Source organism: Vulpes lagopus, chromosome 12, assembly GCF_018345385.1.
Source record: "Vulpes lagopus strain Blue_001 chromosome 12, ASM1834538v1, whole genome shotgun sequence".
Classification (NCBI taxonomy): Eukaryota; Metazoa; Chordata; class Mammalia; order Carnivora; family Canidae; genus Vulpes; species Vulpes lagopus.
The window spans coordinates 49052769-49162882 of NC_054835.1; the positions used below are offsets into that span (position 1 = coordinate 49052769).

The following is a 110114-nucleotide window of genomic DNA, read 5'->3' on the forward strand; positions in this document are numbered from 1 at the left end:
TAAAATGTAATGTGTAAGAATTTTCGAACATCTTCCGTCACGGGGGGACACGCAGATGGGAACTGTCCAGAAGCACTGCACACCCAGGGCCGGGCAGCCTTTCCCGGTGCTCTGAGGGACCCATTCGATGACATTCCTCCCTGGTACAGTGAGCCCCGTACATTCAGGGTGCAAATGAAGGCCTTTCTAAGCCCAGGGGACACCTCAGGAGAGGGTAGCTGCCCACATGCTGGTGGGAGCTGGCTGCACCATGGCTGGTGGAGTCCCTCCGGGGCAGAGACCAGTGCCAGGTGTGGCACCTCCCTGGACCACTCTGTCTGAGATCTCCTGGGAGAAGATAAAGAGATACTAGAGGGAAACGTGCAAAGACTTTTACAAGTTGAGAGCACACGCTGACGGCTGGACGTCTCCTGGCCTCCGAGGGGTTACGTCTGTTGTTACAGGTGGTGCAGTGATACATGCATGGGCCCAGAGCTCAGAGGGCCTCCAGCCAGGCTGCAGCTTGATGACTTCCTGGCTTTGTGACCATGGACGTGAGCCCGTTTCCTGGTAGTATTGACAGGTGGAGGGTGGCCACGTTAATCAGAGAGACCTTGCACAATATTCCCATGTGCTTTCTCAGTGTGGGCTCTGGTCCTCACGCCCCAGCCAGCCCTGGGGCCCTGGGCAGCTTGTGGGTGGGTCTCTGAAAGTTTCTCCAAAGACTGGCCTCTTGCCCCAAAACACAAGGGGGGTCTTCATGGTGAGGGTGGTCTGAGAGAGGTTATCAGACACCTGCTTGCACTCCAGGGAGGCCAGCATCTGTGTCAACCTGCCCCATCCTGTGCCTACAGGCCTGATGGAGTGTTGAATGAAGCTGTCGTGAGAGATCCTGCTGTTCCACCGACTTCTAAGCAAAACAGGGCAAGGTGGCGTGGCCCCGGTTAGCACTGATTATTGTGACAAGTTGATCTACGGGCTGAGCCATGGAGTGGCTACCACGTATTTGTCAAGATGGGGCCTTTGGGGCTTAGAGGGGAGAAGGAGTACAAAGCTAAAGACCAGGACCCATAAAGAGGACTTCTGAAGCATGAGACAACTTCTTCCTGGCCTCCTGCCCAGCTGCACCTGTCCCAGAAGCACCACTCTGAGCTGGCCTTTGGTGCAGGACTGCTTATCACCCTTTGGGCGCAGCCCTAGGAGAGTACAGTCTGTGGGGTTCTTGCAGGATCCCCAGGATGCTGCCCTCAGACACAATCAAGACCCGGAGGATTTGGCTGTGACCAGGTTCCCCCCTGTTGGAGCTGCGGAGGGACCACATGGGGTGCTGGGCTGGATGGGAGAGATGGAGAGACAGATGGGAAGCCCCACCTGGCTGGATGCTTTTGTGTCTTCTTAAGAAAGCTGGTGTTGACCGTCTTAACCAAAAAAGAAGCTAAAACTGAGAAATGAAAACAACAATGTTTCTGCAGAGATTTTCAAAAATTAAATAAAGAGTGACAGCAAATGCTGAAATAAAGTAGATGGCTCTGGGCGAAGGCTTCCCATCTGCCTCTCAATCCAGTCGGCATGTGTATGAAGGGACATTCACTCTTCTCCTCTTTCCGAATGCGACTGGATTGTCAAACGACACTTTGTTGAAAATATTAAAACCTAGAGGTCACGCCAAACCCAGCTTGAAAGCGAGGAGACATTCTTTCGTCTTAGCACAAGTGCATATTTGGAATTGTAAATGCAAATTCTTTAGAGACAAACTTGCCTTCCTGGCCGGCAAGTACAGACAGAACATTTGAAAGCAGGTCTCGCTCTAATTTTTGACAAGTGTTAGGAAGAGATACTCTTCACAGCTTGAGAGAGAAGGAGAACGAAAACCAGCTGCTGGTCAGAGTTTATGGAGGGAGGGTGAAGAGAAGGGGTTGACTTCTGGAAGGGACCATCTGACTCAGTTTCCGCCTCTGCTGAGGGCTCTCTCTGATGGTAAGGAGGGGGTGGCAGGGACGTCACTAAGGAAGCCCAGTGACATCACAGCAGCCAGTACAGTGGGGCAAGTATCTAGGAACGTGGTAAGCAATCTGAATTTTTCCAGTGGAGAGGAGAGGAAGCAACAGAGGCTCAGGTTTCCAGAAACTCATCATAGTTAACCTGGTTTATGGTGGTTTGCTGGTTGGGAAATTCATCCAGCCCTGAGCCTTTTGGTTCAGCTGAATTCTCGTAGAGCTCCTGGGAAGTTGCCCTCAGGTGAAATCTAGACCTGACAGGTTTGGCTGTGAACAGATTCTTTCCCTGTTAGAGCCTCAGTGAGGGCACATGAGGGTACAATTTTCCTCTTCACCCATCCTTCCCCTACTCCTATTCTCTCATGTATAGATACAAAGGTCTCACCACTCTGGGAAGATGAGAAGGGAAAGCAAGGCACTAATGTTGAGTGGATATAGATCAGGTGCCTGGAACTTGACAGTGAGTCTTCCCATCAAACCATGTTGTAGATGAGAAAATTCAGGTTGATGCCGGGCCAAATAACCTGCCCAGGATCCTTCAGTGAGCTAAGGGAAGAACCAAGATTCTCTGGCTATGAGTCTCATGTTCTTTCTTCTGTGCCAAACCACCAAGATGCATAAGAGAAAATCAGCAAATATCCAATGACCAGATTAAAATCACTAAGCAATGGAAGAAACAAGATCAAAATATGCACATCCTGGTCACCTAGTTTGGGCCACTGTCACTACACACAAGTGACCTCTTCCATGCCCCACTCACATTTGATGATCATGAAAAATGCTAGCATGGACAAGAGAAATGAGTCTTGATGCCACTTAGCTCTTGCTTTCCCCCTTGACTCTCCTAATCCAATTCCCAAATTCATCCCCATGGCCTTTTTTTAAAAACTGAAATATAATTCACATACTATTAAACTCACTCATTAAAAGCACACAGTTCTGTGGGATTTGGTGTATTCCCAAAGTTCTCCAACCTTCACCACTATGTAATTCCAGAATATTTTCATCACCTCTAGAAGAAATCCTGTACCCATTACCAGTCACTCCCTCCCCATCCCCAACTCTCAGCCTTCAAAAACCACTAATATATTTTCTGTCTCTATGGATTGCCTATTTTGGACATTCATATAAATGGAATCATATAATATGTGGCCTGTGTGTCTGGCTTGTTTCACTCAGCATAATGTTTTCAAAATTCCTCCATGTTGTAGCATATACATCAGCACTTTGTTTCATTTTACCGTATAAAAATATTTCTGCATAGGAATATTTTTCATCAGTTGATGGGTATTTGGGATGTTTGCACCTTTTGGCATTTATGAATAATCCTGCTGTAGACATTCACACACCAATTTTTGTGTAGAGATTTGTTTTCAAGTCTCTTGGGTGTATACTTAAAAGTGAATTGCTGAATCTTATGGTAACTCCATATTGGACTTTTGGGGGAATTACCAAACTTTTCCAAAGTGGCTGCACCGCTTTACATTCCCACCAGCAACATCTCTCCACATCTTCACCAACATTTGCTATTGTCTGTCTTTTTGATTATAGCCATCCCAGTGAGTATGAAGTCATATCTTATTGTGGCTTTTACTTGCATTTCTCTGATGATTAATGATGTTGAGCATTATCTGCTTATTGGCCATTCATGTGTCTTCTTTGGTAAAATAGTCATTCAAATCCTTCGTCCATTTTTTTTAATTGAGTTATTTGCCTTTTTATTTTGGAGTTACAAGAGCTCTGAACACTAGATCGTATCAGATATATGATTTGCAAATACTTTCTCCCATTCTGTGGGTTGTCTTTTCACTTTTTTGATAGTGTCCTCTGAAGCATTTAATCTTTTTTTTTTTTTTTTTTTTTAAATCTCAAGCAGATTTCACACTGAGCATGGAGCCAGACATGGAGCTCCATCCCAGAATGCTGAGATCATGACCTGGGCTGAAACTATGAGTCAAACACCTAATCAACTGAACCAACCAGGCACTTCTGAAGTACTGAAACTTGATAAAGTCCAAATTATCATTTTTTTGGTTGCTTGTGCCTTTGGTGTCATATCTAAGAAACTGTTGCCTAATCAAGGTCATGAAGATTTTCACTGATGTTTTCTTCTGAAAGTTTTAGCTCTCACACTTAGGTCTTTGACTATTCTGAGGCAATTTGTGTATATGGTATGAGGTAGGGGCCCAACTTCATTCTTTTGCATGTGGATTCACAGTTGTCCCAGAACCATTTGTTGACAAGATTAGTCTTTCCCTCATTGAATTGTCTCACCATGTGTGTTCAAAGTCAACTGATCACAAATGCATGGGTTTATTTCTAGATTCTCAATTCTATTCCATTAATCCATAGGTACATCCTTACACTGGGATTGATTACTATAGTTTTGTGGTATGTTTTGAAATCAAGAGAGAGTCCCCCGATTTCATTCTTTTTTGAGATTGTTTGGCTATTCTGGATCTCTTGCATTTCTTTTTTTTTTTTTTTTAAGATTTATTTATTTGAGAGAGAGCATGCATACAAGCAGGGGAGGATAGAGGGAGGGGGACAGATAGAATCCTCAAGCAGAGTCCCTGCTGACCACACAGACCAACATAGGGCTCCATCCCAGGACCCTGAGAGCATGACCTGAGCCAAAATCAAGAGTTGGGCGCTTAACCAACTGAACCACCTGGGCGCCACCTGGGTCCCTTCATTTCTATATGAATTTTAGGATTGGCTTGCCAATTCTTCCAAGAAGGCCAGCTGGGATTTTGATCCCATGGCTTTTAATATCTGAAAAGGGAGCGGAAGAAAAGGTATAGCCAGATAAGGGAACTTTCTTAGTATATGGAAGAGGACAATATCTGTCCTACAGAGTAATTGTCCTACACAGGCTAATGAAAGCTGATATGGCCATGATTCTGTGATAACAGCTGAATGACACAGGGTTTCTGTCCAAGTCATCCCAATGTGGGAGCATTTTACGCCTGCCTATCCCTTATTCCATGGCTACTTCAAAGAAATGAACTAATTTCTACCAAGTGTAATTTATCACCAAGAATGTGGAGATGCACAACGAATTTGATTTGGGGTTTGGCAGACCATCTTGAAATTAAATGGTATATCTTCTGTGATTTTTAACTGAGGTCACTGAAATTTGAGCAAAGTTATAAAAGCCTCATTGTGCCCAATTAGATAATTAATTTATTAAGGCTGCAATTAATTATATGTGGACCATCAATGTGGGCATCAGTTTTCTGATCTATAAAGAGATCAGTCTTGGGTCTCTTTCAGTTCTAAAGGTCTGTGATTTCTGTGTTTGGCTGAGTTACAGTGAGCAGCTCCTTCATACCTTGGGGTCCTTTCTCAGTGCAGGAACGACCATCTCCATTGGTGATCCTCATTGAAAGGGACTCCTCAGAGCTACTTCTTGCTGAACATAGTGATGAAAGGAAATGTATCCTTTTAGTACCCTGCTGCTTTAAGAGGTTCTCTAAGATAAGAGAACAAAAAGGTCTATAAGACAGGGAGAACTAACTTTAGTGACTCTTAGACTGCTCTTCTCATACATCTTTAAGTTAATAATTTCAATTCAGAGGGAAGGCTCATCTTGTAGGATCACCAATACTGCACTTTCCCTGAGTCCCCTAAATCTATCTGCATAAGTCACTGACCAGCCTGATTAATCCAGACCCATGTGAATCTTTTCCAAGTTCTAGAAGTTTTTCATTATTGTGTTTAGGCTCAGAACAATGCCAAATAAGCATCTTTCTAGACCCCTACCCTCTAAAACCTTGCAGTCTATCTCAGAGGAAGGAAATGAGTGTATGTGTGACCTTGTGTGCCAACTTCCATAGAAAGGAATTTCTTACAGCACTGTGTTAAGAAGGGTTCTGAGGCTGGATTTCAGATTCAGCAGGAAAAAGAAATGGAATGATGGAGTGATAGGAAACATAGACTCAACTAGTTGCCATGCCTCATCTATATACAACAGCAAGTTTGTGTGTATGTATGCTTACCAATCCTTGAACACTGAAGTAACTGTGAATACTCTCAAATCATCTTGATACTGAGCATTATATCTAGAATGAATAAATAATGTCTAACACATATATGTGCAATGACTTTTCAAATATAAGTAGACGTAGTGATAAAATGCAAGCTCATTTCAAAGAACTATTAAATTTAGGGTGGATTTATTTCATTAGATATTTTCTGTCTACACATAAGGAAAATCCAACCACTACTAGTTGAGGGTCAGCAACAGCCTTTTGATATGTAAAGGTGTCCTCATCCTGAGAAATGTGGGAAGGCCTCTTTTATAGCCTTTCCATAAACAAAGACTGAAGGAAAAACACAGGCATCAGACATAATCGTGTCTTGAAGATTTGATATGAGTCACACATGTTGAATGAGTCGCTTATCTATCCTGATATCAACAATGTTTTTTAACCAACAGCCAGGTAAGCCTACTGTCCTGGGAAGAAAGGTCACGATGAGTAAATTCATTCCTTCCCATGTTAATGGGTCCCTAGGAGTGAAGGATTGACCCCACTCTAATCTTTTCCCAGTTTTGATCTCATAGACTATCAGACTATCAGAACAAGGGGCCATTCTAAATATCTACTTCTGTGGTTCTCAGACAGTGCTATTAGTAGCAGATTTCCTCCATCATAAGATTTTACCCAGAACTAGAAAATACAAAACATAAAAAGGTACCCATTACAGTTGAGGGGAGGATAAGATATCCAGAATCCTCCCTGTTGGGCATCACCAGGGCTCACTGTGGCTCTGCTTACAGACTCTTGGGGTTGGGTACCAAGAGCATCAAACCCCTGACTTCCCTGGCTGCCTTTACTACATTGGGTCAGGAAATAGAGACTCACACCCTCAGCACCAGCCCCACCCCTAAGCCAGAGCCTATCCATTTGCCTTGACAAAGCCCAGGCAAGCCAGAGATGGTGTCTCCTTTCCAAACTGACCAGCTAAAAACAGCCCCTGCATGGTGTACTGACATTAAAATCTTCATGACACTAAAGGGGTGACCAGCCAAACCTTGAAGCCTCACAGCTCTCCTGATCACAGATCATTCCAGGCCTTGGATTTGTCTACATCTTTCAAAAATAAATAAATAAATAAATAAATAAATAAATAAATAAATAAATAAATAAGATGCCAAGATGCAGGCATCTGGTGTCTCATTTGTGCTGTGTACCTGTATAGTAAAAACCGCCCGGGATGTCCACCCCCACCCCCTTCCCCCCTTCCTCTTCCCAGCTCCTCTCTCTTCCTACTGCTTCCCCCACCCCACAGTGAGCAGTGCTGAGTCCCCCCTGGCCTGGGTCCCACCCCATGGTCTCCTGCCCCAGCAGCTTGCAGAGCCAAGAGGGCCCCGACTCTGTTCCACGCCACCCCCTGGGCAGTTACTTGGCAGAGATTTGAAACGTTTCTATTTAAATGACATTTGAACAAACGCAGAGGGGTTCAGTTGTACTTCAATCAAATTCCGTCGGATCCAGTTGGGAGCCGGGTCCCTGTGGACAGTGCGCACGGAGTTCCCTCTGTTTTCTGATTTGAATTGCTTTGTTCTCTTTCCAGGAAGGGGGAAGGGGGGGGGATGCATTTGGCCTAAAATGAAACATTTCCCTTTTAAGTCAAAAACTTGAACATGGCTTGAAGGAGCAAGTTTAAGCTCCATAATCCCTGGTCCAGAGCAAAGCAGGAACAAGTCCGCAATTTCCGTTGTGAAGGAGAGAAGTTGGGGGGCAGAGCAGCCCGGCACCCTCTGTGAGCCCGCCCAGGGCAGGCACTTCCCATGGTCCTGGGGCCAACGTGCAGAAATCCCATCCTGCAGGGCAGTCTACACAGACACGCTTAATCTGTGGAGGGAAAACCACAGGGGCAGCTTTTCTGTGGCTCCTAGCTCTTTTCCCACTCTCCTTGCCCGTGTGGGTCCCACCCGCTGTGCCCATCACACCAGCTGCCTCTGATTCTCTGTTGGCCCTGGGGCCCCAGAACTGTGTGGTCAGTCCCCTCCTGACCCTCCAGCCACCGTGGAGTGATGGCGTCACTGGCCTGGAGTAGATGTCAAGTCTTGGCATAAATCCCTCTCACTCCCCAAGTTGGGTTTTCCCATCCCAGGCGTGAGAATTGGACCAGATCACATTCTGAGTTATCCATTTGAAAGTTGTTTGAATCATCAAGTAGGAGCACTAAAGGGAAATGAGCAAGTACCTAACTTAGATTTTCTGATTTTGATCTGATGAAAAAAGAGGGCATCTGGCTGAGCTCCAGCCACCAGGCACAGAAAGTCTTGCTAATTTGACCTTGATGGAGCACTTCAAGTCCTCCCTCTCTGAAAGCCTTGTGCCAATTACTTAAACTCAATCAATATGTATTTAATTAAAGGGCAAATGTAGAGAGGGATGGATGAATAGATGAATGGATGGATGGGAACTCTATTAGATTAATGAATATATACTATCCTGCCCAGAGTCCCATATCACACTAACAGCGACCAGAAGCAGGTGTCAGACACACAGCAGAACCAACCCAGCATGTCTGATATTTCCTTAGCCATGCAAGCCTTACTTAGCCATAAGTTCGTTTCTTTGAGGTCAGCCTCACCTTTAATCTGTCCATTCTGGAGGAGGGGATATTTTACCTGGTGACTTTATGTCCTTGGGACTCTGAATCCTTTTTCCAAGGAGAATATTGCAAACTTCTAACTCAATTTCTCTGTGTTAATATTTATGTAGGAAGCTCACTACATTAATTAGAACACTTTTGGCTGCATGTGCCAGAAACTCAACTCGAGCTGGCTTATGCCCCAAAGAAAATTGATTGGTGTACACAGTTGATCCTTCAACAACGTGGGGGTTAGGGGTTCCCAGTCCCTTGAACAGTCAAAAATCTGAGTATGAACTTTGACTCCCCAAAAACTTAATTACTAATAACCTACTATTGGCAGGAACAAAGTAAACAGTCAGTTAGTACATATTTCATCTGTTGTATTATATACTATATTCTTACAATATAGAAAGTTAGAAAAATAAAATGTTAAGAAAATCATAAGGGGGCACCTGGGTGGCTCAGTGGCTGAGTGTCTACCTTTGGTTCAGGGCCTGATCCTGGGATCCTGGGATCAAGTCCACATCAGGCTCCAGGCAGGGAACCTGTTTCTCCTTCTGTCTATGCCTCTGCTTCTCTCTGTGTGTCTCTCGGGAATAAATAATCTTAAAAAAAAAAAAAAAAGAAAGAAAATCATAAGGAAGAGAAAATACATTTACTGTGAAAAAAAAATCCACATACAAGTGGACTCGCACGATTCAAATCTGTGTTGTTCAAGGGTCAACTGTATAAACACAAACTCCAGAGGTAGATGCACCATTGCGTATAGTCAAAACCAAGTCTGTAAACAATGTGATCAGAAATCCTTCTCACTCTTGACCTCTCAGCTTTGCCTTCCTGGATTTTGGTTTCATTCCTAGACAGTCTCTTACACGTGGAACCTTAGAAATGATGCAGCCCAGGAAGGAGCTCTAAGCTTACCCGGTACTTAGAGCCAATGACTTCTCAGTAGTTTTGGCTGAGGTTCCATGGCTCACTCCCATTGGCCTGGCTTGAGTCAGATAACTACCCCAGAACCAATCATTATGGCTTGAAAAATGGGGTAAATATTCTGATTGGCCAGGCCAGGATTATGATAGTTTGCAAAAGGACAGGGAGGGTTCTATGTCCAGAGGGAAGGAGGGATACAGAGAACACAGAAATGGCATCTGGCCCCTGGGCTGAGTTACCTGTTGTGACCCAGGCTACAGCTGTTTTTCTCTGCTTTTCCCTAGGACATCTTTATCCTTGTGAAAGATAAAGTTTATGAACTTGCGGAGTAATTCTGGAGCCTCTGGTAAAGGATCATGGCAGATTGCACTTTGTAAAAATGGCTGCAATAATATCTTCTTTCCTATAAGCTCTTTTAGAACCGTGGTGCTTCCCCTCCTCCCTTAGCCTGGGTGGGTCTGATGGCTGCCTGTCCAATAGAGTACATCAGAAGTGACGCTATGTGACATCCAAGGTTAAGTCCTAAAAAATGTCATGCATTCCTGCCTTTTTCTTTTGGGATGCTTAGTCTTCGAACATGACCACCATACTATGAGGAAGCCCAAGCAGCCTGTGAAGAGGCCCTATGGACAGCATTGAGGCCCAGAGAGATGGCTGAGGCTCAGTATCCAAACAACAGCCAGCACCAACTTGCCAGCCCTATGGGTGAGCCATTTCTAAAGGGCACCCTTCAGCCACCATCCCCATTGCATTACTCCAGCTGAGGCCGCATGCAGCAACGATGAGCTATTCCTTCCAAGTCCTGTCCAAATTGCACATTTACAGGCAAAATAGATGATTATGGTGTTTTAAGACACTAAGTTGTGCCATACTTTGTTCCAAAGCAATAGATAACCAATAGAAGGATCTAACAGGGGTGGAGGCTGGAAGCCTTGAGTCAATGATGTATCCACCACTCCTGGAACCTCTTCCACCTGCTCGGGATGGTGATAAATTAGATGGCACTTGGTGCAGAGGAACCAGAAGATGTGGAAATCATCTGGTCTGTCCTCCTTCTCCTCCTCCTCCTCTTCCTTATTTTAAAGATTCTCTTTGTTTATTTGAGAGACAGAGAGAGAGAGAGCACAAGCGAGGAGAGAGGGGCAGAGGAAGAAGGAGAAGCAGACACTCCTTCTCCCTGAGCAGGGAGCCTGATGTGGGGCTTGATCCCAAGACCCCAGGATCATGACCTGAGCCGAAGGCAGATGCTTAACCAACTGAGTCACCCAGGCACCCCTTGTCTGTTCTTCTAATTATCTGTGTGACTCCACAAAAGGTATTTCATATTGCTAGACTTCCCGTGTACCTCCAAATATGCAAATATGTGTCCCAGATCATGCCATATTGCAAACATAAGTCACACAAGGCATTTGGAGCTTTCTGTAGAGAAGATTCTCTACAAGCAGGGCATGGATTCTGACTCAGGCGCTACCCAAGTAGTTAAACTTTCAGTACCTGTAACCTGCCTTTCTGGAGGCACGTTAACTCAGGACAAGACCTTGCCATTAATAATAAGCATCCTGTTTGAAGATTCTTAATCAATCTTAACTAGTGAATATTAAAATCAGAGCTTGAAGAAACCCAGAACTTCTGCCAAAATGAAAGTAGGCTTAGGCAATGAGTTCACCTCAAGGTGAAATTGCACAGAAGACCCTTACACAGCTTCACCTCACCCTGAATTTCTAGGCTCCCACCTGTCTCTGGTGCATCCTGGGCTTGAGTTTTGCCAGATTTCTAACCTGTCCCTCAAAGGCTTTTATGATCCTGCTCAGACCCTTTCCTCTAAGTGGGATTGTTTCTCTCCCATCCCCCTTCCTTCTCTAACATGCCTGTTTATCCTCCATGACTCATCTGGGGAGAAATTTGCTCTCCCCAGACCTTCCATGGTGCTTTCCATGTCAACACCCACGTCTCTCCCCCACACTCCTGCAGCAATCTACACACATGTATCCCCTGGGAAAAGTCTGCTCCCAGCTACAGAGTCCTGACAGGGGCTGAAGGGATCTGATTATCTCCCCTAACAGGAAGTCTGGGGCAAGGACTGTTCTGGGGTTGGCACAGCAGTTCAACAAGAATCTCTGGGAATCTGGCTCTTTTTTCTTTCCATATTGCAGAACTCAGCATTTGGGTTTTCATCCTTGGTCTTGTCTCAGTATAACTGCCTCCTCTCCAAATGCCATGTCTATGCCCAACTATTCTCAAGTCAGGAGGGAGGAGTCCAGATCTCATTGGCCAGATCTAGTCACATGCCGACCCCTAAACAGTCCCTAGAAGTGGGGATTACACTTGGCTTGGTCCAGTCATGGTTTATCCCTTGGGACTGGAAGGGACATACCTATCTCCAGAACGTGGTGACATAAAAAAAAAAAAAAGACTCATGGCTCTATGAACAAAGGAGTAATGGAAAATAGTTGTTGTGTAGGCAAACAACAGGGGTGTTTGTCTGTCTGTTATCACGCACTGTCACCGCTAGTTATATACACAACTATCTTCCAGCTAGACTGAGTTTTTCAAAGAAAAGAATGATATTTATTTATCCCTGTGTTCACAGCACCACATCCAGAGCCTGACACTTTGAAGGAACTCAGTAATTACTGCCTGAATGAAGACCAAATTCTCTTTGGAGTCCCCATGTGCTCCTCCTTCCCCACAAACCCTTTATACCTCCCGTATGAGTAACTTCTTAATTATTCCTGGCTACTCAGGGGGGCTCCTCAGAAGCACCTGCCATCAGCAGAAGAATGGGTGAATTCAACTGGATCTATTTGCATACATTAAATATAATCACTCAAAATTAATATGGACTGTGAAATGCTATATGTCAATAACATGCACAAATTTTACATAAACACTATGGATAAATCTCACAAATATACTGTACAATCCACTTTTATAATGTTCAGAAAATTCGATCTACATAAAGTTCAAAAACAGGCAACACTAAAATGTTAGAAGTCAGGGTGGTTGTTCATGGGGGGGAGAGGTAGCTGGCAGAGGGCATGAAGGGGATCTTCTGGGGTTCTCGAAATGCTTGTTTCTTGATCTGGGAGCTGGCCACATGGGCATGCTCACTTTGAGAAAATTCATCAAGCTGTATACCGGGTCTCTGTGTGAGCTTCTCTATTTATGTCAAACTTCAATGAGAACGTATCTTAAAAAAAATACTGCCTAGTTCAGAAATTACACTGAGCAGATCAATGTTGATGCGATTCATGTGCCTTTGTGTTTTAATAACAGTTCAATTCTTTCAAAAACGATTCTTTCATTGTTACATCAATATAATTCATCGTGGCAAGTTTTCCTTTCACACTGTACAGACAGCTGTGTCCTCGGGCCCCATGCTGGTCAGCCCTTTGTATGGACTCTTCTGTTTATTGGCAAGGCCATCTCTGCTCAGCACCTGTGCTCACTTGGAATCCCTAAACCCATCCCAGATGCTTTGGCTAATTTCGTGTTTAGCAGAAAAAGTTCCCCTGATAGACAATGTGGCATGATGGAAAGAGCATAAGACGTGGAAGCCAGATAGACCTGCACTGTTAACACATTTCTGCCATTTGAAGTTAGTTGCTTGACTTCTCAGAGCCTCAAATTTCTTATCTGTAAAATGTGATCACCATAGTACCTACCCCATAGGGCAGTCGCAAGAAATGAACGGAATAAATGAACGGAATAACATAAAGTGGCCAGCCACTTGGTGGTCGGGCTATTTCTCTCCATATAAAGATGTTGAATCGTTGTGTTGTACATCTGAAACTCATTGGAAGGTTGTATGTCAATTATACCTCAATAAAAAATAAAGTGAAATACTAATGACTTCCTGAAAAAAAGAAAAGTGGCCAGCCCAATGCCCAGCATACTGAGCTTCCTTCCTTAGTAGAGGTGAGCTATTGTGGTTGTCGTGGAAGGATCTGAAATCCCTTTTTGTCACCCTAATTTCAAAATTAATGAATGTTCTATTGAAAAAAAAAACCCACACAGAGAAAAGCGCCAAAAAGAAAGCAGAAATCACTCAGCAATAACCACTGAATCATAATTTTGCGGTGTGCTCTTCGACTCCTTTCCTGTGTGTCAGTGAGCATAAATCCCAGCCCACAGCTTCAGGTGGGCAAGAAATAAATCTTTATTTCCTCTAGCTCAACCTAATTTCTGTTAGGAGCCCGAGCTGCACTGTAGGCAGGAGCTCAGTCTTGCTAGTTGAACCCGTCTCCTTTCCCTGGGGTTTTCTTCAAATTCCCATGGTGGCTGGAGGAGGCGAGGAGGATCAGAGCAGAGAGAGTCAGGGGTAAGGGGATCCGGTCCATGGATCCAGGCGTCCATCCAGACCATTCTCGGCCTACAGCCCCTCACTCCCTTCTGCAGGCCCCGCAGGTCCAGTGCCTCTGCCTCATGGGTCCCCTGCAGCGCAGGGACGAGCCCCGGTGTGTCACAGAAGCTGCCTGGAGTCTCATCACGGGACCCTCTCCCCACAATACTACCTCTCAGGGGTCAAAGAAGTGGCCTCAGATCTCTTGGTTCTCAGAGCCTTTGAAGCATCCTCCACCTCCTTGCAGCCTCCGGCATCCCAGGCAAGTGATAGACAGGGCTCCCAACATTTTCTCAGGAATCCTTTAGCATCTAAGCTCTCAGCAACTCTTGCCATCCTTCTCCCCCTCACCCCTACTCCCCACCCCACTCAAACCCAGGGGATCTCTTTCTGGGGTGAGGCCAGGGGAAAGTTTATCCACCCTGCCTCTGTTGCCAAAGCCCCTTGATGACTTTCCTCTTCTACTGCTTTCTATTCACATCCCTTCCCTGAGGCAATAAGCACCAAAGGGCTGAACTTTAATGCCAAGGATAGTGGGTAGGGAGGAGGTTCAGCAAAGGGTAAAAGGAAATGCAAATACAAAAGTATCCCTTAATGTTTTAAAAATACTGTACACACACACACATATCAGTAAGATGCTGCGTTGTGGCCTAGCTTTTCCACTTAATAACGCATTAGGGGGATGCCTGGGGGGCTCAGTGGTTGAGCATCTGCCTTCGGCTCAGATCATGATCCTGGGGTCCTGGGATCGAGTCCCACACCAGGTTCACTGCATGGAGCCTGTTTCTCCCTCTGCCTGTGTCCCTGCCTCTTTCTCTTTCTGAGTCTCTCATGAATGAAAAAATAAATAACATTTAAAAAAACAAAACAAAACAATGCATTAGGGACCCATCTCTGTGTCATTATGGCATTTTGATTGACTGCGTACTATGCCATGGTAAGGAGGCATAGTTATTCACCTCCCTTGTTGCCAGTGTTGGAGAAATACGTTATTTCCAAATCCTTATTACTGTAACATCGAAGTGAACATCCCAGGGGCACACCACCCCCTTCTCCAGGCAAGAGTAAAAACCTCTCCAAGCCACCATGTTCCGATGTGAAATCATTGGCAGTACCTCATGGAAGCACTGAAAGAAGTGAATGAGATAACACATGTAAGGCGCCCAGCAAAGTCATGTTCAAGGAAGGATGATGAAGGTGGTGGTGGTGACAACAGCACGGCTTCTTACAAATCCGTATTTTCCTCGGGATTAAAACCAAGACATAAACTGCCAGATTATATGAGATGTACATTTTCTAAAGTCTTCTGAACATTAATCCGAATTACCTTCCCTACACTCTGCCCAGGACTCCTTTGCCAAGCCACGCACCTGCCTTCCAGCTGCTGTTCATCTTGACTGCAAAGGGCTCACAGCTGCATCGGGATCTGAGGACTTGCCCTTGGCCTATGGGAGCTCCATCCCTGGAAAGTACCTAGAATGTTAACCTGCCCCCCCCCCACCCCGGGGCAGCCTGCAGCCAACGAGCTGATTGATCTAGGATACAAAGGCCAGCCCCTCACCTCAAGGAGGGACAACCTGTGGTGTTATTCAAGCCACATAGTGCCCTGTGGGACAAGCTAAGACCACACTTCAGCTGAGCTGTATCTTCCTCTATCCTGCCTCCATGACTTCCTCAAAGGTACTTCTCCTAAGAACCTCTTCAATAAATAAATCACCTCCACAAGTATCCCTTCTCTCGAATCCATCCTAAGGCACTCTTCCAGTAGTGGGCATGGAGGAGGTCAAGTGGAAGGTCTTAGGTGCCAACAGAACCAGGTAGGGTGTGTGTGTGTGTGTGTGTGCACTGGTGGAATGGCGTTCTCAGTCTCAGAAAACCCCTACTCCAAATGGTTGCATCTCCTCAAATACACGTGCACAAGGATGCCCTCCTCCAGCAAGTCAGTGGAGTCTTGGAGGCAGAGTAGAGGCCGGCAAGCCATTCAGTGACCAATAAACCAGCAAGAGAGGGAGACAGGACTTTCCTGCCCTTCACAAAGATGGAGCACAAAAGCTGGAAAGCAGAACTGGGGGGACCAGGAAGTGGCCAGAGGGATAGGCAGGCTGAAGGTGGACACAAAGGTAGCTGAGACGAGGTTCAGAATGGGGCCAAGGTAAGAAAATGAACAGTCTGCTGGTTCACGTACATCCATTTAACAAGGACGCTCATCGATAAGCAAACCACCTGATGCTCACATACTAGAAAAATATAATAATAAAACACCTGGTACTGCCTTTGGGTTGATAAGCCAGTATCTTTCATCTTTCTCTTTCTTTCTCTCTCTCTCGCTCTCTCTCTCTCTTCTCTCTCTCTCTCTTTCTCTTGATGACTGAAGTACCCACTCTGTGCGGCCTTCTGCTCAATCCACACTGGTAATAGTGACAAGACTTTGATGTTCTCCTCATTCAACAGAATGTTGTTTAGTTCAAAGTGAAGAACAGAGGCAATTCTTTGCTTTTAAATTATTAGCTCCCTAAGTCTTCTGTAATGATATAGTTTGACTGAAGTGCGCAGTTTATTAACTACATAAAGACGACATTATCAGAGCGGAGAAAGGCCGCTGTGAGTTTTGCCTTTCAGCCTAGCAGCGGGGGTTCTAGATACTTTGATCTCAATCAATGCTAAATGTCTTTGTGAGATAGAGAGAGGGCTGAAATTATCTTTGGCATGGCGGCTGCATCAATTATTCAAGCGCTTTTCCTTATGAATTAAAGTGTTCTTCAACTCCTACCCCACTTGTGGGCTTGGGTTTTTTTTTTTTTTTCCCCTTTTATTGTTGTTTTTCCAGTCAGGAAAGGCACTTGGAATAAATCTCCAAGCGTTCGCTAACCATACTCAAGCTGACCTTTGAAAATCTACATCCACCCCTCCTCCTCCTTCTCTTTCTCCTCCTCCTCCTTCCTGATTGCTCTCCCCACCCTCACTCCCAGCTCTGGTCTTCTCTGAGGTGACCCCAAGGACAATTCAGAGAAAAGGAGGACATTGTTTCGATTTGGATGTGTGCCAGGATGGTCAGCAGAGACCAATGAAGTAGCCCCTTGACAGAAGCACTGGTTTGAAATGTAATGAAAAGGAGACATCCACAGGCTGTGAGAGGCCCCCAAAGCTGACGTCAGCTGCGCCCTGTGCACCCCCCAAGGAAGGGTTAGACTATTAGATTGCCTTTATGACCAAGACCCAGTTCTCTTTCATATGTCCACCCTCTGGGATGGTGGTTTTCAAACTGCAGACTGAGACCCATGAGTGAGTCATCAAGTCACTTTAGTGGATCATGTCTAGCACAATAGAGGGGAAAAGAAAATATCACAGTCATTCGATGTATTGGGGTAAGCATTGTTTCTGGAAACTTGTTTCAGATATGAGTGTACCAGATCACGGTGTATCATCACCACCTTCTTGCCTCCAAAGAGAGCCTGAGACAAGGATTTGGGGCAAGTAGTTTACTTGGGGAAGAGGGTATGATTCCAGAAAGTACTGTGAGGTGATGGAGTAAATGAGATAAGAAAGAAGAAGCCAATGAAGCACACCATTAATGACGGAGCTACCACTATGAGCCACTGGAGCTCAATCTTCTGGGGAATGTTTAAGAGACCCTGTGGAAATGCCTCAGAGTTGTCCCCCTGGAGATATGGATGCTGGAGCATTGGTCCACAAACATCCATCCTCCATCAGTTAGGGTTTCGCCTGGGCATTAGCTCCCTAGCGCTTTCAGGATGCCCCACACATAGACCATGTATGCCCTTATGGCCAGAGGACACCTTCTGGCAAAGAGCTAGAACAGCTGTCAGAATGCAGAGGAACTGCCTGTGATGACCTTGGAATAGACCAAAGGAATCTATACAGAGCATCAACAGTGTCTGCTGTGTCATGTAAAATGTATTTCTTATCATGGATGGCAGTCACTGTGCTTGGTGCTGTGGGGAATCAAGCCCTTACAGTGCTTATGATATATTGGAAGACAAACACAAGCAAAAAGTGCCAGCTAGAAAAGAGTATGCAATCGGCCAACCACCAAGTCAGAAACGAGAACTTGTCCTCGTGTGGTGGTTAGTTTTATGTGTCAACTCAGCTGGGCCATGGTGCCTAAATATTTGGTCAGTTATTCTCCATGTTTCTGTGAAGATGTTTTTTTTGAATGAAATTAATATTTAAATTGGTGGACTTTGACAAATTTACAGAGAGGTAGAAGTGCCTGGGAAGACCATATAGAAAGAAGCATGAAATCCTGTGAGGCATGGCTTACGTTTCAGAATTCCCCCACAAGAAGATACTGAGGTTACTCTCCATTGTTCTATAACCCATCCTTACTTGACTTCTTCCCCTTCCCTGTCCTGCTCTCCTCATTGGCTGACTGGTTTCTCCTAGAAGCACTTCCATAATAAATCATTTGCACTTGAATCCTCATCTCAGGGTCTGCTTTTAGGAAACCCACCTACAACATTGCTCTTGATGCTTTAATGCATCTCCTTCCATTCTTTTTCTATACATGCAGTGTGTGTCATATGGCTCTGATACACTGTACTTTATGAAGGATTTGGCTCTAATCCTCCCAGAAGCCAGCACTGAGAGAGCCATGATTGATCATATGACTCAGGGCATCTATGAGATAAAAAAAAAAAGAAATCATGACCAGGGAGAAGAAGTATTTTCTGGCATTAAGTGCAGACAAGATTTTTTCCTATGGATTGTAGAGAACCACATCCTCAATGGCTTCCTGTGAAGATGATAGTAACGAATTCCATAAGCTGATGGCAAGAAGCCCAAGTGGTGTGGTTGAGGGAAATAGCTTTTGATGCTCTGACAAAACCCAAGGATTAAATTCAGTGTGTAATGAGCGATTGCACAAGCAAACGCCTACAGGGGCAAAGCGGGTAATGTAAATGAGGTACCATGTAAGAAAAAAATCATGGGAGAGCACGTTTCCTATCTGGGGAGCTGCTACTCAGCTCACATTGGAAGTGATCATGGGAAAATATTGCTTCCAGATCCTCAAGAGGACACGTTATTTTCCAGGGGACATGGAAATTGGAATTTATACATAAAATAGCTCAATTTTAAAATATTGAAGATGAATTTTTATTTTTAAAACACGGTGCCAGATATGACTGTGAACCAAAATCAGCCCATGACTGACAATTGGGAACCACTGTTCTAAGTGGGAAAAATAATGCATGCTTTTCAGATAAGCCTCCAAAAAGCTTCCTCACACAATTTAGCTTTTAATTGCATTTTTCTATTGCTAAAAGCTTATCGTATAGTCAATTTTATATTCTGCTCTTTTCCTTATCATAGTATAAGCATTTTCTTACATCACTAAATGCCATTCATAAAAATAATTTTAATGGCTGCATCGTTGAAGTACCATGATTCACTTAACCATTCCCCATGTGTGATAACTCAGAGTGCTTGGGGTGTTTTAGTACATATTGGGTTTTTAGATGCTTGCTCCTGCAAACATGCATTTCACACTCTGTAGGTGCAGTTTATCTGATCTCTTCCAGAATTAGGTGAGCTAGACTGGGCTCTAGGCTTTGTCTGAGTTCTGGTCTTAATTTCTGGACATGATCCGAAAAAGCCTGGGTCACCTGGGACGTGCTCTTCTCAGACTGGAGAGCAGAAGATCTCAGAGAGCCTGTTGGAAACTTGCTGCACTTCTTAGGACCTCAGCTAGGAGTTGGCACGTTGTCACTTTCTCCCACATTCCCACAGGTCAAAGCAAATCACATGGTTCATAGGGTAGGAGGTATATACTGACTCTGGGGAGGTCATTGCAAGAAGAGGGAAGGAAAGAAAAATTTTACACAAATAATAAACCTGCCTCACCAGTAAACCAGAAAGTCACTGAATTTTGAATTAGTGTCTTTTATCTAATCCTCTTACTAAATTCTTCATTGATTTAAGTAATTTTAGGTAATTCTTTTGAGTTTTCTGTACTTACAATTGTATTTCTTACAAGCAATACTTTTCCCTCCTCCTTTTCCAATTCCAGTCTCAACTCTTATTGCATTATTAGCAAAGAGAACAGAGATACTTAATAGGCTCAGTTGGTTAAGTAGCCGACTCTTGATTTCGGTTCAGGTCATGATCTCAGGGTTGTAAGATAGAGCCCCACATGGGCTCCGTGCTCAGCAGGAAGTCTGTTTGAGATTCTCCTTTTGCTCTTTCCTTTTGCTCTCTCTCTTTCTAAAATAAATAAATCAATCATTTAAAAAAAAAAAGAAATTAAGAGAATAAGGGGCACCTGGGTAGCTCAGTTGGTTAAGGGTCCGCCTCTTGATTTTGGCTCAGGTCATAATCTTAGGGTCCTCAGTTTGAGCCCGGAGTTGAACTCTGCACTTAGCAGGGAGTTTGTGGGAAATTCTCTCTCTCCCTCTGCCCCTCCCCTAGCTTGTACAGACTCTCTCTCTTTCTAAAATAAATAAATAAATCTTTTTAAAAATTTTATTTATTTATTCATAAGAGATACAGAGAGAGAGGCAGAGACATAGAAGAGGGAGAAGCAGGCTCCCTGTGGGGATCCCAACGTGGGATTCAATCCCTAGACCAGGGATCAGACCCTGAGCCCAAGGGAGATGCTCAACCACTGAACCACCCAACCATCCCTAAATAAATCTTTTTTTTTTTTTAAAGAGAATGATTAAGATGATATAAAATTACCGTAATTAGTAAAATATCATGATACTGGCGTAGAGACACCTGAAATATTTAGTAAAATTTTTGAGAAAGTGTCATATATGTAACAAATATAACTTAAGGGAAATCTACCAAGATAAACTTTGTAGATCTTGTTACTACAGTAGGTAGTAATGACATTTATGTATTTATATGTCTGTCTGCCCAAGGAGACATTCAATTTCTCAAGGGAAGGGATGGTTTCCTATATATCCAATGTTCAATCAATGTTTATGGCATTGATACTTGAATAAGTGAATTTATACCCTGGCTAATAAATGTCCCTGAAGACATATATTCCTTCCGTCATATAGTGCTCTGCCTCTGTGTAGACAGCTTCTTTGGAAAGCCATGTGACCTTACTTTGTCACATTTCTGGCCCGAATCCATTTCCACCAGACACTGTTTTCTTATCCTTGACCCTCACTCTCTGGTATCCCAATGATCCCCCAAGTCCTGTTGATTCTACCGCCTACACATGTCTCAAATCTTTCGGTTTTTCTCCGTCCTCGTTGCCACTTCCTTAGTTCAGTTCGGTTCATTTTCCTTCCACATTGCTGCTAGAGAGAAATTTCTTTTTTTTTTTTTTTTTTTTTAGAGAGAAATTTCAAACATGCAAATTGTACCTTATCCTTCCTGATTTGATGGCTTTCCACTGTATTCACAGAAAAATCTCATATTTAGAATGGTACTCACGATCTGGGTTTTATCCCCGGTCCTTCCATCTCTCACACCAATTTCCAACAGTGTGAGAATTCTTGCAGCAACCTGAAAATATCAGAAGAGCTAAGGATCAGGAAGGCCGATTGGGAACTATGTAATTTTTAATCAATAAAATGGAAAAATGCTAAAGCATCGCCCTTTCTTAATTCCCTTCAAACCTGAAAAATGTGCGTGGATTGGAATATAAACAAAAAGCCATTAGTGGTGCAAAGTTTAGGAATCACTGAGCTATATAGATGGAACATAAATGATCATAAATATGTACAAGGGATGGAAAACTAATATTATTCCTTGTATGCCCCTCATCACATGGGATGGGTGGAGGAGGTAAGGAGAAATGTGCAAGAAAAAGTTTTTCAAGGATAAAGCATGTTTTCCTCCACACTACAGAGGAGTGCTATTACCAGGGAATTTCAACTATGTCTTGGAAAAAAAGGAGAAAGGGTTGAAAGTCACCAAAAATGTGACTTACGAGGTCAAATATGTACAGTCAGCCTACAGGGAGAAGAAACTGAAGGACACATAAGTTAGTAGTGGGGCTGAACCATCTGCCTATGGAAACTCTGTGACGTGGAACAGTCACAAACCATCCCAACTGTCCTGGGCACCCTCGGGGGACACTCAGGTTCTGCAGCCACCAGTGGGTCCTCACAGCCACTGGGCAACCCTACCCATGCCTCTTGCCATCCTCACCCCCACTCCTCCAGGTTCTTCTTTTATGTTTTTGTTCTTCTGTCTCTCTACCCTGCTCATCAACATCCCCTCCTCTTACTCCCAGGCCTTCTGTATTTTCATTATGTCTTATAAGGGAGGTCACACAAGCGACCTCTCCCTCCCTATCTCCTCTCCTGGGAATCCATTCAGCATCTTCAAATGTCATGAGTCTATTCTCCCACCTGGTTTTCTGGTCCCTTCCCATGGCAGCTCCACTGTCTCGTGCCCTGGGTTCCACATCTCAGCCATCTCTGACTTTGCCCTGTCCTTTCCCCCATGTCACGCTCCAGGTCTGCTCAGCATCTTGGACTGTTCTTTCCAACCTCATTGCTGTCACCCAAGCGCAGTCCCCTTCCTAAACTCACCTATGAAAACCCCGATAGCACCAGTGGGATGATTGTCCCCACTATGAGACTCTGTATTCTCTAAGCGATGGATCACATTCTGCTTTGTGCTATTTTAATGCATGTTTTGGTGCCTTGACAGCTTGGAAAGTTCTTGAGGGTGGAAACCATGCGAGCCATCCTTGCATCCCCCAGCAACAACCACACAGTAAGTCCTCATAATGGGTGGCGACTGAATCCTTAAAATATTCATGCTGCTGGGACTCCCTGAGCCAGGCCCCATCTATCTATCTTTTCCTCAGCTCTGCTATGAAAAACACAAGCAAATCATTCACTTTTGTGCTTTCCTCTCAAGTCAAGCAAGGCATGTGCATCCCCTCAGTCCAGACCTGCCCAGCTGCTCTCTCTTCAGAACAGAGATCTCTTGCCCTGAGGGTTTCGGGCTAACTCCCCCAGACCAGAATCTCAGTCTCAGAGCTTAGCTGACTTCTGAGAGCCTCATGCTCTCTTCCTGTCCCCAGCTTTCTGCTTCTGGGACAATCCCCAGGCCCAGGAGCAAAGCCAAAGCTTGACCCCAAGGCAATGTCCCCTCGGAACCAGCTTAAGAGCGAAAAAGAAACTCTGCTTTCCCTGAGATCAAAGCTCTGTGCAGCGGGATCACCCGTGGCCTAATGCCACGCTGCTATGGCAACGTGAATTTTAAGCAGTCATCGGCAGAACCTGCTCTTCTAGTTCAACAAGCCTAGAGCCAGCCTCTCCAGGATGGGACTCCCGACAATGAGGGTCCAGGGTGCGCTTGAGGGACCTGAGTCATTTGGGGGCAAGGGGGCTGGTGGTGTGGACAGCCTACCTGGTAGCTGACATCCTGAGACCTGATAAAGGGAGGGCAGGGGGTGGTCATGTTTATGTCTCCAGACATAAACCTTGCTGGGGAAGACATGGGGGCACTAGTAGCCTCAAGGACACAGCCCTAACTAGGATGCTGAAGACACCTGCTCGCTTCTGTCCCCTCCAGGACCCCAGGCTCCTCTCTGTCTTTCGCATCCACACAAAGATGACTGAAGTGGAACCCTGAAGACGTCACCATCCCTCAGGGAGATAAGTCACATATTGAAACAACACAAAGGGGGCACCTGGGTGGCTCAGTCTGTCAAGTGTCTGCCTTTGGCGCAGGTCATGATCTCAAGGGTCCTAGGATGGAGCCCCACATCAGGCTCCCTGCTCCTCTCTCTGCCTCTGCAGCTCCCCCTGCTTGTGCTCTCTCTCTTATAAATAAATTAAAAATCAAAGAAAGAAAGAAAGAAAGAAAGAAAGAAAGAAAGAAAGAAAGAAAGAAAGAACACAAAGGTCCCATTAACCTGCATACCAGGCACTGATGATCAAACAAACACCAAAGCCCCAGCAAGGCTGGGATGTCCCCAAGGACAGGCAGGGAGGCACACATCCCAGGTCTCTGTGGTCATCCCCACTGTCCCGTCCTCTCAGGGTTAAGGGGGTGCAGGGACCTGGTGTTCTCAGGCTCGAGCTGAGAAGAATGTGCTCGCCTCCCCATTCCCTCAAGGCCAAGCAAACACCAGCACGGACAGGATCACAGGGTCAATATCAGCTCTGTCAGGAGATGATTGCCCATGTACATTCGTGTCGGTAGAAATCCGAATCAGTATAGACTTCTAAAAAGGCAAGGTGATGTGGTGGGTTGGTCTGTAACACAGAACTTGAACTTCCAGTCAAGCAATTTCCTCTTTTCCATTTCTGTTCTGGGGAGGTACTTGGTTGGAGATACACACAGACAGGAATGCACCCGGTGTTCGTGACAACATTGTCGTTGTGAAAAATTGGAAACAACTTCGTATTCGTGTATAGAATCATCTAGCCATGTTACAAGCATAATGTATTCGTTTCCTAGAGCTCCTGTAACAAAGTGCCATAAACTGGGTGGCTTAAAGAATTTATTCTCTCCCGGTTCTGGGGGCCAGAAGTCCAAGGTGTTGGCAGGGCCCAGCCCCCTCTGGAGGATCTAAGGGAGCCTCCTTCCTTGCCCCTCCCAGCCTCTGGTGGCCCCAGCAACTCTCGGCAATCCTAGGCTTAGAGCCACATCAGCCCCATCTGTGCCTGACTTCACATGGCGGCCTGTGTCCCCACGCGTCATCTCCTCTTATTAGAAGGATTCCAGTCATTGGCTTCAGGGCCCACCCTAATCCAGTATGACTAATATTTCAGTAAAGTTACCAGTAGGGATTTTTTTGGGGAGGGGAAAAAGACACTAAAAATCTCAGGCCAGTAACTCCTATGAGGTCATTGACTTTTCATCCTGTTTCAACAAAAATACTAGGGATGTAAAAAAAAAAAAAAAAAGTAGTAAAAAGGCCATCAATTCACAATATGAGCCTTAATTTACAGAGTGATATATGTGGGCGTTTGCTGAATAATCAGGAGACTTTTATCTTCATAGATGATCCAACATCTTCAATACCCCATGCCCCAAACTGAGTGTGGTGCTGCCTTGAGCTCTGGACAAAGATGAGGCTGTGGTCATGACTCTTGCCTTTTAGAGTTCCCATTGTTGACATTTATTGGGATGAGAGTAATGAGCCGTACAAATAAAATTCAATGACAACCATGACATAGTGACAGAGGCATGCCCTCCAGTAGTTCAGAGGCTCAGCCAAAAATCCCAGGAGTCCCATGTTACTACAATGCTTCAAACTCTCCTTCCCTTGAAGCCAAAGGAGAATGAGAGAGCATTGAGGATTAGCAGAGGGAAGGACCAGAGCTGGGGTTCTACAGGAAAGCAGAGAACTCAGCAATCTAGGTTGTTCTAATGTCTAATTAACACACACACTAGAAGTTACTGATCTGGGCCAGGTGCTTGGGCCCTACTGGGTACAAAGCTTGCTGTCCTCTTGGGGTGTGGAGGCGTGTTCCCCTGCTGGCTGAAATATGTTCTGCTCTTTCCTTGCTCCTTGGATCTCCAGGAACTGGATCCCAGGAGATATTTTATGTCGGCCTCTTACTGAGGGGGATGTCTCCTTCATTCTGTGCCTTCTTATTTCATATGGATAACGTCCCACCATGTTCTGTTGCATTTTATTGGAGGTGAGCGTTCTGAGATTATTTTTGTACGTTCCTGGCCTCTCCTACTACATGCTCCTCACGGGAACTAAAACTTTCCACAAGCTAGCCCAACACATACACAGAGCCACATTCTGGGGCCAATAAGACTTTCTAGAGGTTCTTTTTTGCTTCAGTACCACCTCGTATATAAAAATAGCAAATATTCATCAAGCACTGATCTGAGCTTTTTACACAAATTAGCTCATAATCTTCGCACCCTTGTACAAGGCAGGTATTACCCTGATTTTAATTTTATGGTTGAGAGGACTGAGGTTTGGAGGGCTTTAATAAGATGCTTATGGTCATTCGGCTAGGAGAGAGTGGAACCTGTATCTGACCTGAGGCAGATGAGAGCAGTGTGCACCAGGCAGTGTGATCCTAGCTCCCATGCTCTGCACCCCCTTTGCCAATTCAGTGTACTCTAATTCTTAGTTTAAAAGTATGCTTCCCAACCCGACTATGAATCCTTGAGAGCAGGACCTAGATTTACTCATGACAATATACCAAGTGTCTAGTAGACACTTGAAACTTGGATGGATGGATGGATGGATGGATGGATGGATGGTGGATGGATGGAAGGATGGATGGGTGGATGGAAGGATGGATGGATGGATGGTGGATGGATGGAAGGATGGATGGATGGATAGTGGATGGATGGAAGGATGGATGGAATGGATGGGTGGATAGATGGAAGAATGGATGGATAGAAATGTTAGGAGAAGAAAAAGCTTTCCCCCCTACCAACTTATATTCATCACTTTCCCATCTACCATCTCAGGACAAAGATGTCCTTCTCAGGGTGGTGAGATCGAGCCCCACATCAGGCTCATGCTCTCCTTCTCCCTCTCTTTCTCTCTTCCCCTCCCCCAACACTGGCTCACATGTGTGTGCACTCTCTGTCTCTCTCTAATATAAATAAACAAATCTTTAAAAAAAGAAATTTCTCCTGGAACAGCTAGAGTTGAGGGTTTATATATCATCCTCATAGTAAGAGGGATTAGGATTTCAAGGGAAAGCAAATGGTGGGAAGTAATGAGAGACAAGTAGGGAAAACCAGCAAAAAGAATGAAAGGAATAGGAAGTTTTGATGAAGTTTTGTTTAACGTGATTTCTCATCCATGTGCAAGCGGTCCATCTCTCCTCTAACTGTAAACATCCCGGAGAGAGGATTTATGGAGGGTATGTTTTTGAGAGTCATCGTTTAAGTCAGGAAAAAAAAAAAAGTTTAGGTATGTTTTTTTCTTCTGTGTCTGCTATTTTTTTAGATGTTTTCATTTTTTTAAATATTTTATTTACTTATTCATGACAGACACAGAGAGAGAAAGGCAGAGACACAGGCAGAGGGAGAAGCAGGCTCCATGCAGGGAGCCTGACATGGGACTCCATCCCAGGTCCCCAGGATCACACCCCGGGCCGAAGGTGGCACTAAACCTCTGAGCCACCAGGGCTGCCCTGTTTAAATGTTTTCAACTTAAGTTAAGCTTCATACCACATCAACAGGTCTAAGTGGATCCCATCAGATGGATGGATGGATGAATGGATGGATGGATGGATGGATGGATGGATGGATGGAATATTGACTCATTTGTGTGTTTAGGATGGAGAGTGAAGGTCATGGCAGGGCCACAGCCAGAGTCAGCCTCATCAGCATTCTCTGATTGTAAATCTCCCTGCCCCCAAATTATATCCACAGCTTATTTTGGTGCCTATAACTCTAGGTTTGGAGATCCATTTCCTTGAATCAGAGGTCCCTATTAAAATGGAGATACAGTGAAGAGGGAAATACTATAATTGGACAACTGGAATAGTATATATATGAAATATATGTGTATAATAATAGGAGGCAAAGAGAGACAGATGGCTGTGTGGCTGTGTTGTGGTAAAAAGAAGGCACTGGATGGACTTCCAGTTCCAGCAACAGGACAACTGAGCTAACACGGACTCCCTTCCATTACAAAATGTGGAAATCATACCAAATGAAGATAGCAATTATAAAAAAAAAAAACCCTGAGAGAGAGCAGCAGGGGTCTGCTGGGGGCCCAGAGACTTGGAGGACCCAACCTGAGACCCCTCCATCAAGCTGGGATCCCAGGTCTGCACAGCAAAGGAAAAGGAGACTCAGAAAAAAGGAGAGACTTCTGTTCAACATATAACAAAGAGTAGGAGCTGCCAAAAGAGAGACTGAGAGAATGGGGAGGAGGGAGAAACATTCAAACAGACAATTGGTGAGAATTTTGAGACTGAAAGCCTGAGCTGAGCCCTCAGACTGAGGAAGCACCACCAGAGCAGGATACCCAAGAGCACGTCCACACTAGAGACACTACAGGAAATCTGCAGAATTCCCAAGACAAAGACCCATTGCTTGGAAGCAAAGTAGAAAAGAAAATCTATTAAATGGCAGCAATTGGATGTTTCATCAGCAGCAAGACAGGGCAGCAGATGATGACATAAATATCTGAAATGCAGAGGGGAAATTACTCTTAACTTGTCATTCTGTTAATTTTTTTAAAGCAAGCTCTTTGCCCAGTGTGGGGCTCAACTCATGAGACCAAGAATCACATGATCCACTAACTGAGTCAGCCAGGCGCCCCCTCAACCTATCCTTCTTTATTGGGGCAAACAATCATTTAATGGTAATGAGGAGGAAAATAACAAGGCATATTTTCAAGCAGAAAACTCAATGTGTTTCTCCAAGCCATCAATGAGAGAATCACTAAAGATGCGCTTCAGTACAAAGAAAACTGGACCTGGGAAGGAAGAAGTAGGGTACTAGGGGCAGAGGTGACCACAGAGCTGGGTAAACGTGGAGCCGAAGATAAGTAAGCATCGGCTATAATACACAATACTAACAATCACAATGACTCATTTTCCAAAAAACCATAATGAAACTCATAACATAGAACAAAGGTTGGCAGGCTTTGACCCTTGAGCTAAATCCAGTCAGCAGCCTGTTTTTATATGGCCCTCGTGGTAGGAACACTGTTTATATTTTTTTTATTGTGGTACAATACACATGACATAAACCTTACCACTGTAACCATTCTTAAATGTACGGGTTAGTGGCGGGAAGTACATTCACATTGTTATGCACCTGTTACCACCATCCGTCTCTACAACTTTCTCAGCTTCCAAACCAAAGCTCTGCTAAACCATGATTGTTGAATAATGGGACGTTATTTATTATACAATAGTTTCCCATCCCCTCTTCCTCCAGCCCCTGGAAACCACCATTCTGCTTTCTGGTTTTTGTTTTTTTTTTACTTTGGCTACTCTAGCTAGGGACCTCATATAAGTGGAATCATACAATCTGGCTTATTTCACTTAGCACAATGTTTTCAAGGTCGATTCATGTTGTAGCAGGCGTCAGAATGTCCTTCTTTGATACAGCTGAACAATATTTCATTGTGCAGATATAATACATTTTGTTCATCCATTCGTCTATTGATGGGCACTTGCATTGCTCCCGTCTTTTGGCTACTGTGACTAACACTGCTATGAACGTGAGTGTGCAAATATATGTTGGAGTCGCTGCTTTCAGTTCTTTGGGGTATATACCCAGAAGTGGGGATGTTGGATCATATGGTAATTCTGGTTTTAACTTTTTGAGGACCACCATACTGTTTTCCGTAGTGGCTGCACCATTGTATATTCCCACCAGCAGTGCACAAGGGCTCCAGTTGCTCCATACCTTGCAACATTTGTTGTTTCGGGAGTTATTTAACAGTAGCCATCCTAAGTGATGTGAAGTAGTAACTCACTGTGGCCTTAATTTCATTTACCTACAGATTTGTGATATTGAAGCATCTTTTCATATCTGTATCTACAAATCTTCTTTGGAGAAATGTCTATTCAAATCCTTTGCTCATATTTTAATCAATTTGTAAGTATTTTTGTTGTTGAGCTGTAGGAGTTCTTTATACATTCTGGATATTAACCCTTTGTCAGGTATAGGAAGAGTTTTATTTTTTTTTAAAGATTTTATTTACTTATTCATGATAGACATAGAGAGAGAGAGAGGCAGAGACACAGGCAGAGGGAGAAGCAGGCTCCATGCAGGGAGCCCGACGTGGGACTCGATCCAGGGGCTCCAGGATCACGCCCTGGGCCAAAGGCAGGCACCAAACCGCTGAGCCACCCAGGGATCCCCGAGTTGTGTTTTTTTTTAAATTTTTTAAAGTAGGCTCCACATCCAGTATGGAGCACAACACACAGGGCCTGAACTCATGACGCTGAGATCAAGACCCTGAAATGAGATCAAAAGTCGGACACTCAACCAACTGAGCCATCCAGGTGCCCCAAGATTTTACTTTTTTAATGTTTTGTTTCTTTTTTAAGAAGAATATGTGACAGAAACCAAAGGTAACCTGCAAGTTCTAAAATATTTAATAACTGAAATACTGAAAATATTTGCTGACTGATGCCTTGATTTTTTTTTAAAGCATCAATAGTAATTAGGGAACAATGTAAACAGGAGTTCATTCTAGACATATTTTTAATTCCAAAATGTAAATATAATACACAGACTCACACACAGAGAAAATCAAGTTCCCTAGACACCAACAGAAGTGTTCCTACCAGTTGTTAGTGGGAGATCACATCTCCAAATAAGGGTAGTGGGGCTGTCCCCCAACAGCGCTGTAGTGAGGATTAAATTCAAGTAGGAACTCACAGGGTGAGTTCTGAGGCTCACAGATCCCTGACTCCCTTAGATGGAGAGCTTCAGGACAGGACAGCTTGGTGGCTTCCTCTGGGCCAGCTGGGAGATGGACAGGGAAGAAGGATTTCTTTTGAAGGTCCCCAGAAGAGACCCACTGTCAATGTGCTGGGACCAGTCCAGAGTATGACCTCTGTCCTGTCGGGCCGAACCTCACTGCACCCCAGCCCCCTCATCTACCACACTGTGCCCCCATCTCCCTGTATGTTTGTATCAGGGAGACAGAGGCATCCTTCATGAACACCCAGCTTCTCGAGGACATTTCTGTGGTGCTTTCCACGTGTACCATGGTCTCCAAGTTCACCGCCAAGCGACCTCTGTGCTGGGGTGCGTGTAGTGTGTCCTCTGCAGCCCCACATCCACAGCATCCCATGCATGCACCACACAGATGCTCCCTGCACCCACAGCCCAGGGGGGGTACACACGTGGTCCCACACAGGTGAGCACACACACCTCTCTGCACGCGGCAGGATTCCTCCCCTCCTTGGACACAATGACGCTGACCAACCAGCACCTGCACCTGAGCCCGGCTATCCCTACTCTACCCCTCCTACTCACAAGCACCTTTGAATACCTTTGTTCTACTGTTTGAGAAGCAGATGAACCCCTGCTCGAGATGACTCAATCCCCTGTCATAAGGCCACACGCAGGCCCCTCTCATCAGCAGAGAAGTTAAAAAGCTTGTTTTCTGGTACCATGTATTTGCCCTAAATATCACCAAGCTCTGGCCCCTCTGGCTCCTCAGGCCTCCAGCCACACTTGCTAAACAGAGGGGTTTAGCACCAGGGTGTGGACCCTGAATGAGGCCCTGTCAGCTCCTGGTCCTGGGGGCCAGAGCTTTGCACACAGAAGGCCCTCAAAAAGGGGAATTTTGTAGATGCCTGGGTGGCTCAGTGGTTCAGCGCCTGCCTTTGGCCCAGGGTGTGGTCCTGGAGTCCCGGGATCGAGTCCCACTTCGGGCTCCTGTATGGAGCCTGCTTCTCCCTCTGCCTGTGTCTCTGCCTCTGTGTGTGTGTGTGTGTGTATGTGTGTGTGTGTGTGTGTGTGTCTCTCATGAATAAATAAAACTAAAAAAAAAGTGGAATTTTTATCAGAGGTCAGTGGGCAAGAGAGGGAGTCTCTTTCTGTAGGATTTTTTCTGCAGAGTCTCAGCCCTCACCCTAAGCCAGTAGCAACAGCCCGTGTCCCCACCAGAGCACAGCAGCCAGGAGAACCCCGCTGGGGCCCCATGGCCAAGAGCAGTGAGCAAGAGGCTTCTCTCGCCAGGCCCCCACCTCCACTAGCTCTAGGGGCTCTGGGGCTGGGGACAAGAGGACAAAGCTGAGAGGGGAGGTCCAGCCCCCCACCCTTGCCAACCCCAGCTGCACCCCCCCATCTGTACCTCTCTCTGAGGCGCCTCTCACTTTTCCAATGCTGGGCTCTGGATTCCTGAGGGGAAATCCCAGCCACCTCTCTTTGGGGATCTGTGAGCCGTGGACTCCCTCTTCTGGTGAAGTGTGAGGAGATGGTGCTCAGAGCACAGGGCCTGGTGTCTGAGGCAGAAGTGAGTGGAGATCCCGTGTCCCCTCACCCTGCCCCGCTCACCTTCTCTGCGCCCAGGTATAGGCTCCTTAAAGATGTTTCTTCTTTTCCTCCCTAGCAAAGAAGCAAGGGGCAGGACTATCTCCTCTCAGCTTCAACGAATTCACAGCCTCAAATGGGCCACCAAGGGTCCCTCTCCCGAAGGCAAAAGGACAACCACCTTGGGACTCCCAAAGACACGCCCGTGGATTTTTAAGACAAAGAAAATGAGCACACTCGTGAAAATGTGACAACTGTAATGGAAAATTAAAATAGGATTCTTTCTGTCTCCCTTTCTGCCGTGGCCCCAAAGGCCAAGAAGAAAACAATAGGTGCCAACCACTGGCCAACCAGGTCCGAATGAAGGGCCAGACAGGTGGGCAGGAGCAGCACAGGTGGTGATCCGAAAGTCATTCTTGCAAACCCACGCACCGGGGCAGAGGGTGCTTTGCTCTCTCTTAAGCTAAGAAAGGAGGTTTACAAGTCACTCGACAAGTGACTCGGGGTGGGGGGAGGGGGGCTTGATTTGTGCAGCCAGAGTAAGAGGGAAAGAACCAGAAGAAAGCTGAGATCAGGAAATGCCACGTAACAAAAAAGAGAGAAAAAGACCAGGGCTGCCCGGCCGGGGCAAGAGTGCCCGGTCTGAAGGGAGCTGGTGCGTGGTCATCTGAACCTTGCCCCAGCAACTGGGGATGTGACCACAGCTGAGATGTGGACCATGGGATGAATTCCTCATGCAACTGGCTGGAGGTGACCCATGGTCCCTCTCAGACTGAGGACGCTGAGGCCAGAAGACCCCAAGAATCCAAGAGCACCCCAGCTAGGGAAGAGCCCGCAGGGGAATCCCAGCAAGCACCGTGACCGATGCTTTTTGTCCATCAGTTGAGAACTTCATGGCTCTCCAGCCCTCCCCCTCCAGGAGCCACAGGTCACATGATGAGTGGGGGTGGAAGAGGTTGGAGAAAAGCAGAGGTAGGTAGGAAAGAGAGAAGAAGCTGACCCCTTTCCCCAGCCTGGCTCAGTCCAAGCCGGAGGAGGGAAGGAGCTTTAGCTTTGGATGAAGTTCTGAGCTCATTACACTAACATCTGAACTGCGGGGGGACAGAGCTACTGAGATGGGGCTTATCACCGATAGTGCTTGGAGGATTTATTATCCGAAAGGGACCAGAAAAGTTATGGGACTCACCAGAGCTTTCATTCAGGGTTGGAAAATCAAAATAACTCACGGTGTATGTTTACAGGGAGACGTGGGTGCGGAGGGGTGGCGCATAAAGCTGCTTCCTTCTTGCACCCTATAAAGTTCTGGACGGGCAAAACGTTTTCCTCGTATCATCTCATTTTATGTATCTTCAAATAACCCTGTGAAGGTCCAGTTATCAGCTCCCAGCTCGCAGATGAAGGAATCAAGGAGCTGCTCCACACTGGTCAGGAGCATTGCAGGACCCACGTAGCCCGTGGTCCTGTGTCTACTGGTGACTCACAGATCTGACTTCCCCAGCTTGCCTCCGAGCAAGGGCAGAGATCCATGAGGGCCTCGGCGGCACGCCTAGCACCTCTCCGGTGTTCGGCACCTAGCACGTATTCATTCTGAATGAAGGCAAGGCCGCCCGGCCACGGAAATGCACAGAGCAGCATTTTATACACATTGACCAAATACTTGGCCAAACGCAAGCGAATCAGCCACTCCCAGCTTCTCTGGCCCCACCTTCCCCATTCTCTTCTTCTCCACCATTCTTTCCTCCACCGAGATTGCGTCATAGTTTCGGTGTGGAAAAGACCAACATCTGTCATCCCCATCTTCCCTCCTACTATTGGAACTTCCAGAAGGTTAACTGCACACAAGCTGGCCTAACCGGAGGCTGCACCTTCCAGCATCCTTCCGGCTAGGTGTGGCCATGTGAACAAGTACCGACCAAAGGGATGTGAGTGGAAATGGCACCCACTACTTCTAGGTTGTGAACTAAAGGCCCCACCGCTTTTTCCTTTCCTGTTGTCTCTCTGAGTGGGAACATGGATGGACGTGAGGGCGGGGAGGCAGCTTCAATCACTCCCCCAGGCCAGTGGTTCTCAACCTTGTCTGGACATCGGAGTCATCTGGGAAAGTCTCTTTAAAAATCTTGATGTGGGGCACCTGGGTGGCTCAGTGGTTGAGCGTCTGCCTTTGGCTCAGGTCGTAATCCTGGGGTCCTGGGATCAAGTCCCACATTGGACTCCCTACAGGGAGCCTCCTTCTCCCTCTGCCTGTGTCTCTGCCTCTCTCTGTGTGTCTTTCATAAATAAATAAATAAATAAATAAATAAATAAAATCTTTAAAAACTAGAAAATAAAAATCTTGATGCCAGGGTTTCACCTCCAAGCATTCTGACTTGATTGAACTGGGTATGGCCTGGGCATCACGATCTTTCAAGGTCCTGGCAGATGTCCACACAAGGTGGGGAGAGTAATCATGACAGTGACTAGGGGATGAGTGGAGAAACAAGATTTTTTTTTAAAAAAATGGCCCTTAGGTCACCTCTCCTCCCTGGAATCCACTCACCATAGACTGCCTCTTGCCTTTGGGCAATTATGTGACCAAGTCAGAAACTCCTTCATGTCTGAACCACATCCTTCCTTCTGGGGTCTCTTCTGGGGTTACTGCTCCGTAGGCTGGACCTCACCGAACCCAGTCAGTGAATCCTGCAGCCTGCAGTAGTTGGTGCTGAAGATCCATGTGGACTTGGTTTCTCTTTAGGGCCCTGGGGGCTTAGGAGAGGAACCCCATAGCCGTAGGGTGCAAGTCTGTGCTCACTGGCTACTGGTAGACTAAGGTATGGATTGTTTTGCCTGTAATCTAATTTTAGACCAGCTTGGCAAATAAAGACATCAAATGAATTGACCTACCAAGAATGATCCAGACAGAACACCTTCCAAGAAAGATCCAGCCCATTCTGTGTGCTCTCCAGAAGTTTCCTTACCCCTAAATGAGTGACTCTGTGAGCCTAAAGGAGTGGATTCTGTGGGATGTAAAATGAGATGCTCTTTCAGTATTAAGTCATCTGTGCTTCCCTGCATGGTCAGCAAGCCCAGGTTTTGGCCATTCACCTGGCCACCATTCATCTCTAGAAGAATCAGGATGGATGACTCTGTAGCTGCAGTATTTATGGGCTAAATAAGGTAAATTGTCCAACGTTAAGAGCAAGATAAGAGGGATCCTTACCTATTAAACGAAATCTGATGAAGCTGAGGATTAAGGGGAGGAGCATAATAAGTGGTCTGGAGACCCACCTGAATCTTTCTTTTCCTATGAGAACTTTCCATGCAACTTTTAAGAAATGTTTTTTACCACGTGGCCCTTAATCTCAACACATTGTTCAATCCAGTTATAACCCCAGCAGGACCCCTGCAGGTAGCAAACACTCCAGGGCTTTGGGCAGAAACCAACGACAAGGGGCACATGCTCAGCAGCACGGGCAGAACCTGTAACCTCTCTTCTAGGATTTCTCAACAGTGGCACTTGATATTTTGAACGAGATCATTTCATTGTGGCAGGGTAGGGGACTATCCTGTGCTTTGTAGAATTTTAGCAGCATCCCTGGTGTCCCCCTGGATGTCAGGAGCACTCCCCGCATCAGTCCTGACACCCAAAAATATGTCAAAGTTGCCCCTCGTTGAGAAGCACCGCTCTAGACGAATTTCAAGAGGCAAGGAGTCTGATCCACAGCTACATCCCCAGGGCCTAGCACAGTGACTGGCATGTATTAGGTAGGGCCCAATAAATACTTGCTGGGTGAAGTATGGGAGAGGAGGCGGGGATGTACCAAGGCCCATCTGAGGATGCATCCAGAGGTACCTACCAGACTGCATGCAGCGGCCAGGAACATGCATGCTCAGATCTCCTGCTTCGGGGAGCATATGGACTGATGGCCACCAGAGTGTCCATGTGGTGGCCAGGCTTCCCCCGGGTCCTAACCAGTGACCTTGCATGGTGGAGGTGCTAAGGGAGAACCATTCTTGCCAGACGTAAGGACCTCCTCCTATGGTGACTTTGCCTCAGGGACACCCTAGTGGCTTGGTCAAAACTTTCCTGGAACTGCGCTGCCATCTGAGACTCTCCATTGCCCACTCCCCCTTCCCCGGAGGCCAGCCTGACAGAGGGTCCGAGAGCCCTCACACCCTCCAGCTCCAGCTCCCACTCTTTATCCTTCCCCCCAAATATCCCTTGCCCATCTAATCCCATCTTGTTTCTACTTCTTGGTGGATCTGAACACACCCGGCATTCTAGAAAGATGCCTTTCCCCATAGCCCCCTTCCTGAATGATGCCACACTCTGGGGTGCTCCGTTGATAAAAGTAACATGCACAAACCAATTTAGACAGGAAGGGAGTTCTTAAAAGTGATTCAGTGTGCCTTTGTCCCTAGAACCAAACAAGAAATGAGTTTAATTCATAAATAATAGCTCATAACTAACTAATAAAACCAGACACACACTAACATTCCAATCCAAAAGACTCTTACAAGTTAACCTTTTTTTTTTTTTTCTTTTATCGGTTTTAAGGCAGCAAGTAGAGTCCTCTGGTCCACGTGCCTTTCTTCTGCCCAAGGGAGTGAAGGTCAGGAAGAAGGGTAAGAATTGGCCATTGGGACCCCAATCAGCACACACTTCCCCATAATCCATCCCATCTTGTCTCTCTGGCCCCCAAAGGTGATCGTAATGCACTTTGGTTCCAGAACAAGCATGCCCATGGCCCCATCTGGCGGGGTCTGCTGGAAGCGTCTTCTTGGTCCACGGCCCCTGGCTCAGCTAGTTTTCCCCTCCTCCAGGCTCTCCCAGGGGCAGATGACCTCCTTTTCTATGCCCTGGTCACCCGATTCTCCTGTCCCGGTGTCCTCAGAGTCCATCAGACAGGTCCCACTCTGCGTAGGCACATCCATTTTGATCTGAAAAAAGCTTCAGGCACAAAAGGAAAGCAAGTGCTCAAAAGGAAAGCAAATCCTCAACATACCCTGACATCCTTGGAGAAGAGTGACATGCAAGTGTAGTTGCCAAAAAACTCTGTGTTTAGCAAATGGCTCGGTGGATTTCTTTTATTGGTGGTAGAAAGGGACTCACATTTTTTTTGCTGAATTGAGGCTGATTCGAAAGATGTTTTATTTTCATTTTTGAGGGGCTTCAATTTTTTATGGTTTTAATGAGTTCGGGATGTCCCATTAGGACATGCCTGCAGTTTAATCCTCAATCTAGTTAGACTGCCTTCTGATGAAGTGGTACCCCTGAGCAAAGAGCCTATTAAAAGCTCCAAGCCCATGTGTGTGTGTGTGTGTGTGTGTGTGTGTGTGTGTGTGTGTGTGGCATGGCAGCGGCTGCAAAGCTAGAACATTCCCTGAGTAAGGTTAGTTGGGAAGAATCGATAGACATGCTCACCCTCAATCCTTGGCCGCCTTCCTGCCTCTCCTCCCCCTCCCAACAACGTGGGCAACAGAGAACTAATAACCTCTGCCTCCTGCTGTCTCCCGAGCACACTGGCCAGGCAGAGGAGGCCAGGGATGCTCCGGTATCCATGGCAACCTGAGACCTCTGCATGGAGCTTTCTTTCTCCAACACCAGCCAAGGCCAAACACAGGCTCATGTTGATTGGTGCCGGGATACTCCCAACCGTCTTCCCCAAACCAAACATAGGTGGGGCCTAATTCACAGTTTTGCCTTGTCCACAACTTTCCTTTCTGTCACTGGTCCAGGAGCGATGGAGCACCCCTGGGAGTTTTCTGCATCCAGTAAGCTGCCTCAGGGCACTTGGGGTTCTCAGAAGTCAGGCTTGCAACGCCACCCACAATGGAGCAGAGAGGGGCCACCTCTCAGAAGAGACGCACTGTGGTTTTCACAGGAGTGACTGTAGAAGCAGGGATCCCAGCAAGCCCCTCTGGGAGTCCGCAGGTACATGCAGGAGGAGGGTGGGTGAGGCGAGGGCACCTCAGACAGGGGAGGGGACTGGAGCCCCCACACCTGTGGTTCCCAGGGCTGCCACTGGCCTTTCTTGCCCTTTAGAAGTGCGGTGGATTCATTAGAGTAACATTTGGGGAATGGGGCAGGGTGTGTGCTGAACAGAAGGGGGAACAGGATGAAAAAGAGAGACACCTGTTCCTTTTCTTTCTCAGAAAGCAGGGGAGGGCAATGCTGAGTTCCTAGAAACTATCTCACAGCTTGTTTTAATGTCTACTAGGCTAGAATCCCCGTTACCCAACCCACCAGCCCCCAGTTCCAGACCGTGTTCAAGCCACACAGCCCTGGTCCCCGCCACAAACATACATGCATACACATGCACACTCACATGCCCACAGACATATGTGCACTTCACTGTGCATGCTCCCACACACTGAAGCGTGCAAACATATACACAAATACCCAGGCATATGTACATGCATGCATGCTCACACACAGGCAAATGTGCACACACCCCCACAGACATGTGCACACATGCGCACACACAGGCATATGCACACATATGCGTGCTCACACAGGCAAGTGTGCATAGACCTCCAGGCATCTGCACGCTCACGCATAGGCACATGTGCACACTGCACAGGCATGTGCACCATGCACGGAGATACACGTGCACACACCCACACATGCGCACACAGCACAGTCCCTTCTGGTTCTTACTTCGCTACTCTCCTGGCTTTCTGTCGCGGCAGCTGCTGGCCCACATCCCCCAGGGGCTGCACCTTCCCGTGGGACACCGGGGGGCACTTGGGCGAGAGCCTGGCAAAGACGGGGGAAGCTAAGCAGCCCCGTCTCAGCAGCCTGCCGAAGGTCAGAGCCGCGCGGGCCTTGGCCGGGGCCTTGGGCTGGGGCCGGGGCCAGGGGCGCTCGGCCGAGGCCCCCCGGGCGTCAGCGTCGGTAGGCCCCGCGCAGGCCCCCGGCCCGCTGGCCTCTGCCTTGGGCTCTGAGCTCTCCAGGGCCACCCGGATGGGCGAGGGGCAGATGGCGCTGCTGGGCCTGCGGATGAAGCGGCCGGGTGAGGGGAAGGGCCTGCGCGGGGAGCGGCAGGACGGGGAGAAGGGGCTGGAAGGAGAGGGGGGCACGCAGGTCCCGGTGTACACGGCCAGGTGAGGGCTGGGCGCGGTGTGCTGGCCCGGCTGCAGGGAGGAAAGAGCCAGAGTGAGTGGCGTGGGCCAGGGGGGCCCTGCTCCCTCAGCTCCTCCCCGTGCCCGGAGCACAGCCCTGAGCCGGGGAGGGTGCCCAGAGCCACCCGCCGCAGTGGCACAGCCGCACGAGGCCTCCTGCCCAGGAGCTGCCCATCCCTGACCCCCGCCACGGTGCCCGGAGTCAGGCGGCCACATCCCAGACTGTCTTCGGGATCTGGGGCACCAGGTGTGGCCAGGCTGGCCTCCAGTTCCCCTCAACTCCTGCCCCCAGTGAACTGCACTCAGCACCCGCCACCCCCCACGCCATCCCTTCCCTATCCTTGGCTCCCAGCCTGAGGACTGGAGGCATCTAAACCCTGTGACGGAGCAGTGGAGGTGGTACAAGGAGCCCCGGCTGAGGCCCCGCTGGCTTGAGACCATCCACCTTGTCCTGGGCCCCGACCCTTGTCAATCTGGCCACACTTGGGGTGGACATGCTCTGGCACTTTCCACGCCTCCCACAGCAAAGCAGGGGGGCCAGAAAGACTGAGTGTGGAACCAGGACACGTCGGTGGAATGGGGGTGGATCTCAGCCTCCCTGGCTCCCAAGGCCCCAGAGTCAAGGAGCAGAGGGGCCGGAGTGCCGGACCAGGCAGGTGTTCAGCGAGGAAGCCCGAGAGAGCTTTGTCTGAGCCGACAAGGTTAAAATTGGAATTTGCAGGGAGGCTCTCTGCTGCCACCTCTCTACCCTCCATAGACGGGCCTCCGAGGGCCCATCGGCCCAGTTTGTTGTGCCCACACCAAAGTCTAGCCAGGATGTGCCGGTCCTGGTGGGGAAGGGGACCCTCTGGGACAGTTAGGCCAACGCTGTCTCTGAGAGAGAACCAGAAAGGACTTCAGGGAACAACAAACCCTCTCCAGAACTGACACAGCCCCACAGACGCCCGGCTTAGAGAAGCCTGCCTGCCCCCGGGGCCTGGGCATCATCCTGGGGCCAAAGGAGGGCAGCTCAGGGCGCTGAGCTGGAGGCAGCTGGTTTCCTTGGGGTGTGGCCTGATTTCCAGGTCACCCCGTGTGTGCCAGGCACATCCAAGGACAGCTTTTGGAGGAAAAGAAAGGCCAGGAGGCCACCGAAGGCTTTGCCACGGGGCACCGGGGGTGGTCTCCATTCTCCCCCACCAGCTCCCCAAAGTTCAAGCTCAATCCCATCCTGAAACAGCAGCTGGGAACCACTGATTCTGTTCCTCTGCTCTGGCAGCCACAGGCCAACAAACCAGAGCCAAGGCCCAGACCTGGGGCCCAGGGTTGACAGACTTATCGTTGTTAATATGTAGTGAGAATCAGCAAATAAGAGGCTCTGGGCTGAGCACTTTTCGTGGATCACTGCATTTACTTCCCAGAGCCACTTGGTAAGGTGACCAACTCTCATTATCCCCATTTTATAGATGAGGACACTAATGCTTCAAAAAATGAGCCCCAAGGACAGGCCACTGGGGACGATGAGGCAGGCTTTGAAGCCGGGCTCTCGGGCTGCATGTCCCAGGGCGGCCTGCACCTCAGCCCACCTCACAATCTGCTGCTGCAGGTGCAGATCCCAGCCCCAGTCAGACCCACCCACGGGGACTCAGGGACTGCAACTGAGGGACGGCATCTTCTAACAGACACCCAAGGTCACGGTTTTGTTATCCTGCCCAATGAGTTTGAGGAGCCCCACAGTATGCCTCTAACACTGTCCTCCTATGGAGATGAGGGCCTCCACTTAGGACACAGTCTGCATAACAGAGACAGGCATAACCATAAAGGGGAAGGACGCCTGGGTGGTGCAGTCGGTGGAGCATCCAACTCCTGGTTTCAGCTCAGGTCATGATCTCAGGGTCCTGGGATCGAGCCCCGTGTTGGACTCCACGCTCAGTGGGGAGTCTGCTTCTCCCTCTCCCTCTGCCCTTCCCCTGCTCACTCTCTCTCCTCTGCCTAAAATAAATAACATCTTAAGAAAGAGAGAGAGAGAATAATGATAAAAGCTTGCTCTAATTAAGGGGTCAGGAGACGATGGTTTGGTGAAAAGAGTTCGGCCCTATAACATATGAAGCATCTACTATGTGCTAGTAGATGTATGTGTCTGTAATGCCCTCATTCTAGAGAACAGAAAATTGAGGTCCAGAGGGGTTCATCACCCTCCCGAGGCTCTCACAACCAACAGGGACTGTGCTATGTAGGATGCTAAGGTGGTCCCTACGTTCCCGTCCCTGTCTTCCAGTGTGGGTGCAGACCATAAACGTCATATGACAGTCACTCCAAGGTCAGGCTACGTGATATGGCATAGGTGACATTAACAAAGGATTATCTGAGTGAGCCTGACCTCATCACACGAACCCTTCAGATCTGAGTCTAGAGGCCAGAGACAGACGTCAGAGAGGTCTGAGGCATGACAGGAATTCAACGAAGGAGAAATTCTCTGTTACTGGCTTTGAAAGTGGAAGGGGGACACATGAGAGGGACTGGGGCGGCTTCTAGGCGCTGAGTACAGCCGTCAGCTAAAAGCCAGCAAAAAACCACTGGGGCCTTCAGCCTTACAACGAGACACTGAACCTCACTGAGCTTGGAACAGACCCTTCCCAAGAGCCCCCCCCAATAGGAACACAGCAGCCTGGCATGACCTTGAGTGTGAGACCATGAGCAGAGGACCCAGCCCAGCCTCCTCTGGCCAACTGTGAGCTAACAAGCATCTGTGTCTGGCGACTTTGTTACACAGCAATAGACAGCTAACACAGCAACTAGATGAGAATTCAATCCCAGGAGTGGGTAACCCCACAGCCCCTGCTTCGTCAACTGATCCTGATGGCCATCCCATTGCCTGCGGGGCTCGGACAGGACCTGGGGTCCTGCACAGTAGACTGAAACAACAAAACTAGGAAATAGGCTTTGTTAAGAGAGATGGAGTGGCATCAAGGCTCTCCTCCCTCAATAAATTGACTGAGGACACCCAACCATGAGTCCTACTTTCTCAGAACCTGTGATAAACTCGTGATCACTTCCACTTTACGGATAAGAAAACTGAGGTTCGTGGAGATGACAACTTGACCAAGATGGTAGAGCTTATGACAGGAGGGGCCTCTCCATTTACTGCCCCCCGCACCCACCCAATTCTGTGTCCTCTGCTCACCCCTCACCTCCTCCAGCACCTTCTTTTCCAGGATGAATGACAAGACAGGTGAGGAAGTAGCGACTGTCCTGCTTGACTTACCTGGCCCGGGAAGGTCCCTTCTAGGCAAATAGCCATTAGCGCCATTGGCCCTGGACACCTGTAGCAGGACACTTTTTACCCCATCCCTCCGTGACTCTGGCCCCTCCCACAGAGACCTAGTCCCTCCAGCGCATGCCATGCCCACCATTGGTGTGAGGCAGCGAAGCAGCGGCATGCAAGGCACATGGCAAAGAAATGTGACACGCAGAGACACGGTGAAGCTCTGAGAGCTTGGTTTGTTTGGTCTTGTGCTGCTGTTTTATTATGCAAGAAGCAAACAGAACAGGGAGAGGAGCATGAAATGCAGTGGGTACACAGTGACATGAAAACACAATCACAGGCCTTTCAATGGAGTGCAAAGCAGGTGGTGGAAAGAGATGCGATTCATTTTGTCTAGAAACTGGCTGAGAATTTGAAGGAGACCTTGTGGCCTCCTGGACTCCCCCATCCTGTGAGCCACGTTCAGGTTCATCATGCAGTGTACACAGCGGCCCCTATGGTCCCTCCTTCCTTTCCCTTTCCCCATTGCCTCGAAAAGCCCATAAGCAAACTGGCTCCATGGAGAACAATCTACAAGGGTGAACCCATCATTCCTCCTACCTACTATCTGGTTTGGCACAGCCTCGCACAAGACCTTCCCCTTACTGTAGCCATGAAGCTGGAACCAGAGGATGGACCAGTCACTGTACTGTTGCTGGTCAGCCCTCTCATAGACAGCAGATATGACACCAATGCCCCACTCTCCTCCCTTCAAATATATCCTGGTCTCTGGAGAGTGGGGAGGGCCACACTGCAAGACTCTGAGAGAGCAGAGAAGTAAGATGGTTTAGGGAAACAAAGTTGTAAACACACTTCAGGAAATGCCCTAAATAATAAAGAATAACAAAGAATAATGAATCACTGTATGGGACGATGTTGACAGATGCAGAAAGCCCAAGCTTACTCTGAGACCATATGCTGCTAGGGATGGTGGTGATGATGATGATGATGATGATGGTGATGATGATGATTATGGTGGTAATGGTGGTGATGGTGATGGTGGTGATGGTGTAATGGTGGTGGTGATGATGGTTATGGTGATGATGATGACAATGGTGATGATAGTTATGGTAGTGATGGTGGCAGTGATGATGATGAAGGTGGTGATGATGGTGGTAGTGGTGGTGATAGTGATGGTTATGGTGGTGGTGGTGGTGGTGGTGGTGGCGATGATGGTGATGGTGGTGGTGATGATGATGTTCTTGATGATGATGTTGATAGTGACGGTGATGACAGTGATATGAGGAAGAGGATGGTGATGAGGAGGAGGACGGTGACAGTGATGATGGTTATGACACTGATAATAGCAGCTAGCATTTATTGAACAATTATATGCCAGACATTATCCAATGTCCTCTACCTATTGTCCCTAGCCTTTATATTATCACAATCCTCACAAGAACAGTCCTTTCTCAGGACGCCTGGGTGGCTCAGCAGTTGAGCATCTGCCTTCAGCCCAGGGCGTGATCCTGGAGTCCCAGGATCGAGTCCCATATCGGGCTCCCTGCGTGGAGCCTGCTTCTCCCTCTGCCTATGTCTCTGTCTCTCTCTGTGTGTCTCTCATGAATAAATAAATAAAATCTTAAAAAAAAAAAAAAAAGAACAGTCCTCTCTCTAAAAGTCAAGCTTTAAAATGAAATTCTACAGAGTAAATCCTGGTACTTTACCACATAGTTTATATTCTAGTATAATCTATACCCCACCACAGAGAAACTCAAGCAGTTTAAAACCTGGCATTAAGGAATTACGATGGTGTCTAAGGACACAGACAGCAGAGAATACCATAGTCATTAAATAGAGCAATAATGCTGTCCAAACAAATACTATTTTCAAAATACTGTTTGATTCTCAAAGATTCCAAGATACTGTTTGAATCTTTGAGAGTCAAACAGACCTTGCGGGGCTCCTGTTACATGTGCCACACAGAGCAAGCTAGCAGGAGCAGCCTCCACCTGCTGGAGCCCAGCAGCGGACACTTAGGAAACCTCAAAGCTGGGTAGGGACCTGTGGCTCCTTTGCTGCCAAACATGAGAGATTCTGGAGGATTCGCCCTCCGTCCTCCAGGCCTGACGATCCTGTCCCATCTCTGTGCTCTTCTGCTGTGCTGTACACCACCCCAGCCTCCATTCCATTATTCTGTCTCACCTTGCATCTTTGCATCCACGCACCCTTGTCAGCCCCTCAAGGGTGAAGAACCTCTCGTCCATTTTTGTATCGGCCATGGCACCCTTCACTGGGTGTTTAGGGAACACTTAGAGGACATAGCACAGAACAGGTGTTTAGAGAACACTCAGAGGACATAACTGTCACCGTCTGGGACTAAAGCCATTCATCTCCCACCTTCCTTCAGAGGGGTAGTGTCACAATACTTATGGACACTTATTAATCCCATCAAGCATGACAGCCAACTTTACACACTTGTGCCTCTCATTAGACTGTGGGATCCTTGTGTATCTGACATTGGGAATGTTTCCACTGATATGTGTGGTGTCCCTATGTGCCCCTGGTCATCTGCTGGAGGGTGAGAGACCTGTCAAGCAGACACATCTCACACATGAGGAGGGCGATGGCAGATGGTTGAGTCAAAGATGACCTTGACGCAGTCTGTAACTTGAAGAATTCACGATGCATCTGATACCCCGCCATCCTCACCACTATTGCACCGGGCGTGTGCTCTCCACTCCTAAGAGGTAACTAGAAAGGGTAGTGAATATGCACTTCTGGTTTCATGCTTCTCTAGCTTCCCTAGTAAAGTAGGACAAACAGCAGGAGAGCCTGGTAAACATACTCTCCCAGGAGTCTGAGGGCAAAGCCTAAACCTGCCACAGCCAAGCACGAAATGTCTTTGATGTCTCAATTTTTAGCTTAAAAAATTCATGTACATTTTGCATTCTAATTCATAACACATTCATGAGTATTTTAATGCAAGAAAATTTAAAATCACCTAAGTTTCATCTCATTTTAAATCTTCAAGTAAAATGGAAGCCCCGGGCTGGGTACCCTCCTGGAATTCGCAAAGTCTGTTTCAAGAAGTATGGATCCGGTCCCAACCCCTCACTTCATGAATCAGGAAGCAGAGACAGTAAGTGACTTGGTGAAGACTACATGCCACCTACCACTAGCCTTCTCCAAATCCAGGGCTCTTTCCTTTCCCTCCCTTCCTCCTTCCCTCCCTCCCTTCCTTCCTTCCTTCCTTCACGTGATATATGCTTCTGCAGAACTCAGTACCTCAGGCGTTAGGCTCCAAGTGATGAGACATGGCCCTGCCTCACATCACTCAGTACACAATGGCCATTACCAGACACTTCTGCTTGGGGTGCCCTCCCTGAGTTGAAAGACTCCAACATTCTTCAAAAGAGAGATGACCAAAGCATACCTCTGATTGCTCTTCCAGAGTGTAAACTAGTCTATGACTGGGGAAAATGGAGAGAATAATGGGATCATTTTGCTAGCATGAAACCAAGAGCCACAAACTCCTTGTGATGACCTGAAAAGTCCCCAATGACCTGGTCTTGCCCACCTCTCTAAGCTCACGCTGTGCCATGCCTCCTTTGCCCATGAGGCTCCCTTTGCCTAGCTTTGCATTCACTCCAAGCTGCTTCCCCACAATGGGCCTTTACACATGCAGACAGTCCCCTCTGCCTGGAAAGTTCTCCCTGCCTGCCCACATGCTTCCTATGTCCCACTTTTTCTCACCCTCTTATATGTTACCACCTTGGAGAGGCCGTCTTAGTGTACACAACCCCCCTTTTTCCTATCACAGCATCGTATCCATTTCCTTTATAACACCTTGTACAGGTTTGACCACATAAGTGTGTTGTTGTTGACTGCAATGATGGCTTCAATTCTTCATCCTTCCTGTCTTCTCGTCTTTTGCAACAAAACTTTACAATTTCTCTCCCTAAAGAGATAGAGTCTACTTCCTCACCCCTTGGTTCTAGGCTGGCTTTGTAACTTGATTTGGCCAAGAACATGAGGTGGAAGACCATGCACCAATTCTAAGCCTACACCTCAAGACTCTATGCATTTCCACTCACTCCCTTGCAATTCCACCATCAGCATCAATCATGCCAGATCATGTTGAGGCCAGGCTGTCGGAGGACAAGAGACATGAGAAGTAGAGAAGAATCATTCCACTCATCCCAGCTTAGGCTACCACAGACCATTCCTCCAGGGATGGGAATGAGCTCCAAGATCAACAGAGCCGCACAGATGACTCTAAACCCATGAGCAACAGACCCGGACTACTGGATGCCGCTCTAGTTTTGTGTTTGTCAGCAAAGGTGGTGATACAGTCGGCTTCGTTATTTTTTGTCAGTCCTAGACTATAAGCTCTATGAGACAGAGACCATGCCCACTGTAGTCACCAATGCCTCGTACATAATAGATACTCAGTAAAATGTGTCATATGAGTCTTTTTGCTGTGCTATGTCGGTTCCTGGCTCACTGACTTACTCTATCTCCTTTATGTTCTTACACAGGTGTATGAGGTGAGGCTAACTAACTTCAAGGATTACCTTGTATTCCTCCCGAGGTCAGAGTTAGATCTGTTCTCCCCTTCCACCCTGACCAAGGACTGACCTAGTCTATAGCTACACAGGACGGAAGCACCAGCATCTAGAAAATATCCAAAAGAAGTACACCTGGGTGGCTCAGTGGTTGAGCATCTGCCTTTGGCTCAGGGCGTGATCCCGGGGTCTTGGGATGGAGTCCCACATTGGGCTCCCTGTGGGGAGCCTGCTTCTCCCTCTGACTGTGTCTCTGCCTCTCTCTCTGTGTCTCTCATGAACAAATGAATAAAATCTTTAAAGAAAAATAAAAGAAAGAAAGAAAATATCCCAAAGAGTATTATCTTTGACCCTAATTCATCTTGAAAACGTCCAGGTGTTTACCATCTCTCTTCCCACGAATGCAGATACTAGCACCTTTCCTTTACCCACAATGAAGCTCCTCAGAAAGCTATTTCCCCTTGACTGTTCTGGAGGCTTCTAGCCTCAGTCCTTCATCCCTACCAGCTACATATTCCCCTGGTAGGTATCAGGGGACGGGTAGAAAAAAGGGAAGGAGAGAGCTCACCAACCCTCCCTAACTGTGACCAAGAGCAAGCTCACCAGGGATGTCTTAGCAGGGCCTTTCCAGGAAGGTATAGCAGGGGAGTCCTGGGGACCCTGCAGCTAGTCCCTGGGAGGGATCTCAGACTCCTTTAGAAGCAGAGTCTAAATTGGGGAGGTGGGGTGAGGAGGTTCATTAAGCTATCTGAAATGGATGTACCTGAAAAAACTATGCCTTGTGGGAGTGGAGGGGCCTCCTCCATCATTTTTCAAAGCAAATGGTGGCTCATGAAGCAGCCTGTTTTCTCTATGCTCCCACCGCAAGAACCCCCTCAGCAACTGAGACAGGTGACTTCACCCCACCACTGGCAACCCTGGCCCTTGGTGAGCTGGAGCTGGGGGGTTGGGGGACCTAGCTCTAGCCGCCCTGGCATTAGGAAGTCCACCGTGAAGGAGGTCGGGGGAGTATGGGATGAACCTGCCTGCCCCACTACCCCACTACCCCACTAATGGGGAACAGCATCCTCTAAGCTCTGACCCTGTCTTTCTTTGCTCGCACCATCCCCCACCCCACCCCCCACAAGAGTCACAGATCTATTTAGGAGGTAGCTCTCTTTTGAGTTGGCTCCTACGGTCCAGCTTGCTCATGACCTGGGTGATATCCACTGTATTGGCTGCTTCTCGAGCCTTGGCTTCTTCTTCCAGCTGCCTCAGGATGACGGGGCTCGGGCTGGAACGCAGGTGGCGCCGCATAAATGGGAGGCCGGAGCTGGAAGGAAGGACAGGGTGGCGGTTGGTGGAAAGGCAAGTGGCCCACCCAGCAGGGCCTCTGTACCACCTGATGGGAGACGGAGCTGCAGGACCAGAATCTGGGCTTTTACCTCATTTTCCTGGTGAGCCCCAAGGGGGGCCCTCAGAGTCATGTTCCACCTTAGCTCTTTCTCCCCCATTGTTGGACGGACCAGATGAGTACCAGTTGCCCTTGGATTTTACACTAGGCGCAAGGAGGGCTGCTGTGGCGGTGATAACCTGCCTTCTACAAGGGTTAGAAATCAATGTGTCAGCTGAACTTCCCGGTGGGCTCTTCCTGAAAGAAGGGGGCTCCAAGGGTTCTGGCCTCAGGGAGCAGTTGGAGCATTTGTTTTCAAAAGCCAGGGATCTGGGAAGGAGGAAAAGAGCTGGGCTCCCAAGAGGGAGAGGCTGGGCCAGCAAAGCAAGGGGGAAGAGGCCTGGAGAGGGTCAGTGGGCTGGTGGTACTGTGCATGCACCGGATGAGTCAGGACCTCAAAAGAAGTCAAGCCTGGGTTCCGGGGACCCAACTCTGTCTACCATGGTCTTGGGGACCAGGTGAAAGCTCTGGGTGATGCAGGTAATTGGGAGCTGCGATGCCTGGAAAACAAGCATTTCAGCAGCAAGGGCGGACTTAAAACCCAAGACCTCCCCAAATCTCTGGACTACAAAGGCCCAGAGGATTCTTGTATCTGCCCTAGGGAAGAAGATGAGGGCTCTCCTACCAGTAAGTCAGGCCTGAACTTGGGTCTCCCACCAGCCCTGCCAAGGGGAAGCATGGAGCTCGATTTAACTGGTTCCAGAGAAAGTAAGTTTCATACGTCGTCTGACGCTCGAGAGCCGTGGGACAAACTCACACCCACCGCAACCCCCACATATGTACAGGCTGAGCTTCCCTCGGTACAGGAGCCTTTACACAGGTATTCTCACTCACAGGGACACCACCACACCACAAGTGCCCACTCCCAAGCCAGTGGTGCACCGGGGCCCTCGTGCCACACCAGCACACAAGCCCCCGCCCCACCTCGGGGTGCTCCAGAAAAGATCCCAGCTGATTTATCAGGTCTGCCCCAACTTACAAAATATCTGGAGAGAGAAATACGAGACTGTCCTCCCTTCCCCACTACTTTCTGGCAGAACTTCTGGAGAGATTACACTCCCTTCTGTGGCTCAAAGGAGAAGCTTTCAAGCCCCCAGGGACACTGAACTCCCTTCCTTCCCCGTAAACCTAGAAGAATAGCACCACAGAGACTTCCTTTCTCTCCTTTTTATAACAGGGCCATTATCCTCAAGAATGAAACCAAGTTGGGTTGTTTTTTCTAAGCTCCTTTGATAAAGGCTCCAGTCCAACCACCCCTCTTTTGAATTGAGTTGGAGTCGCTGGAAAAGAGCCCAGCGTGGGCTGAGCCGGCAAACAGGGGAACATTTACCAACCATGGGGGGACAGGCCACGCGCTGGCTCTGGGAAAGCCTCTGCCAAAGTCCCGTGTCTTTGTTCAAGCTGTCACTAGGCTCCTCTTTTGAATCTTCAGTCCCTACAGAGTTTTCTCGCCCTCCCCCCCTCCCCAGAATGAGTTCAAACTGCCCCTCGGAACATTTCATCCTTTGCCCACGGGTTCTGCTAGATGGGATGACCCACCTCTCCAATGGGGAAGGTGCACACGAACCAGTTAACAGGGGATTCGCAAAAAGGGGGTCCCTGGCATCAACAAGGATGCTTAGAATGCCCCTGTTCATTTCCCCCATTAGTCTGCTGTTTTTCTGGGGGGTGTAGTCGGCTTTCTAAGGTCTTAGGACTTTCCAAGGATCCGAGGACATGGCTAACTTAATTCCCACAAATTAGTTTCAAGGTGGGCAAGCGTAGCAATTAACAAACCAATGAGAGGCTTCCCTTTGTGCAAGGGCAATGATGGGTCTGATAATCAGAACTTTCTCGAACCAGTGTCAGGGAAACCAAATTTACTGGCAGTTAATTACTAAGGAAATCTTGCTAGAATGATTTCAGGGCATTCTGAAGCCAAACAAGGCAATCATACCCTTAAGAAATCCTTCCCAGTCCCCAATATTTTCATCAAGCAAATATCTCAATCATGGCCATTTGGCTGAAAAAGACCCTCACTTCCCTGTAAACAAAACAGCAGGCAACCAGCAATTAGAGACCACTCTACTTGCCTTCTTTTGGTGGTTCCCTGAGGTTCAATAGCTTTCGCCAGCATTTCTTTATAGATTGGAGATTTTAAATAGCGAGCATAAGAATCCTAGGGGGAACAAGAGAAAAACAGTAATTAAGAGAGGGGAAGTGTCAAATCAAACGAATATGCTTGCTGTTTCCAAGCCCTCCCCGGGCAGTGAGATGACAAAGTTAAGGGAATCTGCATCCTGTGTGAAAGGCATTCAGACGTGTGTCTAAAGCAACGGTCCTCAACTGTGGTCCCCGGACCAGCGGCATCAATTGTACCCGGCAACTTGCTAGAAGCACATATCTTTGGGCCCATCCGATCCTATGAAATCAGAAACCCCCAGGATGGGGCCATCGGAGTCTTAAAACAAGCCTCTCGCCGATTCTGACACACTTTGGCTGCACTGTGGTCTGTAACGCCCTGCGCTAACATCCACCTTCTGGGAGGTAAGCGTGAGATGACAGGCCACCTGTACCTTACCTCTCCCACCCAGTATCTCCTTCCAAGGAAAATAAGCAGCCATGAGCATGGAGCCCACTTCGAAGCCCACAAACACCCCCTTCTGCCCTGAATTTAGATATAAAAGCAAGAAAATAATAAAAATAAATTTTTTAAAAGACCAAGAGTCCGATTTCTCTTGGATGGCTATTTCCTGGACGTTGGCAGAATCAGAGAAGTCACTTCATGAATGCTTGTCACTTCCAAACCAACTCAAAACTCTCGTTATAACAAATGGGATGAGGCCCACAGCAACAATCCAGGGACTGAGTTTTTTAAATTTATCAAAACGGTACCATTTTAAAGACTAAGTGGTAGCAGTAAAAGTTATGAGGACCAGGACAGAGTCTGGGAGTGGAGATTATAGATCACCGCGTCATGTTGAGTTTATTGCCATAGGACACAGCCTATAGGGACACACAGTCCACTAAGTGTATGTGTTGTTCTTAAGTTATGCATGACTCCGTTTTGTTCTGGCTAGAATCTGGCTTCCATGGGTGTCTCTGAAAAAGGCTGTATAAAACCACATTTTTAAGAATCAAAATGTATGTCTAAATACCCAAAGGAAGACCATTATTAAGGAAGTGAGAGTCTTCTTGTAAGCTAAACAGAGAAACCCCACTGATGGAAAATAAGTGGAGAAAAGTGGTTCATCTCGCTTCATGAAAATTCTAAACTATTACATATTTTAGAAGCAAAGAAGGGGTGCCTGGGTGGCTCAGTAGGTTAGGCATCTGCCCTTGGCTCACGTTGTGATCTTGGGGTCCTAGGATGGAGCCCCGTGTTGGGCTCCCTCCATAGTGAGGAATCTGCTTCTCCCTCTTCCTCCTCTACCCCTCCCCCAGCTCACATTCTCTCTCTCTCTCTCAAATAAATAAAATTTTTAAAAAAGAAAAGCAAAGTAAAAATATCTCTTTATAACACAATATACATAAAACACTAAATAAAAGAAATATAATTAAGGGAAGCTAATAAAAATTTGCCACTCAAACAAACCACCATCATATAAATGAAGGTTTCTTTTTTTTTTAAATGAAAGTTTCTAGAGATACTTTGCCATAAGAATAACTGTAGTAATGTGAAGTTAAAGTGAAGAAAGTCTTATTTTTTAATATTTATTTATGAGAGAGAGTGTATGTGTATGCATGTAAGCAGGGAGAAAGAATCTCAAGCAGACGCAAGGATTGTGTCTGAGCAAGGAGCCCGATGGGGGGCTCGTTCCCACTTCCCTCAGGTCATGACCTGACCCAAAATCAAGAGTCAGCTGCCCAATAGACTGAGCCATCCAGGACCTCTGAAGAAAGTCTTCTTATGACATTAAGTAAGAAACAAACCTCTCTTAGGCCAACACCAAGCCCCAAATTCTAATTTCTTAAGAAAGTGACTAATATGTGTCTTGGGTTCTTTTTTTTTTTTTTTTTTTTAACAGTTTTCTAAAAATTCCCACCATGTTCACTTTTCATTAATAACCCAGAAAGGCAGGATGCCTGGGTGGCTCAACAGTTGAGGGTCTGCCTTCAGCTCGGGGCATGATCCCAGGTCCTGGGATCAAGTCCCACATGGGGCTCCCTGCAGGGAGCCTGCTTCTCCCTCTCCGTGTCTCTGCCTCTCTGTGGGTCTCTTGAATAAATAAATAAAATCTTTAAAAAAAATAACCCAGGAAGGCCACCTGAATTCCCACAGGGTTTTACCATCATCACACCAAATCTGTCTCTTTCAGATACTAAACTCCTCCCCACCCCCAACCTGTGATACTTGCTTAGGGTCAGGGCCTCCAGAACTGCCACATTCTATGCTAGAGACTAAGAGGTGCCTTCAGATGCAGGCGGACACAGTTTGGCTCTTGACTTCACCTCTGAGGAGACCCTGGATTATCTAGGCCTTGGAGAAGCAAGTCCTGCCCCATGGGTTGTCCTTGATACAAAGTTCCATGCTTTGCACCGTGACAGCACCTCCCAACCCCCCCCCCCGAAATAACAGCTATTGTAGCAACACTCTCATCACCAGGGCATGAGCGCCTGTACCACTACTGCAGAGTGACAGCCCAAAAGGATGCACACAGCATCTGAGCATCTGTAAGTGTCCCCCCATCCCCACCCAGCCACCAAGACTGGAGCCTCTGGGAGGTTCCAGGCCAGTGGATGGGTGGAAGAGACTGTTGACAACACTGTACCCCAACACCAGCAGAGCAGAAGCCACACAGCATCTCCCTTTGCTCCCATAGGTAAAGACTTTTCCAGGTACCTGAGAAGGGAAGGGCATCCTGGCCCCAGATCGCCATCCGCACAGACCCCACCTACCTTCTTCATGAGCATGTAGATGTGGGTTTGCGCGGCATCTAGCACGTAGCGGTGGGGATGCCTCAGCCCCTTGACTGTGATGTCCATGGTTTTGCCATCTATGTTTATCCACCGTCTCGCCCCTGGGGCCAAGAAGAGCCTGGAGCGGGGAGGAATATGTTAGCCAGTAGCTCAACCAAGTCAGCTAATGAAAGTTTACAGCTGCTTGGGAGGGAGGGATCGACATGACTCGGGTCACCCAGAATGAAGCAGGTCACTGGGAATGACAGCAGTCCTTCTTAAGGGGACAGTAAAGAGTCTCAACAGGTTGGCAAGGGACATTTCTTAGAAGCAAGAAAATGTCAACACCAGTATTCAGCAGGTGCGTATTTAACTTCAGTGTTCCCAACCCCTGGGGGAGCAAACAGTCGGTGCAGCAAGGCCAGCCACTGGAAGACAGAATCCAATTTCCTATTTAATGCCTTTTGCTTTATTGACAAGGACTTGGGGCTCACCTAGAACCAGGCCGAGACATCCCCAAACAGGGGTTCCAGGGCCTCTGCTCTCCCTTGGCCCAGTCTAGAAGTATTTAAAAATCTTTTTTCAAAAGAATAAATAAATAAAATAAAATAAAATAAAATAAAATAAAATAAAATAAAATAAAATAAAATTCTTTTTTCAAGTCATCTCTACACCCAACATGGGGCTCAAGCTCACTACCCTGAGCCCAAGAGTCCGATGCTCCGCTGAGCCAGCCAGGCTCTCTAGATGTATTTAAAAATGAATCTCGGGACACCTGGGTGGCTCAGTGATTGAGCGTCTTCTTTCAGCTCAGGTCATGATCCCAGGGTCCTGGGATCGAGTCCCACATCAGGCTCCCCACAGGGAGCCTGCTTCTCTCTCTCTGCCTATGTCTCTGCCTCTCTCTGTGTGTCTCATGAATAAATAAATAAAATCAGGAAAGAAAGGAAAGGAAAGGGAAAGGAAAGGGAAAGGGAAAGGGAAGAAAAGGAATCTCCTATGCTGAGTCAGGAGGCAGCCACAGCCCCAGCACCCAGAGGGCGGATGGCCCCAATGAGAACCCAAACTCAGCCACATGGCTCTCCAGCATTTCCCGTTTTGACTTGTTTCAGAGTTAGAAATCCATGAATGTTTTGCCACACCCTGAAGCTAGACATCAAAATTTTGGAATTTAGACTAAGACACTGTAATAGAGGAGCCTAGGGAAAAAGGAAGCTAGCTGTTAGAAAGGTGGAGGCAGCAAGGATTTTTACAGCTGATTTTTGGAGTTAGGAGTTGTGTGTCGTGGTGTGTGAGTCGGTCAGGTACCACTGTTCTGAGCAAGGACGTCAGGGGACCTTCCTGGAAGGAGAATCCCACCCGCACCCCCACTTCTCTCCATGTGCACAGTCCCCCCTGTGGGAGGAGGTGGGGACATTTCTGAGAAAGTGCAAGATGCCCCCAAGTATGAGGCTGTCGGCGTTACTGGAGCCTTTCGGAAAGTTGCAGTAGCCCATTCTGAGCCTGTCGGAAGGACACCAGACATCCAAAGGGGCAAGTACTCAGGGCGGAGGGGCCATCTGGCCTGCTGTCCCGACTGAAGCTACAGTCTGGTGGCCAGCGGGGGCCGGTCCCAGCCCAGCACACAGCTCGGCTCGCGGCTTAGGCTCTGAAAACCACTGCTACGTGTATATGAACTGAACATGCTGGGCACTCAGAGCCCAAGGCTGGTGTCCACTACGACCAGGGCAGAGAGAAGGACTGGCAGGGAGGCCGGCCCAGCTCAGCCGGGGGGCGGGGGAGGGGGCGGGCACACATCTCAACAGCTCTGCAGCTCAGCGGGCCCAGGTCTCGGCCCACCTCCTCTTCCTCTCCAGAAGAGGCAGGCCTGGCCCTCTGAACTAGAACCCTGGGTTCTTGGGTAACATGGAGGGCAATTTTGGGGAGAAGCAGGCCTGGAGCAGAACAGACTCACTGCTGTGCTGAGCTAGCAGGGCCCAGAGCCATTACATGCAAAAGAAGAAATGAGCCCACATTTGTACTCCAAGCTGGGGGCCCCATCCCAGAGACTTGGGGACATTCCCTGACCTCATGGTCTTCACTTCTCCAAGCTGGCAGAGGATAGGAGGCTTTCCTCTTCCACCTGTTGTCTCTCTCCTCTCTCTCAAACCCGCACACACGCGCACACACACCCCTCCCAGGACATCTAAGGGGGTTTAGTCAAAAACAAAGCAGTGCATTATGACTCTGGGCAGCTTGTTCTAACTCCTGAGCACATTCCCCTGGGAACGGGGCAGGGACACCACGCACCTCCCCAGCCTTTCTCCCGAGGAAGCCCCAAGCCTCAGCGGGGATGCATCTATCTATAGCACTGGCAGCTGCAGAGCCTGAGCCCACACCAGGAATGTGGTCCCTCCCCTTCCATCCGAGGTGATGGGGTGGCCAGCGGGGGCAGAGGAGGGGCCCACAGGGAGGCTCTCCCAACAATCTGGCTAGTCCTCACTTGTAAATCTCCTCTGCTTTCTCCTTGACCTTGGACTGATCTCCATACTTCAGATCTTCACAGGCTTCCCAGAATCCCAGATTCTCTCCTGCACGGGGAGCAGAGGTCCACGCAGACAAAAGCCAGGCAGGAACCAAGGTGGGAGAAGAAAAGAGGAAAGAAGAGAGATGGGTCAGCAGGGGCGGATTCAGTCCCCATGCCCCAGGGAGCATCTCCCCTCTGCAGAACACGCCCAGGCCACGCTGCGAGGCTGGACAAAACACCCCTCGAGAGGAGGAGCCGAGTCTTGCTTCCAGAGCCTGGGAGAACATTGTTCACCTGCCACTGCCCCGCACGTGGTCTCTGAAATGAACCAGCCTGGCACCCACCACGTTTGCAGCCACGTGGGCCTCTCCTGGGGTCAGAGGTCCTATCAACACCCAGGGACTGTCCTGGAATGTGACTATAGCAAACACTGCTTGAACAAGCTAGCATAGGATAGGCTTGTACCCACGTCCTGCTTGCTCCCCCACAGGCTTTCTTCATAAAGCCCCCGTTCACCTCGCTTATGCTCAGCAGCTGCACATGACTTCTGCTTCCTTTGTGTGTAGAGACTCCCTCTTTCACAGCCCCCTGTGTGGCATATTCCAGCCAAAGGTCCTTACAGAGCGGCTGCTCCAGCAATTATGGACTCTCAGGGAAGGCCTGGCCACGGGGGGACCCAGAGGAGGCTCACCTGAGCCTCATAGACTCGGCTCCTCTGGGCCCAGAAGGAAAGCCAGTCTCCTCTCGAGCCTTCACTTCCCCACGGCACCCACAAGGAGTGCAAGTACTTGGGTCCAAGCAACCCAGGTGATCATCTGTGCCTAAGAAAATACAGATGATCACAGCAGTGGGGCAGCAAGTGGCTGTGTGTGCACGTGTGCTTGTGTGTGCATATTACATATGGGTGTGCATGTGGGTAGGTGTGTGTTGTATGTGCGTGTGTGCACGTGCATGTGTGTAAATCACAGTATGCTGTGGGGGGCGGGGAAGAGACAGGAGCTCCCCCTCCTCTCCATTCACACCATTCTCTGGAAAGGTCCCAGGTGCATCGGAATGGAAAAAGCAGCATAATTCTAAACTGTTGATGTCTGTCCCATAACTCTATAGCGATCCTTGCTCTTCAACATGAATGTTAGGGTGCTCTTAGGATTGAGATCACAGGCAGGAGTGGACAAGCCAGTGATGCTTTTAAGTGACAGCCAATCACTCTCACAACAAGTGCGATGGAGACCGCCTTACTCATGGCAAAAAAAAAAAAAAAAGCAAATGCTTAAGGTTAAAATTAAATGAGCAATTATTTACCATAGCCAAAGGTGGAAGCAAAAATGTCCATCAGCAGATGAATGGATAGCCAAAACCTGGCATCTCCATACAATGGGATATGATTCAGCCTTACAAAGGAATAAAATTCTAACATAGGTTACAATAGGGATGACCCTTGAAGACATTAGTGAAATGAGTGAAATAAGCCCGTCCAAAAGGACAAAAAAGAAGTATGATTCCACTTACATGAGGTACCTAAAAATAGAGTAATTCATAGACACAGAAAGTAGAACAGTGGTCACCAGGAGCTGGGGGGGACAGCGAATGGGGAGCTAGTGTTTCACGGGGACAGAGTTTCAGTTGGAGAAAATAAACAGTTCTGGAGGTAGATGGTGGTGATGGGTACACAACAACGTGAATGTACGGAACGCCACTGAACCATACATTTAAAAACGGTTAGAATGATAAATGTTATGTGATGAATATTTTATTACCATAAAAAATTAAGTGAGCACATGAAAAACATGTGCATGAGTGTGCATAGCAGCATTATTCACAACAGCCAGAAACTCTGAACAACCCAAAGGGCCACCAAATGATGAATGGATAAACGAAAGGTGGCCTCTCCATACTATGGAATATTATTTGGTCATAAAAAGGAATGAAGGACCATTAAATAATGTAACAGGAATGAACCCTGAAAACACTATGTTGTGTGAAAGAAGACAAAAAGCCACAAAGGTATGATCCCATTTATATGAAATGTCCATAAGAGGCATATCCATGAAGATAGACAGGAAATTCGAGGTCACCTAAATGGTGGGGAAGGGGGAAGAAGGGAGGGGGCAGAGGAAGAGAGAGGAATGGGAATGGCTTTTAACGGGTTCGGGGTTTCTTTGTGAGGTGGTAAAAATGTCCTACAAATAAATAGTGATGATAGTTGTGGAACTTTGTGACTATACTAAAAACCACTGAACTGGGGACCCCCGGGTGGCTCAGTGGTTGAACGTCTGCCTTCAGCCCAGGGTGTGATCCTGGGGTCCTGGGATTGAGCCCCACATCGAGCTCCCTGCAGGCAGCTTACTTCTCCCTCTGCTATGTCTCTGCCTCTCTCTGTGTGTCTCATAAATATATAAATAAAACCTTTTAAAAAATAAATAAAAACCCACTGAACTGTACACTCTAAAAGGATGATGGCACATGAATTACATGGTACGCCTATTTACGGTATGCGAAGTAGATCCCGATTTCTTAAAAACGTGATTTAAATGAGAAAACTCACGATTCATCTCCCCTGTTTACCCCTGAAGCCTCGGGAATCTCTTGAGGAGATCACCAGAAGTATTATTTTAATAACACAAGGAAATCTTTTCTTTTTTTTTGTTGTTGTTTTTTAAAGATTTATTTATCTTTTTTATTTTAGAGAAGGAGAGAGAAAGTGAGTGGGTGTGGGGCAGAGGGAGAGAATCTCAAGCAGACTCCCCACTGAGTGTGGAGCCCACTGCAGGGTTTGATCCTATGACCCATTAGATCATGGCCTGAGCCAAAACCAAGAGTTGGACGCTCAACCGACTGAGCCACCCAGGCACCCCAACACATTATAAGTTTCTATTGATTCCCTTTGTTTTTATAAAGATGGGTCACAGTATACAAATGATGATTTAGTTTTATATTTTTTTACCTAAGATATATCTATTTTAATTATGTATGTATGCATTGTATATACATATTTAATCTCCTCATGTACATTTATTGACATTTCAATGTGAGATCTCAGATTAAAGAAAAGCAATTTGCACAATATGTTTGTGTGTGACACACATTATTGTTTTTATAGCTGAATAGATTTTCATTACATTTTATGCCATAATCATCTACTGTTGGGTAAAGGATGGGGAACACCTAAATCAAGCGATTTAGAGAGCAGTATATCCATTTTGTCACTTAAAATATTTCTCTCAGAATTCAGGAAATAAATTTTTTAAGGCAGAAAATCAAGGGGAATATCTTTACAAATGAATTCACCTTAGAGCTTAGATAAGCTACTTATCATGAATATATGTGAAGTAGTATTTATGTGACACATAAGACAGGACAAAACTACAATTTGCTTATTAATTCTCCGCTTAAAATTTCCATTGACTTTCTGACACAACTTGAAAAAATTCAAACGTCTTATAGATTTTTCAGAATTGAATCTGGCATAAGTTTCCATCTAAGTTTGTGCAATTCTTTTTTTTTTTTTTAATTAATTTTAAGGAAATCTTTTCAACAGATTCTCACTATTACCAAGTAAGGGTGGGAAAGCTCAGGGTGCAGTTTGCCATGCTGCCGCTAGATGGCACTCTATCCTCTTATTCGCCAGTTGCTTGGGGTAGGCTTGTGGGGGGCAGCTAAAAGCACTTGCCTTTCCCATCATCTGTTCTGGGTTTTATTTTATCACGGCAATTAGGCTTGATTAGAGAGAAGGATTGTCAGGAATCCATATTGTAATGTGCTGCATCAGGCAGTCAAGCAGGCTAATGGCATGTCCCCTGGGATTAGTTTCAGGCGCAACCCCATAGACAAATGGGTCCTGGGAACAAGTGGCTGAGAATGGAGGTTCAAATAGGATAGTCTGCAGGGCCAGGGATCCAGTAAGCAAATGAACGGATCCCATAAAAGCACATCTTTCAGCAAAGGCTGGAGAAGCCCAACTGAAAGCTCGGCCTATTGAAATCGATCCTGATCTGACCTTTAATTTTCCCAGATGTTTTCTCAGGAGCAGTGTATTTAAGAAGTTGCAAGTGCCTCCCTGCCATGCTGAGCCACCTGGAGATGGAGTATAAAACAGGACGCCGCCCGTCCCGCTCCTGATGCCCCAAAGGAAGCAGAGCGGGAGCTGAGACAGTGGTTCTCCGGCGCAGCCACATATTAAAACCACCTGGGGAGTTTTCAAACCTGCCGAGCTCCCACCCCAAACCAATAAAAAAGGAGCATCTGGAGATGGGATCCGGGTGGATGTGTTTTTAAAATACCCTCAGGTGACTCAAATGCACAGCCTGGTCAGAGAAGCAGTGAGCTGAAGGAAACCAGGCTGCCAGACAGAGAAAGTTTGCTTTTTGGCTTTCCTTCTGGCCGGGGGTTCCCTGAGAGCTGTACTCAGCTGCAGGGGGTGCAAGACTCTTGGACTGGCGACCCCAGAATCAGCGTGAGAAAGTGAGAAGAGCCAGAGGGGACAAAGTCCTCGTAGATGTGGGTAATGATACATAGATTTTGTCAGCAGATGCAGTCCCCCGGCCCCATGCCACCCCCCAACTATGGGGCCTCTACTGGGAAATCCTCGAAACCCTATGCCAGACACTTGCAGGGGTGTTTCTAAAAGTAAAAGTCATATTTTAAAAAATCAAAGACCCACCACTGAATTCTTTCTTGAGAAAGTACTGGAAGCTCTGTCGGCCCTTGGGGTCTCGGATCAATTCACTGAAGTTGAAAGCCCATCGTTCCACCCGCATCTTGGTTGGGACTTCCACCCTGCAAGGATGATGATTTATGAATGCACCAGACACTCAGTGCAAGGGAGGGGCCCCCACCACCAAGCTTAGGAGTCCCACGGCCCAGGGCTCAACCCAATCCTCTCCCACCCCAATCCCTGCACAAATGAACAATCCAAGTAATCACTTGCTAGGAAAATGTAGCCTCAGGTAAGTCCCCTGGGCTCATCTGGAAAGCTGGTACCCCAGAGGTGAGAAGGATGCCCACAGCAAACAGCCTCACACTCGGGCCCACTCCTTTCTACTTCAGGGCAAAGGAACACAGATGCCGCCTCCAAGGCCTGTGGAGACTGGCCAGCGGAGGGTCGGCCGCCACATCAGACCAGAAGAGGATTCCAGAGCAGCACTGGTGATGGGTGTTCTGGCCACTGCCACCCTGCCCCATGTCCCTTCACCACGGGACTACATGGGCATCTAGTAGGAGCCAATGATTCGTCCTATACCTACCCTCAGGCCCCCAACCCCAGGCAGACCCTACTGTCACCGATACACCCTCTCCCAGGGCCTCCTCCAAGATTCAAGTCCCCCAGCACTTCCATGTTTGGAAAGATCTCGCTGTTCCCAGGTAGGACATTTGAGCACAGCTGGCTGAGGTCTAACATTCCAGAAAATGAGAAAAAGAGTTGGCTTTTCTCCTATTCCTTATGAAATTCTCCAGAACCCAACAGAGCCCCTTGGAAACACAGGTTTCCAAGTCCACGACACCACACCCCCCACTAAGGTGGCAGCTAGAGCCGGCACCGGCTACAATTCACGCCCATGGGATCTAAAGGCAGCCAAGCAAGTTCGTGCCTTCTATAGCAACGTGAAAACAGTACAAATACTGTAGTAACATGAAGAGCCACCAGTGTCACCACCTGTGAGGCACTGTGTTTTACACACATCGCTAGGTCTTTAAGAGACCACTGTGAGCTGTCCATTGTCACCCCCATGTATTGCTGAGAAGACCAAGGCTCACATAAGAAGCAGATCCAAAAAACAAACAAACAAGCAAAAATAGTGGTGTGCAAACCTCAGCATGCGTCAGAATCACCGGGAAGGCTCATAATAACACAGACTGCTGGGTGCTATCTCTTGAGTTTCTGGTTCATAGGGATTGGTGGGGCCCAGAATCTGCATTTCGTTAGGAATTTTTACTTTTGCATATGAATTTACATTTAATGTATTTACTTTTGCATATGAATTTACATTTAATGTATTTACTGGCAGGGAAAAATATTTCATCTAAACTAGATTTTCTGTGATTTGGTGTAAATGTGTTTCCTATTTTTTTTTTTTTTTGTCTTTAATGAGGATACATCCCATCTCATTAACACTTGTCAAATTTATTCTCAGTAATGGAAAATTATATACAGTCATGAACTTAAAAAAAAAAAAAAAAAGCTCCCTGATGATGCTGCAGCTACTGGTCCAGGGGCCATACTGGGAGCCAATGCTCTAAACCAGTGTTGTGAGTCCCAGCTCTTCATTAAAGTCAGTGCGAGCTTGTGGTCTATGTATACAATGGAATATTCCTCAGCCATTAGAAATGACAAATACCCACCATTTGCTTCAACGTAGATGGAACTGGAGGGTATTCTGCTGAGTGAAATAAGTCAATCGGAGAAGGACAAACATTATATGGTCTCATTCATTTGGGGAATAAAAAAAAAGTGAAAGGGAATAGAAGGGAAGGGAGAAGAAATGGGTAGGAAATATCAGAAAGGGAGACAGAACATAAAGACTCCTAACTCTGGGAAACAAACTAGGGGTGGTGGAAGGGGAGGAAGGGGGTGACTGGGTGATGGGCACTGAGGGGGGCACTTGATGGGATGAGCACTGGGTGTTATTCTGTATGTTGGCAAATTGAACACCAATAAAAAATAAATTTATTATTTAAAAAATAACTAAAAAAATAAAAAATTAAAAATAAATAAATAAAAACCATTGGTGAGGATTAGAAGGGAGAACGGGCCAAATAAGAGGCTTTGGGGGTAAGGGCTGGATGTTGATTTTTGTTTGTTGGTTGTTTTTAACAACCAGGTGATTTGAATACGGCTTGAAGATCTAAACCATTCAGAACAAGGCTTCCTCTGTTCAGTGGGGCCTCCATTCGGCATCGCCCCTCTAGAACCCTCTGATGGATGGCTCCTACACAAAACATCGCCCCTGTTCTTTTCCCCAGCACATCTCTGCCTCAAGTTTCAACACCGTATTCTCCATTTCATTTAAAATTCTGCAGCTAACCGCATCTCCATCCCAAGCTCTCCCAAGAAAACCCTTTCCCTGGCCAGGCAGGCCTGTCTTCTCCTCCAGAGAGAGCTGAATACTGCACATCCTTGCACACAAGGCGATTCCGGTCACTTCTCTTCCCTGACACACTGGGAACTGGAACACCCTAATAACTAGAGCTCCCAGCGTGGGAGGGAGGCATCTCCGGAAGGTGGCTCTAGAATCTTGGGCCCTGCAGGTGACACTAGTAGACCGCACACTCACATGAGCACCCTCCTTAACCCAGCAGCTGCCCTCAGCAGGCCAGGAGGTGGAAGGGTTCCCCAAGCTACGGGAAAGCTCTGCTTGTTCACCTGGCTGGATCTGTGCTACCTGCATGTTCCTCGTGCCTTACGTGGTAATGACCTTGGTGGGGACCTGAACTGTGGTATTCACCTGATGCTCTCAATCCTTCGCATCACCCCACCTGTCTTACCCATGCTGACCAGCCACTTCCTTCCTCCCCTCCTGCCCTATCTTTCCCTCTGATGTGACTATTACACCTTCTCTTCTTCCTTCATCAGCTTATGCTTCTCCTTCTGCATTTCTACCTTTTTGCCTCCTGCAAACAACAGGCTTACATAGGCCCAGTCAGGAGCCACAACTCTTTATAATCCACAAACAGAGCAAAGGAGTGAGTGGTATAATTGCCAAGGCAGGCAGAGGGCCCTGGCCTCCAGGAACTTATTTTTTCTCTAATTAGATATCAAAACTGCAAAGCCATAAAGATGATCGTTTTCTGTTCAAAAACAATATATTACTCATAGAGAGTTACCAGCTGACCCAGAATTTCTACCCCTAGGCACATGCCTAAGAGAAATGAAAACATACGTCCACACAAAAATCTGTACACAAATGTTCGCAGCAGCATTGTTCATAATAGCTAAAGGACAGAGATGATGTCCACCAACTGATGAATGGATCTTTAAAAAAAGTGTATCTCCTTACAGTGACTATCACTCACACATTTATAAGGATGGAGTACTAATACACTGCACCATACAGATAAACTCTGAAAACATTATTTTCAGGAAAAAAAAAAAAAAGCTAATCACAAAAGACCACATAGTATATCAATCCATTTATGTGAAATGTCCAAACTCATCAAATGCACAGAAACAGAACGTAGTTTTATGGTTGCCTAGGGCTGAAGGGGTTTTGGGGAAGTGGGGGGGGGGTTCTTATTTGGGTGATGAAAATGTTTTAAAATTAACTGTGGTAATCGTGGCACGACTCCAGGAATATAGTAGAAACCACCGAATTGCATACTTTCAATTGGATGAATCGTATGGCACTTGAATTATAACTCAAAAGGCTATTTAAAAAAAAAACACACACACACCAATATATCAAATACATACAATTTAGCGTTTAAGTCCCAGAACTGGGTGTCATCTGTTATCCAAGGATTGCTAGGGAGGCAGCCTGACATGATGGCATCGTTGGACAAAAACTGCTCGCTGTATTTGACAATCCTGAAAAGCAAATGGAAAATGATTTCCTAGAAGTTCAACACCCAAGAGACAAAATCAATACTCAGGTTGATTGACCAGCCTGTCCTCCTGTCTCTTTATCGATTTAGCTGCATACTTATTACTGCCTTCTTAGAAACATGCTCTAATAGCCTTCGGGATTGGCAGGTATTTGACAGGATCTGTCCCTGATCTACTCATGAGATGACACATCGTCTTCCCGTCCAATCCCTTTGCAATTTCTCTACTGTACTGATGTCACTAAAATAAGGCCTCTTGATATTTTATCGTGAGTCTTCAAAGTTCAAAGCTGGTCAGTTTGCATGTGTTCAAACCAGTGTCCTAGTGGTGCCATCTTGGAAGCATGAGGTTGCCATGGTCTCTCTGAGATTCTGTTGCCACATCACATTCCCCACTTGGTCAGGATGATGCCTAAGTTTGGGAACCTAGATTCACCACTCAAAGCCTATGGTCTCACTGAGGTGTGAATCCCACGTTCACAAATATGAGCAAGAGCTAATTTCTTCTATGTGAGTTAGACCTGCCTAGGCAGCACATTCCTGGGGCATGGGCAGTGTGGAAAAGCCTGCTGTGCCTCTGGCCCTTGGGTGGGGGGACTGCACCCACGGTATACACCTGAGACACCTGCTGTGACGTCTCCCCACAGCTAGGAGATTTTGATAGAACAGAACCCATGCCCTGGAGATATCCCAGAGCATTAGGTTTACAGTTCTGTGCAAAACTCAGGCCCCTTGGCTTCATTTCTCCCAAGACCCTCTCAATTCTCAGCAAGGCCTTTAGAGTGGGGCAACAGAAGGGAAGAAAAAAGAAAACTGGCCCACAAGTCCTAACACCAATGATGTTAAATCCTCGTAATGAGTCCCTAAAACAAACAGAAATTGGAGAGTGGGAGTCAGAAGTATCCAACAGCCTTTGTGTCTCCTTCCATGTGCTTTCTGTTTGGTTTCATTAAAGTGGGTTTCTGGTACATCACAGTAGAGGATTTTTACTTTCTCCTAAAACAACGATTGTCGTTATGACCCAAACCGAGTGCCTACTGAGTAAACCGGTACACTCTCATCTGTGACTGATGGAGCTCGGCAGCTGCAGACAGGAGCTGTGGAAATCTGCGGTTGGGGTCAGGGCACATTTTCTCAGGCAGGTGGTATGTATACAAAGCAGGGATTTGGGAAGATGTAAGAAGATATGTGAAGGGTTTGTTTGTTTTTTTCTATAAGAGCCTGACCCCTCGCCACATTGGAAGAAAGGCACTGGACAAAATACAACATCTTCCATCTTGATTGGTACCACTGTTTGGGTCTCGCAAAGTCAAAATCAATCATTAGCCATGTTGTGCCTCTCCAGAAAGAAGTCAGGTCCATTTTCATGTATGCAGGAAAATCTTTGAGTTAGCAAGGTGGTCCTAAACCCTCTGGGGGGCACTACACCCTTTCGTATATCCCCAATAATGTCCTCTGGGGGACTGGCTCAAGGTCCCCTTCTGGATGTTCCATAAGTCAAATGTAAATTTCTGATTTATCGTAAGTAGATTTTTTTTTTCGTAAATAGATTTTAAATCAGAGATTAACAACGGACATTTAAGTATACATTGAACCAGTAAACATAACTCACATATCTCTAATAAATTTGAGTGGGTAGCGACAGGAATACAGGCTAGTGTGGATCCCCCAGAGGGTCCAGTCTATGAACTTTCAATTCTGCCCACCTTCTTCATCCACACAGTAGTGGCTTCCAAGAACAATAAGTCTTGTATAAAACCTGACCCAACCCTAACTTTGGCTAACCCAAGATGAGCCCTGGACACACGAAGACTGAGAGTTAGGAACGTAATCCTGAGAAGACCGGTTTTGTCCCTCAGAGTTCCTTAGGATAGGTCAGCTCATGACTGCTCAAGTTCTCCTTAAAACAGAAAGTTCTCCTCTTGCCCACCTCGTGCTCTAACCTCAGCAAGATCAACAAATTAGGGACCTACCCTCCAAGGGACACAGAAGACTTCACCGTGGACCTCATTAAGGCCTGTTGGTAATACATGATCTGGAAGAGACACAGTGGTTAGAGGATGCCCAATTTCCCCACCCTTGAGTGTCACTAGCACTGGCATTCACACATGGCCCCCAGAACCAGAAGCCACTTATCTGCCCTTCCATCCCCTTAAGCCACTCATGGTGGTACTAACAGGGCAGAGACCCATGGTAGAGGTGTGACCCCAAACTCTAAATTAGGAGCCTCCACAGCCCATCATGTATCAGTTCAGGAAGAGGTACCAATTGGAAAAACAAAAGGTTCTAAGGAGCATTAAATCGAGATGTGGGGATGGATGCTTGGCTTTTCCCTCAGATACCTCTGGCTGACACAGCAGGTCTAACCTCAATAGCCAACACCTTCAAGAGCTCTGTCTTGCACCCTGGACACAAAATTTGCCAAAATAAGTAGTATGCCTCTTCAGAGAGATTCTAAACTTGCCCCATAATTGTGGGAGGAGGGGCTGGGGTGGGCAAGCAGACCCTGTGGCATCCACCCCACATCCCTCAGATCTGGGCTCTTCTGATGGTGTTTCATATCCTGAGCCTCAGCACTGATCCATTTAGATCTTACAAAAGATGCTTTGTCATTCTGCGCCGTTCATTAATCCAGAAATAATTGTTTGAACATTACACGTGGTTTTTCATTTCACTACTGAGGGCAGAGCATAAAGCCAAAGTACATATAATTTGTTAGAGGACTGAAAATCAAACTTCTCTGGGACTGGGAAACTAATTACCTCTTTTCTGACAGCAGTGATTGTTTGTTTCTGTAAAAACAAAGAAGCAAAAACCATTAAACAGATGCCATTAATTCATTATGGTTCAAATACCCATTTGAGAAATAAAAATCCCTGCCCATGAAAAAAATGGTTTCACCTTTTCTTACTTAAAAGACAGGATTTCCCCATGACCACTGCCTTCACCCTGTTCTAGACAACCACTGGAGAATTAGTTCGACCAAGGCTCTGATGAGGGAACGCATATGATTTACTACTATAACTGCACGCTGTTCTCCCAAAAGCCAAGATTAATTCAAGACTATGTTTGGGATTGGTCCCAATCTACCACAGTGCCTACCCTAAATGGAATGAGACATAAATATGGGGAAACAAGTAGGCAGTTGGAATGTTTGTTTCTTTTCTCCCAGGAGAGATCCATTCCTCAGGCATTCATAACAACTTGACCAATACAAGTGTTGGGGGGAGGAGGCAACCACATTGCCAAATATAAAGCACACAATTGAAAAACTTGAGACCTGCAACCACTGAAAGCTAAGTCCCAGAGTGGAGCTGTTTCGATGTAGATCATATCAGGTGGGCCTCATCCTCTTGTTGAAGCAGCCAAAGCAGATTCGTGCCTGGAGTGAGCTACAGGGCATCCTCTCTCTGGATTTTTGTGCGATATAGCAGAGAAAGGCTGGCTCCCAAGAGAGACTCCATGTATAGGCTCTTAGAACCAGCTAGATACCACCCAGACCTGCCTCCTCCTAAATCCCTCTATAATCGGACATGTGGCCTTAGCATCACTTCTCTGCTTCATGCAACTCCTGGAAGTTGGGCACAGTTGGTGATGCCAGTCTCGGTTTTTTTAGGTTTGGTTGTGTCCAGGGGCTACTTGGTGCTGACTGTTACACTTTAAATTGATCATCTTCGTTCCTGGCCTCCAGAACCCAAGCAGCTTAACACAACCAGATCTTCGCTGGGAATAGAATCAGAAGCCCGAGGAGGACACGATTTCCCTTAGCCAGTTAGCAAAGTTAAGTATTGGCCTATGAGCCCACTGACAAGGAATAGAGGAGGGTCTAATCTGGAATGTCACATACGTATCTCTCCTTTCTAATCCATGCAGGTTTCATTTTGCTTTATTAGATTGCTTTTATGTAATTGCTTTTCACAGGAAATCCTTTTTCCTGGGTGGGGGAGTAGGGAAAGTTATCTCAGAAAACTAAAGGCGGGTCTCTCTGTTTTGGATTCACACACACCCTGACTTCTTCCTGCATAGCCCTTACCACAACTGTGATTAAATATTTGTGTCATTTTGTTTCATATAGGTATCACCCACCAGGCACCACTAAGAGCAGGGCCACCATGCCTGCCTCTAGCATAATTTCTGGTGCAGAGTAGATGCTCAAAAAAAAAAAAATCAGATAAATGACAACTGCCATGTGCTTGGAGGCCTAGAAAAATGGAGATTAGTCTAAGCTTAGTAGAATTGAACTTTTTCCACCTAAAAAGTTGAAGACACTACCACAATGATCCATATTTTGGATCCAAAATATGGATCATTGCTGATTATCTGTTCCCATTGTCTTTTAACACAAGACACTGTTTTAGAAGACACATTTCAGGAAAAAAAGGACCCAAGGACCAGAGTGGCTTTGCACTCAAATCTAATACATTCAGACTCTCTTATTAGAATGTGCTAAAGTGGATTAAGAATCCCATCTACTGGTCTTCCCCCTCTGTTCAAAGCAGAAGCCGTGTTATTCTGTATGTTGGCAAATTGAACACCAATAAAAAATAAATTTATTATTTTAAAAAAAAAAGTAGAGCCGGATCTTTACCTAGAATAGTAATCACTTAACAATTAGTGCAAAGCAATTTACACCTCTCTGACGTCTTACAAAGTTTAAGGGAGGGAGGTTTTATTATTCTGATTTTCAGCTGAGGATACTGAGCTGCTGAGATGTTACAGGCGACTTTCTCAATACCTCCTGGCCAATAAGGGGTTTAGCCAGGATTTAAACCTAGATCTTCCCTTCACAAAGCTGAGGAGTGACCCATGAGACTCAGAAAACAGCCTACTCTTCACCAGTTTCCTCTTGACCTTGAAGCCACAGGGGCTGCACCACAGAATGACTCTGTCCAGCCATTTCATTGAAAATTAAAACAAAAAGAGAGCTAAAGCCCTGATCACGAGATGAAACAGAAAGACAGGAAACTCTTTAATCAACACTAATGACAGGAAAACAAACTCCCAGCTCTCAGAGAAACAAGATCTGGGGCACAGTGACTCTAATAATACTGTTTTATATACTTGACAGTTGTTGAAGAGAATAGATCTTAGATGCCATCACCACATACTCAAAAAAAACAATTATGTGACAGGATGGACGTGTTACCCAACCTTATTGTGGTAATCATTTTGCAATATATATAGTTTTAATCGTCGCATCGTACCCCTTAAATTTACAGATGTTATATGGCAACAATAAAGCTAAGGAAGAAAAAACACTAATGATGGTAAAGATCACAATCATACCAGGCCTGTGTTCAACCGCCAGAGTCATAAACAAGGGCCTGGGACACAAGACCAAACCTCCTGAGAGCAGGGGGCTCCTGAGAAGATCAACAGAGATTAAATGAGCCAGATTCTCAGACTGCCTGATGTTCTCTGGGCTCCGTGGGGAGCTGGCCCTGCAAGTCAACCATAATAACATACACACACTCCCATCTCTCCTCTACCTGGCATGGCCTCCTTTTAGCTCTAATATGTTTCTGGGGCCATTATCTCATTATTTCATATTTTAATTCACTTCATTTGATTGCATTACCCCGTTAGGACTTCTGCATTGGTGGTACGGTTCACTGACTGTTCTCTGATTCCTGCGATTACCAGCCACCCTCTGGGAGTCGAAGGAGTGGGTCTGGTTGAGTCAGAGGCTTCCCTGCCCTTACCTTGGATTTCCCACATGCATTTCACTGGTTATTTCTAGCTTTAAAAATAGCTTTCCATGGGATCAGCTTCCTCTAGATGGACATACAGGGTTATCTCTGTCCTGTTAAGGGAGTGTGGACATTGGGATGGTGCAGAAGAGGGTCTTGGACTTTTCTAGAAGACAGAGAGAGAAAGTGATTGGGGAAGGGAGGTAAGGCTTAGGAAAGAGCATGGACTTTCAGATGGGGACCCAGGTCAAATTCCTGGTTCTGTCACTTATCGACTCTCTGACTCTGGATGAGTTTTGCAAATTTTCAAAGCCTCTTTCCTTATTTGTAAAAGGCGATAGCAAAGGGGGAGGGCATTAAATGAGATAACACATAGAGGTGACTAGCATAGAGCAAGGGCTCAACCTACGGTGACTACTGAGTAGGGTTCACACACTATTGCTGAGAGTAGGCACAGTGGGGTGTTAACCATAATTATAAAATAAAACACAGGATGCCTATGCAATATTTGGGACATACTTTAATACCAAAGAAGTTATTTGGTGTTTATCTGAAATTCAAATTCAGCTGAGAAGCCAGTATTTTTATTTGCTAAATCTCATAAACCTGTCCATGTTATGATTACTCAGCCAAAGGCCATAAAACTAAATATTCAAGTGAAGTTATTAAACACACACATACACATACATACATACACATGCACACAAGCATGTACATGTGCATGCACACACATTTCTAAGCAGTTTAAAGAAAACCACTTCATGACAGCGTAAGAAATAAACATTTTTTTCCCCAGTAATCCATGCACAAAACCCCTTACTTTCTCAACAGTTGGCCCTCCTGGAGGGAATTCACTCTTTTATTCCTCATCCGAGTGACACACTTTGCTACGGTAAGATACTCTGCCTAAGGAAGCTTCGAATGCTACACATTCTTGGAATTCTAACTTGTTCTTTTTCTCTTCTGGAGTGACCCAAATAGGGACACATCTAGAGCCCGTTTACACAGCTCTATGGCTGGCTTGTAGGCCTCAAACCCCGGGTGTGGTTTGCAGACAGCTGTCACAGGGCAGGAGGAGTCAGTCAGGCCATGCCCTGGGAGGCCCTGGGGCCACTGCAGACAGGAGCATGGAAGCAAGCAGGAGGGACAAGCAAGGACCCTGGGATCAGACGGCCAAGCAGGAATATATACAGAAACAGAGGTGAGGGGCCAGGCAAGCCACAGAGTGACACAGGAGATGGGGACAACCAGGGGAACTCGGGGAACAAGGGCATTGAGAGCAGAGAGAGGGTCAAAAGTCAGAAACCGGGAAGTCTGGGAACTGAAGTCATTAATGCAGAGCAGACAAGAGATGGGAGGCAGTGACCTGTCCAAAGAGACAAGAATTTGAGGTCGCAATCACCTGAAGCAGTCTGTCCTGCCATGGACTTCCTGATCAGGTGGAGGCAGGAGAGCCTGCAGAATTTGCAGGGCCCCGTGCAAAATGCACATGTGGGACCCCTTGTCCAAAGAAAGCATTAAGAACTTCAAGGCGGTGACAAGAAAACATTAAGCCAAATAAAGGACCTGACCTGGGTGTGGAGCTGCGGCCCAGTGCGTGAGTCACCCATTCATGACACCGACCCTGGGTGCAGACTGGAAGGGTGTGGGTGGGGGAGGAGGAATAATGGTGGGATCAGAGAAGAGCAAGAGCCACAGAACTGGGAAAGACCCACATGGGACTTGTCTGTTTCCATTTCATCACGTGAAACACAGAACAATACTCTCTCTCTTCCCAAGCCACTGTAAGAATTTAATGATGTTCAGCAAAGCTTCCAGAAGCCACCTACTGGACAGTAGAACACATGAGGTGGGAAAGGCTGAAGTGCAAATCCCAGCTTCTCTGTCTCTGAGCTGCGTGTCACACTGGGCACACATGGGGACCTGGGCGCCGTGGGAGCTGTCCCTTCCAGCCAGCGCCAGTCACAAGAAGAGAACTGTTTGTCCTCAGTTGGTAAGAGTATGTGGTAGTGGTGAGGAACTTTCTGTCACTGAGAGCCAGGCTGAGGGCTCTAAAGAACAAACTACTGAATTCCATGGAGCCATATTTCCATCTCTTATCCAAAGACTAACGTGCACGTTAGAGTGAACTGGTCTGTTCTCAGCAGCTGTTCTGTGGACTAGACATGGAAGCTGAACTGGTGCGTATCTTCCTCCCTCCACTTCCAACCCAATGGAAATATAAGACGGTGGGAGGACAGAAGAGGAAACTGGCCTAAGGACAGCCCCCCAAAATCAGGTCCCATAAATGACCTCTCTCACACACATCGACAGTTAGGATAATGACAGCTACTGCCTGTGGAGCGCCTCTACACGTCTGATACCATTCTAGACACTTCACATAAAGGATCTCATTTAATCCTCTGAGGAAGGGGCTACTGTTATTCCCATTTTATGGGCAAGGAACCTTAAGGCTTTGACTAACTCAAGAGCTTGTCCAAGACCACATGTCCAGGGAGTGGCTGAGCTGGGACTTACCCTGATGTCAAACCTCTCTTCAGCACACCACACTGGCCCTCATCACCAAATGACCACTGTCCCCCTGTCAGGGTCAGGGGAGGAAGGGCCAGCCCTGGGTGTACCAATGCCCATGGCTAGGCTAATGCCCAGCCTCCCCGTTCTGTCTTTTCACTGAAATAAAGGGAAGAAGTGGGGCTGAGTGTCCCCCAGGGTATGGGAACTGAGAGAGGACATGCTCTCTGGGTGCGGCCCTTGGACCACGGCCAATTCCTCCCAGGGCTGGACAACCACACTAACCAATGGCCATCAGCCTGAGGAATTGGGTCACCCGAAGTCCTAGGACACCTGCCAACCTAATAGTCGTCTTTCTTATGCTTGACGGTGTTCACTTGTTTTGGGTTATCTGCCTCCCTTTAAGGAGAACAGGCATCTTTTCAAGAATTTACTACTTCTCAGAGATGGCCTCTCTCTTCAAACCAGCAATGAGTGCTCCTCTCTGGAATGAGACAAAAATCCAGAACCTCTGCATGCCCAAGGCCTCATGGAGACACTTCCCATTCCCTCCACCCTCTCCCCTCAGGGCAGATAAACCAGGGAAGACAGGGGACACTTAGTCAGATGGTAGGAAGCGTTGCCAACAGATCAAACATGGCACCAGCCTCCATCCCCCCAATGGCTGGGGCTGACACACGCTGGGGCTGGCTGAGCAGGAGAGGCCCCACTCGCATGAGAATTATGGTTCCTTATTCTTCTGAGTACTCCAGAGCAGCCAAAGGGCAGACAGGAGAAAGAGAGCTGGTGGGAGAGAGAGAGAGAGAAAAAAAAAGGTAAATGAAGTGAAAATACCCTCATGGCAAACTTGGCCACGGCTAGAGACAGCCCTCAGCCTCACACACTGTCTGTGCTCCGACTCTGAGCTCACAGCATCACCAGCATCTGGCTAGAAGTGGGCCCTGAAAGCCAGGAGGTGTGCTCTTCTCTGGGCCTGACTGCCATGAGCCTGAAGATGTTCTCTCCCTGAGGAGGGGTCTGGCCTTGGAAGTTACACCCCAAGGAGCACAGAATGGAGAGAATGGAGCTCCAGAGAATGGAGCGTCTCCACTCCTCAGCTGTCCTCCCAGAGCTGGAGTTAAAACTCCCTGCTACACACACACACACACACACACACACACACACACACACACACACAGGTAAGCCAAATCCCCAGTTGGCTAGGGTCAGAAGTAATGTGCTTTCCACCTGTACCCTCCCCTCCTCCACACCACAGAGGCTTCCAGAACTGCCAGCTATTCGTTTTTAAAAAAAGTAGATCTTCTACCCGGGTTCAGTATTTTCCTTGATGATTCTGTTTCCATAGCAACCAAGCCTACAAGGCCTCAGCAATTATCTGTCATTTGACGACGGGAACATGGAAAAGACTGACAGGCTGACAGGGCCATATGTGTATCGAAGGAAGGGTCACTTTGAGTTGTGAACAAGGGACCTAGCAATGCCCAGGGGATGCCCTATAGGGCCTTGATATCCCTAACCCCATGCGTGCCTCTGCCTCATGCACTGGTTGGGTTCCCCACAGCCATCTGGAGTTCCAGGTCCCAGTGGACTTCCTTCTTCCTCCTCTCTGGCATATTCTTCCCACCTTCCACTCAAGCCTTTAGGCTACAGATGACACAAGGTTAAAATGTCCCTGACCCCATGCTGCCCATGGACAACATTAGACAGAAAACAATGAAACTTCTAAGACTAGTTTAAGTGGGTTTTAGGCTCCATGGTTCTCAATCAGGGCAATCTTGTTCCTCGGGGCACACTGGACAATGTCTGGCACATTTGTGACTATCAGGACTAGGAGGCCGGCGGGGAAAGGCATAGAGTTACTGGCATCCAGTGGGTAGAGTCCAGGGATGCTGCTAAACATCCAACATGAGGGAAACCCCCTCCCCAAGGAATTGTCTAGCCAAAAATAATAGTGCCATGATTGAGAAGCCCTACCCTGGATGCCCCCTGTCTCAACAGCTTATGCACTGCATTCCTTTAAATAAAAAATTATCATAGGAAAATGGCCATCCATCATAAATAGTGGCCTCTTTGGGGGCAGGATCCTTTAAAACCAAAAGCGTAAGAGAATCTTTGCAAAGGCTTCACCCTACTGAGATGCAAAAGGAAGTGTGACATTCAGGTTATGTAGATTAAGGTTTAAACCCCAAAGTCGGTACAAGAGTCTTGAGCCTGGGGCCTACAGTCTCCAGAGTGTCAGGGAACTGGCTGAGATTGTGTGCAAAACGTCTGTCTGGGCATCTCTGGGCGGAATGGGTTCATAACTTTCATCAGACATCAGATTTCATCAAAGGGGGAACTGCCTCACAAGTCTGAATATCGACCACCTAGATCCCATTTGCTCTGACTTGCACTCTACATTCTCTCATCTCTCATCATGCAAGACCTTTATCATGGCCTTCCCCCTTCCTGACTTTGGTGTCACAAGATATATCTTTTTGGCAGTCCCAAAGGGGAGACATCATTGCCCCAACAGGCACAAATAGACAATAATCGTGTGGACACCTTCCCAGCCTAGGAACGTGACATAGGCCCTGCCCAGAGTTTGCAGCAGAGACCTACCTGGTTTACCTGAACTTCATTCGGATTGGTCACTCGGTCCAGGCCATAGTCCAGTACGTTGTTCATTCCCGGCTAAAAGGAAGAAAAACAATGTAAGAACCACCACTGGAAGACTCTCCAGTTTCTGATTAACTCTAGGCCTTGGTCAAACTACCAATTATGAGCCTGAGCTAAAAGGGCTTGTGGCTTAGCCCATGGGGAACTACAGTTATTCAAAGACCCTCTGGATGAGCTAGTAAGCTTCATGGGGCTGTTCCACCACCGTGGCATCCCTAAAACCCAATACAGTGGGATGGATAGGTGTGTGTAGGAGTGAGTGGATGGATGGATGGATGGATGGATGGATGGATAGATGGATGGATAGATGGATGGATGGATGGATGGATAAATGGATGAATGGATGGATGGAAAGGATGGGTGGGTGAATGGATGGATGGATGGATGGATGGATGGATGGATGGATGGATAAAACTCCAACTCAGTAAGACTTCACTGGGATTAGTACAAAGGACTGCCAACTCCTCTGGAAGTGCTCCTTCCCCACCCTACAGTGTGGTGCTTTGGAGAATCCAGGCTTCAGTCAGCATCTTTGGTTTCCAATGCTGGAACTGCCACTTCCTAGCTGTGATGAAGATTTTGGAAACAATCTCTCACTACATTTGCTACCCCTCCTGAGAAATTGAGGTGATCTCTCCTACATGTCAAGTTCTTGTTGAGGATTTGACAAGTTGATGTGCAAAGCTCTAAACAGAGAGTAGCAATTACTGAGCAATGGCTTGTGTTCATTTTAGGATCGTGTATGTAAAGGCCGGGGCCAAAGTGGGGTCCCTCAGGCTTTACCAGTCCCCTTCTCTGTCAGACAACCAACTCTCCAGCCAACCTTGCTTGGTCTCCCCTATTCCTTGGCTAGCAAGCTGAGTCTTTCACTTCCTTCTCTGTTAGTTTGATGTAGGCAACCATCAAGTTGCCAACATATATGATCAACCCGGCCTATGACCCTGACGCAGAGGCAGGAGGCCACTGAGCTTTCTCCCCAACAGATTCAACCTCAATAACATCAACCACGTGTTTAGCTCAGAGGTATGGTTGCCAAATAAAATATAGGATGCCCAGGGAAGTTTGAAGTTCAGACAAATGACAATTTTGATACAAAAAAATACATTCCATATGTTTTTAATATAAATATACAATAAGCATAAAAATATTGTGACATTAATCATTTGCTGCTTGTCTGAAATTCAAACTTAACTGGGCATCCTCTATTTTACTTGCTAAATCTGCCTACTTAGCTCAGCAGGCTACCACAGGGGGCAGATATTGGGCACACAGCCAAGGCAAGGAAGAGACAAAAGAAAGCAGTAGAAAAATCGGTGGGGAAAGACAGGGGAAGGGAGTGGCTGTCCTCACCTCAGTCGTCACATGTGGACCTCCATCAACAAATATGTTATCAGGCACTCCCATGGCTGACATTGTGCTCAGCCTGGGGAGCTTGTGGGGAATGTGACACTTCAAGGCATCCCCAGCTGGCATCTCGAGGCACTTCCAGTCGTGTGGGCAAGGCAGCCACTCGGCAACTTATCCCACAAATGATAAATTACAGCTGTGACAAGTGCTATGAGGGACAATGTGGAAGTCCAAGCCAGCCTTCAACAGGATCTAACCCAGCATGGAGGTGGGGGCAGGGGGACATGAGAATCCGTGCCCATCCCTAAAGTGAGTTCTAGGAACTGTCTTCTCCATCTGGTACAAAGAATTCCCCCCAGGGTAACCAAAGACAGACTTACACACGCGCACGCGCACACACACACACATACCCACCATGCTCCTGGCACCCCTACAACCTCAGCAGCTTCAGTGCGCTTGTCTGCTCAAGTCTTGCGTTAGTTCTCCAAATCTTTCCTTCAAACTTGCCCCATGTTCTGATATAAACTCGGCTGCCCCGCTGCTCCCTGGTGCACCTGCACAACCGTAATCAGCACAGGGCTGCCCTCCGCCACCCAGACCAGAAGGCCTTGACTCTCAGAGCTGTGGCCGCCCCGGGGGCTTTAGGATCCTGCCAGCCTGTCCAGTGCCAGCCCCTCCTGGCTGCCCTGCACTGTGCAGACGGCCACACGTGCCCTCCTGGCGGCCCGTCTCCCCATCTCCTGCCTCCTTCAAGCATCTCAGTTGCTCCCAACTGAGCTGTGGCCCCATCCCAGTGCCCTGCCCTCAAAACTCCCCAGGGGGGTTGCCTTTCCAGCTTTGCTGGTTTGGAAGACTCCCAGGCTCCACTGATTCATTCATTTATTCATCAGGTATAATCAAGTTTTTGTTCCCCTGCCACTTGCAGAGCCACTGGCGCTGCAGTTTCTGGCACACAGGAGGGTGCTCAGCTGAAGGTAGGCCAGAGCTGCCTGTGGTGTGCAGGAGACCAGGGCAATCCCTGCCGTGGGCCTCCAGCAGGCCCGTCCAGCCCCAGTGCCACACACAAAAAGCCCACAAAGACAGCCACCCCTCCCCCTGTGAGTGCCAGGCTGTGATGCCCCAAGAACGTCCCTTGGGCATAAGCCAAAGAGGCAACTTCCTAAATGCATCATAATTCAGGTGAGGAAAGAACCTGTACACCCAACAAATGCTCCATGAGGAGGCGACATCCCCAGGGCAACACCAGGCTGGGTGCTGAGGGACACTGCTTGGGGACACTCCACCATGTCCCTCCTGTCCCTACTCTTCTTCTGTTCTCCATCATCACTCTTTTCCCTAACGTATTAGTTCAGCCCCTTTTGGTGCCTGGGACAGAAAGCAAGAGATAAAATACCAAATAGCTACATGAACAAGATGAAGGAGGGAAAAGAGACAGAGATGGGGCTGCACTGGGAGATGTTGGCTGGAACATGAGTTCCCTGGAGAGGTGCTCCCAGACCCCGCGCTGACACGGGACCCCTGCCCCTTCCAGCGTCCTGCCCTTCTGTACAGTATGCACTCGTGTGTGCAATCGCTTCTGTCCCCAGCTCTCCGCCAGACTGTAAGCTCCTTGAGGGTATAGGCTCATCGTCTGTCGTGGCTCAGCGTCCAGGTATCCCCACTGCTGAGTGAGCACCTGGCACAGCGTGGGCACCCACAAAATAGATGTCGGATTTGTTTTTCATTTGAATCAGAGTATGTAGGTTTTCCGTCTGCCTTTACGATATAACATTAAATGTCAGACCATTTTCCTACATCAATAATTGGCCTTTTAAAAATACAATTTTAGGGCAGCCCAGGTGGCTGAGCGGTTTAGCGCCACCTTCAGCCCAGGGCATGACTCTGGAGACCCAGGATCAAGTCCCACATCGGGCTCCCTGCATGGAACCTGCTTCTCCCTCTGCCTCTCTCTCTCTCTCTCTGTTTCTCATGAATAAATAAAATAAAATCTTTTTAAAAATACAATTTTAATAGCTTCATAATGTTCCTTTATGTGGATATAAGCTCATATGTAAAGATTTAAATGCATCTATCTGTCTTTTTATCCATTCAAATTTATTTTGTTGTTTCTCTTTGTTGGACATTCAGCCCAACCTCAACAAGAAATGGAAGGCGGACACCTTCTGCTCTGGTGAGTGTCGGGATTTGTGGTTGACGTGATGGCCAGTTAGCTTGATATTCAGACAAGTGACTGTGTCATTTGCAGCACACACCGCCTCTGTCCCTGGACCACATCCTCCATATACCCATGGTCCGCACGTCAGTGGACCCTATCCTCGGGAGACCCAGAAGTCCCAGATGGTGCAGCAAAGATGCACAGAAGGCCCCAAAAGGACTTCTCTAAAGGAACCATTCACCCTCTGTTGATTTACACAATTAACTGTTGTTTGCATCCTGCCTACATCTGCACTCTGTTTCTTTTGGGTAAAACATGAGAGAGGAACATCGTTTTCCTTCACTGTTCTCCCCTTCTAACCTGAGTCACAGGCAGCATTTGGGCTCAGGGCAGGGGTTGGGTCACAATCCTCAGCCACCACCACCCGCATCGGGTCTTGGCCTCTGCCCATGATGAGCTCTCTGATACACCACACCACCACCACCACCCCACCACCAGCACTTCCTGAATCAAGCACTCCTCGCTGTGCCCCCTCAGCACTTAGGCCTTATCTCCAGGAGATGCTGCTCACCTGCTATGGCAATTTGGATCTTGTGCCCCCCAAGCTGGGAGGGGGGGACCTCACATCCTACAGCACATCAGACAGATGTGGATTCACATCCCAGCACTGTGCAACCTACTGACCCTCTCTGAGCCTGGATCGCCCCCCATCTGAGTGTCGGGGATGGGGATACTCCCTACTTGACAGCATCGTCATCAGGTAAATGGGATCATCCACACCAAGAGCTTAATGCGGGCATGTATCAGGTGCTCGATGACATTTAGCTGTTATTTTATGCCCAGCACCAAACTGAGCTGGCACGGAGTCGGGGCCCAAGAAGGTTTCACAGATCAATGAACAGACAAGTGAAAAGGGGGACCGCTGAGACACAGCAATCCATGTCCCATTCTACGACAGTTGGTTACAGATGGTCCACATACTGGCGGCTTTACACTCCACGGAGTCAAAAGCTTTGTTTGCCTGGCTGGCTTTTTTCCCACTGAACTGACAGTTTGTTTGGTCTCCTGGAGACAGTCTGACAGCCCCTAAACTCCTGGGCTTCGTGGGTTTGTCAGTGAGACTGCTCAATTTCTAGGCTGAGACAGACTTCAGACAGGACGCTCTTCAAGCAGAACGCTCCACCAAGAGGCTGACAGTGTTCTGAGAAAGTCAGGGAGAGCAGGACCCAGATGCACCCCAGCCTCATCTCTGGCTGATGGTCCAGTTTGATTTAGGGGTGCAGCCCTGGCAAGGACTGGACATGAAAATAGTTTTGTGTCCACAGGGTTTTACGACAGCTCCAGGTACATCAGAACCTCCCTGTGAACTTGGCTCCCCAGTGCTCTCAAGCACGGACTGGGCACCTTTGCACCCTGGCATCATGTTTGTTAGAGCAGCAGTGACTCACACGATGCTCTAATGATAGCAAAGGTTCCAAAAAGGCCTTCAATGAGCTAAGACATCATGTAACATTGTGGTGGGAGGCAAAAGGGCACAGGGACCAGGAGACGGTGCTCCACAGTCTGCGGGCTCAGATCCTTGGACACTCAGTAGCTGTGCAACTCTGGCAATATGCCTGAGCCTCAGCTTCCCTATCAGCAGAATGGGACTAATATCACCTCTCATGAGGGGCTGCAAAGATGAAACAAGAGGACGAATGCAGAGTGAAGCCTAGCACAGTGCCCAGCACATAGTTATGTGCTCAGTTCAGGTCTGCTGTGGTGATGATGGTGATGATGACCATCATCATGGACCAGTGACAGTGATGGCGATGGACGTGGGAGAAAGTGGGAGCAGTGCGGGGGGGGGAGGGGGTGGAAACAAGGCAGGTGATAGTGGAAGCAGTAACCATAGAGTCACATTGTCAAGTTTAGGGAATTCTGCATCATACTGTGAGGGGCCACTCTGCACCATTTGCCTGGTGTGGGCACTGAGAGCTTGCCCCAGGAGAAGTTGGGAGAACTCAGATCATCTGCTTTTCACTTTGTTCCCTATAGGCCTCCTGGCTGGCTACAGGGACAGAGGGGAGGAGAGAGATCCGAGGCAGGTCCTGTGCACAGTCAGTCTATGTCACTTTGCAAGGGACACAGTCACACTGGCCCTTCTACCCCATGAAATCTCTGCACGTAATAGGGGATCCGTTCTCCACCCTGCAAGGAGAAGGATCCCCTCCATCATGAGTGCCACAGGCACCAGGGCATCTTGCCAAATGAGAGGCTTCCCTGCCATGTGCCCCTATCTCACCCAGGCTCCCCTTTCAGGAACAGGTGACAGAAGGAAGGCTGAGCAATGACAGCACCCTTCTCATACAAAGATCTCACTCCTGAGCTACAACAGGGAGGGGCGTATATGTAAGTTGTTCCGTTCCTCCAGGACCCTGTCATCCCAGCTGTGGACTCCTTCACCGAGCCTTGGTGACCTCTATCTGGCATCAGCTAACCGATTTGTCTAGAGGACAAATCCTGACACAAAGCAAAATCAAACAAGCTTCTTGGGGATCAACCAACTCCAGGACCTTAACCTCAGCAACAAGCTGTGCAAACCAATGCCCCCACAGATGGAACAGTGTATGTGTATCTGTTTTGAATGTAGAAAGGAAATAAGCAAAATGGCCAAAATGTGATGAGGTCAAAGTTCTAAATTCCAGAAGCTTTGGCACCATGGCTGACCCAGTTCACTTTCTGGCCTGAGAATTCGGTCAGCAGGCAGGCGGGAAGGCTAAAGGAGGAAGAGGAAGTACATCTGCTTTGACCTCCTCACTTTCCAGATTCCCTTTCACATCTCCCACCTCCAGTGACCCAAAGGCAGCACCTGGATCTGCCACAGGAGGAAAGTGAGGCAGCAGAGGTAACCCCAGCAGGTGACCATTCCCGGTAATGAGCCGTAGCAAGCTACATCACTTATGCCCAGCTTGTCGCTCTGGGCCCCTAGAGTCCCTGAGCTAGAGATGCATTGTGCTCTGAGCAGTGAGGCACAGCACACACTCATTCCTCCTCACCTACTCCCACCTCAACTGCTGGGGATGGATCTGGAAAAGGAAGAGGGAACGAGAGATGCAAGGCATAGCCTGGGCTATGCAGACTTCCAGTTCTCTACAGCATTTTCTGTAGAACCTGGGTACTAGTTTTTTCTTCTTGGGTCCCTTTTCCAAGGTATCATGGCAAAAAAAAAAGTCAAAATCATAATCTACCCCTCATAAAAGGCAAGCTCATTCGGGTTCCTCCCGTAGGTAACTTTGTTTAGACCCACCACCACCAGATGAGCCACAAGCTCATTCCATCAGGCAGTCTTTCCTCTTCCACCAAAAGGCACTTAGACGCTTACCCAATGCTGAGCAACCACTCCTGTTCCTTCAGTTCCAGCCACAGCGGGAAATGAGCCAGAAAAGGGATAATGAGAGTACAGGATGGAGATGGGGAGGCATAAAATGGGTGAAAACAGGAAGTATAATAATACTCACAGGGCATCGGTGGACCAGCCAATATGCCTTCTCCTGGCAATCCAGCGCATACCTGTCTGCTTTATTCCTTTCCTTTCCAGTCCTGAGAAGCCAAAAGCCACAAACAGGCCAGTAAGACTTTGCACCTTTTGCTCAGTGAGGTACCCCACTTCTGATGACCCAGTCCACTCTCCCCACCTCTCCAAATAATCTGCGTTTGCCATCATCATCATCATCATCATCATCATCATCATCATCTTCATAGTCAACACTAATATCACACAAGTATTAACTCACTTAATGCCCCCAGTGACCTTGCCCCCCTGACTTCGCGGCTCCAGGGACTGAAGCAAAGGGACACTGAATGCCCTGCAGAGGGTCACACTGTCAGCAAGGGGCAGGGTGGGATCCGAACAGGCATCTGGTCCCAGAGTCCAGCTCTGTCTGAGAGCTACCACGCCACGGTGACTGGCCCCAGAGTCAGACCGCCACCACCTTCACCACCAGGGCGAGTGTGGATGACATTCTGGGCTGACACCTGACTACCCAGCTTAATTTCTCCCGGCCTTGATAGACAACACAGTCAACATCTGGACAGGCAGGCAGCAGGCATTGCCAGAGCTTGCTGATAGGGAAAATGCTGGGCCTCGGGGATCTGTGTGTCTCCCTCCCTGTCGGGTCCACTCTGTCCTTTCAAAGAGTTCATGACAAGTCAGGGTTTTTCCAAACCCAACTTATTATGGTAAAAGGCTATTTATTTTCCCTTATCTCCATCTCCCCCTCTCCTCATTATGGAGAGGAAACAATGCCGTGCTTTCCTCCCACGGAAGCCGGGCAACGGTAATTATCGGGCCACAGGTCCCATTCAGCACCATTTCCACGGCGACCTGCACTCACACGGTGAGGCTTGCTTTCCCAGGCAACGTGGGATGACGCACATGCCCTCCACAAGACGGCAGATTTATTTGCCAGCTAATGTATTGTGAATAACGTCAGCACATCTAGAGAGCCAGATGGGTGGAGAGTGCCATTCCACTGGGGTGTTTTGCCAACCTCCTCTGGAAATTAAATATAAACACTGTCACTTCAACTTCCCCTTGCCAACCTAACTGGATTTTCCACCAGGTTAACTACCCCACATCCTCAGGAGGATGGGCCACAGACGGCCTAAGGCACTGCAGCACTTCCATCATGCTGGAGAGCCTTGTAAATAGTCAGTGGCTAATTGACAATAATGGTCCTTTCTGGCTTTGCTCTTTGGCTCTGCTGGGACAGATGTACTTGGAGGAGAGTCGTGATGAATGGAATCCGAAAGAACCAGTAAACAAGAAAGAATCTTAGGTTGTCGTATTATGATCTTTTTTTTTCTTTCAGCAACAGTATTGCTTAATCAATCAATCAATAAATCATTTGTTCACATATTTACTGATCTCCCCCTATGTTCAAAGTACTGAAAGTATGGGGTGCCTGGGTGGCTCAGTAGGTTAAGTGGCTGAGTTTGGCTCAGGTCATGATTTCAGGGTCTTGGGATTGAGCCCCGCATCAGACTTCCTGCTCAGTGGGGAGTCTGCTTCTCCCTCTCCGTCTCCTTCTGTTGTTCCCTCTACTTGGGCTCGCTCTCTCTCTCTCTCTCTCTCTCTCTCTCTCCCCCCACCACTCCCCCCATCAAATAAATAATAAAATAAAATCTTTTTTTAAAAAGTACTGAGAGTACATTGGTGCACCAAAGAGACTATTATAGACTAAATCTTTGTGTGCCCCTCAGAACATATATTGAAGCCCTAACCTCCAATGCGATGGTGTCTGGAGATGGGGCCTTTGAGAGGTAATCAGATGAGGGTGCCTGGGTGGCTCAGTGGTTGAGCATCTGCCTTTGGCTCAGGGCATGATCCCAGAGTCCTAGGGTTGAGTCCTGCATCAGGCTCCCTGCAGGGAGCCTGCTTTTCCCTCTGCCTATGTCTCTGCCTCTCTGTGTCTTCATGAATAAATAAAATATTAAAAAATATATATGTCTACAATTCTTTGATGTTCCTTCCTTTGAGAGGAGGGTTCATGTCCTCCCCTCCCGGGAACCAGGTGGGTTTTTGTGGCTGGTTCAACCAACACAGTAATGTCAGAAATGGCGCTCTATGATTTTGGGGGCTGGGCCATAAAGGGCGGGATAGCTGCCATCCTTCCACTAGAATACTTGCCCTTGAGGTTTCCAACCACCTATAAGCAACGTGACTTCCCTGGTGCCACCATGCTGGGAGGAAGCCCAAGCCACCTGGAGAGGTCCAGAGGCCCCAAGATGAGGGCAAGAAATGCCCAGCCAGTGGCTGCAGGCCTCCAGCTCCAGCCTTGGACTGCATCCACTTACGAGACTCAGACCCAGGCCTGCCCAGCCAAGCTCTTCCCAAATTCCAGATCGACAGAAACCTGTTTAGATAATAAAGCAATTGTTGCTGTTTTGAGCCACTGAGTCTTAGGACGATGTATGTTCCCTAACAACAACTAATTAGAAAAGTCTCTTTTGAGTAGACATTTGAACTGAGAGATCTCTCTCTGAAGGATAACAGGACCCTATTTGTGTTTCAAAAATGCAAATGGGAGCAGAGAGACCAGTTGGGAAGACACGGCCATGGCCTGGTTGTTTCATGGTGAAGTTGTTTCAACCAGGGCAGGGAGGTGGGAATAGGTGGGCAGAAGGAGTTTTGCCAGGAGTCGGCAATAGGACTGGATGACTAGACACTGGGTATGGGGCCTTGGGGACGGGAGGTAAATGGGGCTCCTTCCACTGATGTGGGTAACACCAGAGGAAGAGGTTTGGGGTATGAGGGAGAGAAATATACAAATATGAACAAGTTAAGTTTGAGCCGTGACATCAACATGAGATGTTGAATGAGTAGCTAGATGCTGAATCCTGGATTCAGAAAAGAGGTCTATGTGGAGAGGCTCAGTATAACAAAATGGCTACCTCAGGAGCGAACCTACATGGCCAACCTAATTTCATTGAGACCCTGTGTTTGTATTGATCAGGCTTCTGCAGAAAAACAGAAAGAGTAGGAGAGTAGATAGATAGATAGATAATTTATTTTAAGGAATAGCACACTATTGAGGAGGCTGGCAAGTCTAAATTATGAACGACACACCAGCAGGCAGGATGCAGGGAAGGGCTGATGTTGCAACTTGAGTCCAAAGGCAATCTGGAAGCAGAACGCCTCCTTCCTCAGAAAACCTGTCTTTTTTTCTTAAGGCCTTCAACTGATTATATAAGGCCCACACACACACTATGGAGGTAATCTCCTTTACTCAAAGTCTACTGATGTAAATGTTAATCTCACCTAAAAAAATAGCTTGACGGGACACCTGTGTGGCTCAGTAGGTGGAGTATGAGACTCTTGATCTCGGCATTGTGCATTTGAGCCCTACAGTGGTATAAAGATTGCTCACAAATTTTTAAAATCTAAAAAAAAAAAATACTTTCACAGTGTCACCTTAGACTGGTGGTGGCCCAGCTATCTAGGTACCATGGCCTAGACAAGTTGACACACAAAATTAGCCACTGAAGACACGAAATCTGGAATCGGAGGCAGCCTCTGAGTCAAGCAATGGAATTAGTGGGGAAAAGCTAGTATCTCAGAAGGACAGAGCCTTTTATGAATTGCTCATCCCAAGGCATCTAGAAGTGATGGAGGAGGGAACGTCCTGTGACATGGGAAGGACAGAGCTTTATCTAGGCTGAGGCCAAGGCCCAACTGGTGGGGCCTGTGGGAGCCATTGAGAATAGTCCCAAGCTACCAGGGAGCTAGAGTATCCTGAAAGGCATATGTCAAGGTCTGCAGGACTCAGGATCCCTGGGCTATCCTACTTAGAGCAGAGAGCTGGGGAAGAATAAGGGGGTTGCAGCCCAGTGTGGAATCCAGCAGAAACTCAAAGTAATACTAGCCCAGGTTCGACCATTACCTCACAGAGTGACTTTGCCAAGGACTGTTTAAACTTTCTAAGCCTCAGTTTCGCTATTTGTGGATGTGAAGGATGACCAGAATTACTGTGAGCACTTCCCTCTCACCAACAGCAAAGGGGACAGTACACAGACCTCACCAAAAGAAGCCTTAGGAACAAATACAAGTGATGGGAAGTTAGAGCACTCCCTGCAGTGCTCTGTCTCAGACATACCCAGGCAGAAACATGTCAGTGGTGAAAGGCCCACACCAGGTCTCTCAGCAATGCTCCTCTACCTGAATCTAAAGCCTCAAAACAGATATTTTCCCTTCCAGGCAATAAAGCCATCTGCCATTGGAATTTTTGTGTTTCCCAAACTGGCACACCTGCATAATAGCGCTCACCTTTTGTGATGGCTAATTTTATGTGTCAACTACTAGGTCACGGGACACCCAGATATTTGGTCAAATATTATTCTGGATGTGTCCCTGAGGGTGTTTTCAAATGAGAGTATGTTAAGTTGAAGGCCTGAATGGAATGAAAGGGGGAGGTTGATCCTCCCTCAAATGACAGGGAATTCTTCCCACCTGATGGCCTTGGGCTGACACAGCAGTCTGTTCCTGCCTTGGGACTCAACTAAAACATTAGCTCCTGGACCTCCAGGCTGCCAGCCTTCAGACAAACCTATGCCACCAGCTCTTTGGGTCCCCAGCCTACCAACCGTAGGTCTTGCGACTTCTCAGCCCCTGTAATTGTGTGAGCCAATGCCTTAGCGTACAACTCTTGATATACATACATACATATATATCCTATTGTTTCTCTAGAGAGACCTAACTAATCTCCCACTACTCCAATCCTAAGGCTGCCTGATGAGAGCCCACTGTCCAGCTCGACTATGCACCAGCAAAGGTAGACCTTTCCAGAAAATGGACTTGCCAGAGTGAGTGAGGCTAGGCCAGCTTGACTTATCCAGTTTGGTAATATCTGGCACTGGTCCCCAGATATTCCTGACTCCTCTGTATTACAGGCACACGATAGGACTGTACCTCCCCATCCAAACTCCTTTGAGGTTGGGCACAATGATAGGAGCTGCTTTGGTTAAGGAATTATGAGCAGAAGTGACATGCATCACTTGTGACCCACACAGGCTCTGTCTCCCTCTGCTCCAGCAACAGGCAAAGCCTGGATGGTGCTGCTCCTTCAGCATGGGTCCTGGAGGGGGCACAAAGCATGTCAGGGCCCCAGCTAACCCACAGTGGGCATGTAACACAAGCACTATGGTTTTGTGCTCCTGGGACCTGGGGGCTATTTGTTGTAACAGCCTGACCTCTGATCTCATCCTGCCTGATTCACTCTCTCCAACATTTACGTCTAGCTCTCCTAGACAAGGCAAAGCCCTCATAAGGACTTCCGGCTCCAGTTCTGAAGTGGACAGCAGGCAAATGAGAGCAGCAGTGGGTGGTTCTACCGTGCGAATCCACTTAAAATCTCTTTATGGCTTCCCGTGGCCCTTAGCACAAAACCCTCCCACGAGCTGCTCCTGCTGACATCTCAGGTCTCACATCTGTCAGTTCCAGGCTCTAGGCTCTCTGCTCCAGCTAGAGCTGCCTCAAGTGGCCATTCCCCTGACTCCAGATTCTGAAGACTTCCATCTGCTTTGATGTGGTTTCCCCCGCTCCTTCTGGAAACCCCAGTGTGAGGCCCCCATCTCAGTGTAGCATTGCAGCCTGTTTGCTCATCCACCTGACCCCAGATTGTGCCTCCACGTTCCCCATGCCTAGCCTAATGTTTAACACAGAAGTGCCCAGTAAAGATTTATTTTAACAAAAGGAAACAAAGAAAGAAGGTAGGAAGGAAGGATGACTAGTGGACAAACGTGACCTTTCACTTACCTGTATTGCTCTTTGGCCTGCATAATGACAAAATCCCATTTGTAGTTAATTTTTTTGTTCAAGAAATTGTAATTTTCCTAGAAATGGGAAACAAAAAGAACACTGAGCCCCATGACATATGCTGTGTGCAGAGGGCAGAAAGCTTTAAGTCAATGATGGCATGCCCCTGGCCCTGCTACAGCCTCACCCAAGCCAAATGATCTCCCATCCTGGCTTTGCAAAGGCATTCATTCAAAGGGTAGCACCAAATTCTCAGAAAGCCTTGCCAACAGAAGCCAGACCCTGGCTTGAATTTTTTTAAATAAATATATCCCAAATCTTATTAGGAAAGGGAGAATACAGTGGGAGAAAAAAGCAGAAACTCACTATTCAATGACAGAGCATCACAAATGCACAGACAAGTCCTAAGATTGGCATGATGTTGGCACTTCTAAAAACATGTTTGTAAAGAACAAAAACACAGCAAGATTGTTGCTGTCTGCCCAGAAACCTAGCCTTTTGAGGGCGAGGGCATGTTCTTTGAGAAATCTAACTCGTCTGGCCTAAAACAAAAGCTACACTATTGTTTTCTCATCACACACTCAAGTTCAAATCTGTTCATCACATACTATCCATTATCATGCATATTAATTGTCTCATTGTTTTAGGACAGCAAAAGGAAGGTAGTAGCTATTGTGTGTCCAGTAGACACTGAGGCAAGGGTTTCTATTATAGCAGGAGAAACTGAAGCTTGACATGGGGAAGAATTTACTTCAGCAAGCTGCTTCCAAACAGATGGATGGATGGATGGTGGGTGGATGGATCCTGGATGGGTGAATGGAGGATGGATGGATGGATGGATGGATGGATGGATTGACGGTGAATAGATGGTGGATAGATGGATAGTGAGTGAATGGATGATGAACAGTGGATGGATAATGGATGGGTAGATGGTGGATGAATGGTAGCTAGATGGATGGTAGGTGGATGGATGGATGGTGGGTGGATGGATGGTAGATGGATGGATGGTGGGTTGATGGATACTGGATGGATGAATGGAGGATAGATGGATGGACTGATGGTGGATGGATGGTGGATAGATGGAGAGTTGGTGGATGGATGGTGGATGGATAGTAGATGGATAGTGGATGGTGGATGGGTGGATGGTGGATGGATAGATAATGGATGGATGATGGATGGACAGACAGTGAGTGGACAGATGGATCAAGGGTGGATGGATGGATGGATGGATGGACAATGAGGGTATATGTGATATCACAAAGGGGGAAGAGGAAAAAACAACTCAAGACTTTATTCCAACTATAATAGCTTATACTTGAAAGCATCTCTGTACCTTTTCATATTCTTCTAAAATCCCTTTCTTTTTTATATTTCGCTTGGCCAGATAGATGGCTGAAAAAGAAAGCAATGACATTTTCCATCATCATCATATTTTAAAACTGCATCTGCATGAGGCTGCTGTGGTTGGCTTGGTGGGGAGAAGTCTCAGCAGACCCCTGCTCCCTTCCCTGGGAACACTCCCAATACAGATGTGAACTGACATAAAGGTCATGATGACAGCAAGACAAATGTCACCAAAATGCAGTGAGTAAATAAGTAGCGTATTAAGCACTACCAAAGGCATGGGGAGGTAGAGTTTTACCATAGTCTGTATCTTCAGCAGGCCACTGCTGGGTGGGCCAGAAATATGGTGTCTACAAAAGAAACCAGGAAACCATGCTTAAACACTAGGCTGTGACTGTCGCCCTGAGCCCCCAGTCCTGTGGCTTGAGATGAAACTACCTTAGCCCCCTCCCACTCTTTCTAAATTTCTGATCTGTGATGATATGAAACCACACAATTACCTTCTCAGGTAAGATTAATCCCATATAACACCAAGGTCAAGACCAAAACCCACCTGAAATCGGTAGAGGCTGTTGTCAGGCTTGAGAACGAGATTCCTGGGATCTTGCAGGGGATAAATGTAGCCATACTTGACAATAAAGTTCCCCAAGTTCTGTGCCTCTGAGAAGACACATGGAAGTTAAGAGCAGACACAGAAGGCGGAAGCTCACTGCCCAACCCCCACACAGTTCTCCAAACTCCAGGAGAGGTGCTTCCATCCTAATGGCACTTCATCCAAGGAGTAAGGACAGTGGTTCCTGAACTTGGCCATAGGCAAATATCAGCTGAGGAGGCATGGTAAGAAGATTCCTCAGCCCAATCCCCAGAATGACAACTCATAAGTCTAGGGGGAGCCAGTGAACCCAAATGTTAATGAGTGTCACAGGTGGTCCACTGTAGGTATATGGAGAAGCTTCTTTGGGCCCTTTGGGTCTAGAGAAGTCCCCAGGCTCAGGGAAAGAATGTCTCTGATCAACAGAAAGTTCCTCACTCAAAGAAGAAAGGAAAGAGGAAGCCATGTTTATTGCCAGCTTCTATCCCAAGCTCAATTCTCCTTGCATCCCAGGCCCAGACCCCACCTCTATTGCCCCCAACTCCTCTACACCTCCCTTTAATTCCCACCCACCTCCAGTGTGCTTGAAAACACAGTCTTATTTCTGGATTTGTGTCAGTTAAAGGAAAACCTTCCTGGTTCTTTCTCAGAAGCCCCAATGAAGCAGGTGTCTTTTTCATAGATCACTGAGAAAGAATTCCACCTCCAGTCCTCCGGCCCAAGGACCCAACCCACATCCCATCCCATATCTCAGCCTTCAAAGCTGAGAAGACTTTCTCCCCAACCCTCCTTCTTACATCATGTCTCACTCCCTCTGTCATTGACAAGTCTCATTTTTTTATGCCTTGTTGTACCAAGTCTTTTTTCTAGTGGGAAGTCTGTTCCTTAGAGTCTCTCTGTTCCAATCCACCCCTCAAATTGCTGCAGACATCCTCGCTTACATATGATTATCATACATACTGCCATGTTCAAAAATCCCCCATGGCTTCCTATGACTTGTCTCCCAGATAAAACTTGGAATTTGCAGGGGCGCCTGGGTGGCCCCAGTTGATTAAGCAGCTGACTTGTAACTTCGGCTCAGGTCAGGATCTTGGGGTCCTGGGATCGAGCCCCACATCTGGCTCAGTGCAGACTCTGCTTAGGACTCTCCCTCTCAGTCTGCCCTTCCCCAACCCATGCACATGTGAGTGCACGCTCTTTCTCTCTCTCAAATATATAAATAAATCTTAAAAAAAAAAACAACAACTTGGAATTTGCAAACATGCCAGCTATAGTCCTACTCCTCCCCTGCCCTGCACACCCAGCTGAAGTCATGTCTCCCAATTTCCCCTCCTTCCCACTCCCTGTTTCATTAATTCCATCTGTACACCACTGCTCTGGCTAGTGTCCCCTTTGGGAAGACAGACTCTCGGGGCTCCCCTCCACAATTCCCAAGCATACCTTCTTTTGAAATCAGCTATATGTGTGCATCACCCCCTCCAAGAATTCTGTCTTGGCTGATTCTTCCCCAATTATCCATTATTTACGTGCTCTCAATATTGTTGTATGAAACAACAATCCCTCCACCCCCATTATCATGCCTTCACTTTTGATCTGGTTGTTTTGCACATGAACGCCTTGTCTCTCCAATGTCCATTTCTCAGAGACAAAGGTTAAGCCTCCATTTCGTCTCTACCCTCCAAAGATTCATTGGCGGCGCTGCACACCATGGCCATCCTTGTTGACCGAGTGCCTGAGGAGCTCTCACCCAGATTGGAGATCCAAAGCCGCTGGGAGATCCACTGTAGAACATCACTTCCTGCAAACCAGAAGTATTTGGCCATCGTCAGAGCTTTCGAGCACATCCCCTGACCTCTACACCCTCCTCCACGCTGTTGCCTGAGTCTCTGCGGGGCTCAGCTGCGATCTCATCCCTCTTCTGCTTACAACTTTCAGGGACTCCTCTCCACTGCTCCCTACTATGTTCACTCCAAACCCTGCAGCCATGATTCAGGGTCATCCAAGATCTGACTTCAGCCAGACTGCTAGTTTAACCTCCCACACACACCCTCAATCTTCACCTCTCTTGTAGTACTTCTTTTCTTACCTTACAACAATTGGTGCATTGACTGTCATTCAACAGATAAAAAGTAAATAGCCTAAGTCTTAACACTGAAAAAAAACAGACCCAAGGCATGCTGTCTGCGGGGCTCCAGATGGAGTCTGGTCACACAAGGGTAAGTCAGAGCAAGAGATGGGAGGAAAAGTGGGAATGAGCTAAGAGTGAGGGGATGGTTCTCCTACGCTCCCAAGTTCCCAGGCAGAAATCTGAGGAGTCAGAACATTCTAAATTCAGACCTGACCTGTCAGGTCACTGTGAAGGTATTTTGGTCAAAGCAGGAGGATGGGACATATTTGGTAACACTATGGGTTGGCTTATAACTTTGGACAATGGGATGTGGACTCCACTTGGGAGTCTGCAAGTCTAGGGGCTGGCCTGGGAACAATGCAGAGTGAGGACTGGTGGGGGCAGGGGGGAAGCAGGAGAGGCAGACAGGGATGAGATCAGGAGAAATCAGGACACAAGCACCCCTCCCACCTGCCCCCCAAGGATTCAGCTTTATCTAAGGGCCAAAGCAAGCCAAGTTCCACCAATAATCTAAAACTGTTATAGGACCCCAAGGAAACCGTGTGCTTCCTCCTCACCCTGGGCCCTGCAGCCCCATAAGCAGAACAGGTTCCTTGTAGGAGGAGCCCACTAGCATTTCCAAAGAAGGACAAGATGCCCTGGAACCAACCACCCCAATTCAGATGCCATCTTGCAAATACCAATGGCCATATTTTCCAGCAACTTCAGCCTGCTTTACAAAGGTCACATTGGGCCCCTGCCTGCACGGAGACTGACCCACAGAACATACTGAGAAGGAGGATCCGGGTCTGAGACACCATTACCAATGCCCTTGTGGCTAGACTATTCCAAATGATACTTCTCTCCTCAGTGGTCGTGAAGGGGCATGTCTTCTGGGCCCCTCCAGAGAAGGCCCTTATAAGACCCACTCACTCTCCAGGCTTAATTACCTGCCCACAGCTAAGGGTGGACAACATGCGATTCTTACTTTCCTCTCTGTGCCCTGAGGCACAAATTGTCTCTGTCTATGCCCACATGCCCACCATTATTCCTTTCAGTGGGATCTCCTCTGCTGCTCTTTGTTTTATTCACCCCTGGTTGGCTTTTCTAAAGCAAAATTCTCCATCTAAGATCCTCCTTAAACTCCTAGGACTGGATGTTTTAGGCTTTCCACCCCAGGTCCCCTTGAATGCCACTCAGAGGTATGCAGACTGAGAGAGAGAGAGACTCAGGCAGACAGCAGACTGATTAGCGCTCTCCACCAAGGAGCCAAGGGTTTTCTCATCCACTTGACTGCTTCCTAAAATAGACCAAATAAGATTACAGGGCCACCAGCATCTGCACCACATGGTGTATGCTAAGAGCGCAGCAGGCTCCCACGTCAGCCACCTTCATCCCCAGAGGTCTGGGTCACCTGCCATCCGAGGAGTTAGATGCTGATTACCCAATTTGTTTGCATTAATGCTGACGCAGGACCCAAGGCTTCTCCCTGAGTCCTGTTCCAGTGGCAGCCGAAATTCAGCCACACGAAACACAGCAGGGTGGGCCACCTCGCCCAGACCCAGGAGCCAAGGGTGCCCCGTGTGCAAGGAAAGAAAGTAGCTTATGTGCGCTGACCATGGATAAGGGGATGGACACCTGAGTCACATTGCTGGGGTCAGATCCAAGCTCAGCCATGTGCAAGTTTAGTGACAGGGACAGGTTGCTGAACCCCTCTGCTCGTCCATGGCCCCAGCTGCAAAATGCAGATGGTCACATCTACCCCAAACTTCATCGTGGGTCTTAAGTGACACAGTGTGGGAAACTGCTAGCTATCACCACACATCAAGCATCCATGCTGGCCGACCGTGTGCACAGGACTACCTCACTTAATTCCCGCAATCATTCTCTTAGACAGGGATTGCTATTCCTGCTTTTAAAATGAGAAGATTAAGGGGTGCCTGCGTGGCTCAGTCTGTGAAGCATCTGCCTTCGACTCAGGTCATGATCCCAGGGTCCTGGGACCATGTGAGCCCCACATTGGGCTCCCTGCTCAGTGAGGAGTCTGCTTTTCCCTCTCACTCTGCTGCTCCCCTGCTTGTGTGTGTGGGAGTGTGCGTGCGCTTTCTCTCAAATAAATAAATAAAATATTTTAAAAATAATAAATAAAGTGAGATGATTAAGACAAGGGCTACACAGCTTTAAAAAAGTACCTGTAGGATTCAACCCCAGGGCACCTGACTCAACGTCCAGGACTCATTGCACAGTGCTCGAGGAGCACTGACTCATGCATTAAATAAATTTCTGTTAAACCTCCACCCTGACCAACAGCTATGCTAAGCCCTGGAGTTACCCAGATGAGCAAGACGAGATAGTTCCCCTTGAAGGGCTTCCCAATCCAGCAGAGAATTCAGGCCAGAATGAATGACAACCAGGAGCGGAGTGGGGGCAGGGGCAGGGATGCCTTCAGGAAGAACTGCCCCAGGGATATCTTAAACGCTGGGGGAAAGCAGAGCAACCTTGAGAAGTCTGCCCATCAATCCCTGCTCTTTGGATGCCATGTGCTACTCTGGTTCCTAGCCTTTCCCAAGTGTGGCTCATCAGAGTTCCTTTTCCTTCTGTGAGCTACTCTGTCCCATTCCATCAATGGCTCTTTTGTTCCAACCAGCTGGGTTGATTTTCTGTTGCTTGCACTCCAGGAACCCTGAGCAACACTTTGCTGGCATGGGCGCTCCTTCCAAGCAGACAGAAGGAAATGGGACACTGTTAGCCAGCTTGCCTCTGCCAAGACCAGGGCACCCTGAGTGAAAAATAGGTCATGGTGGGGGAGAGAGTGCAGGGTCACAAGGAGTGGTGCAGAGTGGCGAGTCCCAGGCTGGTGCTTTGAAAATCTGTTTCTGAGGACAACTGTCTCATTAGGAAACATACTCTCCACTGAAAAACCAGAATCATAAAACACATACAACATATTAATCAAAATTCATTCTTATTCTGTGATTCATATCCCTTCTGCAGACATCCTCAAATGATGTTCCTTTATCCCACATCCAGAGAAAAGAGACCCTGGTGCCATCAACATGGGGTAGCTTAAGGTGTCAATAGGAATAAGAAAAGGGTAGAGCAGAGACCAATTTTTTTTCTGCCAGATGTACTTTTTTTTTTTTTTTTAACGCCACCTGATTTCATTAAAACAGGGCAAACAGAAAGTGACTGTAAAAGCTTTTTAAATGACCTCCTGGGAGGGATGGCTCCACAAAGTGACCTCCTGATTCCTTTTCTCCTTTTCCTTTTGACCACTTCCCCAGAAGGAGGCTGTGGTCCAGAAATCAGCAAACTTACCCTATAAAAGGCTATAAATTTTTCCAGTTCTGTGGGCCACAATTCAGTCTCTGCACAACTACCTGACTCTGTCATTGTAGTACAAAAACATCCAAAGATAATACATAAACAGGGATGTGGGGGGCACCTGGGTGGCTCAGTGGGTAAAGCGTCTGCCTTCAGCTCAGGTCATGATCCCAGGGTCCTGGGATGGAGACCCCCATTGGGATCCCTGCTCAGCAGGTAGTCTGCTTTTCCTTCTCCCTCTGCCTCTCCCCTCTGCACATGCACGCACACTTGTGCACTCTCTCTCTCTCTCAAAATAAATAAAATCTTTTTAAAAATAAGGGTGTGGATGTGTTCCAATAACACTTGCTGTACAGATGCATGCCATAGGCTAAACTTGGACCTCCAGCTACAGACTGGCAACCTCTGCATGTGGACGGTTCCAGGCCAAGACTATGTCCCAAGATACATTACCTGTCATGGCGTGAGGGACACTGGTGACCAGAACCTTCTGGTTCTGCATTCTGACCCCCGTCTCTGGGTTCTGCATATCCTTCACTAAAGCTTCAATCTGCAAAACAGAACCAAAACCACTGGCTGACCAGAACTGTTTCAAAAGCCAAGCAAGGCCCCTTTCTGCAGCATGGAGGGAGCAAAAGGTGCAAAGATGAATACAGGGAGCTTACCACCAGGAGCTTGCAACCTAGATGGACACTGAGGAAGCACAACACAACCAGATTCAGCATGTGCCTCCCAGACACAAACACCCTCACTGGTCATGGGGAGCTCAGAGACGTGTGCTCCAATGTAGAGCTACTCACAGGCCCAGAGGGGGAAGTGAGACTCAGCCAATGAGGATTTTGCTGGACAGAAAGTGAGAAGACACAGGAGCCAATGTCCAGGGAGAGAGCGGCGCAGACACCAGGGGCAGACGAAACAGGAACAACAGGTAGGGGCCAGATCACCATGGGCCTTGAATGCCATTCCCAGAGCGTGAATTTTGCTCCAGCGGCAACTGCTGGGCAGTAGCATAATTCAGCCCATGCTCAGGAAATGTGGCCCAAGACAGAGAGAAGAATGCTGAAGTATGAAGAAGTTTGATGTTTGAAGAAGGTGCAGAAAAGCGGGGAGATCCATGCGAAGCTACTGCAATGGTCCCAGCAAGAAATAGTGGCCCGCCCCACAACCACCCCCACCACCTCTTCCCCTTCTCAGGAGAGCAGCCAAAGAGAGTCTTTCAATTATTTTAGAACGTGTCACTCCTCTGTTCGGAACCTTGCAATGGCCATTTCCACTCAGAGGCAATGGGAAAGCTCCCCTACTGGTCTGCATGGTTGGGACTTCTTCCTCCCTGACTCTTCTCCTACCACTGCCCCCCACCCCGGCTCCCTCCGATCCAAGCCACCCTGGCCACCTTGCTGTTCCCTGACCATGCCAAGCACATACCCAGCCTCCTGCCCCAGGGCCTTTGCTCTGGCTATTCCCTATGCCTGGACCATTCTTCCCTACATAGCTAACTCACTCACCACCTTCTTCTGCTAACACCCTGACCATCGTACTTAACGCTACAACCTGGAACTCCACCCGTGGTATTCCTGTTCCCCTACTCGCTTTCTCCATAGCACCCACCTTCTAACATAGGAAATTCTCTACCTACTGATTACCTTGCTTACTGTGCGTCTCCCTTGTCCCTAGAAAGTAAGCTCTTTAAGAGCAGGTGTCCTGTCTGCTGTTATCCGATGCTGTTATTGTGCATGCTGGCACACTGCTGGACACGTAGGTTGTACTCACTAAGCAGCTGATGCATGAATTAATATATACACGAAGGCCAGGGCAGGAGAGATAGGAGGGCACTGCTCTTGGAGCTCTAGTTAACTCGAGTGAACTGTACTTGCAAGTGATTGACTTGTTCAGTGAGGGTGGCACTCCTGTGATCAGAGCCGCCAGTCACCAAAATAGAAAATGTAGGAAGTGCAAAGGAAGGAGCACTTTCTGAAAGCAAAAGCTTCTGCTTTTGGAATGCCGACTGAGAGAGCCACCACCGGGTCAGGCAGGTGACAGGAAACCGAATGTCCCAAGGGAAAGAGACAGGGGTCAGAGCTATGGATTAGTCATGATATCAGAGGGAGGGGTGAAGCAAAGAGAATCGGTGACCTGTCCAAGAAGAGTGAACTCCAGGAGGACATCCACGAGGATGGCCCTGATGCTCTGTATTTTTTTAAATTTTATTAAGAAAAAAAAATTGTTTTCCACCTGAGAAAATTAAATGGAAGTGAAATCAATGGAAGGATATTTTAAAACAAACCGGATGGGGGGATGCCAAAACAAACTGCTTAGTGGTTGAGCATCTGCCTTCAGGTCAGGGCATGATTGAGTCCTGCATCAGGTTCCCTGCAAGGAGCCTGTTTCTCTCTCTGCCTATGTCTCTACCTCTCTCTGTATGTCTCTCATGAATAAATAAATCAAGAAAGAAAGAAAGAAAGAAAGAAAGAAAGAAAGAAAGAAAGAAAGAAAGAAAGAAAGGAAGGAAGGAAGAAAGGGTTGGCACAGTTAAAAAAAAAAAAAAGATAAACCCAGATGTATCTCCTGTCAGTGTTTACAATGGACATCGATAGGACCTCATGTATCAGAGGTTTCAAGCTTCACACTCCCCCAGGAAACCCCTCACCCATGAAGAAACCACACATTCCCCCAGCCTGCTGGGTGCTTGCGATGGTCAGCCAGTCATTCAACAACCAGCCAGTCATAATTGACTCTGGAAAACCATAGATAAGGCAATGCGGTCCCCAAGCCCAAGGAGCTCACTGTCTGGTGTGAGGATGTGATGATGGACCAACATGGGAAGTACAATGACAAAGGTGAGATCATGGTATCGTGAAGAACACTACAGTGCCAGGAGGGGGTCAGGAGTGGGGACTCCAGCAGCAAATCTTCAAAAGATGAATAGGAATCAGGCACCAGAATGGGGGGGAGGGGGGACCAGGGCATTCCAGGCTCCGGGGACAGCAGGAGCAGAAGCACAGATTGCCAATGGGCAAGTAGGAACGATCCCTGTCCTTCTCTATCCAGAAACCCTCTCCTGCACACAGCTAGATGTATCCACCCGGAGGGCCATACCCCAAACCCAACCTGTCCACAGTCTAGCCTACACCCAAACCTAAACAGGTCACTGACTCACCTGCTTCCCCTCAATGTAACTAACTCAGTTATATCATCATTATTCTCCTGCTTTTAAATGAAATAAGACTCTCCCACTCCACAGCCCTTTACAATTACCAGTCCTTTTAGACTTTGCACAGGGGCTGTGGTACAAAGAAAAGAAACCCACGGTTCTCACAGCTCTGTGGGGTTTCCTTTTTCTACTAACTGTGGGATTTCACTTAACCTCTCTACATGTCCTTTCTCTACCATAAAACGGGACACCAATAGTCTGTGCCCAAGTAATTGACACACTTTTGTAATCTCTTAGAATCCCATTAATTGTGGAAAAATACCTTATAGGGACAGATATGTTTTATACTCATAAAGATACATGAGCATAAAGATGAATACTTTATCAAGGCTCCCGGGTGGCTCAGTCGGTTGCCACTCTGCTTTCTGCTCGGGTCATGATCCTGGGGTCCTAGGATCGAGCCCCACACCCATTGGGCTCCCTCCTCAGCAAGGAGTCTGCTTCTCCCTCACCCTCTGCCTCTCCTCCTCCCCCTCACACACCCCCCCACCAGGTCATGAGCAAGCACTTCTCCCTCTTTAGATGCCTGGGAACAAAAACTCTATTCTCCTCGCCGTTCAAATACAGGTATTTATTGAGCTTTATTAAGTGTGCAGCACTATGGGGGGTGATACAACAAGGTAAAAGAGGTCCATAGAGGGCTGGGAGGACATTTATATGAAAACAAAAAGTTAACTAAGATAAATGCTGGAGATCTGGGTGCAGAAAAAGCCTAGTTCAAATCCCTACTCAAAGCATAAGCTAGGTAAATCGCTGAAATTTCACTAAGACTCATTTCTCTGTAAAGAGAGATGACAATAGTACCTCTATCATCAGAGGGATGTCTTAAAGATTAACCAACATGAAGCGTTTAAAGCTCTTAGTATGGTGCTATGCACAGACTATTCAGCAGATAGCAAGTGCAGGCTGAATTAGGCACCAAATCACCGGGAAGGTGCCAACTGGAATAGAAGCCAAGAGATGAGAAGGATGGCTGAGAAGATCTCCAAAAAATGTGCATGGAGGGTGAACAGGATCTCCCTTGGGGGTGAGGAAGGGGCTCCCATCCAAGGGAGGGATGGCCTGAGAAGGCCCCGGGGTCCTCTAGGCAGAAAAGTGAAGAGATTGATCTTGGCACCCTCGGGCATTGTCGGTGGCAACGCAAGATGGTGCAGCTGCTTGGGAAACAGTATGAAGGTTCCTCCAAAAATCAAAAACAGGATTACCAGCAATCCCACTTCTGGGTGTATATGGCAAAGACTTGAAATCAGGATCTCAGAGAGATACGAGCACTGCCGTATTGACGGCAGCAGGGCTCATGAACGCCAAGGCATGCCAACGGCCTAAATGTCCGTCAACAAATGAATAAGGAAAATGTGGCACAGGCATACAATGGAACACGAGTCAGCCTTTTAAAAAGAAGGAAACTAAAAAAATAAAATAAAAAATAAAATAAAAAGAAGGAAACTCTGTGACAATAAGTGTGTGACAATAAGGATGAACCCAGAGAACATTTTGCCAAGTGCCATAAGCCAGTCACAGAAGGACTGCATGATCCCACTTATGTGAGGCACCTAAATTCATAGAATCAAAGAGTAGGATGGTGGTGCCAGGGGCTGCAGGAAGGGAAATGGGGAGTTGCCAACCAACAAGCATCACATTTCAGCTAACCAAGGTGAATAAGCTCTAGAGATCTGCTGTGCAATATGGTTTGTACACTTCAGAATTTAGGGGGTAGATTCGCACAATAAGTGTTCTTACCATAATAAAACACAATGTTAAAAAGAATGATAGAGAGACTGACCCAGCTGCAGTGGAGGGGAACGGTCATGCTGGGGAGCAAGAATGAGTGCTTGTGCATCTGCCCACTTTCCCGGCTCACAGATTGTTCTGGAACAGAAACTATCCATTTCGGGTCCATTCAGAGCTGCCATCCTCGGCCTTCTGCAGTGCCAGGGCCTGACACAATCTTGGCCACAGGGTCAGCGGAGAGCCTGCCGCAGCGAGGGAACAAAGGGGCAAGACCAGCACTTCCCTGGACATGGGGCCCCGAGGAGCTACAGTTTATGGGGGTCACTCCTTCTGCAGTTCTCAACTAACCACGAGCCTCGGATTTATAGGCCACTCCAGGAAGTGCCCGATTTTCTGACACAAGAACTCAGGCCTCCTCCATTCCCACATTAGCTGCCAGATGAAATCCCATATTTATTCAAAAACTTTTTGGATGAAACAGCAATGTTTCATAGAAACAGGGGGCCCAGATATTGAAGAAATAGAAATTGCCTTATGAGTTGGAAATCTGAGTTCCTCGGATAGAAAGTCAGTGGATTGGATTCTTTCTTGTCACATTAAAAAAAAAAAAATCTAGTTATAAAGAGTTTGAAAATAATCTTCAGGGGAGGAATAATGAGAGTTATTTTAAAAACACAATGAGGGGAGTCACATTTCTTTGCAGCAGGTGTGTCACCCTTCAGAGAAAAAAAAGGGCCAGTGGGAGGAGGGAGCGTTACATGAACCTTGAGGACATTTTGAGGGCGTTCAGCCCAGTGCAATTCCACTCAAGTTTCCTTAGAACTTTCCTCACATAAAGTCCTCTGAGGGGTCTCCCCAGTCACCCAAGGAAACAGTGAGAGCCTCTCGCTGGTATGGGCTGAACTGTGTCCCTCAAAACTTACATGTTGAGCCCATAATCCCCAGTACCTCAGAATGTGAGTGGTAATTAAGGTAAAATGAGGTCATCAGGTGGATCCTAATCCAATAGGGCTGTGTGCTTATGAGAAGAGGAGATTAGGACGCAGACGCACACGGAGGGAAGGTCAGGTGAGGACACGGGGAGAAGGCGGCTGCCTGCGAGCCAAGGAGAGAGGCCTCAGAGGAAACCAACCTTGCCCACATCTGGTGTTGGGTTTCCAGCCTCCAGAGCTGTGAGGAAAGAAATTCCTGTTGTTTAAGCCACAGGGCCCCCCATACTTTGTCATGGTGGCCCAAAAAAAAGAGTAGACTCTGTGTTCTATTCATCCAGCCCAAGAGAAAAACCCCTTTGCCCATCGCAGAGAGGAGAGAATCCCAACCATTTCCAAGTTCTCCAGAGAGCCGGCGAGAAGCCCTGGCCTTTCTACTCCAAATAGCTGCCAACTGTCACACCTCCCCCTGGTGTCCTGTGGGCGTCCCCGGGAGATGAGGAAGAGGCCGGCCTTCCCCACCCGCAAATGTCAAGCCCACTCCCAACCAGACTCAGCCAACTCTCATTCCCCGGCACGGATAAATGCCGCACAACCAGGCCACCCATGACCCCATGTTGGGGGACAGTGGCAGGAGGAGGGTGCCGGCCCCACATCTCTTCTCTCAGAAGCCAACGTGCTGCGACGTGACTGCAGGCGTGCCAGGGAACCCCAATATCACAGAGGAGCAGACACGATGGCTCTGATGGCCCCGACAGCCCACCCTGCACGCCCACGCTGCTCCTCACATTAAGGAGCTGTCACTCACTGTGCAAGATCTCTGGGCTAGAATTTTCCTTCCAGCTGGAGAAGGCTCCCAGGGGGATGATAATAACCAGTCCTTCTCTCTACACAAAGATAGGCGGAGTGACCCAGAACCACAGGGTTGTTTTGCTAACAGAGAGAAGGTGCTCCTGCTAACAAGCCTGGCCACACACAGGCCAGCTGCCCCCCTGCCACCTCCCCCCGCCGTTGCATGCACCCTCCTGAGCCCCATACCCTCATCAGTACTCAGTGGTCGTCCCCCAAATCCTCCTCTTCCCATCTTGGTCGAGGCCTGGGAAGCATTCTAGATAGCCCCAGACAATAGCAGCCAACTTCCAGGGACTCTGCTTTTTTCCTGAGATGAGTCTTACCTGCCCACTAAATCCTGCCTCATGGGACCATCGAAGCTCCCTTCTGGACCGTCAGGCTCTGCCTGTCTGGCTTCTGCCTTTCGACAGGCACATCTCCAGCCTCCTGTGTGACCCCCAGCTCAGGGTCCCCAACCACAGCACTACTGACATTTGGGGTCCAGGCCATTCTTCGTTGTAGTGCCAGCTGTCCCGGGCATTGAGGGATGGTGAGCATCCCACTGGATGCCAGTAGCACCCTCGTCTCCAGATGTGACAACCCCAAATGTCTCCAAATGTTGCCAAACAGTCCCAGGACCTCTCACTTCAGCTGTACAGTCAAATCGCCTGGAAGCTTTTTTAAAAAAAAACTCCAATGGTTGGGTTCCATTGCGCTTAATTATTCGATTACCTGGTAAGCAAATCAGAAACCCTAAGGATGGGGACTTGATATCAACATACCATTAGGTGCAGCCAGCATAGAGGAGCACCCGGACCCTCGAATCACAATCATCCTTCGAGCACGTAAACTGACTCATTTTAAAACATCAAACAGCTTCTCCCCGAATGCAGAAAGCATCCAACTCCTCAGCATGACGTCCAAAGCCCCCAGCTCTGGGCTCCTAACATCCATCAACTCTTGCCACCCCAGACCCTGACGTCTCTCCCACACCACAGTGCTGTTTCACACATCTGCATTTTGTATCTCCCTGAACAGTCACTCATCTTCCCGTCCTCCTGGCAAAGAAAACTCATTTTCTCATACCTCAACTCAGTTACAACTCCCTCATGACACCTGTCCTGATCCCCCCCACGCCAGGCAGAACTGACCGTCCCCCACTTTGTGCGATACGTATATGCATATCTTTGTGTGTGTGTATATATATATATATCTCCTCTCACAAGGTCTACCATGACCTTGGTGACACGTCTCTCCTTATTTATGCATCTGTCTTACTGGGAGGAAGGGGCTGTGTCTTAATCCCTACAGTGTCTCTGGCATCTGGCACAGCACCTAGCACATCAGTGCACGATTATGTACGCATGTTGAATGAAATGACACAAACAAAAAGATACCATACTCTGCCCACACCTCCTAATATTTCTGTTTCCGCACTCCCTTCCCAAGCAAAGGCGCCACACCAGAAAGCATGGCATCTAACCGAAGGCTTCTTCTCCACATGGCACCAAGAGAGTCAATGCCATGGTGTGTCCCAAGAGCAGCAGCAACCGGCACTGGCTGGGATGGTGATCTGGAAATCACAGAGGGGACAGGCCAGCACTAGGACAGGAGCCCACGCATGCTACAGCCATAGGGAGTGGCCCATCGTGTGTCACACACACACACTCTCACACAGTACATGCCATTCCCTCTGCCTAGAACATCCTTCTCTTTCTCTGCCTAGAAACCCCATTTATCCTTGGGTTCTCAGCAACACATCCCCTATGCACTTAAATCAGGCTTTCCCACAGCCTCCACTCCACCCCAAGCCCATAGCATAGTATCACATTTGGCAACAGATGACGAGCAGTTCTGTATTTTTCCTGGTTCCATCACTTAGTGGCTATATGGCTGGGGCAAGTCACCTCTCTGACCTTTAATTTCCTCTTCTGTAAATGGTGATGACAATGTTTGTCTTGTGGACCAGATGGGATAATGCACATACGTCCCCGCTACGAGGACACAGCACACTTTATAAATACTCGCTGAATATTTCAATGACTATTCCTTGAGCGGTGAATGACCTGGCACCCATGTCCACATTCCTTTGGTCTGGGTCCTTCTCCAGAAAGTTGGACATCTAGTTCAGCTGGCTCATTGTCAAGGACCTCCCCCCCACCCAGAGCAGGGCTCCTGAGTACAGCTCTAAGGAGCTCTGTGACCTGACTGGGGGCCCCAGAATACACAACAGGCAGGTCCCTCCCTACAAGGCAAAGGGAAAAAGCCATCCTGGATGTGTGGGCAGGGTCTGTGGGGCAGAGAAGGACGTGGCTCTGCTCCAGGGGCTGGGGAGAACCAGCCTTCCCAGAGGAGGAGTGGGAAGTTGGCAGGTGAGAAGGGGGAAAGGAGTGTTCCAGAAGAGGAGCCTGGGTATGAAAGGGCACAGGGTTCCTAGACAGGCAGGGAGGCTGTCGAGGCCAGATTCCACGTACTGTGGCTGCTTTGTTTTATTTTCCTGGAGAGCAGGCATAGAAGGCCCGTGGAAGGTAAAGAGATGGACAGATGAGTGGAAGCAGGATCCCGAGTGGCTGAGCTGAGCAGGTTACACTTTATCCTGCGAACATGAGAAGCCAGTGGAAGGGTTTAGGTTGAGGAGATCGGCATTCGTTTAGGAAAGAAAATCAATGTGTTTATGAAGCATATTGTAGAGGTAGGCAGGCTGGGGGTGGGGTGGGTAGTGGAGGGAGGCTGGAAACCACGACACCAGTCAGAAGGCCAGGTAGAGACGAAAATCTCCCAGATAACAGTCACGATGGAAAAGAGTGTCGAGATTCAGAACACAGAATGTCTCCAGACAATTGCTCTCTGAGCCTCTCCACAAGCCAGGGCTGCCCTGCTGTCTGGGAGAAGAAGGCAGTGCTGGAAAGATCCTGGAAGATGATTTATGGCTCTCAGATATCAGGCGCAGATGGTTTCTCCTGCTTTTAGGAACTGGGGTCTGCAATACAGGCTCAGAGGGTTCTGAGTGAGACAACACTCCACCTCTCTGCTTTATGGACAATCCTCACACCTCTACTACCTGGAATACTTCACAAGCTTCTTGAAGCAGGTAGACCGTGTGTGACCCACTGGGTCCACAGGGTATCCATCCGGGGGGGTGCCTGGGACTGTGCAGGTTTTAGCATCGAAAGCCCTGGCCAAATCAGGACAGTCACCAACTACACCAGTTTGCCAAGCTCCAAGGGCTCAAGGCAGGGCTCTTAACTGTCACAAAGCATTCAGCTAATTCTACTCAACAAGATAAGCCTCAAAAGGCGTCCGCTGCACTGTGAAATATGGCTGTAGATGGAATGAAGAGTGAGCAAGAGATCTGGGACCTAACCTTTGTCCATCCCCCCGACACCAGTCATCTCAAAAGTCCAGTTCGAACCCAAAGCATCACCCCACGAGGTACATGCCACATCCCAAGCACCCCCCGCGGTGGATACCCTGTGCGGGGCCACTTGCTCTGAGAAAGCCTTTGCAATGGAAGGGAAAGGCTCTGAGTTCTGCTGCCCGCACAGACAGACCCGAGATCCACCAATACACACACCTGAACGAGGCATCTAGGGGCGCTGAGAGCAAGGTGTCCCTTTATCCTACAAATCACACCTTCTTCGTGCGGTCTCTGGGTACACACCACACACACACACACACACTCTTGGGGGTTAGAAAAATGGCAAAAATGTTAATTCGACATCTGGGAGCCTTATGGTAATGCCAGGATCCTCTCTCACACCTGACACAGCCTCGGCCCGCCGAGCCGCCTTCTGGCGCCCTCCTCTCCAGAGTAACAGGTTGTCTTGCAGCGGCCAGCGGACCATCGCCCCTGGCTTCAGTCTCCGCTACACACAGGTGCCGTGGACATCTAACCATCAGCCTCTACAACGCACGCGAGCGTGCACACACGCACTCACGGAGCACATAAGTCATTTAATGTCAGCGAGCAGCACTCCCGGCCCCCAGGGGTGCCCTCCACTCCCGGCCCCGCGCCCCGCGCCTCCCCAGCATCTCCGCGCACACTTCCCGGAGTCGGGGCCCCGCGCACCCCGCGCCCCGCGCCCCGCGCCCCGCGCCCCGGGCCCAGGCCCCCCACCGCGCTCACCTTCTGCAGAAATGCCATCCTCGGCCTGTACTGCTGGCCTTGGTGTCGGATCGTCATCCCGGACCCCGCGCCGAGTCAGAGCCAGGACGCCCGCGGCCGGCAGCAGGGGAAGCCCCCGGCGAAGGCGGCCGCCAGCCCCGCACGCGCCGCGGCGTCCCCGGGGGAGGAGGGCGGCCCCGAGCGCGGGGCGGGGGCGGGCGCGGGGGCGGCGGCGGCGGCGGCGGCGGCGGGAGGCGGGAGGCGGGAGGCGGGGGGCGGGGGGCGCCCCTCCACCCGGCCTCGGCCCCCGCCCCGCCCCGCCCCGGGAAAGCCGCGGGGCCCCGCCAGCCAATCAGCGCGCCGCGCCGCGGGCTCATTAGCATGCGCTGCGCTGCGCCGCGCCCACCTGCCTCCAGGGGGCGGGGTCCGACGCCCCGGACCCCCCCTCCCCCGCCGCGGAGCCGCAGGTGAGCCCCGCGGTCCCGGGCGCCGCCGGGGAGGCTCGGTCGCAGACAGGGGGCTTGTCACCTGGGGCAGAGGTGAGACAAAGCAGCCTCACTGATGAGCGCGGTGGAAAACGCGGTCTTAACCATCCCAGCTCTGCCACCAGCCGGCTGGGCAACCTTGGGCAAGTTTCGTAAATTCTAAGCCTTAATTTCCTTACCTGGAAGGTAAAAAAATTTAAAAATTGGAATGTCATATCCAGCACCCGGGTTGCTGCATCACTTAATGGGGAAATGTGTAACAACACAATGCTTGGTCCTCTACTAATGTGAAGGAAGGAGGGAAGGAAGGAAGGAAGGAAGGAAGGAAGGAAGGAAGGAAGGAAGGAAGGAAGGAAGGAAGGAAGGAAGGAAGGAAGGAAGGAAGGAAGGAAGGAAGGAAGGAAGGAAGGAAGGAAGAAGAAGGGAGGGAGGAGGGAGGGAGGAAGACAGGAAAGACACGGTTGCTTCTGGGTCAGTGGCCTGATCTAAGCAAACTTATATTTTCCTTCTCTGGTCCTTAGTAAGAGTTTTCATATCTAGAAAATGAAAAAATGACCTTCCTAAGTAATCAGCAAGACTCTTCGTCTGTGAAGCTTCTTATTTTTTCATATTAGCTGGATGGCGATCGATTGTGGCAGATAAAATGTTCGAGTTGGAAGGAGAACAATAAGAAGTTCGGCTCAGGAAAGCACACCAATTAGTGTCCCTTCAAAGCAGTGGTTCTTATCCATATTTTTGGTCACACATGTAAGATGAAAGCTATGGACACGGTCTCAGGAAACATGCTCAAGGGCACATGGGTGCACATACAAAACACACACATCTACACAACGCTGACTCAAGTTTGCAAACAATTTTAAGGGGTCCATGGCTGGTCCCCTCTGAGAGGGGTCTACAACTCCCTTTTGCTTTCGAGAATCCAGGACCCAACAGGTGTCCATCCATGCAGAAGACCAGAGATCCTACAAAGCAAACCAGGCCACTGGGAAGTATGTTCCTGGTGTGAACTACAACCCAAGAAAAGTGCTAGAATATCTGTATTTAAATATGACTTTTTTTTTTTAATAGAGTGTCTATTGGACCTGAACTTACTTAGAACACACCCTGGAATATGCTGAAGCAGATGATCTATGAGTTTCTTTCCACCTTTGATGTTCCTAAGCAGAAAGGAGGAAAACGGCTTTCCTATGTTCGAGGATGAGAAAACTTAAATGATTTAGGAGCAAAAACAGGACAAATACTTGAGATTTTGCTCAATAATAAGCTAGGAGTGACTACACAATGCCTGCCAATCTCTTCATCCCTTCTATTAGGCCCTGCACACTGAGCAACCTTGCTTTGTGGGACCCACCCACCCTAAGCACATTGGACCAGGGATGCTGAGGATGTGACCTGGCAGCTGGTCCCTGCTCAGGCTGTGGCCATGATATGGATCTGAAAAGCTTAGATGAGATTGCTTGATTATTACCTTCACAAATGCCATCTTGAGTCAGAGAGAAGGCAAGTCAGGGCCAGAAGAAGCTGAGGCCAAGTTCAAGGTGAAGTTTTAAGGAAACAAACGAAAGTTGAGTGGAGGACGACCGACCCATTGGAAAAAAGAAGCAAAGAAACTAAACAGGCTTTAGGAGCAGAGAAGGGGCCATGAAGCTGACAGAGAAGTCTCTAGGGCTAACCTGACTCCCTGCCTTTCCAAGGGCACATGAATCTCCACAAATCCTCTTACATATCTTGAGTCTTTGCTTCTTGCAACCGGAGAGGCTTAAATATGTAATGTGGTGTCAAAACTTGAGAGACAATGTCTTGAAAGAAAAGAATATATTTAATTCACCTATTCATTTAAACAACAAACTATTGCAGGCCAGGCCTTGTGCCAGAGCATAATATGATCCAGTCCCCGTCAAGGAGCTCATGGGGTGGGTAATGGGGGAGAACTTGAACAAAAATATGTTCTAAACCAAATCTATACATAATGGCAGTCCAGTCAGTGCAACACAGAATTTTGTAGAAGGGCACTTTATGCAGCCTGAGTGGAAGAGATCAGAGAGACTTCCTAGAAAAAGAGTCCTAGAAAAAAAGGGTCACTGCCGGTACATCAGAGTACAGCCAAAGAATAGGCACATAGGCAAGGATTAGCATAGTTTGAGGAGGGTGGCAAGGAATGCATTGGACACAAGGTCATGGGAGACTGGGAAAAGGGAAGTGGGCATGAATCAGACAATAGTTGGCTTTGGGTCAGGGATTAAACAGAAAGCGGAAGAGAGGGGCATGAGGGAACTTTCTGGAGTGATAGAAATGTTCTATATCTTAACAGGAATAGTGGTAACACAGGTAAATAAGATTGTCAAAACTCATCCAACTGTACTCTTAAAATTGGGTCATGATATGGTCTATAAACCATACCTCAATAAAAGGATGGACTCTCAAAAGCAAATATTATCTTGCAAAATGGTAGAGGGACATGGTACAAAAATCAGCTCCTCCCATGACTCAGTCAGGTAAGTAAACATTCCATCATCATCATCGTCACCGTTGTCACCAGTGTCATCAAAGTCCTCCTCCTCATTAACAAAGAGGTGTTGTTCAGGGCCTAAATCGGGATCATGTTGCCCTGGATACCATTCAATATGATCTACATGGACCTGAACCTTGTCCCCCGTAGGATAAACCTTATCCAGGCACAATGGTCATCCCTATGGCAGTGTCCCTTAAAAGCCAGGTCTAAGGTCACCTCCCAGTAAAATGTCCCAGGCCAGCTCAACAGTTTAACTCAGTTCACTGTTCTAAGTGCTGAGGAGATAAGACTTTAGAAAGCCATGCTCCCAGCTCCCAGCTCCCAGATCAGGAAAGGAGTCAGAATGTTAAATAGTTTATTCCCACATGGTGGATATATCATATCACTTCCAGGTAAAGACATCATGAAGGTTCTTCTCAGAGGTGGGGCAGGGTTAAGGTAACCCCTAAAAGATGTCAAGGCACCCAGAGAATGACAAACATGGAAACCACTGCTATTATCCAGGAGCACCTGGGTGGCTTGGTCAGTTAAGCATCTGCCTTCAGCTCAGGTCATAATCCCAGGACCCTGGGATCTAGCCTGGCATCCATGGGGCTCCCCGCTCAGCAGGGAGCTTGCTTCTCCCTCTTCCTTTGCTGCTCCTCTTGTTTGTCCTCTGCCAAATAAATAAAATATTTTTTAAAAACACACACAAAGAACAAAAAGGGCTGGGAGGCCAGAGCCCCACTGGAAGGGCTGCCTTGCAGAGCTGTCATCTTAGAGGGACACAGCCATTGCTAGATAGGATGCCAGAAGAATACTCTGACTTGCTCTCCTCCTGATGCCTCCCATTGCTCAGTTCTGACCAGAAGCCAGGGGGCAGCGGAGCCTGGATGATGCATCCTGTTGGGGTCAGCCTGCTGGGGTCAGCCTCCAGGAGCACAAAGCCATGCAGATGAAGGCAAAGGATTCAGAGGTGGGAGGGACATGCGGTAGGTAAACTGTGAAAGAGCAGCATGACATGCTAAATGTCTTTGATAACACAGAAGCCCGGAGGCTAGTTGATCCTGTGTCCCCCAGTTGATCCTGTGCCCCCTACCCCCAGAGTTGACCCTATGTCCCCCAGTAACAGCCCCTCCCCTACCTGCACAGATGTCTCCCTGACTCAAACAGAAATCATGTTGAACTCATCTGACTTCCTGGCCAACTACCCCTTGTTTGCATTTCATATTATTTTGTCTTGTTTGAATTTGTTATGGGGATTGCATTTGCAATCCTACCAAATCATTTAGAGAAAAAACATCTTACATGCATGAATGTTT

The 110114-nt window shown here is 47.9% G+C and overlaps 1 protein-coding gene across 3 annotated transcripts; it reads right to left on the bottom strand.

Annotated features, from left to right (window-relative positions):
- Positions 1–36132: 36132 nt before the first annotated feature.
- On the bottom strand, positions 36133–106083 carry RGS9 (regulator of G protein signaling 9). 3 transcript variants are annotated; one of them, XM_041723708.1, is made up of 19 exons: positions 105838–106083; positions 95463–95559; positions 91326–91376; positions 89540–89646; positions 89285–89336; positions 88976–89034; positions 87643–87719; positions 81848–81929; positions 74798–74860; positions 66749–66778; positions 65960–66021; positions 63856–63969; positions 60109–60224; positions 55425–55512; positions 52943–53081; positions 50137–50222; positions 47827–47944; positions 38378–38853; positions 36133–36667 (listed from the first exon to the last, which is right to left on the bottom strand). In XM_041723708.1, the coding sequence occupies exons 1-19, from the start codon at positions 105892–105894 to the stop codon at positions 36517–36519; spliced, it is 2025 nt and encodes a 674-aa protein (XP_041579642.1). In that variant the 5' UTR covers positions 105895–106083; the 3' UTR covers positions 36133–36516. The 3 variants fall into 3 exon arrangements, with proteins under 3 accessions (XP_041579642.1, XP_041579641.1, XP_041579643.1); XM_041723707.1 differs by having other exon boundaries at positions 74789–74860; XM_041723709.1 differs by lacking the exon at positions 105838–106083 and adding an exon at positions 96780–96880 and having other exon boundaries at positions 74789–74860.
- Positions 106084–110114: the final 4031 nt, after the last annotated feature.

Bases quoted from the DNA above. Each gene is read 5' to 3' on its own strand.
- RGS9 (XM_041723707.1), bottom strand. From the start codon at position 105,894: ATGACGATCCGACACCAAGGCCAGCAGTACAGGCCGAGGATGGCATTT. The intron at 53,082-55,424 runs GTGAGGACTAGC...TCCCCGCTCCAG, and splicing joins AAAGCAGAGGAGATTTACAA to GCTCTTCTTGGCCCCAGGGG. The intron at 36,668-38,377 runs GTAAGAACCAGA...TTGTGCCTGAAG, and splicing joins AAAGCCAGGAGAGTAGCGAA to CTTTTTTCAGATCAAAATGG.